At 43.9% G+C, this 109,365-nt stretch overlaps 1 protein-coding gene across 3 annotated transcripts; it reads right to left on the bottom strand.

The window, feature by feature from the left end:
* Window positions 1-15,949: 15,949 nt before the first annotated feature.
* LOC139411934 (protein FAM222A-like) lies at window positions 15,950-73,772 on the bottom strand. 3 transcript variants are annotated; one of them, XM_071158696.1, is made up of 3 exons: window positions 72,837-73,772; window positions 43,766-43,920; window positions 15,950-17,574 (listed from the first exon to the last, which is right to left on the bottom strand). In XM_071158696.1, exons 2-3 carry the CDS (start codon window positions 43,869-43,871, stop codon window positions 16,091-16,093), a joined length of 1,590 nt encoding a protein of 529 aa, XP_071014797.1. In that variant the 5' UTR covers window positions 43,872-43,920; window positions 72,837-73,772; the 3' UTR covers window positions 15,950-16,090. The 3 variants fall into 3 exon arrangements, with proteins under 3 accessions (XP_071014797.1, XP_071014798.1, XP_071014799.1); XM_071158697.1 differs by lacking the exon at window positions 72,837-73,772 and adding an exon at window positions 51,858-51,932; XM_071158698.1 differs by lacking the exon at window positions 43,766-43,920.
* Between the last annotated feature and the right edge of the window lie 35,593 nt (window positions 73,773-109,365).

Raw genomic sequence — 109,365 nt, 5'->3', positions numbered from 1 at the left:
TGTTTCGATGTTTTTTATACAATTCTTTATACATTTTGCAACAAAGTTAACTCCTGGTCCTTTGTGCCTTTTTTTATGAATTAATCATATGACATAATATCAAATTGCATGAGCTATATGATTTCTTGCTGTTCTGAATCTGCAATCAACAGCAATCCTTATGTTGGTCAGCAGATGGAAGCAGAGGTCTAAATTCCTAAATATGCTCAGTGGCCTTTCTTCCCTACAGCACAAAGGTTGAATTCATCAGGCACTAAATGGAAGGAAACAAACTGAAAAAGTAAGGGACCACCTGAACTTGTTCAATAAGAAATGCTCTTTTTCCACTGCAAAATGTTTTGCTACGGTGTGCCCAAATGAATACGACCCTGACTAATTACTTCTCCAATTTAAAAACACATTCTCCAACAAAAGTCAAAGCCTACTACCTTCCAAAGCACCTCTAAGTTTTTCTCCTTTAATCATCCACCTTGCTCCTATGTCTTCTCCTGTTGTCTGTTTAAACAGTCATATGTCTCAGACAGGTAGTAGGCAGAAGTGCTGCAGGGCCTGTATTAACAATAAGGGGTGCTGATGTAGGATCAGGTCCCCCCCTATCCATATGATCTTATTTATTATGATCTCAAAGGGAAATCTGACCTATAGCTGCACTTTGTGAATATGGACCCAGAGCCTCATCCATCACTTTCCCACCTCCCTCCCTCCCTCCATCACTCCATCACTCCCTCCCTCCATCCCTCACTCCCTCCCTAGCCTTGCTGAAGGACACCGGGAATCTCTTGCTACCTCACAGGAGAGGCTAATCCTCTTTGCCCCAACTTTAACTGGGGCACTAATCCTCCATGTTTATCTAAGCAGTGTGAGCACCTAGCTAGCTCTGCTGACAACTTGGCCTGCCCTCCTCCCTCCCTGCAACCTCATTATCTAGGACAGGGCCAGGGTTTGCTAGTGTCACCGTCAACAACCCTCTCTGGAACCGCACACTTACACAGGAAGTCGTTAAGCTAGTGATTTTCTCTCATATGCTGTACTAGCCTTGCGTCATCCTATGAGTAACTGTGTCTCTGACGCAACACCACAAGTGGTAGATAAGTGGGGTCAGTCCCTGTGTTGGGGTCTGTAATTGGTTGACTGTCTATAACACATTGTTTACTGTCATTACAGGGCCATTCTTATACAACTGAGCTGTAGCTGGCAGCACACCTTGTCCAGATATTGCCACCTAGCCAATTAGGCCATTTGAATTAGAGCCTGATGAGTCTGAAGATGATGATACCACAGAGTTTCTAAACCCAGAGGCCCACATAGCAAGTCTTCCGGGAACACTTGAGAAGCAGACTTGGCAGACCAGACGGGGGTTTGAAAAGTCAATAAGAGAAGTTTAAAGGTCTTCCTAGTTGTTATTTTTCTCAATCTAAAGGCAAAACCTAGATTTGAGCCGATGTCTTAAGTAGTTGAACATGTTATTACTCCAACCTCATGAAAGTGACAAACTGACACATTTCCATTTTTGTCAAAAACAGATTTATATCGAATGAGTGCCTTTGATTTGACGGCCTGTACATGCTCCGTTTGGCATGAGATGACCATTAGACCCGATGACGTGTGTTTCTGTGCATGAGTTTAGCTAGCCGATGTCGCCATGACATCGCCTACAATTGTGATCGGGAATTTCTATTGCAGAAATACTTTCTACATATCTTCATACTAAACCATCTTTGATTATATTATATGGGCTTCAGTCTTGCTCAGCACTCCACTCATGCTTGCCTTTCTCACTCACTGCTGCTTTGCTTGTGTTTTGGTTTGTGTACATTATGATATTGACAGCATCCAACTCAGATCAAGTGTCCTGCCCAGCCCATTGGATCATTCATTACTTTTTCAATAATGAATATCAGTCAAAAATTGCGCCATTTTTTTGTATCATTATTAAAGACACTCGAATCAAAGCAAAGTTTATTTGTCACGTGTGCTGAATACAACAGGTGTAGGTAGACCTTACAGTGAAATGCTTACTTACAGGCTCTAACCAATAGTGCGAAAAAGGTATTAAATGAACAATAGGTAAGTAAAGAAATAAAACAACAGTAAAAAGACAGGCTATATACAGTAGCGAGGCTATAAAAGTAGCGAGGCTACATACAGACACTGGTTAGTCGGGCTGATTGAGGTAGTATATACATGAGTGTATAGTTAAAGTGACTGCATATATGATAAACAGAGAGTAGCAGCAGCGTAAAAAGAGGGGTTGGGGGGGGCACACAATGCAAATAGTCCGGGTAGCCATTTGATTACCTGTTCAGGAGTCTTATGGCTTGGGTGTAAAAACTGTTGAGAAGCTTTTTTGTCCTAGACTTGGCACTCCAGTACCGCTTGCCATGCAGTAGTAGTGAGAGCAGTCGATGACTGGGGTGGCTGGAGTCTTTGACAATTTTTAGGGCCTTCCTCTGACACCGCCTGGTGTAGAGGTCCTGGATGTCAGGTAGCTTAGCCCCAGTGATGTACTGGGCCGTACGCACTGCCGTCTGTAGTGCCTTGCGGTCAGAGGCCGAGCAATTGCCGTACCAGGCAGTGATGCTCTCGATGTTGCAGCTGTAGAACCTTTTGAGGATCTGAGGACCCATGCCAAATCTTTTTAGTTTTCTGAGGGGGAATAGGCTTTGTCATGCCCTCTTCACGACTGTCTTGGTGTGTTTGGACCATTCTAGTTTGTTGTTGATGTGGACACCAAGGAACTTGAAGTTCTCAACCTGCTCCACTACAGCCCTGTCGATGAGAATGGGGGCGTGCTCGGTCCTCCTTTTCCTGTAGTCCACAATAATCTCCTTTAGTCTTGGTTACGTTGAGGGATAGGTTGTTATTCTGGCACCACCCGGCCAGGTCTCTGATCTCCTCCCTATAGGCTGTCTCGTCGTTGTCGGTGATCAGGCCTACCACTGTTGTGTCGTCTACAAACTTAATGAGGGTGTTGGAGTCGTGCCTGGCCATGCAGTCGTGGTTGAATAGGGAGTACAGGAGGGGACTGAGCACGCACCCTTGGGGAGCTCCAGTGTTGAGGATCAGTGTGGCAGATGTGTTGCTACCTACCCTCACGACCTGGGGCGGCCCGTCAGGAAGTCCAGGATCCAGTTGCAGAGGGAGGTGTTTAGTCCCAGGATCCTTAGCTTAGTGATGAGCTATGAGGGGACTATGGTGTTGAACGCTGAGCTGTAGTTAATGAATAGCATTCTCACATAAGTGTTCCTTTTGTCCAGGTGGGGAAGGGCAGTGTGGATTGCAATAGAGATTGCATCATCTGTGAATCTGTTTGGGCGGTATGCAAATTGGAGTGGGTCTAGGGTTTCTGGGATAATGGTGTTGATGCTTTAAAGGCATCAACTCAGCTCTAACTCTATCCACATATGCTCATAATCATGGGATCAGAATGAGGAAGAAAGGAGAACTGTAATTCTTTAATTAATGAAATGAACCATGGCTAACTTGATATTTACCCCATCCCTCACAGCCATTTAAAGACACACCCCAGCTATTTTGGAACTTTTCCTGTTGAAAAACAATATCCCACATATAAATACAGTAATGTGTGCACACCAAGATATTCTCTGGTACTTTTGTATACTAGGTAACCAGCGGTTCTGAAAATAGCACCCATGAGCCAAAAGCAGTCCCCGGAAATTGCGTACTAGGTCACAAATGTGCAGATATGTGCACCACATCATTGCTCTCTCTCGCTGTGCATCTTTCTAGCTGTCACTCAAATGGCAAAGGGCTGAAGCTCATTGGCTGGAACTCGAATTGCTAGGGGGCTGGCTCATGACGAGGTACATATATGGAAAATTGTGCGGGACAGCTTCCAGACCACAGTCGCTTTCAAACTAGGGATTTTAGTGGCTGATTGAGGTAAAACAGTTATTCTGCTCATAGATCATATATGTATAATCTACACATTGACACATCCAGCTCAAATTGGGATGTTTAAAAAATACTTGCTAGTCGCCAAAGTACCGGAGCATCTGTCTTTAAAGGTAGATAGATAGATGGTAGAGTCCAGAAAGCAGATCCGTTGCTGACATGTTTATTTCAGGATCACTCATTGTCCCTTAGACAAATTATTTTTCCAAACGTAATTATTCTTTCCTTTGAAGTAATTCCCTGAAAGGCTTTTCATATGCACCTGTGAAATACATCGCCCATGTCAGACATTTCTAAATGAATATATCCACTGGGAGAGTTAGGAACAACGACCAAGGCTGTATTTTCTTTAACCTTTTATTTAACTAGCCAAGCCAGTTAAGAACAAATTCTTATTTACAATGACAGCCTACACCGGTCAAACTGTAACCCGAACGACGCTAGGCCAATTGTGCTCCGGATTCATTAGGGCTCACTGTGGCAAAAGGCTTTGCAACGAAAAACAAACTGAGCGTTTGTTATTGGACAAGTTCAGATAGGCCCTCCCTGTTTCAGTCGGTTTTCTTCCATTTAGTGCCTAATAAATTGGGCCCCAGGCAGTGGTGTAAAGTACTTCAGTAAAAATACTTGAAAGTACTACCTAAGTATTTTTTGGGGTATCCGTACTTTACTTTACTATTTATATTTTTGACAACTGTGACTTTTACTTCACTACAATCCTATATATTTCCCTGACACCCAAAAAAACTCATTACATTTTGAATACTTAGCAGGACAGGAAAATTGCCTAATTCACACACTTATCAAGAGAATATCCCTGGTCATCCCTACAGCCTCTGATCTGGCAGACTTACTAAACACATGCTTTGTTTGTAAATTATGTCTGAGTGTTGGAGCATGCCTCTGGCTATACATCATTTAAAAAAACAATAATTATGCAGTCTGGTTTGCTTAATACAAGGATTTTGAAATGATTTATACTTTTACTTTTGATACTTAAGTATATTTAAAACCAAATACTTTTATACTTCTACTCAAGTAGTATTTTACTGGGTGACTTTCACTTTTACTTGAGTCATTTTCTATTAAGGTATCTTTACTTGTACTCAAGTATGACAATTGGGTACTTTTTCCACAACTGGCCCCAGGTATCATGGGGGAATGTGGCTGATGAGATGACCTTTCGTCTAGAATCTGAGAAGGAGCAAACTTGGGATGATTCAGAGTGTCAAAATGGCAAGTTGATGGTACAGTGACGGCAGAGCTACAGCAGCCCATTGGCTCATGCTATGGGCGTTTGTCCTCTTGATTTCTTGTGAAATTGCCAGGGACTCAATGTAGCGTGCAGGTGGATGAGTTTTGCTAATAAGAGAAGCATTTCTGCTCCACAGATCCCCTCTTTTCTGTGTGAGTGAGCGTGCATGAAATCAGTGTGCAGTGAGTCTCCCAGCTCCACATGCTCTGCTGGAGACGGCTGCCTGTGCCTGCCTCATCAGCCTGGGAGCTTATCACAGGGTTTAGGTGGGTGGAGTGGAATGGAGTGGTGGTGGTGGGGAGGATGGAAGGGAGAAAAACAACGACAGCTCAACTTTCAGAGTTGGAGGTGCCAGTGTCATTAAACATTTAACTGGGGTGCTTGTAGTTTGAAGCCAGGATTCAATCCAAGGCACATTTAAATAGCAGTGCACTGGACAGCCAGACAATGAGCCTTTTTAAAGGCATTTTCCTCAAAGTTTGCTGATATCTCATTCACGGTAAACGCTACACATGTCGGCTCAAGCGTAAATTATAGCTGAGTTGGTAGCTCAGCTGGTAGAGAATGTCGCTTGCAACGCCAAGATAGTGGGTTTAATTCCCAGGACTACCTGTACTCAAAATGAATCCACACATGACTGTAAATTGCTTTGAATGAAAGCATCTGCTAAATGGCATATTTAAAATGTTTTTACGTTTTTTAATTTAACCTTTATTTAACTAGGCAAGTCAGTTAAGAACATATTCTTATTTACAATGGCGGCCTACCCCGGCCAAACCCGGTGCCTTTGGAAAGTATTCAGACCCTTAACTTTTTCCACTTTTTGTTAGATTACAGTTATCAATCTACATACAATACCCCATAATGGCAAAACCAGGTTTTTGGAAATATTTGCTAATTTATTTAAAATATAAAAACATAAGTATTCAGACCCTTTACTCAGTACTTTGTTGAAGCACCTTTGGCAGTGATTACAGCATCGAGTCTTCTTGGGTATGACGCTACAAGCTTTGCACATCTGTATTTGGGGAGTTTCTCCCATTCTTCTCTGCAGATGCTCTCAAGCTCTGTCAGGTTCGATGGAGAGCATTGATGCGCAACTATTTTCAGGTCTCCCTAGAGATGGGTTCAAGTCCGTGCTCCGGCTGGGCAACTCAAGGACATTCAGAGACTTGTCCCGAAGCCACTCCTGCGTTGTCTTGGCTGTGTGCTTAGGGTCGTTGTCCTGTTGGAAGGTGAACCTAGAGCAGGTTTTTATCAAGGATCTCTGTGTACTTTGCTCCGTACATCTTTCCCTTGATCCTGACTAGTCTCCCAGTCCCTGCTGCTGAAAAACATCCCCACAGCATGATGCTGCCACCACCATGCTGCACCGTAGGGATGGGGCCAGATTTCCTCTAAATGATGCTTGGCATTCAGGCCAAATAGTTCAATCTTGGTTTCATCAGACCAGAGAATCTTGTTTCTCATGGTCTGAGAGTCTTTAGGTGCCTTTTGGCAAACTCCAAGTGGGCTGTCATATGCCTTTTAATGAAGAATGACTTCCGTCTGGCCACTCTACCATAAAGGCCTGATAGGTGGAGAGATGGTTGTCCTTTTGGAAGGTTCTCCCATCTCCACAGAGGAACTCTAGAGCTCTGTGGGTGACCATCAGGTTCTTGGTCACCTCTCTGACCAAGGCCCTTCTCTCCCGATTTCTCAGTTTGGCCGGGCGACCATCCCTAGGAAGAGTCTTGGTGGTTCCAAACTTCTTCCATTTAAGAATGATGGAGGCCACTGTGTTCGTGGGGATCTTCAATGTTTCAGAAATGTGTTTGTACCCTTCCCTGGATCTGTGCCTCGACACAATCCTGTCTCTGAGCTCTACGGATAATTCCTTCGACCTCATGGCTTGGTTTTTGCTCTGACATGCACTGTCAACTGTGGGACTGAATATATAAATGGGTGTGTGCCTTTCCACATCATGTCCAAACAATTCAATTTACAACAGGTGGACTCCAATGAAGTTGGACTGTATGACTGTATTACTGTATAATGCGCTGCTCTATAACGCATCTTGAATTGATTCCTGGCCCTACTTTGTGGTGTAGATGTGTTTCCAAATGTGCTTAACGCTCTCATACCCTATAGGCCTACTGTTGTACACGCTCTCACATACAGTACACACCAACAAATGAAGAAGAAAGGGAACTTATAACATGGTCACTCTGATTAAATACCATTCTTTGATTGGATCAAGTTATCACCTGACAGCCAGAGGTAAAAAACACACGTGTAGAATTCTGTCCAACTCAAAGCCCAGGAACAAGTACAAGAGGGAATACACATACATTTCACTTCGTCTACTGGAAGCTACTTTATAGTATGAGCGAGAGCAAGCGACTGCGAGAGGAGGTGAGGGGAGAGAGAGGTCAATGGCTTTCAGTTGACCTCTAACTAATCAGGGTTATTCCTTGTTTGGAGAAACCTCTGCTACCCCCTCCCTCCCCGATCATGCACTGTATAATCAGCTGCTATAGGACACATCCTTTTGGCTAGCTTGCTAAATTGAGTGTAAAAAAAGAGTTTAATCCAAAGCTTGTTTTATCTCGCCCTCTCTTTATCTAAGCCCATCTTTAGACGTTCCCAGGTCATGTGGTTCCCCCTCCCTTTAAATCTCCATATAGGAAAGAATGTTATCCCATTGCACAATCAAAAAGGTACCCCTCCCCACTTCATGTTTTGTCCTCCCTTTGTAAACACCACACTACTACATACAGCTCATACTTTCTTGCTTCCCCCTCAAACCACTGCAGGACTTTTCTCCAGCGGTGGAAAAAGTACCCAATTGTCATACTTGAGTAAAAGTAAAGATACATTCATAAAAAATTACTGAAGTGAAAGTCACCCAGTAAAATACTACTTGAGTAGAAGCCTAAAAGTATTTGGTTTTAAACATACTTAAGTATCAAAACTAAATGTAATTGCTCAAATATACCTATGTACAAAAGTAAAAGTATAAATCATTTTTTATTACTTATATTAAGAAAACCAGACAGCATCATTTTATTTGTATTTATTTTTTGGATAGCCAGGGGCACGCGCCAACGCTCAGACATCATTTACAAACAAAGCAGGTGTGTTTAGTGAATCCGCCAGATCAGAGGCAGTAGGGATGACCAGGGATGTTGTCTTGATAAGTGAGTGAATTGGACCATTTTCCTATCCTGACAAACATTCCAAATTGAACGAGTACTTTTGGATGACTCAAGTAGTACTTTAAAGCATTTTTACTTAAGTACGTTACACCACTGCTTTTCTCCTAACGTGGGGCACCAAGGTTAATTATGCAACAGTAATGGTCAAACTATAGATGAGAGAGAAGCAGTAGATAGTACCAAAGTCACCCAAATCCTACCTCACCCAAATCCTGCCTGCCTCAGGTGTAGTTGCAGACTATCAGGTGAAAAGGCCACCGTGTATTGCAGAGGGCAGCAGATTACAGTATGCGATCATGGCGTGGTTCATGGAGTTTCAGCCTCCCACCACTAATGAACTTACCTTGGTTACCATAATCAGTTAGGACAGGGGTGGGCAAGAATTTTGTCTTGAGGGCCAACATTTCTGCGTAGATTTCTTACCAGAATAATTTGTTAATCAAAAGCAATTTGCGGGCCAGATTGAATTGGATTGGGGGACGGATCCGTATGTTGCCCACCCTTGAGGAGGATCCGATGGGGGAGACACAAGAGGTGGAGGGAGACAGAGGGAAACTGAGAGACAGAGGGACAGAGAGAGAGAGAGCATGTGTGTATTTTATACTTTCAAGTGAGTAGGCCTACTTTGCAGTGAAATGATATTCTCATAACATAGCCTTCTACCCACTGTGAGAGGAAAAACAACCAAAGCGTGGACATAGAAGCCATCATCCATTTGATTTACTTAATGTCAAACAATATTACAGAACAGAGGACAGAATAAATTAACCATCTACATCAAAATAAAGAAATTCAGTCCTGAGATTGACAAAAAAAAGCAGGGAACAGTAATATTAGAATGATCCACTATGGTACCTGGGCTGGATGAGGGGGGGTTGAGGGGTGGAATTGTGAATGAGGGGGCACACAGCGGCAGTCTCAGCAGATTGGATAAGATAGAGGTGGTGAGGGGGGCTGTAGGGGTGAATGGGGGGAGATTGTAAATGTGGGCTGGGATAGAGGGGGCTAAGCAATCACAGGGATGCTTTGCTGTAGGCACATTCAAAAGTTGAACATTCCAAGGCTAAAGGATTTTACATCTTTTTTCTTTTTAGAATTCAGAACCTTTTATTCAAAATCCAAGATTCAAATACACTGAGCAAAAATATAAAAGCAAATGTAAAGTGTTGGTTCCATGTTTCATGAGCAAAAAGCTTATTTCTCTTAAATGTTGTGCACAAATTGGTTTACATCCCTGTTAGTGAGCAAGTGGACTGAACATTTCCCGAATGCACTGGATATGATTTTCTCAAGGTTGTGGCACCCTCAGACTTTGGCAGCATTGGAGATCATTGTAGAATCTGTCCTGTTTGTCTACAGGAACCACACAAAGTGCCACACGAACAATGAATAGATACAATTAGAACAAACAAACAAAAATTCCTCAGACTTTTTAGATTGGATACAGCAATATAGCCATGAGAGATTTGGGGGCCCTTCTAGAATTAATTTGTTGTTACATACAGTTGTAACATTGAAGAAAGTTCTACTTCGTAGGTGCCTGAAAATTGTGCCCAGCTGCACTCCTTTGGCAGAGAAGGGCTTCTAAGCGGTGCCTCTGATTCTACTGATCTGATCTTGGATCTGTGCTATAGGTTTATTTTCCAATGCTTTTATTGCTTTTTGATGACATAAAGAGAGAGAATGCTAGAAACAACAGTACTGTTCATTCAAACTGAATATTCACATGCCAATCTGTCAACTGTGTCACCAGTGCCCATGAGGGATAACTGTAAGCACTCTGCTGTGGGCGATTCAATCCCCAATATAGATATCATGCAACTTGTGTAAGGCTCTTATGTCACCTAAACAAGCCTTCTCAAGAAAAACTGAATTATCAATAGAAACGTTGCTGTGCGTTAAACAGACCCAAACGGCAAGGATTTTGTTGATCTGATGTTCCAGTTGGTAGCGGAGAGGTGGAGGAGGATAGGTCCCTGAGATAGTGGACCACAGGGGCCCAATGGGGTAGCCAGGGGATATGTCTCAGCTAGCCCTCTGGTAAGGAGTGGAGTGTTGATCTTCATTGATCTGCCCCTGTCCCCTGTTCATATCTGCAGTAGTTCTATGGCCACAGGCATGTACACAAGGTGAAAAGACCCCATGGACTTGAAGCCAGGGGGCGGGGGTGGGGGCTGGGGGAGTTTACTGAGAGATCTTAACAGCCTGTCTATCACAGTCTATCCCTCTTCACCTCTCCCCCATTGGCCGCACACTTAGTATCTTCCCTCTGCCAGTGTCACTGTGTCTTTCAGATACCTGAGATGCAGAGCACTGGAGGAATGCATCAATAGACATTCTGTGATATTAACTTTTCTCCATATCCATTGGCTACAGTTAGATAGCAAAAAGGTTGTGGAGGTCATTGTCTCTGTAGTAAAAGAGTAGACGGTTGTTATATATCCACTGACCTCTGCCCTTCCAGGAACAACTGGCAGGTGATAAACAAGAACATACATTTGTGCTTCATACAAATGGAAACCATTCAATACCCCTCATTGAAGACTGTGCTAGACCGGGATTCAAACAAACTGCACCGACATCCCACTGCACTTGACTAATTAAGGTCATTTTATGCTTCAGCCGACATCTGCAGCATTTACCAGTGAAATTTACCAGTGAAAAGACCGTGTGATATTGGTGTAGTGGGATTTGTTGGAATCCTGGCCAGAGATCTTGATAGATTGGCAGAAGGGTTTGATGTGAGTAACCAGTGTGCATCATAACACTCCCAGAGGCACACACTACTGTTTCTCAAGTATATCCTATGTGAATATGGGAGAACAGTCACCAGCTGGGAGGCTGAAACCAGCAGCAGCCGCAACGTGGCAATTATCCTGATTACTAAATGCTTCAGGGCTTGTTCTGACCCCCACTGCCTCTCCATCTCTCTCTGTTTGTGAGATCTGTCACAGAGAGCATGCAGGGCCCCTCAGCCAGCTAGGACCTGGGCACATACAGCCACATCCATGCATAATCCAACAGAAAACAAATCCCCCCCAATCATCAAAAACAGTAGGCCATCTTTCAAAAGAGCCTTCGCTGCCTCGGAGCCCAGGGTGTTGTAGAAGAGGAAGGCCCTCTGAGACAACGCTGCATTGGCTGTGTTTCAGTGACTTCCACCCCCCTTATACTGCCCCATCCCTTCAGTCCTCCTAACATTGGGTTTGTTTAAGCACTGGTGAACTCTGTTGGCCCTGGATGAGGGCGAGGGAGGGAGGGCTTCCATAATGACATGCCATATGCCACTCTGCCTCTGCAGCTGAGAGGTCCTGCACGGATGGACCCATGGATGGACGCCCACAAGTCTTATTGAAAATGTAATTCCATTATCCTGATATAGGCTGAGCATCCATTGTCCCAAGTAGACAGAGGGTAAGGTATATTACATCAACAGTAACCCCACTTTATCCAGAGTCTGGGACAGAGGGTTTTGAGGCTGTGTGACCACAAAATAAAGCCTCCTATCCCATCCAATGAAGCATGCGAGATACATTGTAATAGTATTACTGAATGCTAACAATCTAAAACAATCGCCTTTATTGACCAAGGGGTCAATGGTCCCGATTGTTATAGATGGAATGGAACGATGAGACTTTCTTTATGGAATAGTTTAACTCAAACACAGTATTATTCTCTATCCTCAGATAATGACAAGTACAACTCTGAAAATCAGTGTTGCAAATGGACATTACATAATAAATCAACTGTCTACAGTACTAGAATTTGAGAGGATAGTGCCCATTGTGGAGTGCAGAGCTTTAAATGTGGCTATAAAACAATATAAGCCTCAATTTAAGTCTGTGTGGAGTCAGGAGAGAGGAAGAGAGCGGAGGAGTAAAGTCCTGCACATCCACTGTTTCAAAAGCACATTGACAATCTGCGTTTCAACGCACAACAATAACCTCCCAAAAGGGACAGACAGAAGATGACATGCCCTGCATGAAGAGATACCCGTCTGGAAGGGTGCTCCGAGACGTTCCTTTTGTGGTGACAACGATCTGACAGATACGACCAAAAGAAGAAAGACAATACGTCAGCATGCCAAGTCCCCAGGGGCTCATGTGGTCAGCTTGAGTGTCTGCCACAGTGAAGTCGAAGGGCAGAGGACGTGAGCTCACAGTTCAGATGTTTATTTCTAAAATATTGTTTCAATTTTCTAATAAGGATTTTTTTAAAGATTTGATGGTATTTTGTCATTTTCTAAAAAAATTAAAACATGAGAAGAAATACCTGATGGGATAAGGGATATAATACAATATAGTTAAAGGGTTTTATCAATTATTCTGTCCCTCAAGAAAATCCCCTTGCTCTCTGAAAAACAGGATATAGTGCATTACAATCCTGTGGGCAAATTCATCCCACTCCCACAGTTCGTCACCCAGGCGTTATCCAATACTCTCATTAGATGGGAGGCCCATCACCACTAACGTTTCCTTGTGGGAAAACGCTGACACCAACTGCTCCACACACTGCCTGAAGTCTCACTAGCCCTCCTCCAACATCATGTGACATGGTTTAATGCATGGGTGCAGAAGCCAAAGGGAAGGGGATTTGGGATCTGATGCATCTTCTGTAAATCTGTCAAAATATTTCGACAAGACTGAATAAAACGATGCCAGAAACAGAACTGTGGCGGGGGTACTAAGCTGTTGAAACAACATGAAAATATTTTACTATGGAATGTTAAAAGGCCCAGTGCAGTCAAAAACATGATTTGCCTGGGTTTTATATACATTTCTAAACGATGTTGGAATAATACTGTAAAATTGTGAAAATTATAAATGCCCTTTTAGTGTAAGAGCTGTTTGAAAAGAATGCCTGAAATTTCAGCCTATTTTGGTGGGATGGAGTTTTGGCCTGCCTGGTGACATCACCATGTGGTAAATTAGTTAATACACCAATAAGAGCGCGTTCTAAACCGCTCTGCCAATAACAGCACATTTTCAGTTCTAACTGAAAACTTTTAGTTCAGTTCTTCCTGCTTGAGAAATGTTTGTTTTCATTTAAAATGCTCAAAAAGAAACAATCACAGTAAGGTAATTATATTGTTACCCCGAAATGATTTGATATTGAGATAAAAACTGCTGCATTGGGCCTTTGATGCTAACTTAAACTACTAGTGCAAGTCCAGGTACTCTTTGGTCTAAGAGCTTTGCTTTGTCAGCATTCCAAGGACTTCCACAAACATCATTAGCATATTCATTAAGACTCATGATTCTGATTAAAAAGCGGGTTGAGGGGAAAACGTAAATTATGTTTGCGGATGCCGTTAGTTGTCTCCTTTTTGTGGCTCTAGTAAATCTAGGGATACAGTGTTGGAATATCTTCAAATTCGAAGATACAACGACTGTAGGTTGATAATTGTTATTTTTCATTGTATGTGAACAATGGATGCAACTCCTACTAGGCCATTTGAACACGTGGCAAATTTAAAAGAGCAATGCAAAGGTTAGTTTGGGTTCTGTAATGACCTCAAAAACATTTATGAAGCCTTTTTAACACACATTTCACACACACAAACCTTAGATATAGCCACACCATGACTCACCAAAAACACGATCATCTCCAGAATCATGGATATTTGACTTGAGATCCTTTTCTATTTATTTTTTTAGGACAGTAGAAAAATAATGACAATTCTCACAGCCAAGATTTGGCTTCTGAATATATTCTCAAATGAGATTTATTTTACACCTGAAAACAGAAAAGGATGGGGATCGGGGAACATTGGGAATGTATTCACAACTGTAGTTTACATTTTTTGGTGTAAGCTCAGAGAAACGTTAATACAGTCATAATAATTGCACTTTATATATCTCCACTGTTGCCAGCATTTCCTCGTGACAAAGCCCAGCTCTCTCTCCAGTTAATAAATTCAATTTACCAGTGAAATTTGACTGACAAAGGAAATGCTAATTTAGGACCAGAGGACTGCTTCACTGCTGCACTGATCCAATTTGTCTTTTTTCTCGGGTTCACTCGAGTCCCAAAAGGCATTAGACATCTCAGTAATTTAAGTGCAGCACATTCAAGGGAAACTCAGACATAATAAATATTTAAATGTTCTGAATCCTAAAGTCAATGAATGACCCGGGCTCAACTCATCTCAACCATGGGCTGAAACGTACTAGGAAAAAGCAGTGAACCTTGTCTCATCTCACATCACCTGAGAGGACAGGGCATGATTGTTTCACTTTGTTCTTCGGGGTATGGGGCACATCGGTGTACCCTGGACAGACTCCCCTTTGGTCCCGGCTCACACTCCTTCTATATGATAGGGCCCAAAAGTGAAAGGGATATCCCACTTCTACCATACTTACTTATAAAAGTTAGGCAAGAGAGGAATAGCATTATAGCGGAATTAAGTAAAAAGCCCTCTCATATGAAAAAGCTGATTCAGCCTCATTTTCAGATTCCTAAACCGGGGGTTTCTTTGTTGGGGGGGGGGTCTAGGGGACAAAAATAAACAAATACACACAAGAGGTCATAGTTGACGACCTCTCAATCTTCAATAGTGACATTTTTCTCATCTTTTTTTTGCAACATTTTTTATTTTGAAGATATACTGTAGATTCCAGTGTTGGTTAGAGAAGAGAGCACTCTGGCCAGCCACTATGCCTTACACTAGAACATCAGAAACTGCCTGTCAGTTTGAGGAGGAATAACTAAATAAACCAATAAACCCCAAATGAAACAATAAAAAGCATTGAGACACTTTTCCCCATAGCAGCCAATGCATATAATATACCCACAAATATAGAAAACAACAAAAGTAGTTTCAAGTTTCTTCAACATATCATATCCAAACTACCCAATTCCAAACTCCAAAGTTAAATGTTTTTAAACTCCAAGCAGTGCAATTTATAGTATCAATTATAACAATAATTACTAATATTGTAATATATTTTTCAGTCAATATTGTGATTCTTGCACATCATACCAAAGTATTGATTCCATGTTTTTATTTTTCTTCTTAGTATATTGTGTTCTGTTTGTGTATGTGTGTATGCATATAGGTGTGTGTGTGTGCTTGTGTGTGTGCTTGTGTGCGTGCGTGTGTGCGTGCGTGTGTGTGTGCGTGCGTGTGTGCATATAGGTGTGCGTGTGTGTATGCATATAGGTGTGTGTGTGTGCTTGTGTAAGCAAATGTATGTGTGTGCGTATTCTTTTGGAGTTTAGAAAGCAGCCCTACACCTTGGCCCTTTGGGTCCTTCTATGTGACTACAGCACCCCACTGGCGTTCTATTTGGATGGGGGAACAGAGGTGGCTGTATGCACTTCATATCAAGCTATGATTCTCAGGAAAAGGTTTAGTCAACTCAACAACAAAACAAAACAAAAAAAACTGCCCCAAATTCCAGTTGGCAAACTAAACCACGGGACATCAGGAGAATCTTCTAAAAACCAAAACCACTGAAATCCCTTTTCTCCCCCACTGATAAATAACCACTCTGGGCTGAGTGGTTATTTACCCCCCCCCCCCCAGCCTGTCATCCAACACAGGATCCAGTCTAACGCCATCGCTTCCCTCCCTGGAGCCCCCTCCCTGCTTCAAGCAGTGCCAGTCTCAACAGACTTGTACATCCCCAGGTAATCAAGATCTTCTGTCCCTCACCTTTAATCCAGATTTCGCTTCATTCATTAATTCTTGAGCTCTGGCACTCGCGCTCTCATCCCCGTTCTATCTGTAAACCGGGAGGCGGATGTGGGCATGCTGGTGGTCCAACAGCCGTGGCACCGACACAGTCTCGTAGCCTTTGCCCAACATCTGCTCTTTAATGCAGGGAGGGTGGATGTCGTTGACCAGGTACTCCAGAGACTGCAGGCTGCTGCTCAGCACCGATGTGTTGCACAGCTGGCTCTTACTGGGCAGGCTGCAGCACAGGCCTCCCCCACTCCCGCTGTCCATGGCGGGGTAGTGGTGATGGTGGTGGGGGTGGTGGTGGTAGCCCATCTCCCTGTGGCCCCCCGTAGCTGGTCCTCCTGTGGTGGTCCTCAGAAGCTCCTGGTGGGGGTTGTAACAGTCACTGTCAGGGGTGACCAGCACGCTGTTCCAGGGCGGGGCAAAGTATTGGCCCACAGAGAAGTTGCCATGCATCCCCATGCAGTTCAGAGGGGAGGAGCTGACCTTGTCCAGGCACCCCCCACTGCCAACGCCCCCCGTCAGGTGGTAGGGTCTGGAGGAGGAGGAGGAGGACGACGACAACACCTGGGCCTTGGCCATAATCCCTCCTCCCCCCGGGGCACCACAGCTTTCAGGGGACTTACTGATGGCCCCTCCTCCCCCGCTGCCCCCACTGTACATGCGAAGCACAGCCTGTTGTTGCTGTTGTTTCTGCCACAGGATGTAGTCCATACTGTCCGAGTACACCCCGGCCTTCATGGCCTCGCCACTGTGGGCCGCCAGCGGCAGCCCCGCTCCTGTGTACACCAGGTTAGGCTGGGGCGCAATGCTGCCCACATAGCCACCCCCCGAGGAGCCAGAGGAGATGCCCATGACACCCCCCGCACCCTTCTTGGAGGGGCTGGGGTTGGTGGAAGGTGCGGTGGAGGAGGTGGCCCCCTGGCACACCTGCTGCAGAGCCTGGGCCTGGCAGTGTTGGTTTATCTGATAGATGATGCTCTGGATGGAGGGAAGATTGGACTGGGAGAGGGGCTGGGCCAGGCCTCGCCCCCCTGTCACAGGGATCATAGAGCCGGCCACAGTGACGTTAGGGGGCACCGAGCGGGAGAGGGCAAGTGCTTCAGGGGGCTTCGAGGACCCCGTGTGGTACACCATCTGGCCGTGGCCATTGGCTAAAGTGCTACTGCTAGGGGGCGGGTACGGGGCCACAGCTATTTGGGCTGGGGAGAGCTTAGTCCGTCTTCCTTCCGAGTTCTTGATGATGCCCTTAGTGGGGCCGAAGGAGGAGGATGAGGAGGCATTGACAATGGCCAGGAGGCCTGTGTAGCCGCCGGTGTGGAGGTGTGGGTAGGGGCTATAGCGCTGGCTACCTGTGGTGTCGAAGCCATTCACAGTCCGGTTAAGGTGCTTGTGCTGGGGGACCCTGATGTTGGTGGGGAAGATCTTGATGGACAGCGGGCTGCTCTGCATCTTCTGGGCGTAGGCATCCAGCTCAGCCACACTGGGGTAGCGGGGAGAATGCATGGGAACCACCAGCTCACCTGCAAAACAAAGAGAGAGACACTGGAGTGAGAACAAGGGACAGAGCTAACCAACATGTGACCAAGTAATACTTCACCCCAGGGAACATCAAACTAATATGTCACCCCAGGGAACATCAAACTAATATGTCACCCCAAGGAACATCAAACTAATGTCACCCCAGGGAACATCAAACTAATATGTCACATCAAACTAATACGTCACCCCAGAGAACATCAAACTAATACGTGACCACAAGTATAACTACAATGGTTCAGAATTTTAAAAATATATTTTAATGAGACCATGTTGAATAACTAGAGAGAACTGTGACGACTGCGGATAAACTACTGCTGGGAATCTCTGAATTGTAACGCTTAGATCTAAGTTGTAGTATAGGGGAGTAACCACAGATTGGATTCGAACACCTTAATATAGTCATATACGTACGCATCTCTATGGGTGTAACACTAGATAGATATTCTGCCTGGTACCAGAATTACACTCTCATAACCAAGCTCATGGGTCATGCACAACTGGAACTGGTGGTTGTAGTGGGGCTATGTTATCTGGAGTACCTGCAGCCATTCCAACCCCCCAAATTAAATTCCACAATGTTGGAGTCCGCTCACACAAAACACCTTGATTGGCCTTTACTCAAGTAGGAAGAGTTTAACCGACGTGAGTAGAGGTGGCAGGCAGCAAAATGTCCATACAAAAAAATAAAACATGTCAGTGTTGGGGGGGGGTGGGGTACCATGGCGATATTGGATTCAAACAACATTATTCAGACAATTTCATGGCTAATTAACTACGTCCGACAAAAAGTGGCATCATGGAATATAACTAAATTGACCAACGATAAATCAACTGCCACCAATGACTCGTAACCTCTTCAAAAATGTCATTTTTCTGCAAAAGCTAACAAACAAAAAAAGCACCAAAATGAGAAGCCAAAGAACCAGTCAACGAATGTTATGGCAACCTGAGGAGTTGAGGGTAGGGGATGTGTGAGCGGGACTTACTCCATTTCATTTCCTATCACAAAGTCATGTTAAAGAGACTCCATAGCTAAGCAGTCACAACTCTAATTTCTCCGCTCCAATTACTGATACCATGGAGAGTTCATTTCTACAATGCAATGGGCCTTCAACTGTGAAAATGATTCAATCTACAAGATCCATATCATAAAGGAAATAAAGTGGGAGTTAAAAAGACATTAAAACATTAAGAACACCTTAATATTAAGTTGCAGGTGTATGACTAACACCAAGTATGAGTTTCCTGATAAGGACACTCTACATGTCCGAATCTGGACTTGTGCATAAAGGACCATAGGCATCCAGATCAGTGGGTAGCAGGACTGGGACACAACTCTCCCAACCCTCCCTGGTGACAGCAGTGGTGGCACCATGCTTTGATGTTCCCACAGGTACTTATTTAATTTGCTCTAAAGAGAAAAGAAACATGCTAATGGTACGTTGGCAGTTTTTTTCTGATCTTCTTTACAACACAGGATAAAAAAACATCTTTGATCATCACATGGTTTAAAGGACCTGTGCCGCCCCTCGCACCCCCATGATTTCTCCTAATTACTGCCACATGAGAAAAAAAACAATTAAAATACCCTGCCAGAAACAGCCAGGAAATTCTTTAAAAAATGTGGATAAGACTCAGTCTATGAGATCAGGCTGGCCACAGAGAAACGCCCCACTACTCCCTCCATCCATCTCTCCCCGGCTCACCCGTCATTTGTCAACAGGTAGAACCTATCTCAGCCCCACAAAGGCGGAGGAGTACAAGGATGAGGAGCAGGACGTGGAGTAGAAGGATGAGGAGGAGTAGAAGGATGAGGAGCAGGAGGTGGAGTAGAAGGATGAGGAGGAGTAGAAGGATGAGGAGCAGGAGGTGGAGTAGAAGGATGAGGAGCAGGAGGTGGAGTAGAAGGATGAGGAGCAGGAGGTGGAGTAGAAGGATGAGGAGGAGTAGAAGGATGAGGAGGAGTAGAAGGATGAGGAGCAGGAGGTGGAGTAGAAGGATGAGGACCAGGAGGTGGAGTAGAAGGATGAGGAGGAGTAGAAGGATGAGGAGCAGGAGGTGGAGTAGAAGTATGAGGAGTAGAAGTATGAGGAGGAGAAGTAGTATGAGGAGGAGTAGAAGTATGAGGAGGAGAAGAAGTATGAGGAGGAGTAGAAGTATGAGGAGGAGTAGAAGTATGAGGAGGAGTAGAAGTATGGAGGTGGTAAATTAGTGTCTGTGCTTTTTCTGATTCTAATTGCCTACAATCATTTCTTTGTTGCAGAGTTTGTGACACACACACACACACAATTCTCTGCATCATTCTCCCGTTCTCTCGATTTTTCTGTTTCTCTCTCCCCCTCATTTGTGCACAAACACGCTCGTATGCACACACGCCCACAAACACACTTTGATGTGGTGTTTGATGTGCATGGCCAGGGTCTCTTCATCGGTCTTCTCCCAGGAGGAGCAGTATGTCAGGATAAGTAAACTAAGGCCATGGAGAAAGGACACTGCCTGGCGGTGTTCAGGCCAGATCTGCAGCTTTGTGGGACTTATTGGCTCTGGCTGCAGTAGATCACAGTGCTGAGCAGCAGAGTACAGATGGTACTGGCTGATAAACACACTGAGGCACCCACCCACTGCATCCTCCCCCTACTGCCTCCCCCCAGGGCTAGGGGTTTCCTACACACACACACACACACACACACACACACACACACGCACGAGCTCCAGCTGTGATTGTGTGTTTCACTTGCCATCACTGGAGCATCCTGCTCTCTGCTGAAATGTAGGGCAGGGACGACAACAGGTGCCTGGGCGGGCGACAGCCTGCAATGCCTCCTGGACTAAATGCTTCACACTCGCTTCATTTCAACACCTGACAGCCCTGTACGGATTAATTACTTCCCCTGGGGATGGAAGAACAAACTTTTTTCTCTTCTTCAGAACGAGGCGACAACCGGCACTCTCACGTGTACATCTGAAACAGCGTCACAGAACAGAAGAAAAACAGGAAAGACCAACACGGCTTTATAGCAAAATGCTACGACTATCACTCTCCAAACCATCACTTCAATGACTATCCAACCCCGATACCACAAGATTAAACTACCTGAAGTGAAGAGAAGTGGCATTGTCGGGTGCAGCTAGTGGTGGTGAGAGCTGGGCTGGGCTCCCACGCCAGGGTGAGGAGATGTCAGGGAGGCAATTAACGGGCTGACCTTTGCCCTTAACCACCCAGCACACAATGCCCATGTGTCAGAGCGGGCACATCTCTAAATGCCATCGCTCATTAGTGCCAAGCACCCGAGTAAGAGAGGTAATGTGTGTGTATGTTAGTGTATCTGCTGATGTAAAAAGGGCTTTAAAAATACATGTATTTGATTGATTGATGCACGGGTTGCCCACAGTCCCCATGGTTATATCCACAGGGTGGGCGGGTTTAGGGTCATTAAATATTATGTGGATGAAGGGAAGGTGGGTGACGGGCAGGTTGAATAAGAGAAAACAATACCTTAAAATCCAATTTACACAAGACCACCTGCTCTTTCCATGGCATAGACTGACCAGGTGAAAGTGATAATCCCTTATTGATGTTACTTGCTAAATTAACTTCAAATCAGTGTAGATGAAGGGGAGGAAGCAGAGGAGACAGGTTAAAGAAAGATTTTCAAGCCTTCAGACAATTGTGACATGGATTGTTTCCCATGTGTATCAAGAATGGTCAACCAACCCAAAGGACCAACGCTTGGCATTGTGCATGGTGATCTTAGGCTTGTGTGTGGTTGCTCCTCCATGGAAACCCATTTCATGAAGCTCCCGACGAACAGTTATTGTGCTGATGTTGCTTCTAGAGGCAGTTTGGAACTCGGTAGTGAGTGTTGAAACCAAGGACAGATTGTTACGTGTTACGCGCTTCAGCACTCGGTGGTCCTGTTTCGTGAGCTTGTTTTGCCTACCACTTCAGGGCTGAGCCGTTGTTGCTCCTAGACGTTTCCCTTTCACAAACACAGCTCTTACAGTTGACCGGGGTCTAGCAGGGCAGAAATTTGATGAACTTTGTTGAGAAGGTGACATCCTATGACGGTACCACGTTAAGTCACTGAGCTCTTCAGTAAGGCCATTCAGGTACCAATGTTTGCTTTTGCATTTACTCCCCGGGCCCTAAACGAAAGAAACAGACAGAAAACTTTACTTAAGTCAACTAGATTGAAGCAATCTATATTAAATTATTCTGGTGAGCAAGGGTTTATTTAGTCTTCTAGGGCAAAATATAATGACAGAAGAGAAGCTGCATTTATCTGATTAGACATGTTCTAAAAAATTGTTGGAAATTAGAAATGTTTAAAATCAGGCGGCAAAAAAAAATCTCTGACCAGCACACCACTAGTGTCTGTGTGTACCACTACTGTAAACACAGAGACAGAGACAGAGACAGAGAGAGAGACAGAGAGACAGAGAGAGACAGAGAGACAAAGACAGAGAGACAAAGACAGAGACAGACAGAGATGGCAGAGCTAGGGATAAACTACAGCACGGTGAGATGGAATTGAAGAGAACAGGACTGAACAGCAGAGGGCCTTTCTCAACAGGGCCTTTAATAACACAAAGCAGATACAAAGTGGCTGTAACTGTTCTTCCATCGGTTTTGGTGACATGGAGCTCACCAAGGGCATCGTCCTTGGGGTGCCCTGTGCCGTCTTGGGGGTGCTGTGTGTGTGTGTGTGCACGTGTGTGTGTGTTGCCCAATCCTGAACACTCAATTAACACTCCTTTAATTAGACAGCGGTACTCTGAATTCTGATTAACTAATTTTCTGTGTGTGGGGGTGGAGGAGGGAAAGATGTAGGAGGCAAGGTTGGAGGAGGAGGGAAGGATGGGATGGGGGGTGGGGTCCACTGGGTATGATGAGGTCCACTGGGTACGATACAGCAATAAAGAGAACTGGGAACGGAATTAGACTTTAAATTTTTTTTAAAAACTTACATTCGGTGCACTTCTAAGTGAGGGGTCAAATTGTGTTGATCACAAGAAGCAGTGGCAGACGGAGTGAGCAGGAGAGCGTGGAGTTATGTGAGTTGGAGGCAAAGAAGGGAGGGAGCGAGGGAGCGAGGGAGGGAGCGAGGGAGCGAGGGAGGGAGCGAGGGAGCGAGGGAGCGAGGGAAAGAGGGAGAGAGGGAGGGAGCGAGGGAGCAGGAAAGGAGAGAGACGCAGAGTCAGAGAGAGTACAGTATCAAATTCAGAGCAGCATAAAACTGGTTGGCATTCTAATTAGTGGCTTAATTGAATATTCACAGGAATAAGCTGGAAAGAACTGGATGAAATCCTCTCCTTCCTTGCTTCCATTTATTAGCGCTCCAAACGTTCTAAAATCATGAGCAGGTTGGGGATATTTCTAGTTATTATGAGAAGCCAACGTGTCACACATCAAATGAGAGCATCTGGTATTTTCTCATTCTCAGGCACAAGCCAGTATCAATGTGGTGCTTACTTTACACGTTCATCTATCCCCTCTTATCCTACACCAACAAAGCCAAAGGAAATGTCCTTGTTTAAAAAAAGAGGGGGAACTACTAGGTGGTTGGGCTGTTTGCAATTATGTCTTCACAGAATGATATACACATAACATGCATTAGCTTTAACCAAATCAAAAGATGCTGTGAGGACGAGAGAGTTAGGGCAAATACAACAGGAGCTGATTTGTAGGTAGGTAGAGGGAGAGGGAGAGAAAGATGAAAGAAAACACAGGGTCAGCCACAGTGCAACATCCACCAGGTTCACCGGCGTTAACCTGTTCTCCAGAGACGAGTTGCTGCTGTTAAATGTGCATGAGCTGTCAGCACCATTGAGGGCCACAGAGGACATTAGCTGCTGCAGCCCCAGCTTCAGCCCTGTCACCCTATAAACCACAATGCTTTTAGGCCAAGCCATCCTAATCTACTTTTTTCCATTTCCACCATGCTGCTGCATATTCAATCTGTCCTCCCTCCATCCACGGAGCGAGCAAGCAACGCTTTGCCCTTTCCACCTCATTGTTATGGAGCTATTCAAGTTAATAATTAATGGCTAGAATGGCCTTCCAATCCCTCATGCCCGAATCACTTACTTTGGAAAAAGTTTTACTTGTTTAAATGTATTGCCATTCGGGAATTGACAGATTTGAAAAAGCATTGTTGCGAGGGGACACCCTTGACCCGTGCCTATTGTTGGGTCCTTGGCTAGATTGAATCAGGGTCTATGACATTTCCCCCCCCCCCCAACGCCAGACAAAAGCAGGGCTGTGAAAGGAAGCGCAGGCCAGGGGGTGGAGGGAGGAGCCAGAGGCGGCACGCTAAACAATACCTGCCTTGTGCTAATGGAGGTGTCATCTGGCACATGGCTGATTAGTCAACGATTACAGGCCGGTCCTCGATTGCCGTGACAACTTCTGCAATGCACAATGGGCCCTGATAGAGCCAGCTGTTAGGTCCTCTGCAATTAACCCTGCATCCCTGTCGTCCCCGGCGGTGCGCCACCTCTAATTGACTATTGGGCACACAAAGCAGGGGCTGTAGGCCAGAGCCCCCCCAGCCAGAGGTAAAAACTATAATAAGAGCTGTCCTGCCGACTCGGCCACCAGTCAATCAAATGTCTGGCTCCCCTGCCGGAGCTTCCGGAGGAGAGAGAGATGGAGAGAGAGAGAAAACTGAATGGAAGAGCTTGCGTGAGCCAGCTTTCAACAGGGTACAGTTGCCTGGCGGGGGTGGGGGACATGTTGATTATGCCCTCAGTCAGGGAAACAAATTCAAGTGCATGTGGGGGGAAATGAGAGTCCCGCTGCTTGCTTTGCTCAGCATCAGGAAAAAAACATCCCAGGTACACTCATCTATCTCAGTTAATCACAAGGTTGATTGTTACACTGAACAAAAATATAAAAGCAACATGTAAAGTGTTGTTCCCATGTTTCATTAGCTCCAAATAAAATGTTCCATATGCACAAAAAGCTTATTTCTCTGAAAAACACATTTGTTTACATCCCTGTTAATGAGCATTTCTCATTTGCCAAGATAATCCATCCACCTGACAGGTGTGGCATATCAAAAAGCTGATTAAACAGCATGATCATTACACAGGTGCACCTTGTGCTGGGGACAATATAAGGCCACTCTTAAATGTGCATTTTTTACAAACACCACAATGCCAAAGATGTCTCAAGTTTTGAAGTGAGCATGCAATTGACATCCTGAATGTTCACCAGAGCTGTTGCCAGATAATTGAATGTTCATTTCTCTACCATTAGTTGCCTCCAACATCATTTTAGAAAATTTGGCAGTACTTCCAACTGGCCTCACAACCCAGTGTAACCACGCCAGCCCAGGACCTCCACATCTAGCTTCTTCACCTGCGGGATCATCTGAGACCAGCAGCCCAGACAGCTGCTGAAACTGAGGAGTATTTCTGTCTGTAATAAAGCCCTTTTGTGGGGAAAAAACGATTTCTGATTTGCTGGGCCTGGCTCCTCAGTGGGTGGGCCTGGCTCTCAAGTGGGTGGGACTATGACCTCACAAGCCAACCCATGGCTGTGCCCCTGCCCAGTCATGCGAAATCCATAGATTAGGGCTTAATGATTTTTTTTTGTTAATCGACTTATTTCCTTATATGAACTGTAACTCAGTAAAATTGTTGAAATTGTTGCATTTATATTTGTTCAGTATTACACACACACAAAATTATATAGATTGTGGCTTTATTAATGTAATTGTCTATCTACCCTCATATATATTAGGGTAGATCAGCTTTATTGCAGACAGACAATTACATTAATAAAGCCACAATGTATATCACTTCCAATCCCCCATATAGATATCTATTTTTTTAGTAAATATATATATGTATTATTTTATATATAAAGTACCAGTCAAAAGTTTGAACACACCTACTCATTCAAGGGTTTTTCTCTATTTTTACTATTTTCTACATTGTAGAATAATAGAGAAGACATCAAAACTATGAAATAACACATATGGAATCATGTGGTAACCAAAAACGTGTTAAACAAATCAAAATACATTCTATATTTAGATTCTTCAAAGTAGCCACCCTTTGCCTTGATGACAGCTTTGCACACTCATTGCATTCTCTCATGAAGTAGTCACTTGGAATGCATTTCAATTAACAGGTGTGCCTTGTTAAAAGTTAATTTGTGGAATTTTATTCTTTCTTAATATGTTTGAGCCAATTAGTTGTTGTGACAAGGTAGGGATGTTATTTAAAATATGTATATTTTACATTCATTTAACTGGGCAAGTCAGTTAAGAACAAATTCTTATTTTCAATAAGGGCCTAGGAACAGTGGGTTAACTGCATTGTTCAGGGGATTTTTACCTTGTCAGCTCGGGGATTCGATCGTGCAACCTGTATAAAATATATATATAATAAATATATACATTAAAAAAAATACACACACACACACACACACACACTTGAAGTCGGAAGTTTACACACACTTAGGTTGGAGTCATTAGAACTCGTTTTTCAACCACTCCACAAATGTCTTGTTAACAAACTATAGTTTTTGCAAGTCGGTTAGGACATCTATTTTGTGCATGACACAAGTAATTTTTCCAACAATTGTTTGCAGACAGATTATTTCACTTATCCTGTCACTTATCACTTACCCTGTCACAATTCCAGTGGGCGAGATGTTTACGTACCGAAGTTGACTGTGCCTTTAAACAGCTTGGAAAATTCCAGAAAATTATGTCATGGCTTTAGAAGCTTCTGATAGGCTAATTGACATAATTTGAGTCATTTGGAGGTGTACCTGTGGATGTATTTCAAGGCCTACCTTCAAACTCAGTGCCTCTTTGCTTGACATCATGGGAGAATCAAAATAAATCAGCCAAGACCTCAGAATAAAAATTGTAGACCTTCACAAGTCTGGTTCATCCTTGGGAGAATTTTCCAAACGCCTGAAGATACCACGTTCATCTGTACAAACAATAGCACGCTAGTACAAACACCATGGGACCACACAGCCGTCATACCGCTCAGGACGGAGACGCGTTCTGTCTCCTGGAGATGAACGCACATTGGTGCGAAAATTGCAAATCAATCTCAGGACAACAGCAAAGGACCTTGTGAATATGCTGGAGGTACAAAAGTATTTATATCCACACTGAAACGAGTCCTATATCAAAATAACCTGAAAGGCGGCTCAGCGAGGAAGAAGCTACTGCTCCAAAACCGCCATAAAAAGCCAGACTACGGTTTACAACTGCACATGGGGACAAAGATCGTACTTTTTTGAGAAATGTCCTCTGGTGGCTGCATCATGTTGTGGGGGTGCTTTGCTGCAGGAGGGACTGGTGCACTTCACAAAATAGATGGCAACCTGAGGCAGGAAAATTGTGTGGATATATTGAAGCTACATCTCAGAATATCAGTCAGGAAGTTGAAGCTTGGTCGCAAATGAGTCTTCCAAATGGACAATGACCCCAAGCATATGCCATAAGTTGTGGCAAAATGGCTTAAGGACAACAAAGTCAAGGTATTGGAGTGGCCATCACAAAGCCCTGACCTCAATCCTATAGAAGATTTGTGGGCAGAACTGAAAAAGAATGTGTGAGCAAGGAGTCCTACAAACCTGACTCAGTTACACCAGCTCTGTCAGGAGGAATGGGACAAAATTCACCCAACTTATTGTGGGAAGCTTGTGGAAGGCTACCTGGAATGTTTGACCCAAGTTAAACAATTTAAAGGCAATGCTACCAAATACTAATTGATTGTATGTAAACTTCTGACCCACTGGGAATGTGATGAAAGAAATGAAAGCTGAAATAAATAATTCTCTCTACTATTATTGCCCAGAAACCTGCTCCTTTTACTCTCTTTTCTGAACGTGCTAGACGGCCAGTTTGTAGTCTTTATCCGTACCCTTATCCTACTTCTCCTCTGTTCCTCTGGTGATGTGGAGGTTAATCCAGGTCCTGCAGTGCCTAGCTCCACTCCCACCCCCCAGGTGCTCTCCTTTGTTGACTTCTGTAAACGTAAAAGCCTTGGTTTCATGCATGTTAACATTAGAAGCCTACTCCCTAAGTTTGTTTTACTCACTGCTTTAGCACACTCTGCCAACCCAGATGTCTTAGCCGTGTCTGAATCCTGGCTTAGGAAAACCACCAAAAACCCTGAAATCTCCATTGCTAACTATAATGTTTTCCGCCAAGATAGAACTGCCAAAGGGGGCGGGTGTTGAAATCTACTGCAAAGATAGCCTGCAGAGTTCTGTCTTACTATCCAGATCTGCACTCAAACAATTTGAGCTTCTACTTCTAAGAACTCACCTTTCCAGAAACAAGTCTCTCACTGTTGCCACTTGCTATAGACCTCCCTCAGCTGTGTCCTCGATACTATATGTGAACTGATTGCCCCCCCATCTATCTTCTGAGCTTGTGCTACTAGGTGACCTAAACTGGAACATGCTTAACACCCCGGCCATCCTACAAACTAAGCTTGATGCCCTCAATCTCACACAAATGATCAATGAACCTACCAGGTACAACCCCAAATCAGTAAACACGGGCACCCTCATAGATGTCATCCTAACTAATTCGCCCTCCAAATACACCTCTGCTGTTTTCAATCAAGATCTCAGCGATCACTGCCTCATTACCTGCATCCGTAATGGGTCTGTGACCAAACGACCACCCCTCATCACTGTCAAACGCTCCCTGAAACACTTCTGCGAGCAGGCCTTTCTAATCGACCTGGCCGGGGTATCCTGGAATGACATTGACCTCATCCCGTCAGTAGATGATGCCTGGCTATTCTTTAAAAGTGCCTTCCTCACCATCTTAAATAAGCATGCCCCTCTGAAAAAATGTTGAACTAGAAATAGATATAGTCCTTGGTTCATGCCAGACCTGTCTGCCCTTGACCAGCACAAAAACTTCCTGTGGCATTCTGCATTAGCATCGAATAGCCCTCGTGATATGCAACTTTTCAGGGAAGTTCGGAACAAATATACACAGGCAGTTAGAAAAGCTAAGGCAAGCTTTTTCAAACAGAAATTTGCATCCTGTAGTACTAACTCAAAAAAGTTCTGGGACACTGTAAAGTCCATGGAGAATAAGAGCACCTCCTCTCAACTGCCCACTGCTCTGAAGCTAGGAAACATTGTCACCACCGATAAATCCACTATAATGGAGAATTTCAAAAAGCATCTCTCTACGGCTGGCCATGCTTTCCACATGGCTACCCCGGTCAACTGCCCGGGACCCTTCACAGCAACCCGCCAAAGCCCCCACCATTTCTCCTTTACCCAAATCCAGATAGCCGATGTTCTGAAAGAGCTGCAAAATCTGGACCCCTACAAATCAGCTGGGCTAGACAATCTGGACCCTCTCTTTCTAAAATGATCTGCCGAAATTGTTGCAACCCCTATTACTAGCCTGTTCAACCTCTCTTTCGTATCGTCTGAGATTCCCAAAGATTGGAAAGCTGCCGCTGTCATCCCCCTCTTCAAAGGGGGTGACACTCTAGACCCAAACTGCTACAGACCTACCTATATCTATCCTACCCTGTCTTTCTAAGGTCTTCGAAAGCCAAGTTAACAAACAGATTACTGACCATTTCGAATCCCACCATACCTTCTGGTTTCAGAGCTGGTCATGGGTGCACCTCAGCCACGCTCAAGGTTCTAAACGACATCATAACCACCATCGATAAGAGACATTACTGTGCAGCCGTATTCATCGACCTGGCCAAGGCTTTCGACTCTGTCAATCACAACATTCTTATTGGCAGACTCGACAGCCTTGGTTTCTCAAATGATTGCATCGCCTGGTTTACCAACTACTTCTCTGATAGAGTTCAGTGTGTCAAATCAGAGGGCGTGTTGTCTGGACCTCTTACAGTCTATGGGTGTGCCACAGGGTTAAATTCTCGGGCCGACTCTCTTTTCTGTATACATCAATGATGTTGCTCTTGCTGCTGGTGATTCTCTGATCCACCTCTATGCAGACGACACCATTCTGTATACTTCTGGCCCTTCCTTAGACAAAGGTGTTAACTAACCTCCAGACGAGCTTCAATGCCATAAAACTCTCCTTCCGTGGCCTCCAACTGCTCTTAAACGCAAGTAAAACTAAATGCATGATTTTCAATCGATCACTGCCCGCACCTGCTCGCCCGTCCAGCATCACTACTCTGGACGGCTCTGACTTAGAATACGTGGACAACTACAAATACCTGGGTATCTGGTTAGACTGTAAACTCTCATTCCAGACTCACATTAAGCATCTCCAATCCAAAATTAAATCTAGAATCGGCTTCCTATATCGCAAAAAAGCATCCTTCACTCATGCTGCCAAACATACCCTTGTAAAACTGACCATCCTACCGATCCTCGACTTCGGCGATGTCATCTATAAAATAGCATCCAACACTCTACTCAACAAATTGGATGCGGTCTATCACAGTGCCATCTGTTTTGTCACCAAAGCCCCATACACTACCCACCATTGCGACCTGTATGCTCTTGTTGGTTGGCCCTCGCTTCATACTCATCGCCAAACCCACTGGCTACAGGTTATCTACAAGTCTCTGCTAGGTAAAGCCCCGCCTTATCTCAGCTCACTGGTCACCATAGCAGCACCCACTCGTAGCACGCGCACCAGCAGGTATATCTCACTGGTCACCCCCAAAGCCAATTCCTCCTTTGGTTGTCTTTCCTTCCAGTTCTCTGCTGCCCATGACTGGAACGAATTGCAAAAATCTCTGAAGCTGGAGACTCACATCTCCCTCACTAGCTTTAAGCACCAGCTGTCAGAGCTGTTTACAGATCACTGCACCTGTACTTAGCCTATCTGTAAACAGCCCATCTATCTACCTACCTCGACCCCATACTGGTATTTATTTATTTATTTTGCTCCTTTGCACCCCAGTATCTCTACCTGCACATTCATCTTCTGCTGATCTACCATTCCAGTGTTTAATTGCTATATTGTAATTACTTCGCCACCATGGCCTATTTATTTCCTTAACTTACCTAATTTGCACTCACTGTATATATACTTTTTGTTTTCTTTTGTTCTACTGTATTATTGACTGTATGTTTTGTTTATTCCATGTGTAAATCTGTGTTGTTGTATGTGTCGAATTGCTACGCTTTATCTTGGCCAGGTCGCAGTTGCAAATGAGAACTTGTTCTCAACTAGCCTACCTGGTTAAATAAAGGTGAAATAAAAAAAATAAAAAATAAAAAATAAAAAATAATTACATTTCACATTCTTAAAATAAAGTGATGATCCTAACTGACCTAAGATAGGGATTTTTTTTACTAGGATTAAATGTCAGGAATTTAAATGTATTTGTCTAAGGTGTATGTAAACTTCTGACTTCAACTGTGCATATATTTTTATATTAATTCAACTAGGCAAGTCTGTTAATTAAGAACAAATTATTATTTACAATGACGTCCCACCCCGCTGGGACAATTTTGTGCCGCCCCAATCACGGCCAGATGTGATACAGTCTGGATTCAAACCAGGGACTGTAGTGATGGCTCTTGCACTGAGATGCAGTGCCTTTGACCGCTGCGCCACTCGAAAGTATAAAGATAGGGCTATTTGGTAAAATACCAAGTCCATATTATGGCAAGAACAGCTTAAATAAGCAAAGAGAAATGACAGTCCACCATTACTTTAAGACATGAAGTTCAGTCAATACAAAAAATATGAAGAACTTTGAAAGATTTTTCAAGTGCAGTCGCAAAAACCATCAATCGCTATGATGAAACTAGCTCTGAGGACCACCACAAGAAAGGTAGACTCAGAGTTCTCTGCTGCAGAGGATAAGTTCATTAGAGTTACCAGCCTCTGAAATTGCAGACCAAATAAATGCTTCACACGGTTCAAGTGTAATATTCTTGTTAGAACCTAGTATTGAGTTATTTGTTATAATTACTTGCCATTAGATTTAAGGTGATTGAATTGCTCCCGAATTGTAATGTTGTTAATGCATTTATTTTAAGAAATATTTATTTAATGTATAAGTGAATAGGTTGGTTTGCTTTTAAGTTTAAGTTGACCAATAAGTTGGCTTGTTAGGCTGTGGCCAATGGGAGTTGACCTGGTTAACGGGAGGCCTGGGGGAAAAAGAGGGAGAAAGACGTTGAGAAAAGGATGGACGTTACATTATGACCGTTGGTGAAGAAACATTATAAAAGAAGATGTAAAAATAGAACAACACCCATACCTAGAGTTTTGAAGGGAAATACAGATTTTATTTTATGAGAGTTGTTATAATTTTGTTAAGAAAGACTTAGTAAAGACTGAAGCTACCATCTCATCGTGGAGGTATTTGACAGCCTTGAGGTTGGCCTAGCATCGTGTGACACCGAGAGAGAATTGCTTGGGAAAGATTAACGAGTTCGTGTTCCCATGGGATTTCTGTTACTGCTAAAGAGTACTGTCGGCATTGATAGCTGTGCTTGCTGTGGATCTTGTGAGGAAACCTGCAAGGAACTGCCATACTTCACTGATGATCTTCGGATGTTTGCACCTACGAGACTCCCAGTTCCACAATAAATGTTCCTTTTGTTCCATAAAGATTATTTTTATATCCAAAATACCTCCAATTGGTTTGCGCATTATGTTCAGAAATCCACAACCTCGAGCGGTCACAACGGGGCAGACGAAAATTCCAAATAGTATCCGTAAAGTTCGTAGAAACATGTCAAACGTTCTTTATAATCAATCCGCAGGTTGTTTTTACAATATATAATCAATAATATTTCAACCGGACGATAGCTTCTTCAATAGGAGAGAGAGAGAAAATGTCTGCTCCACCCTGTTGGCGCATGCAAAACGCTGCTGGCACCCAGGCATCCAATGACGCGATATGATCTTTCTCTCTCATTTTTCAAAATAAAAGCCTGAAACTATCTCTAAAGACTGTTCAGGTAAGGCTTGCAATGGAACAGAGAGCTTTCAGGAAAAACAGCACTTCCTTGTTTTATTTTCCTCAGGTTTTCACCTGCAATATCAGTTCTGTTATACTCAGACAATATTTTGACCGTTTTGGAAACTTTAGAGTGTTTTCTATCCTAATCTGACAATTATATGCATATTCTAGATTCTGGGCCTGAGAAATAGGCAGTTTCATTTGGGTATGTTTTTCATCCAAACATCAAAATACTGCCCTCTACACTCAAGAGGCAAGCTTGAAACAATTTGGACATGGGTTGTGCACGAATCATTGGGGTATATTATTTATTTATTTTGATGTGGTGCTTTGAAAATGTAATAATACACATCTTGAACCTTATGTTGCCTTGGTGGAGTCATTTACTGTTTCAATTTAATGCATGGGAAAGTATATCCTTAAACAAGAATCTATAATCATTCCATCTGAAGTTAATACCCTATTTGTCATCACCCTAGATAGTTTACAATAGGGATTCTTATTGAAGATGTCCTTCTCACCAAACATCCCATGCTGTTGAGATATTCTACGCAAGTTAATATCGTGAAAGTCAAATTCGAGACTGGTGAGAGGCTTACACATGTAACAGACATCTCAACATCAACTGTTCAGAAGAGACTGTGAATCAGGCCTTCATGGTCAAATTGCTGCAAATAAACCACTACTAAAGAACATGAATAAGAAGAAGAAACTTGCATGGGCCAAGAAACACGAGCAATGGACATTAGACTGACATCTCCCAAATTGGAGATGTGTATTTCCCACCGTAAGCATGGAGGTGGTGTTGCATCAGCTGACATGGCCTCCACAATCCCCCAACCTTAACCAAATTGAGATGGTTTGGGATGAGTCAGACCGCAGAGTGAAGGAAAAGCAGCCAACAAGTGCTCAGCATATGTGGGAACTCCTTCAAGACGGTTGAAAAAGCGTTCCAGGTGAAGCTGGTTGAGAAAATGCCAAGAGTGTGAAAGGCTGTCATCAAGGCAAAGGGTGGCGATTTGAAGAATCTCAAATATAAAAACCTATTTTCATTTGTTTAACACTTTTTGGGTTACTACATGATTCCATATGTGCTTTTTCATAGTTGTAATGTCTTCACTATTATTCCACAATGTAGAAAATAGTAAAAATTAAGAAAAACCCTTGAATGAGTAGGTGTTCTAAAACTTTTGACCGGTAGTGTATCTGTACTGTTAGTTTCTCTATTTCATTTTTAAAGATAAAAACAATCTAGTTTAAAAGAGTTAGTTTTAAAAGATGAGTATGGAATTGCATGGCTGATTATTTGGTTAATTACTTGCTTGGAGATGACATCTAAAAAAATATTTGGATGAGATTTAAAGATTTGGTATGTAGGCTAGCTATAATTGTTCAGATTCTTATGAAAGTTCATGATGACAAAGATATCTTGAATTATGATTATGATATATTCTTATTGGCCTACAAACAGTACAGGCAGGAAAATAATTCAGTCTCACCCCACCCCCATCTGTGAACTCCCCGTCTCTGATGGCTACTTGACTAGTAACAGAAATATAGACATATTTCCAGGAAGGGAATGAGTGTGTTCTATTGATGGCCTGTTAGGCCCTGCAATCTCACATCTGATCTATCACAGCCAACTACAGAACCATGTCAAAAATGGTTATAGACATCAAAAAGTTTTTAAAAACTCATATGACTCCTAATTGTTATCTTTAATTTCAAAAAGGTCATTCTCACCTCAAATCCAATCAAATAATTTCCTGGCAAATGTTGGATTTGTGCTTCCTTCCTTCAGCCTCCTGGCACTGATCCCCTCTCCTCTTCTCAGGCCTACGAGAGCAACTTCATTGTCATAAATTAGCTTCAACAACTGTAGCCAAGATCATTTTCTCCTCATCTTTGCATTATTTTCTACTAAAACATTGATACATACAGTTCTTTCGTTAAATATTTCGACCCCCTTCACTTTGCTACCTTACAGCCTTATTATTTAAAAAAAATCTACATACATCAATCTACATACAATACTCCATACTCAGGTTTAGACATTTTTGCAAATTAATATTTAAAAAAAAACTGAAATATCACATTTACACAAGTATGCAGACCCTTTACTCAGTACTTTGTTGAAGCACCTTTGGCAGCGATTACAGCCTCGAGGCATCTTGAGTATGATGCTACAAGCTTGGCACACCTGTATTTGGGGAGTTTCTCCCATTCATATTTTCAGGTCTCTCCAGAGATGTTTGATCGGGTTCAAGCCCGGGCTCTGGCACGGCCACTCAAGGACATTCAGAGACTTGTCCCGAAGCCACTCCTATGTTGTATTGGCTGTGTGCTTAGGGTCACTGTCCTGTTGGAAGGTGAACCTTCATCCCAATCTGAGGTTCTGAGCACCCTGGAGCAGGTTTTCATCAAGGATCTCTAATTTGCTTTGTTCATCTTTCCCTCGATCCTGACTAGTCTCCCGGTCCCTGCCGCTGAAAAACATCCCCCCAGCATGATGCTGCCACCACGCTTTACCGTAGGGATGGGGCCAGATTTCCTCTAAATGATGCTTTTTCATTCAGGCCAAAGCGTTCAGTCTTGGTTCCATCAGACCAGAGAATTTTGTTTCTCATGGTCTGAGAGTCTTTAGGTGCCTTTTGGCAAACTCCAAGCTGGCTGTCATATGCCTTTTAATGAAGAGTGACTTCCGTCTGGCCACTCTACCATAAAGGCCTGATAGGTGGAGTTCTGCAGAGATGGTTGTCCTTCTGGAAGGTTCTCCCATCTTCACAGAGGAACTCTGGAGCTCTGTCAGAGTGACCATCTGTCAGGGAGGTGACCAAGAACCCAAGGCTCTTCTCCACAGATTGCACAGTTTGGCCGGGCAGCCAGCTCTAGGAAGTCTTGGTCGTTCCAAACTTCTTCCATTTAAAGAATGATGGCCAGTGTTCTTGGGGACCTTCAATGCTGCAGACATTTTTTGGTACCCTTCCCCAGATCTGTTTCTCGACACAATCCTGACTTGGAGCTCTACGGATCTCATGGTTTGGTTTTTGCTTTGACATGCACCGACAACTGTGGGACCTTATATAGACAGATGTGTGCCTTTCCAAATCATGTCCAATCAATTAAATTTACCACAGGTGGACTCCAATCAAGTTGTAGAAACATCTCAAGGATGATCAATGGAAACAGGATGCACCTGAGCTCAATTTTGATTCTCATGGCAAAGGGTCTGAATACTAATGTAAATAAGGTATTTCTGTTTTCTATTTTTAATACATTTGAAAACATTTCTAAAAACCCGTTTTCACTTTGTCATTATGGGGGATTGTGTGTAGATTAAAAAAATGGAATCCATTTTAGAATAAGGCTGTAACGTAACAAAATGTGGAAAAAGTCAAGGGGTCTGAATACTTTCCGAATGCACTGTATATAGCGATATAGTTACATCCATTGTTTTTATTATCTATTTGGTATTTATCTCTATACCTAGACATTAATCAATCAACTAATTTGTTGGTTTGATGTAGCAACATGCCTTTTATGGGCTTATGAGACCAACAGAGAGCTGGCCGAGCCGGTACCCCTTTGTGTTGGCTGGGGAGGAGGAATGCATGACGTCAGCAGTAGCCATGTCGGCTCTATTGTGGGAAGGAGGCCCGTGTACCAAACAAACACTGAATCTGGGACAACATGTTTACCCCCACAATTCACGTGACCCCGATAAATAAAACAGGCCAAACAAAAAGAGCTATGCCAAAAAACGGGTGTCCAATTGAACTTTTAGACAAATAAAAAAAATAACATTTACAATCTCACGCCGCCGGCAAAGCCCATAGACCCGACCTCCTTTCAAGTACCAAGACACGCCAGTCTTTCTTTATTCACCAGCCTGTCCTTTGGTTAAAATGGAGTATACCCTAGGGGAGCCTGGGCCTGGTACCGTGCATGGTTCTGTACCAGGCCCAGAACCATGGCGGTATGGCTGTGACGAGCCTGGCCACCCTCATTGTACACACAGCATGATCTAGAAAGCAGAGCTTTATCAGCAAATACCCGAGTCAGCAGCACCGGCGAGTGGGGGGGCTGTTATGCGTTGCGACTGGCACACCAGCCGATATTGTCATGTGTGATTAGGCCTGTGCTCACGAGCCCGTGAACTCATTCCTGTGGCATCAAAGTCACCCCATCCCCCTGATCTCTCCCTCCCCCGTCTCTATCCGTTTCTCTCCCACTCCGCCCAGCCCCCTCCAACACAATGTGCCCCCATTGCCCTGTTTGAAGCTGCGCTCCAGTGCCGAGGGACACAGAGCCAACATTCAACATCAACCCAGACTGGTTTTCATTTCCAAAACAGTAGTGTTGACCTTTTTTTTCAATCACAACACACCTCTCCAGATGATAGCCCTGATAAAAGAGGAACAAAAGGAGGCTCTGTGTAAAGCCACACACACACACCAGCTATATCATCTATGATTACAACAAGGCACCTCTTCTGTCCTGGCTGCTGTCTTTCAATAGTATTTGTGACTGTGCTACACTATTTCCTAAAAATGCCTACACAAGGGGAGCAGAGCCGGCGGCAATGCACACACAAACACACAGCACCCGTCCTCCACAAACTCAAGTAACCCAGAGTTTGAGTACGGGACCTGAGGACTGGAGATTGTAGGAGCACACAGAGCCAGAGATAACAGGCAGTCAGGCAGGCAGGGCAGCAGAGGGAGAGGAGGGAAGGCCGGCTCTGGGCAGGGCTGTCAGACTGGAGAAGGCCTGCAGGTAAATGGGAGAAGGCTCCCGCAGGCTGCCTGAGGCAAAAGCCCAGGCCCTTCTGTTCTATCATTTAGGAGACAAGTCCTCCACTGATTCCCAATTAATATTTAACGCTGTACAGACAACAAGGCCCTCCACCAGCGAGCGAGAGAGACCTTTAATGACTCAATGCAGGTCAGAAAGGAAACTTCCAATCTGGATGGATACCGGTCTGGATATATGAGTAAGGAGAGATTGAGTGTTCTCTCTACATAAATCCTTCTGTCACTTAAAAGCAGTGTGGTTTGGATGGATGACTCGTTTTAGCCCTTAGGGATCCACAGAGCAGTAGTGACAGCCAGGGTCAGCAAGAACACTCACATCTGACACAGTTACTGTATACCGCTGTAGTCATGATACCTCAGAAGTCCAATCCCCTTACACATGCACACAATACAGTCAGGTAAGAGTATTACAGCATTGTTAATTATCCACATTTTGATGAAGAAAGAGTCCTACCTTTGGCAGTGATAGGCTGCCATTTCTCAGCGACAATAGAATGTCACAGCCAGCACACAGTGATAGAATGTGTTACTGTCCTGCACCTGAGATACCAAAATGCCATCTAGCTGGGAACAGGTAGCCTACAGTACGTTTCCAAACCAAGTCCCAGTGTGGCCAAAACTAGAGTGGCCTGCTTTCTGGAACCTCACTGCCCTATGAAGAAACAACACTCCACACCCCAACGCCACTGCCGCGCCCCATAAACAGACGGCAGAGGGCAGAGCAAAGGGGCATGGCACTGTGGGATGCGGCCTGCCGGAAATTATCTTCTGAGTGCCAGCCCTGAGATGCCCGCCACCCTCCTGGCACAATTGAGTGCCAGTGGGCATGAGACAGGCTGCTGGTGCGTGTACTGTATGTCCAGACTGTGTCCGTCCACCAAACCACAGACCCAGGTTCAAATAATTGTTTTCTTTCAAACATATTTGAGTGCTTGATCGCGATTTGCACTTTTGGAACTATTCCATTCGTTCCATGGCGCCAGGTAAGCTTCAATCGAGCGCAGGTGAAGAAGTTACATCATGATTTTTATAAAATTTGTTTTATTTATGTGAGTGGCTGTTACACTTAGTGGTACTGAGGGGGTGTGGCATTGAACACTTGGCTGTCAATCACCTCTCACTTTGAGAAAGGCCACTTTAACATCTCTCCCTGTTCCCCAACGCGGAATGAATGTAATAATGATGGCGGCCGGCCATGTGCAGTGAGCCTGTGGGGAAGAGGGGAAGAGAGGCAGTTCAATCAGTGGGGAAAGGTCAAGTGCATGCAGATTCTCCCAGGGTACACTGCTCCTCCCCTCTCTCGTCTATTCCCTCTCTCTCCTCCTCTACATTTCCACTCCAGTCCTCTCTCCCTCCCTCAAAGGCAATCAGGGAAAAGGTTGTCATTTCTGCTGCCACATTTAAGTATTCTATAGAAAACCTTTCCCTTTTCTCCCCAGAACAGGCTGGAGGTATCCGATTGGATATGGAAAGGTAATTCTACGGTCATGTTTACCTCTGGCTCAAACACCAGCGAGAGAGTGGTAGATAGGGTGCTTTGTCAGACACAGACTATTCCCTATATAGTGCACTACTTTTTGACTAGGGCCAATATAATATCAGCATAGAAATAGAATTTCATAAATGTATTTCCTGTTCTAGCCATTCTATGTCTATGGATACCAGGCACGTAGTGAACCTAGGATATCAGCATAGAAATAGATTATCAGAATGGACATTCCCATTCATTTTGACCCGTTCCAGTTATTTTATTTCTACTGATGCCATAGAAACCCTCTGTGCACCTCTGTGATTGGCTCTCGAGGCCTGCTGGATGATGATATCAGCGTGCCTTCTGGACGTGGGGTTTAGAATCAGGGCCTGCTGTTGGCTAGAGGCACGACACAGATTGAGCCGAAAGTCTGATCCAATCAGGGGGCAGAGCCCGAGGTCTGATCCAATCACGGGGCAGACACAGGAGCGTCTGTGACATGTGCGGTCTAACAAGGGCAGCACCTACAGTGGACTGACCGGGGAAAGAACCCACGACGTGCAGATCCCAATCTGACAGGGCTGTCAAACACGCCATATTGATAACCACGAGCGTCACGGTCACTCCTGCTGATCTTGCCAACGTCAAACAAACCATATGATGAAATAAGAGAATAAAATGACCTGGACAGTGAACACATTCTCGTCAAATTGTTACTTTCTCACATACTCGTCAAATTGTTACATTCTCGTCAAATTGTTACATTATCAAATTCTCACATTCTCATCAAATTGTTACATTCTTATGTAGGTGAAATGAGAAGTTGACCTGCTGTAGAGAGTACAGTAGCCTCTGTCTGGGACTATAAAAAGGTTATATCCTCTCCTCCAAATGAATGGCTGCTGAGTGCTGCTGTGCTGTGGTCCCTCCTGACCGGCCCTCTTAAGGGCCCTACACACGCTTTCAAACAGAGCTACGGAGCGTCATATACAGTGTGTAGCGGCCTTTCGTTGGGACCCTCAGCCTCTCTCTTAGCCCTCAGCTACACCCTTCTCTGTCTACACCTCCCTATTTAGAGAGAGGCCGGTTCCACAACCACAAAGGGGTAGGGGCCTGAAGGCTGATGGGTGAGAGGAATAAGCCTGGGTGCCTGGGGACTGGAAACTACGTTCAGTGGCATCCCTCTCCCCATACAGGCCCAGGGCCTTCCCTCTCTCTCCTCCGACTGGTCTGGGTGCCCTCTCTCTGGGGGAGAACGGCCTGAAGACACTGGCTCCATTGCCGTGTCCTCCCCTGCTTCTCACGAAGTGCAGCGCATAGTGGCAGAAGTGATGGGGAGGGGAGGACGGGAAGGGGGGTTGCTACAAATGTCCCATAAGGGGAGATTTAATAAAAAATGACAGGTCCTGGTGCGCGGATAGTGCAGCCCCATACACAGGGAATTTGGGAACGCTGAAAGCAAATGCCTATGATTTATAATTTAAGTAATTCCTCCCCACTCTTAATTCCACGGCCAGATAGCCAGAGAAGAGATTTTTGTTTTAAATCTAAAGGCCACCCCAGTGAGGCTAATCCAATAGGATGTTTCTAAAGGTCCAGTGCAGTCAAAACCTAGATATTTCAGTGTTTTATAAATATTTACACACTATGAGGTTGGAATAATACTGTGAAAATGATGATAATGCCCTTTTGGTGTAAGAGCTGTTTGGAAAGACCACATTACATTTTTTGCCTGTTTTGGTGGGATGGGGTTTTGGCCTTCCATGGTGACGTGACCATGCGGTAAATTAGTCAGACCACTAATAGAATGGGAGGTTCAAACCTCTCTGCCAATAACAGCTACATTTCAGTTTTCCCTCCACACCCAGACAGTCCTAGACACATTTTCTTGAGAAATTGCCCTTTGCTAAGAAGCAATTTTTATTTATTTTAAACCATTTTAACTGAAAACAATCACAGTACGGTACTTAATTGTTACCCAGAAAACATTTGATATCGAGATAAAAATGGCTGTATTGGACCCTTAAAGGCAGGGAGTCAATGGCATTTTAAAAAGCCAGTCTCCCTCTCTTGTTCTCCCCCATCGCTCTCCCACTCCCCATCTTTCTTTCCTTCTCTACATACCGCTCTCCCGCTTCCCATTTCTTTCTCTCCCTCATCACCCGCTCTTCATCTCTCTCGCTCTCCTGGCCCAGATGCAGAGCAGACTGTGATAATGGAAACATCCCTCTCTTTCCGCCTCCCGTTTCTCCCGCTAAGCTCTATGCGCTCGGGGGAAATTGATTGTCTGGCGAGCCGATCTGAACTCTTCCCGCTGATGGCGAAGCCAGTTAAGTCCTTTTTTATTGAGGGTATGAGGGATTTTTAATGGGAGTCGCATCAATGAACTGTGCAGCTGCTCAGCATCGCTGCCCCCCTCACCCACCACCACCACCACCACCTCCTCCTCCTCCTCCTCACCATCCCCCCACTCACTGCTTTCCTGCAAGGACAGCAGATGCAAATAGCAGAGCAGCTCACCTCTCCTGCCACTTCCAGGTAATAATCTCCCTCACATCCTATTTCTCTCTGTGAGGGGGTGGTGTCTGGCAGGCAGGTAGGCAGAGACAGGCCTCACTCGGGCTACTAAGAGCCAGGGTCACTTTACCCCACAACCCCCACTCCTCCTCCCTCAGCTCAAACTGGGCCAGAGGGTGATCAATCGATGGGGACCTAGCTTTGCACGAAGGAGCCCAGTGTGTGTGCCCACGATCCCCCTGGCCAAAGCTGACATCTGCCTCTCTGCACCCCTTTTGAGCCTGGTTGAACAATCCCCTCTCTCATTGAAGGGCCAGTGGCTGTAAAGTACAGTACAATGCTGAAATCCAACACTCAGTCTCACCTCCGCGGGACAGAAAGGAGGTCATTCTTCTCAGATCCACTCATTATATATGGCCACAGTGGTAATATTTCAATCAAAGGGTTTAACAGGTAGAGAGGTAGATAGAGGTAGAGAGAGAGAGACAGACTGTTATTTTTCTCTATTGATTCCATCTCTGACTCCCACTGGCTGCTCTTCAATAAGAGGCCCGAGGAGGAAGTGGGCTAATCCTGTCCAAATTGGAGGGAGAGGGAATCGATTAAGACAGCCATTGCCTCCCTCTTTTTCTCTCTTACTATCCATTTCCCCCCTCTGACTCATTCTCACAGCCCTCCCTTTTTCTTCTCTGTCTCTCTCACTTTCTGGAAGCTCATTAGGGAACCTGGCCGGAACTCACGCCACCATATACAGTACCATTCCCATGGAACCAGGACACACACCCTTTTGGTCTCAACCTTGGCACATACTTGAAAAACGTACACACACGTAGATCTGAACAAAAGCAACACTGACCTTGTCCTCACATTCCCCTTTGCCAGTTGAACCAATCATGTGTATTACATGGGGGTGTGTGACACTTACCCCTCAGGCTGAGGTGTTGCGCTTGTGTCACCTCACTAGCTAGCTTTTGATGTGGCGCAATCGGCTAAGACGCTTGAGGAGGGCAGTCGTGAGTTTGGGAGGCAGAGGTCCCTAGTTCAGGCCAGGTATGTTGTAATTTATTTACTGTGTTGAAAATGTATTTCTCTGAAGCTAGCTGGTTGTTGTACTCCCATCTTGAGTCTTGGTTCACGTTACTGTAAAATAAAAACAATTGGTTCTCTGGATATTTATTCTATGTAAAACTATACGATCACATTGTGTTATTATAGCCATGTTTGCCCTTTCATTTATGATTATGGTGCAGACAGAGCTGGAGGAATGCAAATTCATAATCGTCTGATTTGAACTTGAACACCTACGCTGTGTGCTTTATTGCCAGACTATAATAAACGGGGCAATCGCCTGAACCCGATGATCCTGTGTATGCCTGTGTCAGTCCTGCAAAGTAGCAACAGTCAAAAACCTAGGGGTTACAGATGCAACAGGAAGATGTGTACATAAGTGGGCCAGACCCACTAGTCGCGGTTAAATAGGGTCTTGCGGATGTCCAACAGTATGTTTTTCTCGAGTGGAATTTTTAAAATTTTACTACTAGTGATATGTTGTTGACAATTAGGCCTATTAGCAGGTAGAACTGTAACATGCTTAAGCTTTTGTAAACAGAGGTTGAAAATGTTAGGTTAACTCCTTCTCTCCATCCGCCTTCCCTTTTAAATCGGCTTGCCATGCAAACATAGGCCACTAAAGACTCTTGGAGCGTTCTATAAGCGGAACAGCCCCCTCCACCACCGACACACACACACACACACACACACACACAGGACAGTCTCATTCCACTAAAGGGCTAATCCCGAGGCTTCAGGGAAATTAGGCAGAAAGTCACCTTCCAGGGGAATACGGCAGCTTTCTTTAATCCTTAGCTGGTCCAAACTAGTTTCTTTCCCATTCATTTCCATAACAACTTCCCATGGCCAGTCCCTTTATATACAGTATTTTATGAGAGGGACTTTTGGGGATTTTAGAACCCCACAAGGATAGAAGAACTAACACACCTACACAGTCACCGAGGGCCAGGGAGGCACGTTAAACTCTGCACAGTCAGCACAGCTACACAGTCACCGAGGGCCAGGGAGGCACGTTAAACTCTGCACAGTCAGCACAGCTACACAGTCACCGAGGGCCAGGGAGGCACGTTAAACTCTGCACAGTCAGCACAGCTACACAGTCACCGAGGGCCAGGGAGGCACGTTAAACTCTGCACAGTCAGCACAGCTACACAGTCACCGAGGGCCAGGGAGGCACGTTAAACTGCACAGTCAGCACAGCTACACAGTCACGAGGGCCAGGGAGGCACGTTAAACTCTGCACAGTCAGCACAGCTACACGGTCCCTCTATAAACAAAGAGTAACAACATAGCAACCCCAAGGTCTCCCTCTACCAAATCAAATACATTGGGAAACCTAACAAAACTCCTGACCCTTCTTTGCCTTGGACTCACATTTTCGGCTGAGGGCTTGAGGCGGCTCCAGGGCCTTGCTGGCGCACAAGGGGTGCTGGGAGGATGGGATTGGAGGGTTCTGCCTCCTCTGCAGGCAGGCCAGCATGGCGGGGGGGCGGGCGGACAACTACAACTGGGGGACTGCCAAGGCCAACCTGGGGGAGAGAGAGAGAGAAAGAGAGAGGGGGTTGAACAAAGAATGTGAGAAAAGCAGGAGGATTTGGAAGAAGCTAAGCTCAATGGGCATGGAGGTCTGTGAAGTTCAGTGGCGGACTGGGACTGGCTCTATGCCACCTACAACTGTCTGCCTGCCTAGCAACTGGGACAGGGATAGCTCTATGCCACCTACAACTGTCTGCCTGCTTAACAACTGGGACTGGCTCTATGCCACCTACAACTGTCTGCCTGCTTAGCAACTGGGACTGGGACTGGCTCTATGCCACCTACAACTGTCTGCCTGCCTAGCAACTGGGACTGGCTCTATGCCACCTACAACTGTCTGCCTGCCTAGCAACTGGGACTGGCTCTATGCCACCTACAACTGTCTGCCTGCCTAGCAACTGGGACTGGGACTGGCTCTATGCCACCTACAACTGTCTGCCTGCCTAGCAACTGGGACTGGCTCTATGCCACCTACAACTGTCTGCCTGCTTAGCAACTGGGACTGGGACTGGCTCTATGCCACCTACAACTGTCTGCCTGCTTAGCAACTGGGACTGGCTCTATGCCACCTACAACTGTCTGCCTGCTTAGCAACTGGGACTGGCTCTATGCCACCTACAACTGCACTGGTCTGGGGCAGCAGAGTCAGACAGGTTAGGAGGAGTAGAGTCCAACCTTATAAATAGGACATCTGCTCGAGCCTGGCTCCTGTCTATGAAAACACATGCAGTACGTACATGTAACACTCCTTCCGGAGCAGTGCATAGCATGTGCCGTGGTGACAGCATTATCTATTGACAGCTAAACGGTAATGCTGAGAAAAGAGCAGTCTACCTGCAGTAAGTTAACATAGGACCACACTGGGAGAATGTCAGCAAAGGCCTGGGGGACCAAGATCCTAAAGTCCCTACAAAGATAGTAAAACAAGGAAAAGTCTTCCTCTTGGGGACATTTCCCATGTCCCCGTGAGGACAAAGGCTGTTTTAAGGTTAGGGGTTAGAATTAGGGTTACAGTTTGGGTAAGGGGTTAGGAGTTAGGGTAAGGGGTTAGGAGTTAGGGTAAGGGAAAATAGGATTTTGAATGGAAATACATTTTAGTTCCCCACAAGGATAGAAGAGCAAAACGTGTGAGTGAAAATGGGTTGGGAGTGCCAGCAGTGCATCAGGTCCAGTGACAGCATTAATCAATCTCCCCCTAGGCTAAACATCTCCAGCTCTACTCTAGAGGAACAGAGCCTCTCAAAAATACCATCAGTGTGGAAACACAGAACACAACACACACGAGGCCAAGATCACCTCCGTCAAGGCCCATACACAGACCTGCAGGGCAGCCTCATCCACAAACTGGATTAGATCTAAATTCAGTCACATCGCCATCACCCAACACAATGAGGGATTACAAGGACCGTGGGCTGAATTAATGGCCATAAAGAAGCAAACTGTCTTCTCATTAGACGTAGACTAACATTTTGTTTGTAAACTAAAAAGAGACATGCAATGTAAAAACAGTAGGTCAGAACCTCAACCAGACCTAAAACATTATTGTCTATGATGTTTCAAACTATTTCTTTCCTCTGTCTGGGACACTGTGCTGATGGAGTCTCCTGACGGCAATGCATGGATATGAATCAGTATCGTTTTCATTACATGAAAACAAAGAGAGCAGTCAAATATTTCACCGGGGCTGTCAATGCCGCCTTCTCTCGCCGTGATGCACAGCGGATTATTGAACAATTATTTCTCACGTGCTTGTCAAATGCAGGTCCCCGTTTTTCATTTTCCCGGTGAATCACTAGATGAACATTTAGCCACATTCGCTCCAGTACTTAGTGTTATAGATTCGAATTGTAATATGAAAGAAATGAATTAAAATGATGAGTAAATGACTAGCGGTAACTCTTTAGAACCCGTAGCGGCCATCGAAGGCCTTTCTTTAAATTACTAAAGCGGCCACGAACTGCCTTGTTTTTCTAACAATAATATCTGTGTCAATATCGCAAAATGTACTTTACCTGTTGTACTCACGTGGCTGTTGTCAACCATAAAAAGAGAAACAGGGTTTACTTCACTTCTCAAAATAATGGCGCCGAAGCGGACACAACTTTTAACTGTGAAAGAGGCTGTATCTCTGTTGGTTAGTGATACGGATTCGGACATGTCCTGGCAGATTGAAATACGATGATGTTGATGTGAGTTAAATAAGTTAACAGTACATATGTTTGGTGTTGTCGATGTTTGATGCTGTGGAACAGCTCTCAGATTAGCAAGTCCTGTCATGAAACGTGGTTGGTACAGGCTAGCACATCAGCAGTGGAGCTGGAATGCCTGCCCTCTGTCTCATGAATTAGTTGCAGCGTGTGTTTAGCTGTATATAGTCACCTAACTAGTTGGTTGTTTTGTCTTGTTTCTACCGATGTAAGTCATATGGAAACAGCCCAAGCTGCTTGCTATAGCTTGTCTGTCATGCAAGAAAAGTTGTGTGGAGGTAAATTTAGGCTGCACTTTCACTAGCTAGCCGTACACAGACTACCATCTAACTAGCCACCAAAATGAAGGCTAGAGTAATGAATTTCTGTTGGGCTTAGGTTATGGTTTGTTATGTTTGATAGATATCCCCGCAGTGGAGCTCATATGATAGCTAGCTATAGCAAGCAGCTTGGGCTGTTTCCATATGTCTTACATCGCTTGTTTAAGATGGCACCGGAAAAGGCTGACGTTTTACGTTTTCTTAACCAATTTTTTTTTTTTTTTTTTTGCTTTATTTGTAACTTTTTTTAAACTTATTTTGTACATAAGCAACACTGACCTTGTTGTTGTTACCATCTCTTATGACCGAAAATAACTTCTGGATATCAGAACTGCAATTACTCACCACGAACTGGCAGAATCCTTTTTTTCCTTTAACGAGTCCGATGTGTATGATACTCTGGTCCGGAGGGCGGGCTGCCTTCTGAGAATTGTTAAGGGATCGAATATATCTCCACTGCCTTCCATTCTGCTAGCAAACATTTAATCTTTGGAAAATAAAATCGATGACCTACTACACGGAAGATTAAACTACCAATGGGACATTCAAAACTGTAATATCTTATGCTTCACGGAGTGGCTGAACGACGACATTATCAACATACAGCTGGCTGGTTATAACAGTGGCGTCTGGTAAGACAAGGGGCGGCGGACTATGTATTTTTGCAAATAACAGCTGGTGTACAATATTTAAGGAAGTCTCAAGGTTTTGCTCGCCTGAGGTAGAGTATCTCATGATAAGCTGTAGACCACACTATCTACCTAGAGAGAGTTTATTTGTATTTTTCATAGCTGTCTACATACCACCACAGACTGATGCTGGCACTAAGACCGCACTCAATGAGCTGTATTCTGCCATAAGCAAACAGAAAAATGCTCACCCAGAGGCGGTACTCCTAGTAGCCGGGGACTTTAATGCAGGGAAACATAAATCCATTTTACCAAATTTCTATCAGCATGTTAAATGTGCAACCAGAGAGAAAAATAATAATAAACTCTGGACCACCTTTACTCCACACACAGAGACACATACAAAGCTCTTCCTCACCCTTCATGTGGCAAATCTGACCATAATTCTATCCTCCTAATTCCTGTTTACAAGCAACATTTGAAGCAGGAAGCACCAGTGACTCGAGAAATAAAATCTGGTCAGATGAAGCAGATGTTAAGACTGTTTTTTGCTAGCGCAGACTGGAATATGGATTCCTCCAATGGAATTGAGGAGTACACCACATCAGTCATAGGCTTCATCAATAAGTGCATCGAAAGGGGCCTCCCGGGTGGCGCAGTGGTTAAGGGCGCTGTACTGTGCCATCAGAGACTCTGGGTTCGCGCCCAGGCTCTGTCGTAACCGGCCGCGACCGGGAGTTCCGTGGGGCGACGCACAATTGGCCTAGCGTCGTCCGGGGAGGGAGGGCTTGGCCGGTAGGGATGTCCTTGTCTCATCGCGCGACTCCTGTGGCGGGCCGGGCACAGTGCGCGCTAACCAGGGTTGCCAAAAAGATTTGGCATGGGTCCTCAGATCTTCAAAAGGTTTTACAGCTGCACCATCGAGAGCATCCTAACTGGTTGGTATGGTATGGCAACTGCTTGGCCTCCGACCGTAAGGCACTACAGAGGGTAGTGCGTACGGCCCAGTACATCACTGCTTCCTGCCATCCAGGACCTCTATACCAAGCGGTATCAGAGGATGGCCCTAAATGTTCAAGACTCCAGACTTTGGTCTCTCTCTGCTACCGCATGGCAAGCGGTACCAGAGCGCCAAGTCTAGGTCCAAGAGGCTTCTAAACAGCTTCTACCCCCAAGCCATAAAGACTCCTGAACAGCTAAACAAACGGCTACCCAGACTATTTGCATTGCCCCCCCACCCTCTTCTACTACTCTCTTATTATCTATGTATAGTCACTATAATAACTCTACCTACATGTATCACCACAATCACCTCGACACCGCTGCACATTGACTCCGTACCATATCCCCTGTATATAGCCCCGCTATCGTTATTTACTGCTGCTCTTTAATTATGTTATTCTTATCTTACCCCCAAAAAAGTATTTTCTTAAAACGGCATTGTTGGTTAAATCAAACTTGCGCCCAACAACCATTTAGGTTGTTAAAGGATGGGCCATTGTGAGCGCATACATTTGTTTGGGGTTTTTGTTAAATTTTATTTCCTGCCACTGATAGACATCTGTTTAGGATTAGAATAGGTGAAGAGGAGGGGATAAACGGACGGACGGACGGACGGACGGGGGGGGGGGGGGGGGCGTGACAAACAAGTCCGACTTCCTCCTCTCCTCTCAAAGTTAAGGCAGTAATAGGAGAAAATTGGTTCTTGAAATGGAATGGAAGGGGAAAGCGGTCTCTTTGAGAGCAAGATAATGACTCGGAATACATTTGGCAAGAGCAAATGGAGAATAATGGAGGGGTAGTTACACAATTGTCTTTCATTTTAGGAGAGGTAGGGAGGGAGGGAGGGAGGGGGAGATGAGGCATTCCCCATTAGGATGGTCTTTGGTCTCTATCTATGCTCTGTGCCCCCCCATCATCCCCCTGAACCACTAGCCTTTAACGAATGGGCTGTGAGGGAGGGCTTGTTGTGAAATTAGTATCTTCACAGAGGACACAGAGAGGCTTTTAGCCTGTGAATGGCCAGTAATGAGCTCAAAGTGCCTGTGTGTTTGGGCCAGGCCTGCCTGTGTGTGTGTGTGTGTGTGTGTGTGTGTGTGTGTGTGTGTGTGTGTGTGTGTGTGTGTGTGTGTGTGTGTGGTAATGGCACTGCACACTAGTGGGCTTTTCAGAGGCACCTGGCGGGGGAAAAAGAGTGCCCCATCTTTTTCAAACCCCTTTGTGTGCGCACATATAGGTCTTCTTTGACTATGCATACAGCATATGCACACATTTAGCTTCAGTTGGTACACTATGCTACAACAATTTGTCTAACAGATCCCCAGTAAGGATGCATGGTGTAGTTATATTAACAAGAATTTAAGCTTTCAGCCGATATAAGACACTTATATGTACCGACATTTCTTGTTTCTCTAAAATCTGCAATCGTGACACAAGGCGCTGCATGATTTACAACTGTCCCGTTGACGGGACGCCTATCCCCAAGTCTTAACCACATCTGAAGGTACTGCTAATGGAAACACACCACCTGCCCCCTATTCACTAATCAAGTCCACACACAGTTATTTTATTACACCAATGAGAGGAGAAGTCCAAAGCCAGGAGTATTGGCCCCTGCCCCAATCTGCTAACTCCACTGCCACAGGGTTTGGAATGGGGGGCAGAAGATCCATCTCTGCACAGGAGCGAGCGAATAAGCTGTAATAAAGAGACTGTGGGCTGGTGGAAAGGGGGTATTCTCTCAGTTTAAAGGTTGTTAAAGTGGAGCATTGATCACAGGAGATGTCTCCCCGTCTAGATAGGCATCCATCCAGGTGGGGAGAGCAAACCGAGAAAAGGGCCGCTCACACTCCAAAAGTGGAAGCCATAATAGAAATGTATGACTAGTGTGGGTGTTGTGTCTGTCAATGCATGTGTGTGCACGCGTGCATGCACTCTGTCCTGGTGAACCCCCTCCTCATCCACCATAGCAGGCCTGGTCAGGGAGCCTAGTGGCTGGCTGGTAGTGGGCCTGCTTAGTGAACAGCGCGGGCTTGGGCCTAATTGAATGGTGACCCACAGGCTCACTGTGGGACGCCCCATGAAGTGCTTTTAACAAGCTGCTGTGTCTCCCCTGTTAATCAGTCCAAACAAGTTAATCCAATAGACACACTCAAAGCCCTTTCTTTTCCTTTAACAAGGCACTGCCTCTACCCCCTAATCTCCTAGCTCCCTTCTTTCTCTCTCCTCTCTTCCTAACCCCCTCTGTCTTTCTCTCTCACACCATACCACCACATGAATGGAGGGAGAATGAAAGGCCCCATTAGGAGTGGCTGGCAGTAAACCCCCCCCTTCGCCTTAACTTTCCTCCACACAGCAATAAAAACACACACTACTCTATCGTGGATAGAGCAATAGGACCGCTACAGACAAACACAAAAGGGAGAGACTCCCACAGATCACAGACACACACACACCACCGCACAAGTACAAACACACACAAATTCTGAGAGGACATTTGCTGACAGGGATATTAAATAAAGCATTGTTAACAAACCCCCCACAGCTCCACAAACAAGAGACCCTATAACAAGTCTATACACAACAGTCCTGCCCAGCCCAACACACCAGCAGAACCAATTCCTAGACCAACAGAAGGTCATTGTGTTCTAAATCCTACAGAAACCATTTGCAAGGTGACACATTATTTGACATGTAAGGAGGATGGTGCAGCGAGATGCATTAACTTCACTGCTAGTATTGATGGTAATACAGTACGATAATAATTAGAAAACCTTACCTCTGAGGTAAGTATGCCTACCAGAAAGTATCCATTGTCACCACACAGCCCAGTTTGTTAGTTATAGCCAAGTTAAGTACCAGCTAAAACTGGGCTGTCAAATAAAATAAAGTGATACCCTTTTGGTTCCATATTCCAGTCAGCTTCAGTTTATCAGTCATGAGATGCTGTCAGTCCAATGGCAGAGAGTAGGTCATCTACACACCTGCATAGACTAATCAAATGTCAACCATATCATAGCAATTGAGTTCTGAGCCAAATGCTGCGTCAGTGAAGGGCTAGTGGTCATTAATGCCCAATAAAAAAGGTAACCCAAATGAGTCAACCATGAAACTCTGACCAAGCAACAAGCCCTGCATTACAGTATATGTATGACAAATAAATACACTGATTGGTGCTGTTGTTGGCCTGTGGGAAATGAAAGCAAAAGTGGAGTCTGTCAGAGACAGAGGAAACAGGAGCAAGTCTGCATTTAGTCTCTTTGGTCCACCGCAAAGAAGCAACTTTCCTGTAACGGCCCCAATGATGCCTCCAGCTCTTGACATGTCAGTGAGTCACTGGGTTGCTCTATAGCCTACACCGCTTACTGACTACATGCTAAGACAGCCACTTCTGAAGTAGGACTTAACATCCAAATTACAACTCCAAAATCAGCTTAAATTGAATCTATTTTAGAAATGTTATTAATGTTTCTTTGTTGTTATTTCATAGATTTTTTGTTTAAAGCTAAGCTAACTTTAAAATTATGCCTAGCGGGCTCTTACTAGACTTAATCAGTTCCAGAACTCTTTCAGTAAAACCCTATCATACTGTTCTCAAGGTCTCATCTCCAGACCTGGTCTCAAAAAACGCACAGAGTATCCCAGGGTCACACTCCGAAATTGTGTCACAGTTAGATCTATTCATGGATTAACACAACAACACAACGGTCTATTATACTGCCCCCTCACCCACACTGCTCCCATTTGAATATTCAAACAGAGCGTTGTCTTTCACCGTTTGGTTCAATGTTCGTTGGTGCCGTCGTTTCTCAGCTTGGCTCCAACAGATCAAAGAGAAGCCGTCAAATTTTTAGGAAGGAATCAAATGCAGCTGAACAGAGGGCGACAGAAAGAGCAAAGATTTACAACCGCATACACACACACACACACACGTCACATGCACGCACCCACACAACCCGTCTGAAAACATGTACGTCTGAAAATGTGTGTGTGCTGGTCAATAAATCAATGGAATATAATTAAAAAACAAACAATGTGATGCCTTTCCTTCTCGGCTTCATGTTTAAATCTGAACCACTCTGTGTTACTAAGGTGACCCCAATTTCCATTGGTGCAAAGCACAAGTACAGGGTCTCTGATTGGAGGGAGTTATAGATCAAATGTTCAGTTATGCAGGGATGAGGCTGTCACGACTTCTACCGAAGTCGTTGCCTCTCCTTGTTCGGGTGGTGCTCGGCGGTCGACGTCACCGGCCTTCTAGCCATCATTGATCCATTTTTCATTTTCCATTGGTTTTGTCTTGTCTTCCCACACACCTGTTTTCAATCCCATTCATTACCTGTTGTGTATTTAACCCTCTGTTTCCCCTCATGTCTTTGTCAGAGTGTTTTATGTCAAGTGTTGTTTTATGTTGTATAGTTGCGCGACAGGTCCTCGTACCCATGTTCGTTTATGTATGTACGTATTTAGTGTTTGGAGCATGTTAAGTGGATTTATATTAAAATATATTTATTTTTTTTTACACTCAGTTTGACTCTCCTGCGCCTGACTTCCCTGCCACCGATACACATGACTCTGACAGAGGCACTCTCGGGATAATCAAAAACAGTCAAGTTTAAATACTGACTCCGATTGCATTCAATAAAACTGACAGATGACAGACAAATTAACTTTTGTTTTGTTGGATTTCAGGTCCCTACTATATGTGGCAATGAGCACACAGCAAAACAGTCAGAAACCTAGCAGGTGTTATCCTCCACACACACTCACTTTTCAAACCCGGGGATCTCAGCAGTCCTCCCTCTAGCCTGTAATGCTCAAGTGTCCAGCTGTTGTCAACATGCTCCTTCTCACCACAAGAGAATTGCACCACAAGAGAATCCTATTGGACGGTGAGGGAGGGGAGACCCAATGCACATTTATCTTAATCACCTGCTGGCTACAGACGGCACGGAAACTCCACCAAGCTATTCTCATGGAACCAGGAGATATGGAGACCAATATGACTGGTAGACTTGTCTCTCTCAGACTCACAAAACACTGAGAATGAAGACCAATCGAAGAAAACGAGTGTGCAGTAAGATGAACCATTGGGGTCAGCAATCGTGGAGTGAGAACGGCTGGGGACGACTGATTATTAGGCTATCTTCAAGGATTTGGAGAAGTTGTGTCTCCTGGGGGAGAGGGGGTTATGTCAGATTGAAACAGAGTTTGCCTCTTTCTTCTTTCAGAGATGGAGAGACAGAAAGAACGAACTAGGATGAAATCATCCCCTTTAATAATGTCGCTCCTGAAGTTTAAATTAGTTGGTGTTCCTGGCGCATCAAAAACATCAGCGTAAAAAAAAGCCCAGAGACATCTTTCTTCCTGTGGCCACCTCTCCATCAGAATAGTGGCTGCTACTCCAGGCTGCAGCCCTGTGAGTTTCAGCTCTGCGCCCAAGTTAGTCCGTCACTGGAGACAGGTAGTGCTGCCAACACCCAGTAATTAGTGCAGATGGAGACTGTTATACTCTCTTCCCTCCCAGCAGAAATGGCAAGGGAATGAAATCTATAAATTCCAGCATATTAATTCAATTTCAAACCACTCCTGAGTCTGACACCTTGCTGGAGGGTGGAGATAAAGGGAAGGGCGAGTGGCAGTCTGACGCGTGACCTCCTCTCTGAACATTTAAGTCTGACGTCACATACACATAAATACTATGGACAACCTCTATTCTCTCTCCGAAACAAAACCTCACTCCTGATTCCTGACCCTAAGCATTACAACTGGGACCCATCCACAGTCAGTTAAAACCTATTTTAGTTAGGTTGGTTGTTCCTGCACCACCATGCCTCCCTCCCTCCATTTTTGTTCTATTTTTTCCCTTTGGAAGATCTAGTTGGAGAAACCATTAGCATGAGAAAGCAGCCTGGCAATTGTCTTCACCCCACTGAGTCATCCCTGGGTAGAGGATTAGCTAGAGAGAGCCTTGTTTCAACTGCACAGATGCTGCTGCCTCCTAACCACAACAACCACCCACTCCACATTAGATAAAGACCGCCCAGGAAGAAGCCAAGTGACCCATAACTTCAAACAATATTAACTCAAAACACCCCGGCAGTAAGTTGAAAATGTAATCCCCCCCCCCCCCCCCACACACACACACATTGCACCACCCCTACTACACAACTGTTGACCCCATTTGCTTTTTCTAAATGTCCCCTTTATACATTTTTTACAAATATATATATATTTTTTTTTTATCTACTCGCTAATATGCTTTTCTGTTGAAAATGCAAATCGAAGTATAGGCAGCTTAAACGTGTTCCCTATCCCTGATGATATATGTGATGTATTTAGAGATGGATCTGCCTAAATCGACCCCATGGGCCACCCTTTCTGCCTCTAATCTGCACGTCAACGCCTGGCCTACTCATATGGAGGTGTCACATTTCAGGCTCGCTTCTTTATGAGAAAAGGCACTTCAAACATGGCCGCCTCTTCTCCTGACCTTTCCATGGAGATAATCGATTAAGTCCAATTGGATTGACTCCATAAACGCATACAACTGTTACATAAAAAAACAACAACTAGGAATTCACCCCAGAGGCACAACTTCAAATCCATATGATATTTGTAGGCTCAATTTTCATTGGGGGTTTCAATCCACTTTCTCCAACTTTGTGTAGAGAGGGAGAGAAAGATCCCTTTCAGTAGCTTTTCTGGTATCTGAACTATGACACAGTCAAAAGCTGTATCAACAATCGCTGTTGCACATCCCAATCCAGAGATGTGGCCTCCACAGGACTCATCATAGGGAACAGTCATACGGTCTGTTTTCAGTCTGAATGGTCACTTGATCCAGCAAACACGCAACGAACTACCACGCAATGTTGCCTCAATTATTGGTTCAAATAGTTCCTCCCTGTTTAGGACTGTTTACTTCCATTTCTTCCCTACCGAACATGGCCAAATCATGTTTCATACCGCATCGCCGTGCGCCTCCCAAATTTAGTAAAAAAGCGTATGGGTCCGCATTGACATGATTGGTTGACGGTAGGTGGGGGCGGTACGTCCTGTATAAACACACATTTATTTGACAACTTCTTTCACAACACCTCTGCTCTACAAAGCGTGAGTATGAATGCCCTGACTTCTGCATAGGCCGCATAGCAGTAAATGCTGTACTGCCAATGCAGATACTGGAATAACCATAAATCGTCTTTCACTCTATGCTAATCACATCCTATTTGAATAATGAGGCGATAGCACCCCTCCCTCCTGCCCAGATCCTCTGAATCCTTCACTGAATCCTTCACTGGAGTCTTTGAATGACACTCATTCTAGTTTCATCTATAAAGCTCCTCTCATGCATTATTTATAGAATCTATTACTTTAGGATTATATATATATATATATATAAATAAATAAATAAATAAATAAATAAAAGACTGTCCTGCTTACATTTTTAAAAATAGTTTGCATAATTGGAATCAGGGTCCCAAATTCGAGCTATAAAAATCTGGTTTGTACAGGACTGACGTCCGGAACGATCCAGACCAAGCCTACAGAGCACTGTCTGTACACACACTAACTCTGGTCTACTGTGCCCCAACACCCCTTTCACTTTCCCTTTCTCTGCAGCGTCAGGAAGTCTGCAGAATAATGCAACAGCCTCCTTTGTTTCACTGTAATGGGAGGCCATCTTCCCCAGCCAGGATCTCCACTCTGTCCTGACCAGGCATCGTGAGGAGGTACACAGCCTTTTCACTCATCCTCCTCTTCCTCACTTTTATTACAGCAGCCCACAGCCTCCCCAGTGTCAGGGCCAAACCAGGTGGCTTATCCGTTTCCTCCATGGCTCGCCAAAGTTTCCACCCGACACAACTTCAATTCAATTAAGATGATTTAAGCTAGCCAGCCTCCCAGAGAATAAGAGAGGAGTACCCCCAGACGAGGGAGTAAGAGAGAGAGATGGAGGTAGGAAACTGCAGTGACATCACATCATAGTGAAAATAGAAAAAGGCTCTAGGTGTAAATTGTCCATCGCTCATGACAAACGATCTGATAGGGGGAGTTTCTCTCAATGATGCGCTCATTCCCAATAGAGCTGTGAATAACCAGTCCATCACCACACTACTTAGCACCGGCCCCGCTGCACAATTAATAATACGATGGTGTAAAATATGTATATATTCAGATATGCAGTGGAGCTGTCACCGCCTGGTGCGGGGGTGTCGAGGAGGGGAGGGCCGTTGGTGGCGTTTAACCCTAGTTTGAACGATCTGAAAGGAGGAGCAGCACAGAGGTTGGTGACTGTGGGGATTGGTGAGGACCTGTAAACCTGCTAAGTAGCCTTTGCTGTTTTTGTAGGTTGACAGTGGTGGCAGCTGGTGCCTAGGGACACCTAGTTCTGTGGTAGCCTGTTTTTCTTTTCTCCCTCTCCCCATGGAAGAGACAAAACAAATATACATTTTAATAAATCCTCAAATCAGCAGTGAAAAGACTAGAGTGGCATCAGCAGTTTTGTAAGCCTAAATGCTAACTAAGACCAGTTTGAACTGCAAATCAGTTTGGAGTGTTTCCCCCTTACATCTCAGATGTCCTTTGAATGCTTGATCCAGGCAGCCTGAGCTGAATAGGCTGGGATGTTAAAGGGGGAGATGCTAGAAAAATGTACAGACAGCCAAGGCAACTTGACCTTCTCTCACACAACACACACACACACACACACACACACACGTTTGTTTGGGGGACAAGGTGACCCTGTCACTCGGGGGGAGGGTCTGTGAAGGCCTCTCATCTAGACACAATGAAGGCCTCTCATCCTTCACACAGACTCCCACCCGGCTGTGTCAGTTGCGGCCTGAAACAAGACGGGGAGAGAACACCCCACCGCAGCAGTCTTATAGCCCTTTTCAGAGACAGAGAACCCCACGAGGTGGGCTCAAATCCCTGCTTGCGATGCCCAGGCATACAACCGACAGATGGGGTGGCTATTGAGTGGCGGATGGGCTCCCCGATCCATCCCCAGTGGAAACAATGGGGCGGCAGGACAAGAGTGCTGCCTCAATGGGGAGGGGAGGAGGAAAATGCCCACACACAACTGTTGAGCTATGCATAGCAAACCCCTTGAAAGTGAAAGAACAGAGAATATTTTTGGGTCGAGGGGAAAAGGATAACACGCATTGTGTTCTGACACTGGCTGCAGAAGCTCACAGAACTCAATCTGGGACAGCAGTGTTTGTAATGAACCTTATCGACTTCAAACAGAAAAACACAAAGACGTCCCCTCACCACACACTTGCAGTCTCACATAGGTATACATTCACACACATGCACAGAAATAAGGTTCAACAGAAACACTGCTGTCCAGATTCAGTGTTCACATAGCCTCTCTTCAGTCTACCAACACCAGTAGAACGAGCGTGTGCGCTGTCATAAGATTCTGGAATACATGAAAATAACCAATAGGCAGCAAGTTCTTCCAGTAAGAGAGGACCAAACAATTATTACAACATCGTAACAACTCTACATTCTGTTAATAATCTTCCATGGATATTTGTGTAGATCAACTTAACATTTACACCACAGATTCATTTATAGTAGTGATTATGGTACTGTAGGATTCTGCAATGACGGAACAGTGTCACACTGTGTCACACTGTCTCAGTGAGCTCAGCCAGGCTGATTGGAGCTGAGCTTTCCTGGTCTGATCAGGTTTCCATGAGACTACCACCAGGCAGTACCCAACCCAACTGGCCTGGAGGGGGAGAGTGGAGACAAGTACCATGAGTACCATACTAGAGCCACCATATCTGATAAAACAGCTGAACTCTTGCGGCTGTATATTGCTGTTCTGTATATTTACACACCATCCATGCTTAAATGAAGTGGGGCTTTATTAGCAGTGCACAGAGGCTTTCGTGACAAATGAAGGTGTCAAGAAGGCTTTTCCTTGACAAAGGCAGTAATTGGGACTCTGAGAACAGTTTTCCCACTGTTAGGAAAATTAACACCAATTGCATGAAACAATTAAACACAAAAACCCAACCCTTAGTAACCACCAGCCAGTCTTCTGAGAATAAAAAAAAATAAGATTGTTGTAGACAACATGGAACCAGCTGTGATCTCCACAGAGTTTATTGTAGGTTACAAGAAATGCACTGTTCTACAAGGTCCCTGTTCTGTTATGCACAGAGTGACTTGTTGGCCTGGTTACTGTTGCATGTCTCATTGAGATGGCTACACCATGACGGCTCAGTGCTCCGCCGTGTCGGAATAGACTGTAGCAACACTGAAACATACTGCTGCTACAGAAATCAGTTCATTTCCAAAGATATTCTCCCATAACAAAACTGATCGACAATTCACTACTATGCTTGGAACTAGCTAGAAATACAGGGATTTCTTCCAGATCAGAGTACAGACACCTGCTGGAGTCATTTAGGAGAGGAGTGGCTGAGGGAGTCCTAAAATGTTGACCGTACTAGAGTATCAGGTAGGGCCAGTGTGCTTTTGACTCCGCATGCCCCCACAGCAGCAGACCAAGATTAGACTTCTAACATTGGAGGCTCAATTTTCCTGCCACAAATGAGACCTAACCCAGCCCTGTTTCTTCTCCTTTTTCCCTTTTCAGTGTGGTCTCTGAATGAGCTCATCTAAGTTCTCGGCAAACAATACTGCTCTTCTTTAAAAGATTAATAGGATGCTGTCGTTGTGGTTGAAATGAAATCGGAGGGGTTTCTGTGACAGCAGGAAAAGTGTGAAAACAAGGCAACGAGAGACCATTGTCACGGTTACCAACTGGCTGCCTCCCTCGCCACCACACAATTGTACTTTCAGGTCCAGCTGCCAATCACAGTGGTGGGGCATCAACGGAAGACATTTGAATGCTAAAACCATAGGTCAGGAGCAGACTATTTCCTTGTCACCGACGGGCTCGGTGGGGACTGTGGAGAATGGGGGCTGGAGGAAGGGAGAAGAGGTTTCACCACTACACAGCCATATGGCTGTGTAATGCCGGATTCGCCCCTCAATCATCGGCACAATGATGCGTTATCACCAAATGTCTTCCTCACAATCCCCTGGTACAATTGGCAGCACGGCCTCGTCACCGTCAATGGAGAACAAAATGAAAACGGGACTGGAGACGAGCCTTACGTGACACTTAATTGGAGACATCCAGGCATTCTCTCTCTCAGCTCCAGTCAACGGTATCCATCAAACTTTGCTTAAATCTATTGCAGTTTAAGCAGCCGCTGTCAGTCTAAAGGGAGACAACCAGCATTATATGCTTGAAAAGCCCGTTTTTAAAATAGTACATCCACTACTTCTGGCTCCTAACAAAAACAGTCCAAGTCAAGGAAGGTGGATGGCAGTGTCACTCATAGAACTGAGCTCTTCTCAGTCAGTCCATAAAGAACTCTGTGCTATTATATGTAGGATCTTAATTTTATCACCCTGTTGCAGGAGAACTTTGATGCAATGCAGGACATTTAAAAGATCTAGTGTATTTGAGGTTTACATTTTTTAAAAGTTTTTAATTCCCACAGAAATTTCAGACATCAACCCCTACAAAACTAGCTATTAATTATAATCCAAATAATAATTCCTGTTGCCACCGGATTATTTTCCTGCTGTACCAAACTGGCTCAAATTAAGATTCAACATCTGTACAAGATTTTCCTCTTCCATGTACTATTGCACCAACAGCATGAAAGAAGCTAAAGACGGACAGCATGAGAGAGGGGGAGAGAGGATAAAGCAAGCGATGCGGTGAGAGAAAGAAACAGAGACAGAGACAGAAAAAAAGCTCAGTGAGCATCTGCTTTCCTCCCTTTCTCCCAGGCTGATCCCAGGAGGAAGTCCCATGCAAGCTCTCCCTCTCAGATCCTGCTTTGTGGCTGACAGACAGGACTGCCACTCGGCTCTCCCCACTCAGACGGCTTTATGGGCCTCCTCGTCCTCACTCTCTTTCTCTCTCTCCATGCTGCCATGAGCTTGGAAGCGAGGGAGGCGAGAGGGAGAGAATCTCCCAGTGGGTTCTTGTCAGTTCCAGGCCATTACACCTCACTCGCTGGGACTTTGTTTACACACACACGCATGTGCACACGAACACACAGAGGTTGAGAATTGTTAGGAGGGATGCTGCTTGGAATGTGAACAAGAAGAGCTGCAGACAGAGGCAACACTTGAGGAATTTAACAATGTCAAAAACAGGGCTCACACCCATCAAATAAAGAATGATACGTGTAGTTGGCCCTTCTGAAAGGGTGCGTTAAGAGTTTTTTTGTTGTTGGTTTAAATAAAAATGTTTCATTTACAATGCATGACAACCAAAATGCCAGGATCACAGATCCATTCTATTTTTCATTTTGGTTGTTTGATGCTGCACAGAATGGATGTTCCCTAAGTAGGCGTCACCAAACAATCAGCTCTACAAGTCTCATTGAGTGGGCGTATTCCAGTGACAATGTATAGTGTGACAGACTATATGTGAAAAACCATGTCAGCCATATTGAGTGTACTCATGAGGGTGCAGTCAAATTGCTGTGGTCTAAGGTGCTTTCCCCCCCCCCTTCTAGTAAATCTATTTATAATGGTCAGTAGTTAAGTCTACTGACTCAGTACAGTAGTCAGGTAGGCTGAACATGCTTGACACACTTCCGTGGTCTTTCGGGACCTTCCTTCCCGGAGACGCAGTCACAGAACCATACCACACGGGGAGGGGGGGGGGGGGGCGTTTCATATGTCTGTATGAAGTTCCCCGGGTGGGGGAAGCTGTCAAACCAAGCAACGGACGTAGTAACGATTTGAGTCTCTCTCTGTCTCTCTGAAACCAGACTGAGTGAAGCAGCTCACAGTTGAGCGAACACCAGAAAGGGATGGATGAGATGGCCAATGAGATGGCCAATGAGCTGCCCCCCCCCCCCCCATGAACATTTTAGTCATTTAGCAGATGCTCTTATCCAGAGCATTCATCTTCAGATAGCTAGGTGGGACAACCACAACCAGACGGATTACCAGGACATGTACTCTGAGCATGGGCTGACCAACTGGCAAGTGTCTTCACTGACATTTTCAACCTCTCCCTTTCGGAGTCCATAATACCAACATGTTTCAAGCAGACCACCATAGTCCCTGTGCCCAATCACACTAAGGTAACCTGCCTAAATGACTACGGGCCCATAGCACTCACATCAGTAGCCATGAAATGCTTGAAAGGCTAGTCATTTCTCACATCAACACCATTATTCCAGAAACCCTAGACCCACTCCAATTTGCATAGCGCCCCAACAGATCCACAGATGATGCAATCTCTATTGCACTCCACACATGGACAAAAGGAACACATATGTGAGAATGCTATTCATTGACTACAGCTCAGTGTTCAACACCATAGTGCCCTCATAGCTCATCACTAAGCTAAGGACCCTAGGACTAAACACTTCCCTCTGCAACTGGATCCTGGACTTTCTGACAGGCCTCCCCCAGGTGGTAAGGGTATGTAACAACACATCTACCATGCTGATCCTCAACATGGGGGCCCCTCAGGGGTGCGTGCTCAGTCACCTCCTGTACTCCCTGTTCACTCATGACTACACGGCAGGCACGACTCCAACACCATCAGTAAGTGTGCTGATGACAACAGAGGTAGGCCTGATCACCGACAATGATGAGACAGCATATAGGGAATTGGTCAGAGCCCTGACCGTGTGCTGCAAGGACAACCTCTCCCTCAATGTAACCAAGACAGAGTAGATTGTAGACTACAGGAAAAGGTGGACTGAGCACGCCCCCATTCTCAACGAAGGGACTGTAGTGGAGAAAGTTGAGAGCTTCAAGATCCATGGCATCCACATCACCAACAAACTAACATGGTCCAAGCACACCAAGACAGTCGTGAAGAGGGCATGAAAAAACCTATTTGCCCTCAGGAGACTGAAAAGATTTGGCATGGGTCCTCAGATCCTCAAAAGGTTTTACAGCCAGTCAAGGTCCAAGAGGCTTCTAAACAGCTTCTACCCCCAAGCCATAAAGACTCCTGAACATGAATTTCCCCTCCCCCTCTGCTACTCTCTGTTATTATCTATGTATAGTCACTTTAATAACTCTACCAACATGTACATATTACCTCAATTACCTCGACACTGGTGCCCTCGCACATTGACTCTTTATCCGGTACCCCCTGTATATAGCCCCACTATTGTTATTTACTGCTGCTCTTTAATTATTTGTTATTTTTAGCTCTTAATTTTTCTGTTGTTGTTATTTTCTTAATACTGCTTGGTTAAGGTCTTGTAAGTAAGCATTTTACTGTACCCCTGTTGTATTCAGCGCATGTGACAAATACAATTTGATTTACACTTTTCCTTAATAAAGTAGTTGTGAGAAATCGCAAGTGTTGGTTCAGGAAAGTGGTTTTATTTAAAAATATAAAGGGGGGGGGGGATTATTTAAAGATACCTCTTTGAAGAGGTAGGGTTTCAGGTACATTCAGAAGTTGGCCAGGGACTCTGCTGTCCTAGCTTCAGGGGGTAGCTGGTTCCACCACTAAGGCACCATGGTTTTGTAGAGGATGCGAACTTCGACTGGAAGCCAGTGGAGTGTGCGGAGGAGCGGGGTGAGATGGGAGAACTTGGGAAGGTTGAACACCAGGCGGGCTGCAGCATTCTGGATAAATTGCATTGGTTTGATGGCACAAGCGGGGAGCCCAGTCATCAGTGAGTTGCAGTAGTCCAGATGGGAGATTAAGTGCCTGGATTAGGACCTGCAACGCATCCTGTGTGAGGTAGGGTCGTACTCTACGAAGGTTGTAGAGCATGAAACTGCAGGAGTGTGTCACTGCTTTGATGTTTGCAGAGAACGACAGGGTGTTGTCCAGGGTCACACCAAGGTTCTTTGCAGGGCAACACTGGAGTTGTCAACCGTGATGGAGTTGAAATGAGAAGGACATGTAGCAAAAGAGCGAAACAACTGAATTTACCTGCTCAATCGTCAAAGCAAAAATCTTGGGTTAAAAAAAAGGTTGAAGCCATGCCAGTCATTTCTGCCAAGCAGAGCAGGCAATTCATTATGCCACCCAGGGTCAACAATTCCTTCAACTCAATAAAAATGTTAATAAAACTAAGAGCCTACAAACCTGAGCTCTGATCCCATTTGGTCTCTGAAGAGAGAGCAAGAGAGAGGATAACCAGCATAGCTCTCACACTGAGAATGACATTTAGCCAGTGGAATAATCCTGGTCAAACTCTACCAACGGCTGACCACCAAGTAGATAATGCTTCAGCGGATATACGACAGCAGGCAGTTTGAACTTATATATGGGGAAAAGGATCAACACACACCGAACACGGTTGTTACGGCACTCTGTAATCTAAGAAAACCAATCGAGCTTCAACCCCCACCCAAATCTCTAATTCCATATCCACTCACCTAAATAAATGAAAAGACCCATTAGGCAGATTTCCGAGGATGGCGATGGGCTTATAATTATACATGACATCTGAGAGATAAAAAGTGATTACTCTGGATGCCAGTCAGGCAGGGTGGGATTGCTTAGCAACTAGTCATTATCCTCGGGAGTGGAGCGAGGTGACCGGCCATCCGTCTAACTCTGGTGGCTCGCCTGGCTCCACTGGCCCCCTCGTTGCAGTCTCTCCGTCAGAATACAAACAGAGATAAAGAACGCGGCAATCGCTCTCGACACACAAATAGGTTAACACAATAAAGCCGGCTTTGCCTGGCTTAGTCGGGGGAGGAAAGCAATTCCAGCAGCAGGCAGGAGGTAATAAAACAGGCGCTAGGAGAGAGAGGGAGAGTGTGTGTGTGTGTGTGTGTCCATACGTGTCCTCATGCCAATATTTCTATACGTGAGTAGACGCAGGCATAGAGACGCCAGGAGGCCTGAGGGTCTAATATCACAAGGATTTCCAACCCTGTCTTGACACAAGCAATAACACAAGAGAAAATGATGGAAATTCCTGTCTACTCCTCTGCTCAGATCAGGGCAACAGTGAGTTTATGCTAGAAACATATGGGTAGTTCCACGGTAACAGAGTGATGCATATCAAACAAAAATCAAGGATTGCAAAGTTAAACAAACCATACAACTCTATGCACAAGGACTGCTTTTAACAATTTCCACTGAACATTTCACAATAACGCAACCGAATGGTGGAACAAACAGCAAACTGTCATTCTGTTACCAAACTTTGCATCTGCACACTTCAATTAAATGTGTTTTTGTAAAATTTGCAGTGGAAATGGTTCAAAGTCTAATTGCCCATATACCAAATCCCCCACCCCTCCCCCCTCACATGCCCTCTCACAAATCTGTCTCCAGCTTGGTTAAAATTCAACAGGTAAAATTGAATGAGTTTTATCTGTGCACGCCTCGGCTTTCCATTCTGTGTTGCCGCTGCTAGGCCCAGCAATAAAAGATCCAAATCTACAGAGTTTTATTAAATGGTGTTGGATTCACGCTGAGCTGGGGAAACGAAGAGGGGTGTTTTCTCCAATTACCATGCAGACCAGACGACATTGTTTTCTCCAGTCAGTGGAAATGTCATTACCTTTACAGCAACACCATCAGAATAGGGTAACAGACTATTTTTTTGTCACAGCAGCTAACAGTCGCTGTGTCACCCACATATGTAGTATCCATTGGCAACACTAAGTAATGTAGCCATTGTCACACACACTCCTGAAGCCAGGCTAGCATGCACAATGCCTATTGTTTTTCAATGATACATAATAAACAGAATTGGATGAGCAAAATTGTAGTCTGCAGCTTGTCTGAATCGACTGCATTCTACTTAAACAAATTAATCCACGACACATCCATACAGCTGAAGCCCATCTACGGCACAGACCCTAAGGATGATCTAGGTTATTCACATAGGGCCTCCATCCCCTGTGTAAAACTGGCAATATGTAAAGGGCACTGGGCACCCATTGCCAGAGCTACATAATCATTTTTTTTTTATTATTATTTGTTTTTAAATGGCTGACAAAAGTTCAACCAATTTAGGTCATATGGCTATTTGCAACTTTGCCAATCATTGACCCTGATAATTCGAGCTGACAGCTCCTTCAGCCAGGTAATGAACCAACAAGCAGAGCTGTAAAGTGCTGGCTAATGTCAACTGAGAATTAATGACCAAAGCATAAAGAGAAAACATCTTTATCTTGCTGATGTATTTCCTGCTTTTGCAGAAACAGTACAAAGCCCCAAGGGAGGGTAGCCAACCAAAATCCAGCAGAGAAGGAGATTAGGATGATGTGCAGTTCCTTGTTCCACTAAAGCTTGATCTTCCTCAATAGGCGAGGAGAATCCGATAGTGCCCATTCAAGATTAAAGTACAACAGCATTGGGAGAAGAGAGATTAATCAGACGCTCGCACGAGATAAAACCATCCCTAGCTGCTTCTGGCAGGGAAACAAGAGGCAATAAAGAGTTCTAGAGATAATAAGAAACACGGGAAAACACACAATAGTGAATCAAATGGCACCCAAGCCTCCACTACAAATCAAAACTTCCTTCATGCATAATTGTTGATGAGGCCATCACACACACACACACCACACACACACACACACACCACACACACCACACACACACTACTGAGGGGTAGGGGACCCCTTTTGGCACAAGAGCACCCATAGAGGTTAAAAAATAAATAAAAAGGCCCCTCCCCATCCACTATATTTATCTTCGCTGCGCAAACCTGAAACCTTATAGGATTCACATAACTATCTTCAATGGGGTCAAGGTCCTCTTGGAGATTCCATCTTGTATCTCAAATGCATAACTGCATTTGAACCATTCTGCATGATAAGGTTGTAACTTAGCCTGGTCCCATAATTTTGGATGGGCTGTAGGCAACTCTTCAAATTGTTGCCATGCCACACATAAGGTATTGCAACAGAAGAGTTGGCTAACGCACCTATAATAGTAGCTAGGCTAGGGGACCAGGCTAAGTTATAGTTCCACTCTTGTAGAGCCTGATGAAAAGTCTACTGCCTGCCATCACTATGGGTTACAGTGGATGAACGCCTGCTAGGATACAGCACATTACTACTTCGTCCTCACAGCCAAAGGCAAGGAAATCATGTCTGGAAGGAACAGATCTGGTTTTGTTCTCAAAGCCATCACCACACAGGAGCCGCATAATTCGCTGTGGACACCAAAGAACTTGAAACTCTCGACCCACTCCACTACAGCCCCGTCGATGTTAATGGGGGCCTGTTCGGCCCGCCTTTTCCTGTGGTCCACGATCAGCTCCTTTGTCTTGCTCACAATGAAGACAGGTTGTTGCCCTGGCACCACACTGCCAGGTCTCGGACCTCCTTCCTATGGGCCGTCTAATCGTTGCCGGTGATCAGGCCTACCACTGTTGTGTCGTCAGCAAACTTGATGGGGTTGGAGTCGTGCCAGGTCACGCAGTCGTGGGTGAACAGGGAATACAGGAGGGGACTAAGTACACACCCCTGAGGGGCTTCAGTGTTAATATCAGCGTGGCAGACGTGTTGTTGCCTACTCTTACCACCTGGGGGCGGCCCGTCAGGAAGTCCTGGATCCAGTTGCAGAGGGAGGTGTTTAGTCCCAGAGTCCTTAGCTTAGTGAAGGGCTTCGTGTGTTGAACGCTGAGCTGTAGTCAATGAACAGCATTCTCACATCGGTGTTCCTTTTGTCCATGTGAGAAAGGGTGGTGTGGAGTGCGATTGAGATTGTGTCATCTGTGGATCTGTTGGGGCAGTATGCAAATTGGAGTGGGTCTAGGGTGTCCAGGAGGATGCTGTTGATGTGAGCCATGACCAGCCTTTCAAAGAACTTCATGGCTACCGACATGATTTCCATGGGGCGGTAATAATTTAGGCAGGTAACCTTCACTTCCTTGGGCACAGGGATGATGGTGGTCTGCTTGAAACATGAAGGAATTACAGACTCAATCAGGGAGAGGTTGAAAATGTCAGTATGGACACTTGACAGTTGGTCCGCGCATGCTTTGAGTACACGTCCTGGTAATCCACCTGGCCCAGCGGATTTGTTAATGTTAATCTGTTGAAAGGTTTCGTTCACATTGGCTACCGAGAGCATTATCATACAATCATCCAGAACAGCTGGTGCTCTCGTGCATGCTTCAGTGTTGCTTGCCTCGAAGCAAGCATGTTGCTTGCCTTGCGTCACTGGGCAGCTCGCGTCTGGGTTTCCCTTTTTAGTCCATAATAGTTTTCATGCCCTGCCACATCAGTGTAGTAGGATTCAAATCTTAATCCTGTATTGATGCTTTGCTTGTTTGATGGTTCGTCTGAAGGCATTGCGGGATTTCTTATAAGCATCCGGATTAGTCTCCCGCTCCTTGAAAGCAGCAGCTATAGCCTTTAGCTTGATGCGGATGTTGCCTGTAATTCATGGCTTCTATTTGGGATATGTACGTACAGTCACTGTGGGGACGACTTCGTCGATGCACTTATTGATGAAACCGATGACTGAGGTGATGTATTCCTCAATGCCATTGGATGAATCCCGGAACATATTCCAGTCTGTGCTAGCAAAACAGTCCTGTAGTGTAGCATCCGCGTCATCTGACCACTTCCGTATTGAACGAGTCACTGGTACTTCCTGCTTTAGTTTCTGCTTGTAAGCAGGAATAAGGTGGATAGATTTGTGTTCAGATTTGCCAAATGGAGGGTAGTGGAGAGCTTTGTATGCATCTCTGTGTGTGGATAAAGGTGGTCTAGGATTTTCCCCCCCCTGGTTGCACATGTGACATGCTGGTATAAATTTGTTAAAACTGATTTAAGTTTGCATGCTTTAAAGTCTCCGGCCACTAGGAGCGCCGCTTCTGGGTGAGAATTTTCTTCTTTGCTTATGGCCTTATAGAGTTGGTTGAGAGCGGTCTTAGTGCCAGCTTCGCTTTGTGGTGGTAAATAGACGGCTACGAATAATACAGATGAGAACTCTCTTGGTAGATAGTGTGGTCTACAGCTTATCATAAGGTACTCCACCTCAGGCAAGCAATACCTCGAGACTTCTTTAATATTAGACATTGCACACCAGCTGTTATTGACAAAAGACACACCCCCACCCCTCGTCTTACCAGAGGTAGCGTCTCTGTTCTGTCGGTGCATGGAAAATCCTGCCAGCTCTATATTGTCTGTTTCTTCGTTCAGCCACGTCACGGTGAAACATAAGATGTTACAGTTTTTAATGTTCCATTGGTAGTAAAATCTTAGTAGTAGGTCTTCAATTTTATTTTCTAAAGATTGCTTGTTAGCAAGGAGAATGGAAGGCATTGGGAGTTTACTTGCTCACCTCCGGATTCTCAGAAGGATCCCCAATCGGTTACCCCTTTTCCGGCGTCTTTTCTTCACGCAAAAGTCCTGGATCTGGGCCTGTTCCAGTGAAAGCAGGATATCTTTCTGGTCGGACTCGTTAAAAACCTCTTAAAGATCTGGGCGCATTCTTTCAACTTTTGGATAAAAAGCGTGCAAAATTTAAACGTCCTGCTACTCATGCCAGGAATATAGCATATGCATATGATTAGTATGTGTGGATAGAAAACACTCTGAAGTCTATAAAACTGGTTAAATCATGTCTGTGACTATAACAGAACGTGTGTAGCAGGCGAAACACCAAGGAAAAACTGGTCAAAAAAAATAAAATAATAATCCCTCCGCCAGTTCAATGTATTGTCTATGGCAAGGGAAAATAGATAGCGCCCAGTTTACAGTTCCTACAGCTTCCACACGATGTCGGCAGTCTTGGGAATTGGGTTTATCGAAGTTTATCCTTGGTAGAATAGGCACTTCCTGTCAGTGGGTACACGCTGGATGGATATGAAAGAGAGAAAATCGTCCATGCTTTGTTGACTTGCAGCTATTGAATACAGATCGCCCCGTGATCAATTTGATCGATTATTAACGTTTATAAATACTTAAAGTTGGATTACAAAAGTAGTTTGAAGGTTTTTGGCAAAGTTTATAGGCAACTTTTTGAATTTAAAAAAATGACATTGCGTTTTGGAAAGCTGTTTTTTTCTGGATCAGACGGGCTATACAAATGGACATTTTGGGTATACATGGACGGATTTAATCGAAAAAAAAGAACCAATTGTGATGTTTATGGGACATATTGGAGTGCCAACAACAACAAAGAAGCTCGTCAAAGGTAATGCATGTTTTATATTTTATTTCTGCGTTTTGTGTAGCGCCGGCTACGCTAATTATTTTGTTTACACCTCCTTCAGGTATTTCGGGGGGGTGCATGCTATCAGATAATAGCTTCTCACGCTTTCGCCGAAAAGCATTTTTAAAATCTGACTTGTTGGCTAGATTCACAAGGAGTGTATCTTTAATTGAGTACCCTGCATGTGTGATTTAATGAAAGTTTGAGTTTTAGCGAGTACTATTAGCATTTGACGCTACGCATTTCCATTTCCTGTTGGCTAGGTGAGACGCTGGCGTCTCGGTGTCTGTAAGAGGTTTTAAAGGACAAAGTTTCTTCCAGTCCGCGGTGAGTAATCGCTTTTCTGATGTCCAGAAGTTATTTTCGGGCATAAGAGGCAGTAGCAGCAACATTATGTACACGGTGAGTTAAAAAATAAGTTACACAAAGCGCAAAAGAAATAACAAAATAACAGTAACAGGAACTCAGATCAATATCTAAATGAGATGCTATTTGGATGCCTTTGAGAGAAAAGGTGTCACTAAAATGTTTTGCCTAAATGTGTTTCCTGGAAAGAAAGAAGCAACTTTTATTGTCGGTGGTTGTGGAAGCTGAGCCACAAGATAGGATCCCTGCTTTCCATTACCTATAATTTAATGAAAATATATCCTATTCAGAATAAACTAAATGCCTCTCTGGAAAACAAATATGCTATTACATTTCTGTAAATATAATTTTTTCAAATCACAAATAATCAAGCTGGCACAGTAAGCTTAGAAATTAATATCTATTGAAGATAAACCAGAGCAGATTATTTTTTATATATACACTACCGTTCAAAAGTTTGGGGCCACTTAGAAATGTCCTTGTTTTTGAAAGAAAAGCAGATCTTTTGTTAATTAAAATAACATCAAATTGATCAGAAATAAAGTGTAGACATAGTGATTTACAACATTAACAATTGGAGCTGGAAAAGGCAGATTTTTTATGGAATATCTATATAGGCATCCAGAGGCCCATTATCAGCAACCTGTGTTCGTTTCTATGGCACGTTGTGTTAGCTAATCGAAGTTTATTATTTTAAAAGGATAATTGATCATTAGAAAAACATTTTGCAACTCTGTTGTTCTGATTAAAGAATCAATTTTAAAAAAACTGTCCTTCTTTAGACTAGTTGAGTATCTGGAGCATCCGTATTTGTAGGTTCAATTACAGGCTCAAAATGGCCAGAAAAAAAATACTTTCTTCTGAAACTCGTCAGTCTTTTCTTGTTCTGAGAAATGAACGCTATTCCATGTGAGAAATTTACAAAAACTGTAAACTCATACAACGCTTTGTACTACTCCCTTCACAGAACAGAGCAAACTGGCTCTAACCGGAATAGAAAGAGGAGTGGGAGGCCCCGGTGCACAACTGAGAAAGAGGACAAGTACATTAGAATGCCTATTTTGAGAAACAAACACCTCACAAGTCCTCAACTGGCAGCTTCATTAAATAGTACCCACAAAACACCAGTCTCAATGTCAACAGTGAAGAGGCGACTCCAGGATGCTGGACTTCTAGGCAGAGTTCCTCTGTCCAGTGTCTGTGTTCTTTTGCCCATCTTAATCTTTTCTTTTTATTGGCCAGTCTGAGATATGGCTTTTTCTTTGCAACTCTGCCTAGAAGGCCATCATCCCAGAGTCGCCTCTACACTGTTGACATTGAGACTGGTGTTATTCCATAAAAATAAAAATAAATCCACCGTTTCCAGCTACAATAGTCATTTACAACATTAATAATGTCTACACTGTATTTCTGTTCAATTGGATGTTATTTTAATGGCCAAAAAAAGTTGCCTTTCTTTCAGAAAAAAATGACATTTCTAAGTGACCCAAAACTATTGAACAGTAGTGTATATCATCCAAGGTATGTTTGCAGTGGCATTGCACACACCGTAGTTCGGTATTGTTGTCTCTGGGTCTGCATTAAGACAATCAAAACATTTTGGGATTAAAATAATATTAATACATAGAACAGGAAATTAAAGTGAAGCTATTATGAAGATATTCATGAGCAAACCTTACTTATTCACTCAAGACTGCAGTTTTAATAAGCAAAGAGTACAGAGCATTCACCCCAATGCTATCAATCAATCAAATTGAAATAGTATTTCAGTGTTGAAAATTGATATAGTGCCTGGGCTTGCTTAGTATATTACTTCCGCTTTAATATCTTAGCCAAAATTAAATCTGTCCTTCAACCAACTCTTTGCACATTAAGAAGGATACTTGTTGAAAGTTCAGGCAACGGTATAAAATGTGTTTTGCTTTTTAGATGGTTTTGGGAGGCATTTAATCAAAGACGGAGTATGAAACATAGGCTAGTATTATTGCATTCACCCAACATAAAGTTGAGTTTGGATGGCACCGCTTTTAGTTTTAACAACAAAAACCTTGCTTTAATGATTTCCTGTATGGATTTATTTCTGTTTTGAATAAAAACTGCCAGGCACTGGCCCTGGGTGTAGAGGGGTCCCATGTAAGATTATCAATGAGCAAGTAAGGGACCAGGGTAAAGTCCACTGTACTGTACTCCACTATCCAGCCACTGAAACAATGCAGAGATACTTTTAGCAGAGGCCTGGCCTATAGTGGTCTATGAATACATGGATTATCAAGGCCTGTTAACTAGCCACAAACTCCAGGAATTTCACAGGAAAAAATTAAACCCCTTTGCTTATCAGTGTGTTTGTGTGTGTGTGTGTGTGTCTTCTGGTCGCTGAAGAGGTGCATGCATGTGTGTAGCCTGATGGTCCCCCATGTTACATCCTACACAGATTAAAAAGATGTACTTTTTTCCAGGTCAGCACCTGCTGTTTACAGTATCCTGATATTGTGTGTGTCGCATGTACTTGGGTATAGCCTGTACTTAATGGCTATATAGAACATAGGCTATGACACCGAGCTCCAACTGAAAAGTTCTGAGGAATTACGCACTGGTGATGCTCGTTCATTTGAGGAAGATCACATCTAAGCGCGTCCTTAATCAACATCAGTGAATGTCATCAACTATTTAAAGAAACTAAGCCAGTTATACTTGGGGGTGAAAATCATTAATTGCCGCTGAAACTCTTCACCCACCGCTCATTAAAAATAATATGACACATGGGGGCATACACAAAATAATTCCTTGTGTAGAATACTTCCGACAATATACTAAATTGCTCCCTATCCTTGAAAAGAACAAATACAACACGTCAAAGCAGATCCTAAATCCATTAAGTAACTGACATCGATTTTACAACATGTCCTTTATTGTAGGTTAGCCTAGGCTACGCATGAAAAACAGGTTTTATAGCATGTCCTACCCCAGTCATTTCATCATCTCTGTACTGTAGACTCAGCATTTTACATCCTCATTCTATTTTCCTACAATACTATCCATCAATTGTTATGCAATGTGCCAGCTTTCTTACACCCCATCCATCAATTCGGATATGAAGACATGTCGCCGAATGACCCCGGCTGCCATTAGCAGCAACACAATTCCCAAATTACGCATGCGATAAATGTATGACCATAGTTTTGATACCTGAAGATAAAATAGGCTAGTTACCATAAATTGTTTCGTAGTGCAGATTAGAATTCCATGCAGGTTAGCTGGCGATGAGTAGTCTGCTTCAGAACGTTGCGGTCCAGAGATAAATCAGATAGGTTTCATTCCGCTCTCCAAAATCCAAAAACCACCCGTTGTTGATCAACAGCAATACAGTTTATTCTCCCCCTTTCAGTATCATGCACATTTTCAGACAGTGAATCAGATTCCAAACTGAAAAACCCAATGGTTAAATTAATTGCTCTTTCCGTCAATGAACAATATTATTGTAACTGATGCGTTTCGTTTCCTGGGCTGAATGACCGTGAATTCAAAGCCTGGGAAATAACAGGTTGACAAATTCAGGAGTGTTGCGTGTCAGTCTCTCCTGTTAAACTGTGCTCTCACCTAACGCATATCATACTCAACCTTTCGCCCCCCGAAACTAGCCTGTAAAATGATCCGCTATCGTGTCATTTCTTCTCCTCGTTTCCCCGTGAATATTTCCAAAAAGATTTGTAACAAAACGAAATTCTCAATCCAAAAGAATTGATGGATGCGAATTGTTCCCCAAAGCAATTACGCATATAGGTCAAAGTGGTTCACCTATTTAGTCTAATCAATCTGAATTTGTCCACTAAACAAAATGTTTCAACGTTGTCTGTAGCACAGAGTAACCGTGCAGATTCCAATACTTTGAAACAAATGCAGTTGTGAGAAATAAGAGATGCTATTAAATCCTTTGGCATACACTTTCTCCGGCGATGTCTGTCTACAGCCTCTCGCAAAACGTCTGTCCTCCCGATTATAGACTCTAATTTCCAATTGAGGTGACAAAACCAGTTCCAAACATTCCTTTGCGTTGACCTTCTCTTTGATCTAAATACCAAGCAATATTGATAATGTCCGAATAAATATTTGGATGTTTAAGGCAGCTCACTGCTATTCAGGATGCGATCCTCTCCCTGTGCAATGCTGCCGAAACTGACAATAACCCGGAACGATGCAGACTCTAACCGCTCCTTAAACCGCCCACCAACCAATCATTGTACTGAGGGAATTGAAACGTTCCCACGGGTTAGCCAATCATTGATAATTGAGGATCGTTACCACGGTGACGTTGTCAGCGTCAAGTTTGAAACCACATTGTTTAATCGCGGAAAGGTTTATCCTAGTCAGTGAAATAAGTAGTTGCCTAGAAAGCAGAGAGATTCAGTCTAGCCGACTCAACTGAACATTGTACTATAAGTAAGACATGTCAATCAGTTTATTATAGACCCTATAATAAACGGAATACATTGATTTACGTTTCTTTATATGCCAATGTTTTAAATGTAACCTTTATTTAACTAAGTAAGCCAGTTTACAATGACTGCCTACCCGGACGACGCTGGGCCAATTGTGCGCCGCCCTATAGGACTCCCAATCCAGCCTTGAATCAAACCAGGGACTGTAGTGACGCCTCTTGCACTGAGATGCAGTGCCTTAGACCGCTGCGCCACTCATGAGCCTTTATTATAGACCTTATAATAAAAGCCTTAGCAAGCTGCATTACAGTGCATAGTCAGTGGTGTAAAGTACTTAAGTAAAATTATTTTAACTACTACCTACATTTTAAGTATTTTTTAAAATATCTGTACTTTACAATTTATATTTTTGACAACTTTTACTTTTATTTCACTACATTCCTAAAGAAAATAATGTACTTTTTGCTCCATACAATTTCCCTGACACCCAAAGGTACTCATTACATTTAGAACGTTTAGCAGGACATGAAAATGGTCCAATTCATGCACTTATCAAGAGAACATCCCTGGTCATCCGTACTGCCTCTGATCTGGAGGACTCACTAAACACACATGCTCCATTTCTAAATGAGTGTTGGAATCTGCCACCAGCTATCCATAGAATAAAATAAACAATATAATGGTTTGTTTAATATAAGGAATTTGAAATGATTTCTACTTTTACTTTTGATCCTGAAGTATATTTTAGCAGTTACATTTACTTTTGATACTTAAGTATATTTAATGGCAAATGCTTTTAGACTTTTACTCAAGTAGTATTTTACTGGGTGACTTTCACTTTCACTTTACAAAAGTATGACAATTGGGTACTTTTTCCACCACTGTCTCATGGTGTTCACAATTTGTCAAACAAATGCTAGAGCCTGTTGCTGTCAGCACCATATAGGTAAAGCCTGACAACATGGGACAGAGCAACCCAGTCCACAATTAAGAACACTGTTAACTTTTCCCATCTCAACAATACTTTAATTAAGACATCTTATTACATGTATCATCCACAACAAAGATGGACATTAAATAACTAACTCTGTCTTTTTGAACTTTTATTCCTGACCCTAACAGCTTCTAGACTATCCGTAATTGGATTTCTGCTTGCAAAAAAATGCATTCTACATTGATTGCTGGGAGCTCCATGGAGTTTGTAATGAGTGACATGAGGCCATCTCCACAAGCACCAGTCCACTCTGTCCAGCCCAGCACACACACAGACAGACCCTGCTGGAACACACAAAAGTAGTACAAGGCAATCACATCATGGCCTCTCATAATAAGCTGACGCTGGGAAGTGGGTGATGCAGCACTCAGCTTATGCCAGTGCCGATAAGAGTCTGAAAGTATTACCTCGCTCTGGCAGCCCGCTCTCCCAGAAATCCATCCTGAGCCAGGTCATCAATTCTGCCCTATCTGATCGCTCACCAATCCTTCTGCTCCTGGCAACTCCATGTTATGTTGCTAGCTGTCCTAGCTCTTCCCTTTGAAAATACTCTGTATGACTTTCACTTTGATGCTAGCCTCTTAAAGCACAGTAGGCTAAAGAGTAACAGGTTTCTGGAGGATACATATGGTATGTGGTATTTTATGTCGTCTGAGACTGGACAATAGCCTACTCTCTGAGAATCCATAGTTAACCACTCTGATAGTTCCTCCCTTCTAGTCAGCCTCCAGTTGTCATGCTGCTTCCTTTATCGAAGTACCTGGATGGGTTGTGAGAGAAAATCCTGTCCCAACTAACTGTGTCCATTGAATCCAGCAAGTCAATCAGCAACAGCCTGCTCATTCGGGCGCTAGGGGCGGCGCCCCACTTGTGATTGGTCCCCCCCAAAATGTATTTATAAAAATAAAATAACATATATTATATAATTATGCTATAAATGCTCATAAAAGTGTGGTAAATGTGTACATTTTCCTGTTTCAAAAATATATTGTTCAAAACAAACTGTTCAGTTACTTACTACTTTGCCCCTCAGTGACTGCCAGCAGCAGCAGAAGCAGCAGCTCCGCCTCCATGGGCACATAGGTGGTGCAGACATTGCTTGGAATGTTTTGCCAGATATTTGCTATGAGGAGGAACTTCCCCAATGAAATAGTAGGATTTCATAGCATAAATTATAACTGCACAAAGTAAATGGACCATCCTGGGGCCCTCAAATGTGTGTCCATTCAGTCACAACTTCTGGGTCTGCTCTAGTCTTCCTCCCAGTGATGAATCTCTCGCACGTGGGACTGCTCTATCAGGTACAGATGATGCTAAAGCAAATGTTAATTGACTTGTAAATAAATAATCCTAACTGTCATGGGAGGCTGGGACCTGATAAACTGTACTACATCCAATAAGAGTCGAAGGACAGCGGGATACACTAGCTAGAACCTTCTCATCGCAGATCTGGTAGGAAAAAAAAGCATGGCCAATTTTATTGTTCCCCCCATGTTGTATATCAGGATCTACTGTAGGTCACAGGGCGACATGTTGTGTGGACTTAAACAGCATAAAACTGGGTGTATCACAAAGCATGATAACATGTATTAGGCAGCTACAGTAATTTTGAGAAACATTGAGACATAGTTTGGTAGATTTTTGTTGGTCAAATTAACCAGCTACACTATATATATATGAAGGTATGTGGACACCCCTTCAAATTCCGTCTATTTCAGCCATATTTCAGCCAGCTATTTCAGGTGCACCAAATCGAGCACACAACCATGCAATCTCCATAGACACAATTTGGCAGTAGAATGACCTTACTGAGTAGCTTAGTGACTTTCTACGTGGCACCGTCATAGGATGCCACCTTTCAAACAAGTCCAATTTTTGCCCTGCTAGAGCTGAAGCACATAGAGCGTAAAAATCTTCTGTCATCGGTTGCAACACTCACTACCGAGTTCCAAACTGCTTCTGGAAGCAACATCAGCAAAATAACTGTTCGTTGGGAGCTTCATGAAATGGGTTTCAATGGCCGAGCAGCCGCACACAAGCCTGAGATCACCATATGCAGTGGAAATGAGTGGAAATAGTGGAAATGAGTTCTCTGGAGTGATGAATCACGCTTCACCATACGGCAGTCCGACAGACGAATCTGGGTTTGTCGAATGCCAGGAGAACACCACCTGCCCCAATGCATAGTGCCAACTGTAAAGTTGAGTGGAGGAGAAATAATGGTCATTGGCTGTTTTTCATGGTTCGGGCTAGGCCCCTTAGTTCCAGTGAAGGGAAATCTTAAAGCTAAAGCATACAATGACATTCTAGATGATTCTGTACTTCTAACTTTGTGGCAATAGTTTGGGGAATGCCCTTTCCTGTTTCAGCATGTCAATGCACCCCTGCACAAAGTGAAGTCCATACAGACTGGCCTGCACAGAGCTCTGACCTCAACCCCATCAAACACCTTTGGGATGAATTGGAACGCAGACTGTAAACCAGGCCCAATCACCCAATATCAGTGCCTGGCCTCATTAATGCTGTTGTGGCTGAATGGAAGCAAGTCCCCGCAGCAATGTTCCAACATCTAGAGGATAGCCTTCCCAGAAAAGTGGAGGCTGTCATAGCAGCAAAGGGGGAGACCAACTCCATGTTAATGCCCATGATGTTGGATTGAGATGTCCGACAACAAGGTGTCCACATACTTTTGGCCATGTAGTGTATAGTTTAGTTACCTTTGATCAGTAGCTAGCAAGCTATAGCTAGCTGGTAGCTCGCTAGCTAGTTAGCTCCATGCCAATTTCAAGTTCTTCTAAACTAATATCTGACTAACTTAGTTAGTTATTTCAGAATGAAAGTTGACTGGCTAGCACATCATGCTTTCTGACGTTATGTTAGCTAGCTATCCCCAGTCAGATAATGTGTTTTCACTTATTGCACCTGTATTCTTGTTGCGTTCTCCCTGGTGTACTTGTTTGTTCGTGACGCGAGTTGGCTGCTCGTTCTAAATATTATAATCTAATCTGTTCAAAACAGTGACAGCATGTGCAGCACTGGTCATTCGGTTTTTGACATGCAAAAGTAAAATAGGATTTATGCTGTTGTTTAAATGCACAGATCGCTTTATATATCTTAAAGAAACTACCGGTAGTTTGAAAACTTGGCATCATTTTACTGTCATGCTGCTTTGTTGACAACTTCAACCACCTCACGCCCCGGGTATTTAGCCAATCAGCAGCCGCCGCTACAGTCAATCAACGCAATATCTTATTAATTGAAAATATTGGCCTGGGTACTGCTGTTGTGCCCGAGTGAGGCATGCACACAAGTAATTTGATTAGTTGATAAGCAGATGACTGAGCTGTTGAATCTCAACAAATATTCAAAACATGTTTACTATCTGCTTTGATTAGAATACACCCAATAAAGAGAAGATTGGACACAAATACATTGTGAAAACACTCAGCCGTTCCAATCCCCCAAGTCACCATGAGGGAACATAACAATAATTAATTATTTATGCAGGAGACAAGGGCAATATCACAGGGAATCATTTTCTTTGCGGCTATATTATATATATATATATATTTTATGTCTGAGCTTGTGCATCGGCTGGAAATCATTCCTAATGATACCTGAATCTGTGACCTAAATGCATGATGATAGGCCCAGCAGATCACATTGAACATTTTCCTGCCAAGAGACCTGGAAGTATTGCACAACAAAGCAGTGCCACACGCAACGCAAAACTTCCCCCATGCAATGCACTGGTAACCCAGGCTATCAATTGTTGTTTTCTCCCCAAATGAGATTAAACAAAAATGGCCTGGGTACTGCTACAGCAATTTTTCTCTTTTAGTTTTTGAGTGGCCATCCGGCCTACAGTATATTGGGTACTGTAAATCTAGAGAGGTGGCTGTGGTTTCCCATTGTATTTGAAAACGTTTGATCCAGATTAGTCTCATTGAGATACAATGTATTTTGCAAGAGAGATCTTTTTTTGCAAGAGATAACCTTTATCTTTGATCCAGAAATTGTATATCAACTTTGCAATTACATTAGTGGGAGTAAGTCTTACATCCTAAAGACATCACGTCCCAGGCCAGTTAAAAGTTGTGCAGTTCCTTTTTTTCATGGGAACCTCATAAATACTCTTAGTCTAAGATCTGGCTAGAATTTCTGTCTGTTACTCAAATGCAAAACTTGTCCTGTTACAATTAGCTTCCCGGGCAAAGTGAACTGGGGTTTAATTGAACAAAGTTCAAGTCTCCACAAACAGCAAGGTAACAGCAAAAAAAATCGATTGCGGCAGAGGCATGGAAGAAAGAGATAGCATTGATTTATCTGCCATTGATTTGGGCCGGGATCACTGCATCGTGGCCCCCGGGTGAAACACGCTGTCTGCCAACTGAAGGGGAAGAATCTGAAAAGGTGTCAAGTGGTTAGGGGACACAGAGGTGGGGGGTGACAGGGTAAGGAAGGTAGACAGGGGTGGGGCAATGGCAAAAAGTACCAGATTGAAAAAGAGAGTGTGGATGGATCAGTCTGGATGAGGTACGCTATTGATGACTTGTGAGCTCTAAAGACTGAAACAGTTTCTGGAAACAGTGATGCTTTTAGGTTTCCAGATCATGCATGTGTGACATTGCTAAGGGGTGATCAGGGAAAATCAACTACCGAATCCCTGTAAACCAAGATCACCACACTTAAGTACTGATGGGAAGTACACGCCATGATATGAGTAATGCTGTATCCAGGATGTTTGATTGCAGGTCGGGTACGGTGTTAGTGTACATGTATTTACATTGAATAGATTTGGCTTACATTAGAATTAGATCACATCCAAATATGTAATTTCAGTAATGCAAATGCCTATTTTTATCATCAGTGCTCACAATAGTAACATATTTCTCAAAAATAATTAAATTCCAGTGTGATATTCAACTTGAAATGTCTTGCTTAATTGTTCATGAAGGTTTTGACTGACCTAGTGGGTTGAATTGTCCCAGGATATTACATCCATTTGTCTTTCAACTCCCTTGAATATAAATGAATACATATATGCATGCATTGTGTAAATGCTTGAGATGTACTAATGGCACACTGTTGACATGTTTTTGTCTGGTATCCAAAGTGATTTTCCTGTGACTTGACTTGTGATCAGTAGCACACAGTGTGACTCCTCTCGCCTGAGGTGTACAATGTCATACAACCTTTCTACACTCATAAAACAGGAGCTGTGCTTTCATCGCTGTCAAGGCATAGCCATATGGATGTCGTATATGCAGGTTAGCATTTCTCGTTTTGAATCTTATTCTGGAGGCAGCTCTGCAGTGTGGTCACTAGCTGGCACAGCCACAAAGTCATACAATCTGACCTTAACCTTAATAATACTGCTAACCCTAACCCTAAATTAAGGGCAAAAAGCACACTTTTGGTTTATACATTTTTACAATATAGCCAATTTTGACTTTGCATACAAATCAAATTTGATTGGTCGTGTACACATATTTTGCATGTTATCGCAGGTGCAGCGAGATGCTTATGTTTCTAGCTCCAACAGTGCCGTAATACCTAACAATATAAAACCATACACACAAATCCCCAAAACATTTAAATTAATAAATATTAGAACGAGCAATGTCACAGTACGGAATATAAATATATATGTATATAATGGTGTGTATAGACAGTATGGACAAAATATGAATATAAAAAGTTTGTACAGCAGTAGTTACAGTGGGGGAAAAAAGTATTTAGTCAGCCACCAATTGTGCAAGTTCTCCCACTTAAAAAGATGAGAGAGGCCTGTAAATTTCATCATAGGTACACCTCAACTATGACAGACAAAATTAAAAGAAAAAAAATCCAGAAAATCACATTGTAGGATTTTTAATGAATTTATTTGCAAATTATGGTGGAAAATAAGTATTTGGTCAATAACAAAAGTTTATCTCAATACTTTGTTATATACCCTTTGTTGGCAATGACAGAGGTCAAACGTTTTCTGTAAGTCTTCACACACTGTTGCTGGTATTTTGGCCCATTCCTCCATGCAGATCTCCTCTAGAGCAATGATGTTTTGGGGCTGTTGCTGGGCAACACAGACTTTCAACTCCCTCCAAAGATTTTCTATGGGGTTGAGATCTGGAGACTGGCTAAACAACTCCAGGACCTTGAAATGCTTCTTACGAAGCCACTCCTTCGTTGCCCGGGCGGTGTGTTTGGGATCATTGTCATGCTGAAAGACCCAGCCACATTTCATCTTCAATGCCCTTGCTGATGGAAGGAGGTTTTTTCACGATACATGGCCCCATTCATTCTTTCCTTTACACGGATCAGTCGTCCTGGTCCCTTTGCAGAAAAACAGCCCCAAAGCATGATGTTTCCACCCCCATGCTTCACAGTAGGTATGGTGTTCTTTGGATGCAACTCAGCATTCTTTGTCCTCCAAACACGACTAGTTGAGTTTTTACCAAAAAGTTATATTTTGGTTTCATCTGACCATATGACATTCTCCCAATCTTCTTCTGGATCATCCAAATGCTCTCTAGCAAACTTCAGATGGGCCTGGACATGTACTGGCTTAAGCAGGAGGACACGTCTGGCACTGCAGGATTTGAGTCCCTGGCGGCGTAGTGTGTTACTGATGGTAGGCTTTGTTACTTTGGTCCCAGCTCTCTGCAGGTCATTCACTAGGTCCCCCGTGTGGTTCTGGGATTTTTGCTCACCGTTCTTGTGATCATTTTGACCCCACGGGGTGAGATCTTGCGTGGAGCCCCAGATCGAGGGAGATTATCAGGGGTCTTGTATGTCTTCCATTTCCTAATAATTGCTCCCACAGTTGATTTCTTCAAACCAAGCTGCTTACCTATTGCAGATTCAGTCTTCCCAGCCTGGTGCAGGTCTACAATTTTGTTTCTGGTGTTCTTTGACAGCTCTTTGGTCTTGGCCATAGTGGAGTTTGGAGTGTGACTGTTTGAGGTTGTGGACAGGTGTCTTTTATACTGATAACAAGTTCAAACAGGTGCCATTAATACAGGTAACGAGTGGAGGACAGAGGAGCCTCTTAAAGAAGAAGTTACAGGTCTGTGAGAGCCAGAAATCTTGCTTGTTTGTAGGTGACCAAATACTTATTTTCCACCATAATTTGCAAATAAATTCATTAAAAATCCTACAATGTGATTTTCTGGAATTTTTTTTCTAATTTTGTCTGTCATGATGAAAATTACAGGCCTCTCTCATCTTTTTAAGTGGGAGAACTTGCCCAATCGGTGGCTGACTAAATACTTTTTTGCCCCACTGTATATAGGATGAGCCTTGACTGGAATAGAGGATGAAGTGGGTAAAACCGTATGTAAACATCATTCAAGTGACCAGTGTTTAATGTCAATGTACATAGGGCAGCAGTCTGCAGTCTTTAAGGTGCAACTTGCCCATCTAGAAGAAGTTGCTCAGATCTGCCTCCAGGACAAGACTCATCCCAATAAACGTCAACCTCCTTCATGCACAGTACTATAGCGCTAAAAACGGTTTACTGCTTTAAACAGCAGGTATTCTAGTGGTTAGGCTACCTACCTAGCTAGCGGCAGTCAGCCTTGTGGTTAGAGTGTTGGGCCAGTAACCGAAAGGTTGCAAGATTGAATCCCCAAGCTGACAAGGTAAAAATCTGTTCTTCTGCCCCTGAACAAGGCAATTAACCCACTGTTCCTAGGCTGTCATTGAAAATAAGAATTTGTTCTTAACTGACTTGCCAAGTTAAATAAAAATAAATAAAAAACACAGAGAGAGAAAAAATTATACAAAGCAAAGGATACATCCGTTGTAACCTACATGGTTATATACAGTTGAAGTCGGAAGTTTACATACATTTAGGTTGGAGTCATTATAACTTGTTTTTCAACCACTCCACACATTTCTTGTTAACAAGCTATAGTTTTGGCAAGTTGGTTAGGACATCTACTTTGTGCATGACACAAGAAATGTTTCCAACAATTGTTGACAGACAGATTATTTCACTTATAATTCACTGTATCACAATTCCAGTGCGTCAGAAGTTTACATACACTAACTTGATTGTGCCTTTAAACAACTTGGAAAATTCCAGAATATGATGTCATGGCTTTAGAAGCTTCTGATAGGCTAATTGACTACATTTGAGTCAATTGGAGGTGTACCTGTGGATGTATTTCAAGGCCTACCTTCAAACTCAGTGTCTCTTTGCTTGACATCATGGGAAAATCAAAAGAAATCAGCCAAGACCTCAGAAAAACATTTGTAGACCTCCACAAGTGTGGATCATCCTTGGGAGCAATTTCCAAACACCTGAAGGTAACACGTTCATCTGTACAAACAATAGAACACAAGTATAAACACCATGGGACCACGCAGCCATCATGCCGCTCAGGAAGGAGACGCGTTCTGTCTCCTAGAGATAAACGTACTTTGGTGCGAAAAGTGTAAATCAATCCCAAAACAACAGCAAAGGACCTTGTGAAGATGTTGGAGGAAACGGATCTATATCCACAATAAAACAAGTCCTATATTGAAATAACCTGAAATGCCACTCAGCAAGGAAGAAGCCACTGCTCCAAAACTGCCATAAAAAAGCCAGACTACAGTTTGCAACTGCACATGGGGACAAAGATCATACTTTTTGCGGAGAAATGTCCTCTGGTCTGATGAAACAAAAATAGAACTGTTTGGCCATAATGATCATCGTTATGTTTGTAGGAAAAAGGGGGAGGCTTGCAAGCCGAAGAACACCATCCCAACCGTGAAGCACGGGGGTGGCAGCATCATGTTGTGGGGGTGCTTTGCTGCAGGAGGGACTGGTGCACTTCAGAAAATAGATGGCATCATGAGGGAGGAAAATTATGTGGATATATTGAAGCAACATCTCAAGACATCAGTCAGGAAGTAGAAGCTTGGTCGCAAATGGGTCGTCTTCCAAATGGACAATGACCCTAAGTTGTGGCAAAATGGCTTAAGGACAACAAAGTCAAGGTATTGGAGTGGTCATCACAAAGCCCTGACCTCAATCCTGTAGAAAATTGAAAAAGCGTGTGAGAGCAAGGAGGCCTACAAACCTGACTCAGTTACACCAGCTCTGTCAGGAGGAATGGGCCAAAATTCACCCAACTTATTGTGGGAAGCTTGTGGAAGGCTACCCAAAACCTTTGACCCAAGTTAAACAATTTAATGGTCAATGCTACCAAATACTAATTGAGTGTATATTAACTTCTGACCCACTGAGAATGTGATGAAAGAAATTAAAGCTGAAATAAATAATTCTCTCTACTATTATTCTGACATTTCACATTCTGAAAATAAAGTGGTGATCCTAACTGACCTAAAACATGGCATTTTTACTAGGATTAAATGTCAGGAATTGTGAAACTGAGTTTAAATGTATTTGGCCGAGGTGTATGTAAACTTACGACTTCAACTGTAGGTCCTTAAATGCAACCTTTTCTCTATAGTCTGTATTGTTGAACACATAACCTAGAGACATAATGTGCTAACACTGTACAGGCATTAGGTAAAGTAGTTTTAACAAACAATTCAGAAAGCTATGTCAACATCTAAAATGTTTATAATTAGGGATGGAGTGGACTTGTCTTGGGTGGTTTGCGCGTAAGAATCTGAACGGTCTCAGGGTCCAAATAAACAACCCTCAAAATGTTTTTTTATCACCAAAGCAACAGCTGTTTTTGGCAGTGTCACCAACAAACATACCCAAACCCTCTTGTTTGTTCATTATGAAAGCCTCTCAAACCTCTCTTCTAAGACAAGGCCATTGTTCCCTGATACCTACATGCCACGGGTGGATGTGACAGGTGAGAGGGCCCTCTTCATACAGAAACCTGGCAAAACAGTGGCACCAATTACTGTTGTTACTCTTGCTGTCTTCCCAAAATAACACAGTAATGGTGGGATATGATAAAACATAGAAGCCCAATGTAAATGTAATATAAATATAAGAAGCATAATAGAATATTGAGTATTAATTACCAGGTATCATTATTGTTAGTAGTTAGTATCTGTATTAACTAGGTGTTTTATTCAGTAGTGTTATTGTTATCTTATAAAACTTCATTGATGATTTGTAGAGTTTTTGTAGATATACGTAACTGTCACCGTCTTTGGTATTGCTTCGATTTGTTCATTAACCGTTAAAAAGGTGGTCGGCTTTAGACTCCCACCCTCCCTCTGCCCCTCCACCCTCCTCTATCTCCGTCAGTCAGGCTCCATCATCCTTCGCTCAGCTCTGTCCTCAGTGTTGCACCTCCGTTGGCAAGTGATAGTGCTCTATCAGTTCTGACAGCCCCCTGGAGCCATTGGGATTTGAGTGCTCCCACCTTTTATCCACTCCCCCTCTCACCCCCACCACTCTCTCTTTTCTACACTCCCCCTCTCACCCCCACCACTCTCTCTTTTCTACACTCCTCCTGTCACCCCCACCACTCTCTCTTTTCTACACTCCCCCTCTCACCCCCACCACTCTCTCTTTTCTACACTACCCCTCTCACCCCCACCACTCTCTCTTTTCTCCACTCCTCCTGTCACCCCCACCACTCTCTCTTTTCTACACTCCTCCTGTCACCCCCACCACTCTCTCATTTCTACACCCCCCCCCCCTCTCACCCCCACCACTCTCTTGTTTCTACACTCTCTCTTCTGTTTTTCTAAAAAATAAAAAACGGGGCTGTAGATGATAGGCGGAACAAAAGCTGTCATAAACAGAGAAAGATCTGCAGGGGATGCGGAGGACAATGCGTTACTTTGTCCCTGGTTTCATGATTGGCACATGTTTCATTTCAAGCAGACAGCTAATCACATTAGGGACAACCTCTCTCTCTCTCTCTCTCTAGAACACTCCAACACTTTCTCCAGGAAAGCCAATCAACACACTGAACTGTCTCATTTGACTCTTGGTTCAATTCATACTTTCTCCTCAGTCTCCTTCCTCACAAATTGTCCTAGTTTAGAATGGAATGACTAACTATGAAGGTTAGGCTCCCTGACCACACTTCTAAATATCTGCAGAGTAATGTATTATCGTTTAGGTTGGATCACATTGCTTGCGAGAAATGTGCTCCTAAAGCATCATCACTGGGTGTGAAACATTTTCATTACGGAACATTGATGATGATGATGATGGAGACATTGTTGCAGGCCCTGGTGACATTGTTATATCAATTCTTCAACATTTTTCCATGATGCTGAATGAAGCTGGAAGAATTTGACTAAAATGACACTGCTGGCTCCTTTGTTATCCAAGCGGAGGCTCCGTGCTAAATTGATGGAAAGCTCACAAACTAAACAACATTTAGAATATTATCTAAGATGACTGTGCCACTAGAAATACTTTCCAAAGATACATCAAGGTTGTGTTCATTAGCGTGCACAACGGAATTAAAAAAAATAAAAAATTGCAATAGGAAAATGTGCATTTCTTATCGGACTCAGGTTGTCCCTCCATGTTTCAGTCCTCTTTCTTCCATTCGGTGCCCAATGAACAGCACTGGCAGGGGCCCAACAAGCATTGCGGGACTTCGGGAAACGAAGCACTTAAAGTACGAATGAGGGCAGAGAAACGGGGCTAGAATCAGGGTCCTGGGGTGGAGTGCAAACGAGCCGGAGCAGAAAAGAAACATGCTATCACCACACAAGGGGGGAACCCAGTTGAAACAAGCAGCAGTAAATTAGAAATGGTTACAGGATGGGGCTCTGTACAATTAAATAGTCAATTTCCCATTTCACAGGATATAATTGACTCCCAGAGTTATTTTGTGCTATTCAGCTGATGTTGCCCTAAAAAAAGAAAGACTCAAAGAAGCTTTTTGAATAATGGAGAGCCAGGTGCTAATTTTCATTCCATCATATCCCACTGTCTCTATCTTGGAGACATCATCTAGAAAATGCTGTTCATCTCTGTTGTGTGGTGTGCTGGGTCATGTTCATTAGGACACATTGTATAAATGTCTAAAAACATTTAAATGTGTAAAATGGAAGTCCAGATAGTCCTTCCCTCTTTCAGTCTGTTTTTCTTCCATTTGGTGCATAATGAACACAACCCTGGAGTTTAGAACTTCACTGGCATCTGTCTCTCTGAGAAGAAGGAGAGTTATTTTCCCTCGCTTTTCTTTCTCCTCTATTTTCTCTGTGTAGTATCCATATGCTCTCCATATGTACCTTAATTTCCCCTCTCTCCCCCTCTCCTTTCCTGCTCTTCTTTTCTATCTTTTTAGCCCATTGACATTTTCTGCAATTCTTTTATCTATTTTTCTCAGCACTGGATCTTGACTAGTGTTACCTGAATTAAACATACAGGTAACTGCCAAAATAAAGGAAACGCCAACATAAAGCGTCTTAATAGGGTGTTGGGCCACCACGAGCCAGAACAGCTTCAATGCACCTTGGCATAGATTCTACAAGTGTCTAAGTCTTTTGGAGGGATGCACACCATTTTCCACGAGAAATTCTATAATTTGGTGTTTTGGTGGAAAACGCTGTCTCAGGCACCACTCAAGAATCTCTCATTAGTGTTCAATTGGGTTGAGATCTAGTGACTGACACACACACACACACACACACACACACACACACACTCTCTTTAAACCCCCTATCCTTCTTTGAGACCCCTCTTTTAAAGTCACTGAGATCTCGTCTAGCCAGGGTAGCCAAAATAATGGGCAACTGGGCATTTTATTCATGACCCTAAGCATGATGGGATGTTAATTGCTTAATTAACTTAGGAACTACACCTGTGGGGAAGCACTTGCTTTCAATACACTTTGTATCCCTCATTTACTCAAGTGTTTCCTTTATTTTGGCAGTTACCTATACCTCCATCTTCAGTATCATTCCACCTCCTCCTGCTCAACTCTGACCCCAAAATCTCTCCTTTCTTTCCCTGGTGAATTATTATCCTGTCTTCTGCGAGACCCTGCCAATCTATTAATCTATCTTGCCATTTGACTGTCCCTCAACCCTCCCTTCCCCACAACTCTGAGGTTGGCTGCCTCCCCTCTCTCTCTCCATCTGTCAGTCAGTCTTTGTGTGCAAATCCCACTTCTTTCTCCCGCAGACTGCATTATTCAATTTAGAAGCCATTTGTTTCACAGCTGGTAGGAGAGGGCCGGTATGCACTCTCTTCCATGTAGACCTTGGTGCTAAATCGTACACACACACACACACACACACACACACACACACACACACACACACACACACACACACACACACACACACACACACTCTACCACTCTGCCTCCTCCCTTACCATGCATGCATCCTTATTTCTATTTCATATCCATTTTCTCTCTTCCTCTGAATTAGCAGCAGGTATATGTGTGTGAAGAGGGATTTAGGTGTTGCAGCCTCCTGGGGCAGCTCGGGGTTTCACACCTGGAAATCAATTTGTTGAAATGAGCATTTCCCTGAAAGCCGCTATTATGATTTGCTAATTCCCCCGGTGCAGAGGTAGTGCGTGTGATCCCTACCTCCTCTTAATTGGGTTCTTCGGAAAAGCGTGTCTCACCTCACAGAACATAGAAAGAGGTAAGTTGTGTTTCTGTTGCGATGCCATAATGGTGAAAGAGAGATACATATGGGTTTGACTCAAGGATATATTTTTAGATTCGCTCAAACATGTTGATTTACCGCATGAAGGTGAATATATCACATTGTATGGAAATCTTTGGTTGCGGCTCACTGAAGTCAACGGAATTGGATTGGATTATGTATGAGAGCATCCAAGGGGCAACATGATTCTCCATTTTGATATCCATTTTCTCCATTTTAAATTGAATGTATCTACAGTGACAGAAGATACTCACTAATGTACTAAACCTGAGTGGGCCTGTTGGTCTGGTTATCTCTTAGTGGAACATTGTACCAAAATACATAAATACTGTATATCATGAAATGCAGTTCCCATAGAGATGTGGACCCAATTTAATTTGAAATGTCACCAAAGGTCCAAAGTCCTCTTGTCAGTGTCATACACTTGTCCTCAGGGCCATGCACAGAGATTTGGAGGAGGCAGGTGCTCAATCCCCCAAAATGCCACTCCGCCCTAAAATAAAATTGACTTTCATAACTCTAAATTCATACCATGACAACTGTCTTTGTAGCCAAAATGTCAACATTTATATGCCTTCACAATCACTCATCACACATTGTAACCAAGTAAGTGCCAGTGACTCCTAGTAACTAGTCTAGAGATGACTATGATTGACATAGGGAAAATAGTAGCTATCAGCTGATCATAGCGAATGGAATGAGGATGTGAATCTGCTAGCTAGCTGTCACGTTTTTACTTGATTTTAGTTTGTTCTGGTGCTGCTGACATCTGCCTCTTACAAACAAGCAGTGGAATTGCCCCCTTCTCTGCCCCTAATATGACAGATCCAACTCAAATGTAGCCTACCAGTATTGAAACTCTCCACACGGTGTCCATAGCCAGTGGCCACTGCATGCAGAAGTCAGGCGAGTGCATGCTTGGGGCTGAAGTGCGGGAGGGGACATTTTCCGAGGATTATGAAATTAGTTAGTTTGATATGCACTTTGTTACATTTCAAATTAAAACATTGAAAAGTGACTCAACATAAAATGTAAAAGTAAATCATAAAAACTGTACAATCCATGAGCTGCAAGGGCACTTTTTCATAGGAAGGCAAAAGGGCAGGTGCTCGGGCACTGGTTGAGTCCTACCTGTGCCTGCTTGTCTTCTATTCTCTGAGCTCTAACAAACATGTGGCCTTTCGGGGCCTGTCTCCTTCTGCATACCATGGGCTTCAGCTCCTCAGCCTCCTCTAGTAACCAACTGCAAATGGAGGCAATCCGTTGCCCGGGCAACACACCCTCCTGGCTTCTGTCATGCAAATCTATCTGAAGAAAGGGCACAAAGTTAAGGAAGCCAATTCAGTCACTTTGCACTGTCCTGTGAGAGAGAGAGAGACAGGATTTTCTGGTGTTGCGGAGGGATTCTTCACAAAAGAGGCCTTGTGCCTGTCTCTGTCTCTCTTTTTTCTCTCTCTTCACCTCTCCCCATATAGTAGGTGGTCAATTGAGTAAGGAAATATATATATATTTTTTTTACCACAACCCCATTAATTCCTCTTTCAGACACACACACACAAAGGAACAGAGCCTACCTCTTGAAACATTTCCCCAACCTAAAAATGCACTGTGCTCTTATCTTGAAAACTACAAACAGAATTGAAATAATAACATATAAAGCTCCAAATAATATAGGGGGGGGGGGGGGGGGGGAGACGATACCATATTTGGCTAATGAAATGTAAGAGTGCTTTTGTGTACCCAGAGGACCCTACCATGGGCATTTTGTCCTCCCTGGACTTAGAGCACCCTCCTGCCTAATGGAAGCGAAGCAGAACAGATGGGACACAAATTGCACTTTCATACACCTCAAGGTTCAAGGCAATTTCCCCTGTGCCTGTGAAGTTCTCGGATTGCCTCTCCAGCCCTTTGAGCTGTGCACTCTTCAAAGGGGTTTGGTTTGTTCTGGGCCCAGACACACACACACACACACACACAGTTACAGACAGAAGGACAGACAGACACACACACTCACAGTTACAGACACACATACATACATACACACACACATATACACACACACACGCCTCCTCCATAGTACTCGTTCACACCCGACATGAGTTTTCACAGTAGTCGCTGTGCATTTGGTCTGAACACACAATAAAGTGTCCATGATTGTGTAGTTGTGTCGGTGCTAACCGCAGCTCGCTGCTCCAAACTGGCCATCCCCATACATTTTGACGTGCCAATAGCACTACTTTTGTATGGCACTCCAACCTACACTCTAACAGCACAATCCGGCAGATTATTACAGATAGAAAAAACAGACTTGTATTTTTAAAGGGAACAGCATTTCTGGTATTATTAAATGGAGCAGATTTGTTTCTTTTGATGTCACGTAATGTGCTGGTTGAATGGTCCAGGTGCCGGCAGAGCAGAGTGGAGGGAGGGAGCTGCTGAGGAAGTAATAGATGTTGTTTACTGCTCCATTAACAAACAAACATCAGTGCCCATTTGACTAAAAACTGCTGACGGGGATTGCAGTGATTAACTGCCATGGCAACCACCCCTGGTTAATAAAGTACTGGATGCTTTGGGGAAGCGCAATGGACCTTGTTAAGAGAAAGGGTATGGGTTTGTGCGTGCGTGTATGTTTATGTGTGTGTTTTGGAGGTTGATTTTTAAGTGCTCTGTGTTGTATTTTTGGCCTTTGTCCGATGAAGGGAGGAGTAGGCCTGCTCTGCATCCAATCGAAGGGTTGGCCATGTCTCCAACGCAACTACAACCAATTGTGGAGGTAGTTAGCAATTAGTGGATTAAACGTAATGAGTTTGACGTTACCATGACAAAATCATTTTAGATGATACTTGTTAAAATGAAGAGCACTTGAAAAAAGAGGAGATTGTTTCAGCTACTATTGCAGGCTATATCCATTAGACCTGGGTTTTGCCACATAATAATCATCAGTTTCGGAGATAAACGTGATTTGTTTTATTGTTGTAAAAGTAAAACAAACCAACAAATAATGCAATTAGCTCAGAATAATGGCCGACAATGGATACCAAGCCACAAGCTGAACTCCAACTGTGACAGAGGGCTCTTGCTGTGGGTGGCATGAAAGCAGCCATTACTCAAAGCTCCTTCATTGCAATCAGACTAGTTTTAATGAACATGGTCTGTGTTAGGATTACAGCTTGATATAAATAGATATGGTGGAATAATTGATTATTATGCTTAAGCATGTCCTGTGACTAACATGAATTAAGGCCCTGCGACCTGAGATCATAGAGAGGCTTTGAAGTCTACTGATTTATGTTCTTGTCACTGAATTATCAACCATTTATTCCATATATTTCCACTTCATTCTCACTGTACTTATTCACAGTCCCAGCTTAGATGTTGAGAAGTGTAAAACCTGTAAGAGTGTAGCGCTGAAGGATCTGAGCTAAAAGGAGAGGCGAGGTATTCTGAGAACCAATGACTTAGATAAGAAGTCCTTGTTCCTGGCTCGGACTTACTGTGCTCTTACTAAAACTTGGTTGAAGAGAGTATTAAATGCTAAGTAAAAACAACTACTAAAGTGACTAACCTACAGACAGATATGGGAATGGGGGAGATAAAACGAGTCACACAGTCCAGTATTCTTCAATGTGTAGAGCATGGCGCTTGCAATGCCAGGGTTGTGGGTTCGATTCCCACTGGGGACCAGTACGAAAAGAAAAAAAAAGTATTAAAGTGTATGCACTCACTACCAGGGGTTGGAACAAAATTACTTCCCAAAAGTTTCAGAACCACTATTTTTTTTGTTTCGTTCCACTGTTCCGACCAGCAAAATCAAGTTCAGAATTGGTTCGAACCCCCAAAAAGTAATGGTATATATCATTCCATTCTGTTCCTTTTCTAACCTGTGAAATCAACAGTTGTTTTACATTTAGCTCATTAAATTACTTCATAAATCAGTGCAGACAGAGTAGGCAAGCTAGTTGTTTACATGCAGGATGGACAGACAAGTGTAGCCTATGGCGCAAGATGCGACTGAAATTTTGCAGGTGGGGAAAGAGCGAGAGATGGTTGAGGAGGAGACTTGAAGCGCTGGGCATCTTGTTATGACATGCATTATCTGAATTATACCTAGGATGAGCGGCTTCTATGGAGGAACTTTGAATGTCCTTGGAGGTAGCTAGCTAAAAAGCTTGAGCGAGATAGCTAAGAAGCTGGTGTGTGCAGAGCGTCACCAGAATTAAAAACATGTCTTACCTTTTTGTAATTAATAAAGCCAACAAGTAACATAATAACTAGGCCTATGCTTCGGAGGGGGGAGGGCCAGGTAGCCTAAACACACACAGGTAAAGATTTTGCGCTTGCAGGCAGACACAGGAATACATTTCTGAGTGACAGATGGCTTTGCATAGGTACTTTGTTGCGTTTTGTTGTGGCACAAAAAAAATGCCTGGAGCACAAAAGAATGCTATTAACCGGTTCCCATGCTTTAAAAATAACGGTTCTGTTCTGGAACAGCATGGATCACTTTCATACCATGTTCAATTTCTTGAAAAACGTTATTTTCTGGTTTTCGGTTCTGTTCCCAGTACCAGTTCCAACCCGTTTTCGGTTCTGTTCCCTGAAGTGATTCCAACCCCTGCTCACTACTGTAAGTCATTCTTGATAAGAGCGTCTACTAAATCAGTGGTTCCCAACCAGGGGTACTAGTACTAGCAAAATACAGTTGGTGGTACAATAACTGATCAAACCACTGTGCTAAATGATTAAAATGGTAAAGAAAAAGAAAACATCAAACACATTTTAGTTTCGCAACTGCAATTTAGTCTGGATATTGGACAGTTCTTTGTCTGTAGCTTTTCCTTGTTTCTTTATGAAAACATCTGTGCGACCGTGGTCAGAGTTCAGAGATGATTTATGACAATTTATGAAGAGAGGCCGAGGGGGGAGAAACAGATTAGTTCAAAATCTGGAGTGATAAAGATGAGATGGCTGTCTGCTGCTGAGGGCAACGAGACAAGCCCAGAGCCCCCATCTGTATCGGGCTCCAGGGAATGTACTCAGGGCTCTGACAGAAAGCAGCAGACGATCTCAGAGCAGAAAACAGTCAACATATTTTATTTTTATTTTTGGGGGGCATGGGAACATAAAAAATATTGACATGAGACACAGACAAATAATTGGCATTCATGTCTGACGTTGGAGCAAATTACGATATTAAATTCCCTTTCTTGGGTTACTTTAGAACAGCCATAGTCATTGTGCGCCTTGTGAGAGGCATGCATCTTTCGGCAACTTAATTGGCAGCTCGCGGCAATAATCTGAATGAATGTGTTCTGCAAACGCCTCCTAGTTCATAGAACCGTGGTTACATGAGTAACCTTTAGATATAAGCACCTGGGACTAAGGTAGCGGCAACAGCGGTTTCTAGAGCACCTTGAAAAAAATGATCCAATGAATTTGGATCCAGCTTTAGAATGGTTGGAGCTATTATTGACTCCGTTCCATTCCTCTCAGGAACACGTGTCGGTTTCCATCTACGACGCATACAGGCTTTGTCGGACTCGTTAGAAGAGAGTGATGAATCTGAACATGATGACTGGGGAAATGAAGATTGGTTGATGAACATTACCATCCCTGATGTTTTCTTGAACTTTCGAATACATTTCTGATGAATTTCAATCACTCCAAAGCAGGGACTTCCTTCAGATTGAAATTTGCTATTACCTGATTTGAAATATCTTTGTGCTATATCTTTAACTAAATTAATGGCAGTAAGGACAGATTCAGAAGACTCTTTTAAACTGTTAGAAATGTGTTGCTGATATCCCTGAAGTTTCCTACAATAGATGATTAAACAGCTTGATGGTCCATGTTAATAGTATCTTTGATATTATGTATGAGTCAATTTGACTTTGAGGTTGGGGTTGTTTCACAAAAGTGGTTTCCTCAGAAATATTAGTGACTACCATTGCTTTAGAGCATGTTGCCAATCACAATACAGATGCAGCATAACCCTTAAGAAACATGTGAGTAGGAAGATTTTTTTCATATGTTTTGTTCTTTTAATTTCTCTTCAAATAAACAAGGTGGCCTCCCGAGTGGTGCAGCGGTCTAAGACTCTGCATCGCAGTGCCTGATGCGTCACTACAGACAAGGGTTTGATCCCAGGTTGTGTTACAGCCGGCCTCGCCCGGGAGACCCATGAGGCGAAGCACAATTGGCACAGCGTTGTCCGAGTTAGGGGAGGGTTTGGCCGGCTGGGATGTCCTTGTGCCATCGCGTTATAGCGACTCCTGTGGCGGGCCGGGCGCATGCACGCTGACTTCGATCGCCAGTTGTTCGGTGTTTCCCTTCCGGGTTAAGCCAGCAGTGTGTCAAGAAGCAATGTGGCTTGGCAGGGACGTGTTTCAACCTTCGCCTCTCCTGAGTCCGTACGGGAGTTGCAGCGATGGGAGAAGTATTTTTTACTAAAACATTTTTTTACCCCTTTTTCATTGTAACCAATTGGTAGTTACAGTCTTGTCTCATTTCTGCAACTCCCATACAGAACTTGGGAGAGGCGAAGGTCGAGAGCCATGCGTCCTCCGAAACACAACCCAACCAAGCACAATGCCCACTTAACCTGGAAGCCAGCCACACCAATGTGTCGAAGGAAACACTGTACACCAAGCAACCGTGTCAGCATGCAGTGCACCTGGCCCGCCATAGGAGTCGCTAGTGCGCGATGGGACAAGGATATCCCTGCCGGCCAAACCCTCACCTAACCCGGACGACATTGTGCCTATTCAAATCAAATCAAATCAAATGTATTTATATAGCCCTTCGTACATCAGCTGATATCTCAAAGTGCTTTACATAAACCCAGCCTAAAACCCCAAACAGCAAGCAATGCAGGTGTAGAAGCACGGTGGCTAGGAAAAACTCCCTAGAAAGGCCAAAACCTAGGAAGAAACCTAGAGAGGAACCAGGCTAGGTGGCCAGTCCTCTTCTGGCTGTGCCGGGTGGAGATTATAACAGAACATGGCCAAGATGTTCAAATGTTCATAAATGACCAGCATGGTCCAATAATAATAATAAGGCAGAACAGTTGAAACTGGAGCAGCAGCACGGCCAGGTGGACTGGGGACAGCAAGGAGTCATCATGTCAGGTAGTCCTGAGGCATGGTCCTAGGGCTCAGGTCCTCCGAGAGAGAGAAAGAAAGAGAGAAAGAGAGAATTAGAGAGTGCACACTTAAATTCACACAGGACATCGAATAGGACAGGAGAAGTACTCCAGATATAACAAACTGATCCTAGCCCCCCGACACATAAACTACTGCAGCATAAATACTGGAGGCTGAGACAGGAGGGGTCAGGAGACACTGTGGCCCCATCCGAGGACACCCCCGGACAGGGCCAAACAGGAAGAATATAACCCCACCCACTTTACCAAAGCACAGCCCCCACACCACTAGAGGGATATCTTCAACCACCAACTTACCATCCTGAGACAAGGCCGAGTATAGCCCACAAAGATCTCCGCCACGGCACAACCCAAGGGGGGGCCCAACCCAGACAGGAAGATCACATCGGTGACTCAACCCACTCAAGTGACGCACCCCTCCTAGGGACGGTATGAAAGAGCCCCAGTAAAGCCAGTGACTCAGCCCCTGTAATAGGGTTAGAGGCAGAGAATCCCAGTGGAAAGAGGGGAACCGGCCAGACAGAGACAGCAAGGGCGGTTCGCTGCTCCAGAGCCTTTCCGTTCACCTTCCCACTCCTGGGCCAGACTACACTCAATTATATGACCCACTGAAGAGATGAGTCTTCAGTAAAGACTTAAAGGTTGAGAACGAGTTTGCGTCTCTTACCTGGGTAGGCAGATCATTCCATAAAAATGGAGCTCTATAGGAGAAAGCCCTGCCTCCAGCTGTTTGCTTAGAAATTCTAGGGACAATTAAGAGGCCTGCGTCTTGTGACCGTAGCGTACATGTAGGTATGTACGGCAGGACCAAATCAGAGAGATAGGTAGGAGCAAGCCCATGTAATGCTTTGTAGGTTAGCAGTAAAACCTTGAAATCAGCCCTTGCCTTGACAGGAAGACAGTGTAGGGAGGCTAGCACTGGAGTAATATGATCAAATTTTTTGGTTCTATTCAGGATTCTAGCAGCCGTATTTAGCACTAACTGAAGTTTATTTGGTGCTTTATCCGGGTAGCCGGAAAGTAGAGCATTGCAGTAGTCTAACCTAGAAGTGACAAAAGCATGGATACATTTTTCTGCATCAATTTTGGACAGAAAGTTTCTGATTTTTGCAATGTTACATACAGTGCCTTGCGAAAGTATTCGGCCCCCTTGAACTTTGCGACCTTTTGCCACATTTCAGGCTTCAAACATAAAGATATAAAACTGTATTTTTTTGTGAAGAATCAATAACAAGTGGGACACAATCATGAAGTGGAACGACATTTATTGGATATTTCAAACTTTTTTAACAAATCAAAAACTGAAAAATTGGGCGTGCAAAATTATTCAGCCCCTTTACTTTCAGTGCAGCAAACTCTCTCCAGAAGTTCAGTGAGGATCTCTGAATGATCCAATGTTGACCTAAATGACTAATGATGATAAATACAATCCACCTGTGTGTAATCAAGTCTCCGTATAAATGCACCTGCACTGTGATAGTCTCAGAGGTCCGTTAAAAGCGCAGAGAGCATCATGAAGAACAAGGAACACACCAGGCAGGTCCGAGATACTGTTGTGAAGAAGTTTAAAGCCGGATTTGGATACAGTTTTATATCTTTATGTTTGAAGCCTGAAATGTGGCAAAAGGTCGCAAAGTTCAAGGGGGCCGAATACTTTCGCAAGGCACTGTAGATGGAAAAAAGCTGTCCTTGAAATGGTCTTGATATGTTCTTCAAAAGAGGGATCAGGGTCCAGAGTAACGCCAAGGTCTTTCACAGTTTTATTTGACGACTGTACAACCATTAAGATTAATTGTCATATTCAACAGAAGATCTCTTTGTTTCTTGGGACCTAGAACAAGCATCTCTGTTTTGTCCGAGTTTAAAAGTAGAAAGTTTGCAGCCATCCACTTCCTTATGTCTGAAACACATGCTTCAAGCGAGGGCAATTTTGGGGCTTCACCATGTTTCATTGAAATGTACAGCTGTGTGTCATCCGCATAGCAGTGAAAGTTAACATTATGTTTTCGAATGACATCCCCAAGAGGTAAAATATATAGTGAAAACAATAGTGGTCCTAAAACGGAACCTTGAGGAACACCGAAATTTACAGTTGATTTGGACAAACCATTCACAGAGACAAACTGTGCGCAGCCCCACGGGTCTCCCGGCCAGATAGAGCCTGGACTCGAACCCAGAATCTCTATTAGCACAGCTAGAACTACGATGCAGTACCTTGGACCACTGCGCCATCCTGGGACAAGTCTGTAACTTCCAATTGGATGTCATGAAATTGGGGAGAAAAAAAAAAAAAAAAAAAAAAAAAACATTCTAAACAAGGACCATCTTCTCCTACTTCACTGGACGGAGCACATGTGGTATTGGATCCACACACCGTAAAGCTACTAAAAGGTTCCTATCTGCAGTGAGACCATCTGATAGCAGCTGGAAAGGAGAGGTCTGATCCACTCAGCTGAGCTCATAAAGAGAAGACAGCATGATTTATCCAGCCCACTCCTTTCCTCTGGACCTGCTGCTTTTCTGGCTGCCAGAGGGAATCAACAGTAGTAACAAAGGCCATAGAGATAACATGAGATAGCCGTGGCATGCATGCCAGGAATCTATATTAAAGCAGTCAAAAAGCCACTGTCTGGTATTTTCCGGAAATGGCCAATAAATCCCTGTCTGTCTGTCATCCTGGGGAAAGATTGTTTGAAGTCACCTCAACGTTACATTAACATTACATAATCTGCTACCAGACAGAAACCAAGGGGGACTTTGTCATCTGGCCACTTTTTATTATTTTTTGTTGTCGTACTGAGAGAAAAATGCAACAACATTTGTGCTGATGAGTCACCAGTAAGCTGGGCTGATTTAGCTTATTTCCCCTGCTTTCAGCTTCCATCTTCCTTTCATTTCTATCCCTCTCATTTAGTTAGGATGGCTGTCAGCCTTGATGCTGGCCAGCATGAGCCGGGCGCTGCTACACTGGGACAGGGAGCGAGAAGGCCTATGCGATTATTTGTGGCCTCCCCGCTTGGAGCCACTGCAGAGGGAGTAAGAGAGAAGAGCGAGAGAGTGACAAGCTTTTATAACCATGCACAATAGGGCACCCCGAACCCCAGACAGGCACCATATTTATACAGAGCCTTACGACAGAGCAGACGGAATGATGGCGCCTATGCCTCGCAGCCAGGGATCCATAATTCATGAAGTGAGGTGGATGGGGGCTGAAAACAGGGGCCATGCTTACAGAGGGGGGCACCGCCCGAGCAGTGTATCCTGAGCCCTGTGTGTCTAAGTAATTAAACGGGATTAGGCATGTCCTGAATCCATTTTGAGAGAGACTGGCTGGCAATGCCATTATTATTGGAAAGGATCAGAAGGGCTTATAGGCACTGGGAAGAAAGGTAACTGAAGAGAGAGGTTTGAGGATATATATATATATTTTTAAAGAAAACAACTCTCTCAACTGGAGACAATCACTTTTTTTCTCTCCATCTTTTCCCCCCCTCAGGATGGAGGTGAGAGTCACATGGTCCAGTGGATCCTGTCTTCCTGTGGAGGTGTGGGGGCAGTCAACACATCAAAGGAAGCCCAGTGCTGAGTGGGTCCACGGTCCGCACCTCTCCTCTGCCCCTAAATGGACGTTTCTCATTTGTGTAACAATGCACTACGTGGATGGTAACTGATTTGCAAGAGTATGCCTGGACCTGCTCTCATTTGAATATACCCATATGGGTTATCAACTAAAATAACATTTGATTTGTCACATGCACTGAAAACAACACGTGTAGATTTTACCGTGTAATGCTTACCTCCAAAACCCTTCGCAACGATGCAGAGTTAAGAAAGAAACATTTGCTAAATTAAAAAGGAACAAGTAACACAATAACTTAGGCTATATACAGTTGAAGTTGGAAGTTTACATACACCTTAGCCAAATACATTTAAACTCAGTTTCTCAATTCTTGACATTTAATCCTAGTAAAAATTCCCTGCCTGTCACGGCAGAGTTCCTCATCTTAAGAGGTGAAACAAGGATCGGACCAATATGCGGCGTGGTAAGTGTCTATGGTATTTAATAAGAAAACAAATACAAAACAACAACGTGAACTGGCAATCACCCACAAAATACCCAAAGAACATGGCTGCCTAAATATGGTTCCCAATCAGAGACAACGATAAACACCTGCCTCTAATTGAGAACCAATCTAGGCAACCATAGACATAAACACCTAGACTAGGCAACACCCCATAAACATACAAAACTCCTAGACCAGCCAAACACATAAATCCCCCATGTCACACCCTGACCTAACCAAAATAATAAAGAAAACAAAGATAACTAAGGCCAGGGCGTGACACTGTCTAAGGACAGTTAGGATCACCACTTTATTTTAATAATGTGAAATGTCAGAATAATAGTAGAGAGGTTGATTCATTTCAGCTATAATGTCTTTCATCACATTCCCAGTGGGTCAGAAGTTTACATACACTCAATTGGTATTTGGTAGCATTGCCTTTAAATTGTTTAACTTGGGTCAAACGTTTCAGGTAGCCTTCCACAAGCTTCCCACAATAAGTTGAGTGAATTTTGACCCATTCCTCCTGACCGAGCTGGTGTAACAGAGTCAGTTTTGTAGGCCTCCTGTCACGTTCTGACCTTAGTTCTTTTGTTATGTCTTTGTTTTAGTATGGTCAGGGCGTGAGTTGGGTGGGTTGTCTATGTTCCTTTTTCTATGTGGTGTTTTTGTGTTTGGCCTGGTATGGTTCTCAATCAGAGGCAGGTGTCGTTAGTTGTCTCTGATTGAGAATCATACTTAGGTAGCCTTTTCCCACCTGTGTGGTGTGGGTGATTATTGTCTGTTCAGCGTTTGTCATTTTATTTGTTTTGTTCAGTGTTCAATTACTTTATTTAAAAAAATATGAACACTTACCACGCTGCGCATTGGTCCTCACCGTCTTCCACCGATGACCGTTACACCTCCTTGCTGCACACGCTTTTTAAGTTCTGCCCACAAATTTTCTGCGGGATTGAGGTCAGGGCTTTATGATGGCCACTCCAATACCTTGACTTTGTTGTCCTTAAGCCATTTTTCCACAACTTTGTAAGCATGCTTGGGGTCATTGTCCATTTGTAAGACCCATTTGTGACCAAGCTTTAACTTCCTGACTGATGTCTTGAGATGTTACTTCAATATATCCACACAATTTTCCTCCCTCATGATGCCATCTATTTTATGAAGTGCACCAGTCCTTCCTGCAGCAAAGCATCCCCACAACATGATGCTGCCACCCCCGTGATTCACGGTTGGGATGGTGTTCTTCGGCTTGCAAGCCTCCCCCTTTCCTCCAAACATAACAATGGTCATTATGGCCAAACAGTTCTATTTTTGTTTCATCAGACCAGAGGACATTTCTCCAAAAAGTACATTATTTGTCCCTATGTGCAGTTGCAAACCCTAGTCTGGCATTTTATGGCGGTTTTAGAGCAGTGGCTTCTTCCTTGCTGAGTGGCCTTTCAGGTTATGTCGATATAGGACTCGTTTTACTGTGGATATAGATACTTTTGTACCTGTTTCCTCCAGCATCTTCACAAGGTCCTTTGCTGTTGTTCTGAGATTGATTTGCACTTTTCCCAGTAAAGTACGTCCATCTCTAGGAGACAGAATGCGTCTCTGTCCTGAGCGGTATGACGGCTGCGTGGTCCCATGGTGTTTATACTTGCGTACTATTGTTTTTACAGATGAACGTGGTACAAGCTGAACCAGACTTGTGGAGATCTAAAAACAAATTCTGAGGTCTTGGCTGATTTCTTTTGAGGCATTGAGTTTGAAGGTAGGCCTTGAAATACATCCACAGGTACACCTCTAATTGACTCAAATTATGTCAATTAGCCTATCAGAAGCTTCTAAAGCCATTACATCAATTTCTGGAATTGTCCAAGCTGTTTAAAGGCACAGTCAACTTAGTTTATGTAAACTTCTGACCCACTGGAATTGTGATACATGCACAATGTCAATGTCCTAACCGACTTGCCAAAACTATAGTTTGTTAACAAGAAAATTGTGGAGTGGTTGAAAAACGAGTTTTAATGACTCCAACGTATGTGTATGTAAACTTCCGACTTCAACTGTGCAAGGAGTACTGGTACCAAGTCAGTGTACAGCGGAACGTGGTAATTGAGGTAAAATGTACATGCAGGTCGGGGTAAAAGTGATTAGGCAATCAGGATAATTAGACAAACAGAGTGGCAGCAGCGTATGTGATGAGTATCAGGAGACAGACAGAGGTTCCTGCCAGACAGACGAACGGGCCGACAGACAGACAGACAGACATGGCAGAAATTCTTTCCCCGCATTTCTGAACACCTTAACACCGCTGCTAACAAACCCTAATGCGTGCACCTGGACTTAGTGTAAGCCCAACATGCACAGCTAACACATGCTCCCCCATATAGTCTGCCATGTAAAGCCCTCGTTAGACTTTAACTATCGGAACAAAACAAAATGCAACACAGTAAGTAAGTGAATGTCGTTGTTCGTCACAAAATTTGTGGGTCCTTGTAATACATAGGTCTGCCTACGGTGCTTTCAATGCAGATTTGCTCCACTCAATTTCTTTTACGGAACGGATAATTACATCCACGGTGGTGGGGGCAGTGCTGTGCACACAATGAAGCCTTATTTTACCACCCAACTCAACGGGATGAAAAGGAACCAGAAAATGGATTTAGTTGTTAACTCTACATCTATCAATTATACAGAAGATCACCCTATTTGGTAAAATACCAAGTCCATATTATGGCAAGAACAGCTAAAATAAGCAAAGAGAAACGACAGTCATAATTACTTTAAGACATGAAGGTCAGTCAATTAGGAAAATGTAAAGAACTTTGAAAGTTTCTTCAAGTGCAGTCACAAAAATCATTAACATGATGAAACTGGCTCTCATGAGGACCGCCACAGGAATGGAAGACCCAGAGTTACCTCTGTTACAGAAGATAAGTTCATTAGAGTTACCAGCCTCAGAAATTGCAGCCCAAATAAATGCTTCACAGATTTCAAGTAACAGACACATCTCAACATCAACTGTTTAGAAGAGACTGTGTGAATCAGGCCATCATGGTTGAATTGCTACAAATAAACCACAACTAAAGGACACCAATAATAAGAAGAGACTCGCTTGGGCCAAGAAATTTGAGCAAGGACCGACGCTGGAGTAGAGAAGCAGGTACAGGGAGTCAAACATTTAATTAGGAACAGACATGAAACAAGACAGGAACAGTGTCAGCACAAGGACATAAGTCAATCAATGCTTAAGCAGGGAACAGAGCGGGGGAACAGACAGATATAGTGGAGGATATGACAGAGGTGATTGAGTCCAGGTGAGTCCAATAATCGCTGATGCGCGTGACGGAGGAAGGCAGGTGTGCGCAATGATGGTGTCAGGAGTGTGTAATGCTGGGGAGCCTGGCGCCCTCGAGTGACAGGGGGGAAGAGCGGGAGCAGGCGTGACAGTATCCCCCCCTCTAGGGGCGCCACCTGGCCTGACAGGCCGGCCGAGGCATGGACGCTGGACAAGCCGGCTGGGTGTGAAATCCCGACGAACCGGCAGAGGCGTGAGAGCCTGGTGAGCCGGCTGAGGCATAGGAGCCTGACGATCTGCCTGAGGCATAGGAGCCTAACGATCCCCCTGAGGCGTGGGAGCCTGATGATCCGGCGGAGGCATAGCAGCCTGACGAGCCGGCTGGGCGTAAAAACCTGACAATCCGGCTGATGCCTGACGTGGGATGGGTGCCTTCCGAGCCAACTGGGGCAAGAAACTTCTCGAGCCAGCTAGGGTGTGAAAGCCCGGCAAGCTGGCTTAGGCACCCCTGGTTCCATCGGTGGCGACCCCCGGACGCGACGTCACAACTAACCCGGAAAGCCAGCACTCCCCGATGCTTCGTTTGGTGGCTTCAGCATTCTGTACGAACCAACGCTGGAGTAGAGAAGCAGGCACGGGGAGTAAAACATTTAATCAGGAACAGACATGAAACAAGACAGGAACAGCGTCAGCACTCGGTTATACAAGGACATAAGACAATCAATGCAGAAGCTGGGAACAGACAGATATAGGGGAGGTAATGACAGAGGTGATTGTGTCAAGGTGAGTCCAATAATCTCTGATGCGCGTGATGGGGGAAGGCAGGTGTGCGTAATTATGGTGGCAGAAGTGCGTAAATCTGGGGAGCCTGGCACCCTCGAGCGCCAGGGGAAAATAGCGGGAGCAGGCATGACAAAATAGGCATTAGCCTGGAGTCCAAATTGGAGATTTTTGGTTCCAACCGATGAGTCTTTGTGAGACGTGGTGTGGGTAAGCGGATGATCTCTGCATGTGTATTTCACACTGTAAAGCATGGAGGAGGAGGTGTTATAGTGTGGGGGTGCTTTACTGGTGACACTGTCTATGATTTATTTAGAATTCAAGGCACACTTAACCAGCATGGCTACCACAGCATTCTGCAGCGATATGCCATCACATCTGGTTTGGGCTTAGTGGAACTATAATTTGTTTTTCAACAGGACAATGACCCAACACACCTCCAGGTGGTGTAAGGGCTATTTTACCAAGAAAGAGAGTGATGGAGTGCTGCATCAGATGATCTAGCCTCCACAATCCCCCGACCTCAACCAAATTGAGATGGTTTGGGATGAGTCAGACCGCAGAGTGAAGGAAGAGCAGTGCTCAGCATATGTGTGAACTCCTTCAAGACTGTTGGAAAAGCATTCCAAGTGAAGCTGGTTGAGAGAATGCCAAGAGTGTACAAAGCTGTCATCAAGGCAAAGGGTGGCTATTTGAAGAATCTCAAATATAAAATATATTTTTTGTTTCACACTTTTTTGGTTACTACTGTACATGATTCCATATGTGTTATTTCATAGTTTGATGTCTTCCCTATTATTCTACAATGTAGAAAATGGTAATAATAAAGAAAAACCCTTGAACTAGTAGGTCTTATAAAACTTTTGACCAGTAGTGTAGGTTATGCATCAAGTATGAAGCCTATTTTGTGTTGATTTCAAAATACGTTCTCAGCAACTGTTCACACAATAAACCAACATTAAAGCCTTTTTAAGAATCCCCCCCAAAAGGTGTTTGTTCAAAATGTATAACTATGTGATTGTGGGCTATTCTTAACCTGTAAATACAGCCATTAGCCATGTCCTTTTTCTCTGTGAGCAAAAACCATGCCTTTCTATTTTTAGGTGATTTGGGAGCAAATACAGTAGAGGAACATATCAAACTGGGATAATGTTGTAGGTTACACTGGCAAGAATAAGAATATTTGCCAGGGCATATTATTTTATTAAAAATCAGATTATTTCATATGGGGGAAGCTAAAAGGCTAGCTAGCTTGCTGCTTTTAGCCAGCTAGATAGCAAGACAACAAGAAAATCTCTGCTATCGCCCCCTTGTGAATGTATTTGGCAGTCTAGGAACGCATGGACTGGCGAGGTCTCATGTTACCAAAAGGAGCACGTTGCTCCAAGAAATATGACTCTGCCCAAGCGCACGCACGGCCGGTAAACAACAGGGTAAGCTGTGGATTTCCCTTAACAGCATATATTGTTTTCCAACCTGAATGGATGGCAATTGCGAACTAGCGTGTCCAACTGAATGATGATTTCCTCCTCCTGTCAAAACAGCTGAAGCAAGTTCTTGTTTGTGCCACTTTGAGTTTTTTTCCCTTCTTTCCTTCCAGACAGAACCTTTCGGCGACAGCATCCCAGAGAAAGACGCAGAAAGTATGTCCCCCGGGGAGAAAAGCTGCCTCGGGCTTCAGAAAGCCTATTTACAACAAGCTGTGCTTGTTACTTTCATCAAAATAGAGCACTGAGCTTTTCTTCTGCCTTGTTTTTTTCCCGTTGCACTTTTGGCAGGAGGTTGTTATTGTAAAGCCTTGAGTCTGACTCCTCTGTGCTCAGCGGTGCAGTAACAGTGTAGCTTGCCCTTGTCTGAGGAGAGGAATGGAGGAAAGGAAAGGAGGAAGGATGTACAGAGAAATAAGACCCTTCCTCCCCCTCCCCCTGTTTTATGGACCTTGGAGGAGTGTTTTTTAGAGAAGGAGAGAAACCTGCTGTGTCACTGAATTTCCCCGACCTTTGATCCTCAGCTGTACACCATCAGGTTCAATTAGAGAGGATTGCTGGTCTCTCGCGGCCACGTTTGTCATAATCTATTGGGTACGGCGCATTCCAGATATTGAAGGAGAGGACAGAAAATCAATAGACTGAATTGGGGCTGCGAGGCCCGCAGGGAGGTCTCCTTACCCCTTCTCGTCTGCCCAGCCTTAACTTGCCTCTCCTCCATCAAGGCTCTCTCTCTCTTCTGCTCTGTTCTCTGTGGCCATCAAATTTCTAATTGAATTTCAGCAATAAAAAAAGAATGTCAGGTTTTTGTTTTTCCACGACTATACCCCCCACAATCTATTTGAGACAACAGAGGTTGTTTTCTGCGTCCACTAATCTTACATTCTCACATTCAGTGGTGATTTTAGCATGCAAATCTTGGTGGGGCAAACGCATCATTTTTTTTAGATGCATGCCAGCAAAGCCACTACACAACACTGAACAATACATGAATTGCAATATGACAGTGACAAACAGTGCCCACAAACTGTTAGGGCCTACATAAAGCTGTACCAACAGCAGAGCTTTCCTTCAGCACCATGGAGTTGATCCTTACCACCTCTACAGCTGGCTATGAGCGGAGCCTTGTCTGGCAGGGAAACAGTTCATTCAGCCTCATTTACTGACTTTTTAAAAACCATAGCTGATATGGCTGACTTGCTTAAATAAATATGATTTCTACTAACTCCTTGTGGATTTGTGGAACTCGATAAGAACCACATTCTTCTTCATTAGTAAGTAATGCCAACATGAATTTTGACTTTTGAACAATACAAAAACATTATTACATTTATGTTCAGTAATCTCATAATGTTTGTTTTTATATCATTAACACTTAGCTCTAAGTATAAGCAAATACAAGTATACGAACTGTGATGAGGTAAGCCTATTCGTTCAGCACTTTCAAAATGGACACCAACAGAAATTCAGAGATGTTGTTCAGATCAATTCAGCAAGATGTTGAGGCCTTAACGTTACTCTTCTTTAAGTCACCTCCCTGCGAGAGAGAGAGAGAGAGAGATAGACTTGGTTAGACTACCATTTGAAGTATTTTACTAGGTGTCCCGTTCTGACCATAGTTCTGTTATTTTATTCTTTGTTGTAGTATGGTCAGGGCGTGAGTTGGGGTGGGCAGCCTATGTTTGTTTTTCTATGTTGGTTTTTGTGTTCGGCCTAGTATGGTTCTCAATCAGAGGCAGGTGTCGTTAGTTGTCTCTGATTGAGAATCATACTTAGGTAGCCTGGGTTTCACTTTTGGTTTGTGGGTGTTTGTTTCCATGTGAGTGTTTGGGCCACACGGTACTGTTTCGGTTTTCGTTTTCATCACATTGTTTTGCATTTCAGTGTTCAGTTCGTTTTTTAATAAATCGTCATGAACACTTACCACGCTGCATCTTGGTCCGATCCTTACTCCTCTTCTAACGAAGAGGAAATCTGCTGTTACACTAGGTCTAAAAATGAAGGAAAATACAATCACTTTTACAGACAATATACAGATGCACAGGCAGCGCATTGCGCAAACAAAATATCCCTTGCAGTATCAACTGGAATTACACAGGTCTATTACTGAACTTTTTGTTGGAAAAATATTTGAATGGGAAGAGATAGTCACTGGCAAACATGGTTACAGACTCAACAACATTATATAGTATCCCCTCCTCATGAAGAAAAGCACATGAGCTAATTGTAATACACAAAGTAAGCAAAAAATGAAATGCATCATTCTAACTGCCTAAAATAAGGAATAAGATACTAATGATATAGACCCATAAAAGCAACATAAAAATTGAGATGTACAAACTATGGCATTAAGGAAAGATGAGCGGATAAGAGCCAAGACAAATTTTCGATTAAGACATTAATGAGCGAGCTAAGACTGACGTAGTCGATATGCCTATTTGATCAGCACTTTTGAAATGGACAGCAACAGAATTCAGAACAGGCAATTCTTACAGTATTCTCCTTGTACACCAAGTCAGAACCGTAGGTTAATAACGGGGACATATAATATGACAATGAAAGCCCTTACAATATTCAATGATGTAATTTCTCTAAAGCAGGCTATAGGCTACATGTGCACCTCCAAGTCAGAACAGTAGGCTAAGTTCCGAGGGGAGAGGGTTCCAAATTCTTAGGGTGAGACACATGGGCTACTAAGAGCTTACTACACAACATACACATAGTATTACTTTCTTAGCTATAGTATACAGTATCACCCTGGCATATTACATCATTTATGCAGCAGCATACAATGCATATTTTTGTGCTGTGTCAACTTGAACAGGAAGGTAATGCAGTGGTCCTTCTTGTGGGCAAACTTTGTCATCAAACTTTATCATCAAGAGTCTGGCATTTTCTGAATAAAGTCATGCTGGATTGAAAGCATGGTCAATGGTCCTTTTCTGGCCCATGGTGTTGTGTGTGAATGCTTATCCTTTTAAGCTCTGAAAAAAGACCCTTTCAGACAGACAGACAGATGTTTTACATCCTTAAATTCAGACCTGGACCACACACACTCTAGACCAAATAGCAGGCAGGGGAAGCAAAATTGTGATTGCTTTGCGATGCTCGTGGTTAGCCACGGATTCCTTCCAAACCAGTCATTGTTGTATTTGCGATTTCCAACTTGTTGTGTAACTTTTATGTACAATGGCTGATGAGCACCAATCCGTTTTATCTACACTGAACAAAAATATAAACACAGCATGTAAAGTCTTGGTCCCATGTTTAATGAGCTGAAATAAAATATCCCAGAAATTGTTGTAAAGGCCATCGTCGGTGGAAGAAGGTGAGGACCAAGGTGCAGCGTGGTATGTGTCCATATTTATTAAATGAACACGGAAATAACAAAATAACAAAGAGAAACGACCGAAAACAGTTCTGGCTGGTGCAGACACACAACAGAAAACAGAAAACAATCACCCAGGAAACACTGGTGGGAAAATGTTCTCTGCTTTTGCTAGCTGCCCCTCCAACACAGGAGCACTGAGCTAGGCTAAAACACCTGCATTTTGGAGCTGCCTTACTCAAGATAGCGCCTTGGACAATAGGAACACCTATGTGAGACTGCTGTTCATCGACTACAGCTCAGCGTTCAAAACCATAGTGCCCACGAAGCTCATCACTAAGCTAAGGACTCTGGGACTAAACACTTGCCTCTGCAACTGGATCCTGGACTTCCTGACGGGCCGCCCCCAGGAGGTAAGAGTAGGCAACAATACGTCTGCCATGTTGATCCTTAACACTGGGGCCCCTCAGGGGTGTGTACTTAGTCCCCTCCTGTATTCCTTGTTCACCCACAACTGCATGGCCAAACATGACTCCAACGCCATCATTAAGTTTGCTGACGACACAACAGTGGTAGGCCTGATCACCGACAAAGATAAGACGGCCGATAGGGAGGAGGTCAGAGAAC

Source organism: Oncorhynchus clarkii, chromosome 6 (assembly GCF_045791955.1).
Source record: "Oncorhynchus clarkii lewisi isolate Uvic-CL-2024 chromosome 6, UVic_Ocla_1.0, whole genome shotgun sequence".
Lineage (NCBI taxonomy): Eukaryota > Metazoa > Chordata > Actinopteri > Salmoniformes > Salmonidae > Oncorhynchus > Oncorhynchus clarkii.
This window is presented reverse-complemented; position numbering and strand designations above follow the sequence as displayed.

Bases quoted from the DNA above. Each gene is read 5' to 3' on its own strand.
- LOC139411934 (XM_071158696.1), bottom strand. From the start codon at position 43,871: ATGCTGGCCTGCCTGCAGAGGAGGCAGAACCCTCCAATCCCATCCTCC. The intron at 17,575-43,765 runs GTGAGTCCAAGG...TTTGTTTTGCAG, and splicing joins TCAAGCCCTCAGCCGAAAAT to GTGAGCTGGTGGTTCCCATG.